General features: G+C 41.5%; 1 protein-coding gene and 1 non-coding gene across 3 annotated transcripts; one reads left to right on the top strand and one right to left on the bottom strand.

Annotated features, from left to right (window-relative positions):
• Positions 1 to 58149: 58149 nt before the first annotated feature.
• Positions 58150 to 58231, bottom strand: trnal-aag (transfer RNA leucine (anticodon AAG)). Its single transcript has one exon. It is a non-coding gene; the product is annotated as a tRNA-Leu (tRNA).
• A 23467-nt stretch (positions 58232 to 81698) lies between these two features.
• Positions 81699 to 138891, top strand: cnih3 (cornichon family AMPA receptor auxiliary protein 3). Of its 2 annotated transcripts, XM_028397447.1 has the most exons (6): positions 81699 to 81791; positions 94494 to 94562; positions 105636 to 105683; positions 125951 to 126063; positions 131175 to 131318; positions 138864 to 138891. In XM_028397447.1, exons 1-6 carry the CDS (start codon positions 81714 to 81716, stop codon positions 138889 to 138891), a joined length of 480 nt encoding a protein of 159 aa, XP_028253248.1. In that variant the 5' UTR covers positions 81699 to 81713. The 2 variants fall into 2 exon arrangements, with proteins under 2 accessions (XP_028253248.1, XP_028253249.1); XM_028397448.1 differs by lacking the exon at positions 105636 to 105683.
• The last annotated feature ends 5288 nt before the right edge of the window (positions 138892 to 144179 follow it).

The raw sequence follows: 144179 nt of genomic DNA, 5'->3' as shown, positions 1-144179 counted from the left end.
ATGCAGTGCATAACAACCCCCCGAAGGACTGGATTTAAAAGAGAGAGAGAGAGAGAGAGAGAGAGAGAGAGAGAATGATAGAAGTCGACCGCTGCTGTGTGTGTGGGGGGTTGGCATGTTTCTGGCCTCTGAGCTTCACTGGCGCTTTAACTTTACATCACCTTACCTGCAGGGAGAAGAGAAAGCACTGAGCACAGATACAGGATATGCAGAGAGGATTTTCAACTTGATAACACTCCCCGAGCGCAGATTGTCCTCTCTGTCTGTTGAGTGTAGGTTATGAACATCTGTGCTGGACTTGTCACCACCAACCCCACCTCTGCACCTTCAGTCTAATTGGCCTGTTGTCTGCGTGAGGGGGGTATATATTTGAAATATCTTCTCTCTTAATAATCAGGCCGTTCGCTTCCTGGTGTTTCCCTCTGATTCTCTGTGTGGAGACCAGTGCAGCCACCTGCGTTATTATCATCAGCTACTGGGCAACTCCTCTGGAGCAGTTAAGGGTTCAGTAGCTTTGTCAAAGCCTCATAAGTGGTATACAGGGAGTCATTCTCATATACCTCACTAACCCAACGCTTCCCACTCAGCGCAGGGTGTTAAACCACAGCCATAACTCACAAGCTTTATCCTCCAGGCAACTGCATCACAACTAGTTTAGCTTTTTCAACTCCTCTATAGGTGCACAATTGATAATGATTTCACTAAGAGCTGAGCGTGTTTTTACATTGTTAAACGTGAGACTTTTAAATAAATTGATGCCGTAAATATTTGGAAATAGTAGACATGAACTTCTCTTTTTCTTTTCAGCAATAAACTTTATGTCATTAGGGTACATAAAAGGATGCCCCCCCCACCACAAACATCCACCCATCCTCTTAAGAGGTCTGTGAGGAATTGCCAGCGAGTAGTATTTAAGGGGCTGCATCTCCCACTTGGCTAGGTTGTGGCAGAGACTCCCCAAGGAGGAGCTGTCAGAAGTGCACTTAGTTTGGAGATTATATGAACAGTAGATGTAGTAAAAAACCTGCATATATGGATGGAAAGAAAAAGGCACATCCTGAAGTCCACTGAACACACTGCTGATGCCATATTCCCCACCACTCTGTGCCTCCATCCTTCAACATGCTGCAGCCTCAGCCCGACTAACACCGCTCAGAATATGATACACCTCTGTGTTAAAGGCTATTTTCTTCTCTATTGTACATTTGAAGAGAATACAAACCTAGCCTGAAGGCATCGTGTCTTGTCTGCATCCTCCACTTTGATCTCCAACACTGATGGTCTAGCTGTACGAGGTAGTTGTGTTTGTGTTGCAGAGGCTCTCCGCCTCTGAAATGCACTGTAACAGGGTCTTCAAAAAATATAGCCCCTCGTTAAAGGATGTTGGAGCAGTCTTTCTCAACCTCATTAATCATCAACACTTGTCGCAGCTGATTCACCTCCATGCTGACACAGCATTTCAGGAAATATATAGCCCCTTCAGGCTGAAGGGGGGGTTTCTCTGTATAACCATCTTCTATCGTCCTTCTGTGCTTTCCATCAGTCATGTTCCCAGTCAACTCCACTCCACTCTTTGACTCTGAAACCTCCCTTGAGTTCCACCTTTGGAATTCCCCGTGGTATCGCTGCTTTCTTTAGAACAAAGCCACAATGTCTAGCCTTTGTTATCGACTACTGACGCTGACCATTAACCAATCTGGGAATGCCTCATTTACAATGAATCAACCTGCTGTATTGTGGTCCTACTGTTAAGACTTTGTGGACCAGTGTGTACATATATGCTTCCTACATGCAGTTGAATGGAGGTAGTGCACGTCGAATGTTTTGTTCAGGGTTGGGTTCATTGCCGTGGTAACCAAAAATGGTGTAAAAGCATGGAAACATTGTGCATATCTTACAATGTGTTGTAACAAATGGTCTGTTTTAGCCTGAACCAGACATTTCCCTAACCCAACCATGCCATGGTAACATTAAATAAGGTAAAAATAACACATCACTGTATGTTTGAGGATGTGTAACATTTCACACACTGCTGGAGACTTAACATCACAAAGGTGACAGAGGTACTCCTGCAAATTTTGACTTTGTTTGCACAAAGCTAAATTATCTTCAACATAGAAAATAGTTCCTTGTTTGGTACAAATCTTTTTTTTTATATTTACTTCCTTGCAATTACTTTTCTTCTGTTAACCACCTCTGTTTTTTTCTTCCTCTCTCTCCTGTGCTGTTATAGGCCTCCCCACACCTCCTATAGCATACCTCTCTCCTTCCTTACACCCCCACCTACTTCAAGTGGGAAGTTGCTAATTAATTGACTGGGGGGTTTTCCTGAGGAGGATTTTCCTCCCTCACTCATGGTGAATAATGTGACTGCATTAATGGAGTGGAATATTTCCCCTCCTTTCTTTCCTTTTCCTTCTTTTGCATATATATATATATATATATATATATATATATATACCCCTCATCCGCTCACGACTCTTGTCTTGTTTCCCCTCTCTTTTGCCGTCCCTTTCTCCCTGAGTCATTAAACAACCCTTCGCCCCTCGCATCACTGTGTTGGAGGTGACTCATAGCCAGTGTTGATCATGGAGCTGAAGCAATCTGTCTGGGTGAAGGTCATTTGATTGTTTCAGGAGTAGGAGGGGTAAGGAGGGGTCCAAGGAAGGGATGTGGAGAAGGTGGAAGAAAGCTGAATGAAGACTGGATAACCTTTGCCAGGCTCACAGCAACATAAATCCACGCCTAAGTCGGGAGCAAGACATTTAATAAAGATCAGTTTTCTCTCATGTCAAAGGGTTTTCTGGAAAACAATGAATGGAAAATACAAGAGTGCTCACTGACAATCCGTTTTATGTGTTTCTTCTTAGTTGGGCATGCATCCAGTTACTCATCAAGATTCATGATGGAGGCAAATTAAGATCGGTTCTATCTCAAAGACCATTTCTGATGTGTAGCTAGCTAGACGCCCTATGTATTCAAAACACTGACAGCAGGTCCACTAATTCACTTTAAAGTCCTAGAATGTACTTGTTCCTCCATCAGTTCTCTGTTTGTCTGTGTTTTGGATACATTGTCATACTAGTCTAGAGATCTACCTTCTCTCACTGCATGCCAGCAGCTTGTCCTCTCTCAGTTTGTATGTGAGATGGGAGCTAGCATCGCAGTTTAGTCAGACAGTTCAAGCAGCATGGCTCCTGTTCTACATTGGGCCTCGCAACAACTAAAACAATTTCACTGAGGTGAAATGGTGACATTTCTTTGGTGTTATAGTAGGGCTGGGCGATATTACTTCTATATCAATATCACGATTAATCGAAGCTTTTTACTTGATTAACGATTAATGAACCATTATTACTTTTTTTTCTTTTGTTCTGCATTTGTTCTTGCCACCTCTGGAACATGGACAGATTTCTCTGTGCTCTGGATATGTAACAAGCTCAACAAAGTACTTCTATTTGATTTTTACAGCAAATTTTTACAGTAAAATTACGTCGGTTAAAGGGTCTAAATGTCGGTTTCGATACATTTTCGGTTAATTGCCCAGCCCTATGTTATAGTGTGGTGTTCAGTGGCTGCTGCAGCCATGTTTTCTCAGTAAGGTTTAGGCATGCAGGTGTCTCCAAGGAAACGGCAATGGACTACCTCATGAAAGAGTTGTGTTTCAATGACAGCAGGGGAGGTTCTAATCACACATGTGGCAATTTAAGCATTTTCAGTGTTAGACATGACTGCTACCTGATTACAGACAGTATACATTTTATGCACCTACTCCCGACCACAATAACATAATTGTGTTTGTATGCCTGTGCATGCAATATGTGACTGAGTAAATGGATGTGTGTGTGTGTTTATGAATATGCGTGGGTGTCCGAATGTGCCTGTTCGTGTTCCCACATTGCCTCAATTTATCATAACGTCAAAGCCACTGTGTGCATATGCGTGTGTGTGTGCGCACGCGGAGCTGCTCTGGATTAAATCATTAAACTCATCAACAGTGCAGATCCCATCTCCTCCTCTTTTGCTGCAGGGAGAGCAGTAACAGACAGGTCGCCCAGGTTGGTGTGTACACGCTTGTGACTCGGCACACAAACATGACAGACAACCAATCTGATGAATAAAAAAAAATATATTTCTATATGCACAGTGCCCCAGTGAGACAGGGAAAGGGAGAGAGAAGGGAAATCCAGAGATAAGCGAGGATGGAGAAGAGGAGTTGGGACGTGATTTGCATTCATAAATTGAAATTGTTTGTCACACACTCTTTCACTCAGTTCCTCTCTGGCAGCTGCCAAAGTGAGTGGGTGAATTCTTGCAAAAAGAGAAGGCAGCTTGGTGGTTTTGAAAATGTCTAAAAAAAAAAAAAAAATAAAAAAAAAAGTAAGTCGTTAAAAAAAACCAGTCAAGTGTCAAAAATCACAAGCAAAATACCAAACCTGGAGTAACGAGGCTTTTGCATAACACCAGGAACAACCACTGATACATATGCATGGTGTTTGCAGATACCTGTGCGCCACTGTCAGTGTGTGTGTGGATTTGCTTTGCATTTAACTTTTTCTTGACACCAACATTTCTTCAATAACTCAATATTCTGAACATGCATGTATTCCACAAGCCCAGCTAACAGATGTGACGAGAAAACACGTCAAACTGTGACAGAAAGCTCACTGACATGCAGTCATCTGCTTTGGTATTCTCTCTCATGTACATTTGAAAAGCAGCCAGTGAAGATGGAGGAGAAGTGTGAGTATGCTTTTGGAAAATTGTGTGTCATGGCTGACAGTACACAGCAATCACAGATACGGGCCTCAGTCATTTTTAACTCTTAATCTTATCCATTTCATTTCATTCTCTTTTTATAATCTGAAAGTTATGGGTCCTTTGTTTAATGAATAATTCTAACATACACATTCAAAATGACCCTTTAATTTTCTGCAAATTATATATTATCCCATTAAATAGTACCAGCCAATATTTTAGGCACTGGTTCCTGATATGTTTTAAGGAAGGAACATCTCCTGGAGCTAAACAAGGAAGCCCATGCAAATGGTGCTCCAAAAGTGACTCCTGAGTGAAAGTCATGTTCGGCATCAATACCATGATTAAATGATGTCGTGCAATACGTTCACATATCATGTTAGCAGAAACCATGTGTCATATTTGGTGGATGTATTATCCACCACATTTGGTGTTTTTTCATAAGTAAGGGTTAAACTTTGAAAGGATGGTTATATGACTGGATCAGAGCATCTGGGGGGTTGTGGGGTTCCATCCTCTCACTCAACTATGGAGCAGTGGAAGAACATGTTGTGGTCTGATCAGGAAACATGTTGAGTGTAGGATCAGGATGCAGCATGATGCTCTAAACCATGTTTTGAAACTTTACTTGGTGCACTTACACTCTTTCATGGCATCAGATGGTTTAATTGACTAATTTTAGGAGGACTATGGCACAATGAACCTTTAAAGTGGAAGTTTTTAGTGACTTTTAGGCATAAAAATACTGTAAGGTTTAAAAAAATATATAGTTTGGGACCTGATAATTATTTCTTCACAGCACATTCAAGCTGTTATACCTTTTGAACCATGCACTACAAATAACATTTCTTTTACTATGACGTGGCTCTGCAGCAAAAGGTCTGAGCTTTCCATGATTCTCTCGTTGCATCATGAGAGACTTCTGTTTTCCTGATGTCTGACACCAGCTGTGAAATCAATAACCTTCCCAGATGAGCTCCATACTTGTATGTCAGCAATTATTTCGTCTTGGCTTGTCAAATGTTGAATACAGGAGTTAAGTCTCCCAGACTGTGTCTGCTTTCCCGCTCCGTCCTACTTTCTTCCATTTGGCTTTTTGTTTCTCTTTTCCGCCACCTCCTCCTCCTCCTCCATTTAACGTTCTGTCAGTGCAGCCTTGATTGCAAAGCCGCACAGAGTACAGATGTTGAAATTGTCAGAAACTTTCTTTTTTTTTTGTGAAGTGAGATGAAATTTGACCAAATTGAGGGAAGGCTGCTTTGATGAAAGCACTGGATGGGGAACTAATCATGTCTAATTTCACTAATGAGGCTCTTCACCAGAAATGTTAAGTAGGGCATATAGCGTCTGGGAATGCATGAGAATGAACACAGTGGTAGAAACTCCAGATAGAAAGAGGCTACTAAATTATACTTCTTCATCTATTTAGCACATCTTTCATTATGTTTGAAAAAGTTGCAGAAATCAAGGGATATTCATATGAAATTCTATTCTCTTCAAAGACAGAAGCTTGATGAGGCAGCCTTGGCAGCAGTGAGCGGCACCATGCCGGAAAAAGATGGATGCTGTGTATGACTGTGTGTGTGCTAAATGGCAGAGAAACACCGACCAGCAAGGAGAGAATGGTGAAATAAAGTCAAGCAACATAATTATAAACAGTCACTATAATTATGCACAACAGCACTTTAGCTCTGTAGCCTCTGACCAACACTGCTGCATTCTGCTGTGAGGGTAGAACATGACCCTTATCTTTTTAAAATACAAACTTGTAGTGGAGGGTGAGTTTTTGAGTGGATTATAAGACAAAACACAGTTTGTTTGTTCCAGCCCTGTGAATATGACCCATAACTATAAAAGAGTACAGTCTCCCATCCTGAGCTGGCTTTCAATGTTATCATCGGTTCTTATCACTTCCATGTGCATGGCGAACTATCAGTACTTTCAGTTGGTATGTTATCACTTATGAGTACTGAAAGCAATTGAAGCAGTAGAAAGCAGACGGAAGGATTATGGGAATTAATGCAAAGCTTACAAAGACAGACTTTTGTTCAGTCGTCCAAAATTCTAACAGGCCAGTCCTCATCAGTGATGAACAATAGACAGTATAGAACTAGTGTCCATGACATCACCCATAGATCCCTCAAGAGCTGTTTTGAGTCTGTGTGGGAGGCTCCACTTGTCGCCATATTGTCACAGTCCACTTAAACTCTAAATAAGGGCAAAGAACTCTGACTCTGCCTAACTCCTGGTCAATCCAAATATCAGCAAAGCAGTAGAATGTGGTTAGAGAAGACCCTGATCCTGCTTTGTCATGGCCCTAATTAGCTTAACTTTAAGTTGTAATATAACATAAAAGGGTAAGTTACGTTAAAATTTACATGCTGCTGGTGTTAAGGAAAAAATATCTACAGAGACCAAGGTGTATATTATATATTTATTTGCTCCCAATAATCTGAGGATCAAGGAAGAAACAAAAAAATCTTTGTTTTTGTCTCTGAAAATGATTTTTCCAACACAGGACATAAAAAAATGCATACATTTAGCAAATCTTAATTTAGATTAGTGTGTTTTAGAGTCATTATAATGATTGGATTAGAAAAATTAGGGTGTAAATTAATAATGTTCATTCATAAACTTGAGGGATTAGCCATTAATGTGCAACAGTGTCAAATGACTACTTTTATAAGTGTAAAATCTGAAACGCAATTATTTATTTACTAAGGCTAAGACAAGATAAAATATATAATGCAATAAAATGCAACAATATTGGTTTAAATAATAAGCAAACATGGCAGGAAGATTCAGCTGGATTAGGGAAGACAGAAGGTGTCACATGCAGATAAGCAGAGGCCGGTCAGATTATGCTACATTTAAATGACCGTTTACCTTCTAACCTCCTTGTGATCACAGACAGGGAGCCATTTCTTAAAATTAGTAATTGGGAGAACCGGGGATGTGATAAAATTGTTGTTGGTGCTGCTAGCTGAGCTGTCAATGTGTCAGCTGCTATTTGACTGTGCGTGACAAGCATTCTCATCTCCGGTAATTGATTATGACACTGTAGATGGGAAAATATCCAAAAATTGCTGCCTTCACAGCGGGTGGCTCTTCAGACATTCTCAAGCAGCTGCACAGCCGACGACATATGATGCTGATGTAAAGGCTGGCTCGGAGAAGGAGGCCTGACTCTCACACATGTTGTTGTTTGTACCAGTCAAGAGAGAGGTGTTCTATTTTTAACGTAAACGGTCTTTGGTGTATTTTCATCTGTAGTTGGAGGTGCTCGTCTCTCTGTTGATGGAGGATCAGGATGGATTTATCAGTGGTACAGCTGTCTAGTCTGCAGATAGCGGCAGAGTTTGCTCATGAATTCTCAGCACTGGTCATGCAATCAGGAGCCAAATGCTTTCCTCCACACTACAAATGTAATTAATCATCTTAATATGTTCCATGACAGACGAGGCTTCGTGTTGTCTGTAGCATCCCTTCTTTGCAGGGATTGCACCTCAGTCTATTTGTGATTTTGATTTGTCGCCTCTTTGCAATCCTTTGTATTAATGGATTTGTATTTGCTTTTCCTTATTTTTTAGCTCTTTGTAAAGTCTGCGGTTTATTTGCACCTCTTCCTTCCTCTTCATTTTACATCTCACAGTGGTTGTTTTGTTGCTTAGGCAACTTCTTGAATATCTGTCCATTTAAAAAGTATCTGACCCGTCTCTTCTATTTGTAGTATGTCTTTTTGCAGCTCTTTGTCGTCATGTTTTAGACGGTTCTGTCGGTATCTCAGTTTGATTTAACTCTCTTTGTAGTTGTTATTTGAGATTGATTTGTATCTTGTGTAGTCAGTTTTGTCTATTTCTGTCCTTTTGTATCTCTTTATAGTTGTCTGTATTTGTGTTTTGCATCTTTTCATCTCTTTGTTGTCTGTTCATATCTCATTTGTTGTCATGTGTTGTCTTTAGATAAATCTTTTTTTCCTCTGTAGTCAGTCCCAAAGGTCTGACCCCGGATTTATACCAGACAGTTACGCTGCAGTGCAGCGGCAAGCGCTGTGAAACGCTTCCATCATAGTCAATGAGAGTAGTTACAACCGCGTTGCAGCGTGTTTTAGAAGCGTCCCACAAGCGTTGCTGCGCGCTGCTCCGCGAGTGATACGCGGCAGTTCTGTTTTGGAGATGTGTTGCGCCCAAGACACGTATATTTGCACCAACTACATCGAGCAGACAGGAAGTCAAGCACCTGAATAAAGAGTAAATAAAGAGTTTTCGGTGGATTTTCTAAAAAATAAAACGCTGTCAGACTGAACTCTCGCTGATTTAACATCGCTACCTGCAGAGAAACAGCCACAGCCATGTACGAGGAGAGATTCCGCTTGAAAAGTAGAGAAACGGCATTTTTATATGATAGAACATGCTTTTATAAGGATGACATCAGAAAGGAAAAGGCAGGGAGAGAAGCAGCAGCTGTTCTCAGAGTGGAAGGTGACGAGCTGCCGTGTGTTGACGGAGTAAACTGAGTTTTCAGTAACTGCTCTGTAACCCTGCCTGACACATAGAGAGGACATTAACCAGCAGATAAACAGGCAGATTACTACGTGACTGTGAATCTCACGAGAGTGTGGAGGCAGTGCTACACAGCGCTATGCTTCTGAAACGCTGGTTTAAATTGATGTTGTGAGACAGACGGGCGTATTACGTCCGTAAAGCGCCACGCTGTGCTTTCGCGTGCGGTATAAATCCGGGGTGACACCTTGGAACTGGTGTCTGCCCTTGGTCATAGCCTGATTCACAGCAAATACTATGGAGTATAATTACCCTCTGCTATGGAATCCTCACAAACCCCATTTTAATTACTCTCAGCATACAGTCAGACCACAAACAAACACTTTTACGAGGCATCCATCATGTCCCCATGGTACAGTAAATAGTTACATTCCTTCCAAACCAAAGTGCCCCCTTTACAACCTGTCCAGGTGACACTATGAGTGCAGCCGCTGTAGCAGCTGGAGGTTAATTCTCCTGCTCCGGGGGCACCTTTAACTGTAAACAGAAGGAGGAACCTTCATTCACTTTCACTTATTTCAGCCAAGATTAAAACTGGCAACCTTCCAGCTCCGAGTCTGCTTTTCAGCAGCTGTAATTCCCTCACAACCCACCATGGACCTCATCATCCTGCGCTGGGTTTTTCTCTGGGAGCCGAGCCATCTCCGGCAGCGCTACTGACAGATGTTTTCAAGGACACTGGCTGTTTGGGAATAAATCAGCGGAAATCCTCAATCTTAATGGTACACTCTGCTCAATCACAGGTAGATCAAACTCCAATAGAAAAGCCATCAACTCCCACTCACCCAGTGATGGGGAGAGGCCACTTTTTGCTGGGAGATTCCCAACTGAGTGATGCTGCCTCATGAATGGAAGTGGCAAAGAGCAAATAGCATAAAACCAGTGACTGAAAACACCTTTTTATGCAGCCTGTAGTGTGAAGTGTGCATCTGCTGTGGAGCCCAAAACACCGTTGTTTCCCACTGATACAAAAATGTAGTAAACATAGGGTATGAGAATCCAAACAGTAGGGTTGTTTGCACTTTTCATCTCGTAGAACCGTATTTGTACCAACTGTGACTCACGAAGTATTGTCAATAGGACTCTAAAGCCTCTCTGTCCACATAAGATTCTTCCACCAGGCTAAGGAAGGGTTTTCTAGAAATAAGCACCATTCAGGGATTCCAACAGAGGCTTGACCACTCTTAGGGGGTTGTTTTGGTGACCACTGTCTTCCTTTATAGCATACCAAGTAGTTGCATGCTATACATGGCATTTCAAATGTCAAGCATTCCTACACCAAAGGAGGTATGTAATCCCTCCATTGACCTCTGGGTCCACCCTGGAATAATCAGAAAACCTCCAGTGGTAGGCTCACTGAAGGTTTTGTAATCCTATGGCCAAACCCAGACCTCAACTGGCTCCGGTCAATGTGAAGGAGCAGCTCCTCTACCATGAGGTCTGTGCAAATGTCCAGGTTTCTTACCTTGTGTGTAAGAGTGCAACCTAAGAGTAACCTTATTAAGGAAACTCAGTTTGGCTGCTTGCGTCTGCACTCTCTGTCTGCTTGATCACTACCCATTACTTCATCATCCGGTTAAGAGTAACCCAGTACAGTGTCTCCTTTACTGATGGCACTGCAGCTATTCACCTGCTACACTCCATCAGCACTGATGAAGTTTGAGGAATGCATTGATTTCCTGACATCCGCAGCCTTTCTTCTAAACACGCCTTCTTTTTTTTTTAGCTTTTCAAATGAAAAAATTAAAACTAAATTAAAAACTAAAAATATTAAATCCTCCTAACATGAACCTCACCACCCAGCGTGCTCCACTGAGTATGCATAATGCATGTCCTACCTTAGGTATCCATTAAGCTTTGTGGTGCACTATGTGCACCTCGGTCCAATCTTTATGTCTGTAGCAGAGCATTTATTTTGTGGCAGTGCAGTCACTTAGAGAGGAAATGGGAGAGAAAAACAGCGAAGAGAAGAAACCGAGGGCACATTTAATGGAAATGGAGTCATTTGAGTGTCATTTGACTGAGCTAATATTGACATTACCGGGTATTCAGATTAGCCTGTGCACAGTCTGTGTTAGTCTGACCCCGGTCTATTGGAGGTGTCTGGTAAGGATTTGACATTGCGACTATTATTTTTCCTCATCTCTGTGACGCACACAGACAAAGATACACGGCCGTGCTATCCAGCCTTGTTATTGTCGTTGTCAGCGGCGTGTCAGTTATCTGAGCTTATTGACTCCTACAGGGTTCCCCGCTGCCATCCGGCCCCTGAGCCCTGCATGCAAAAGTGGAGAGGACACAGTAATCGATTGCTTTGCGACTCGGACGTGATGCCTCAGGTTTTGTGCCATCCTCAGAGTATTGTGTGTGTGTGTGTGTGTGTGTGTGTGTGTGTGTGTGTGTGCGCGCATACTACATTTCCCAAATGTCCTCCACAAAACAAAAGCCAAAAGCAACCCATCCGCAAATGAACAAAGCCCAAAGTGACTCACATGCTGTGTTTTCAAGGCTGTGTGTGAGAGTGATGAATTTTAAAAAGGCAAATTGCAAATCACAAGTTTGGCATAATTGGCAGATGGATAGCTCAGTTTTATTGCAACAAACTTAAAAAGGCTTTTGGACATTATCTCTGAAAAGCATGTGGCAGACACAGCTTCACAGCTTCAAAGCAAAAAACCCAATTAACCTGAAAGTGAATGACCTGCAGAACCCATTTAGCATCAGCAGCCAAAACAAAGCCTGCAAGTGGACTAAACGACTCAACAAGTATCAACTCAACAACAATAACTAGCACAAAAAAACACATTGCTGATTGATAGCAGAGCAATTTATACACAAAGCAGCCTTTAAAACTGTCACCATGGCTTTTTGTATACGTGTATATATACACGTGCATATTCTTCGTACAAATATATGTCAAAAACCAGATAAGTGCTTCTTGCTAACTGTTGTGTTTCTGCTTCAGGAGTGTGTTGATCTAATTGGTTGCCTTTGATAGCCAGTAACTGAAAGATGGTAGCATGCTAGACGGTCCAATTTGTTGTTCCCTATGACTTATGATGGCTAAGCTCATGTTAATGCCTGTTTTTAATTGCACTGAGGTTAGAAGAAAACTACCCTACTGCATTCTGGGTGTGTTGTTGTTGTTGTTGTTGTTGTTATGTTGTTAGCCTACACAAATCCATCTTTACATCACAGTGTGCTAAACCAAACATAGAGTATGCCTAAGACTGAGAGTGGTCAGCAAAACAATGCTGATGAATGTGTGCCAGTGTCTACATTCCTAGATCAAGTAGCCCATTTTATATCTTCAGCTTTAGCAGGCTAGAGAGAATTGTCCAATACACCTTTTTTCCTAAAAAGCTCTTCTGTTTTTGTTGTTGTTTGTTGTTGTTTCTCACAGATGTGAGCTGTTTTGACATGTGTTGACTTCGACTCTACTGAAATACTCTTTATTCATATTTAATTTGTACAAAATTCATCTGACAGTTGGATGGCGATATGAGTAAATCATCAACCATTCATTAACCTCTTCAGCATGCATTTGCATTATATTAACCCTTAGATAAACTCAGCATATACAATACAATAGTCTCTCTCTACCTGTTCCAACTCCAGCTCTGTGATGTTTCGTCTATGTTCACATATGCAAGATGCCAGCTGCATCATTACATCAAATAGAATTAGTTTATAAGTTGTGTTGTCTTATTCACTATGACTGATGTGGCCTAAAATACTGAGCTTCACTAGAAACATGTACATCTATTAAAACTCTCATTCATATTGGTACTTCATTGAGATTTCCAAGTCTTCCTCCTCCTCATGTGCTTACCTCATCCATTCTCTTGTGCTCTGGTGCCAAAGGAGGCACTAACGGAATCAGTGTATACATCTGTACATCTGGCCAGCATGATGCCCACAACCTTGACACCGCCTGACACTCAGCTGTAAATTCCTGCATCAGCACAAAAGCACAGACGGCCCTGAAGCATGCATATTCATGAGGGATGAGTCAACACTGAGTTTTAGAGAACTAACGTCATCACTTACGCACAGCGTCAGCTGAGAGCATTAACAAAATGTGCTGTCGTTCATTTTGCTGGTTAACAAAGAATATTTAAAATGACTTTGTGTAGAATCAAAATTAAAAGTTACATTGTAAGCTTCCACTTCTGTGGTGTTAAAGTTACTGTAATGACCAGCTGGCTGCTCTTTGTCCCTGCTCTTTTTTCCATATAACATCATATAATATCATATAATAATATAATGTGGTCATCCCAGGTCTAGATAATGAATGGATAATATAACGAATTAGACACTAATTGACTTTTTAACTGACTTTATTGACTGTAAAACATGTAATAATCCTCACACCACTGTGTTTGTGGAAACTGTGGGCCAATTTTAATACCTGCCTAATGATTTTACAAATGAGGTTTTTACAAGTGGCTTTTTTTGCTGTTGAACTGCTAGGGTTCCTCATGTTCTGTGGATCCACTTGCACACAAACACATCCAGCTGTTTTAGTTCCTGAAGGACATAGTTAGACTGGGGACACACCACACGACTTTCCCAGTCTTAACAGATTTTGAAAAGACCGTGAGGACACACTAAGAGACTGGCTTCAGCAGATTTATGATATTTTTATGATCATGGGGGGGGGGGGGGTCACACACTTAACAGACTACAGCATCTGTCAAACCAACTAATGACAACTGAACGCAGCAAACTCAACAGTTTACAAACAAACACACCAGTCGGTGGCAGTAATGTGTCATTTTTTAGTTCGCCAACTGCCAATAAACTTGAAGAAGAAGAAGTAAACAAACACTGATGACAGTCCGCTCGCTGCTGCTGTCTGCTTGGAAAAACACAAAGTTTTCGATCTATTCGTAGAGGAGTCAATCATTGTTTTGATATTCCTGCTACTTCCTGTCGTCGTTTGACACCAGTTTCCCGTGTCTCATTTTCATTGGCTGTTGACAACACATGTTTGCAGTTGGGTTGGTGAACAGTTCACACTACAGGTCTGCATCCAGACTCGGCCCGAAAAATTCAACCATGTTTGATGGACTGAGACTGAGGTCTGTTCCCCTCACACACTTCGTCTACACATGACGACTGTCCCCAACTAATGCAGACTGGTGCAGACTTTGCCCAAACAGGGAATCATGGGTAATATCGGACGAAGCAGCACCTTCTTTCCTTGTCAACAGGCCCCCGGCTCACTGGTAGGCATCTAGAGTGACCAGCTGGATATTATTACCACTAATGAGCACTTACAACTCTGACGCTGGGTCTCCAAGTGTGTCTGAAATTATAATGGATCAGAGCCAAAGAATATCAGGCTCTGCAGTGATATGAGAAAGGCCAGTCACTGAGGGGCTTCCCCTGAGCCAAACACATCTGATGTTGTGTTGCTTTCGCTCAGTCCCAGCAGCCGCCTGCTCACAGTCAGAAGTGAATAAAACATAAGACCTGCACAGAAATGGAGAAAACTGCTCCACATACCGTGAGCTACACCTTGACACAGAACATTGTGATGCGCCCTATTTCCTCTGGCTACACACTGCACAAGATTAAATATTCTCTTATTTCTCTGAAGTAAAGAAATGGGTTGTTTTTTTATCCAGGCTGACAGATTACCACCGGAGTACCTTAAATTAAAGTGACATCCATCACTTTTCAACTCGTAGCTTATTTTTCAGCCTTCATTGAATACTCCATCTTGCCAACATTCAGTTTTTTTTGTTTGTTTTTTGGAAGAAACAAATGTTAAGAAAGCTGAAAGATTATAGACCCCATTTATGGAAGTACACTGACTTTATCTAAACATTTGAAAATAGACAAAACACCAACAATTTAAGGTTAGGTCCCAGGGTACCATGTCACATGTGGTATTATGCTTGTGTTTTGTAAAATTGCAGTTTGGGGTAAACTTTAGACTGTATATCACAATGGATGAAGCGTCTATATAGTTGGTAGTATAGATGCTATAAGGTTGGACATCTTTAACATAGATGTCTATGAGGAATTACTCAGTTTCCCCCAGAGGCTGCAAATGGAACTGCAGTTTTTGACACCTAAACTTTAGCTGTGTTCGAAATCCCTAATCTCTACATATGGCTCTATATAGAGCCTCCGCCATTTTGTAGTGCTCTCCGAATTCTTAGTGAGAAATTGTAGACCCTATATAGGGCCCTCAATGTATCCCACAATGCATCTTGAAAAGTAGTGTCCATTCGATGGTCACTACTTTTTAGCGATATGTGCGAAAAGAACAGTAACGGAAGTTACACATATAATGATCGTTCAAAGAATGTAGCATGACCGGTTGTGTTTGCTTTATTTATGTTTTGCCATAAAATGTTTATTGGGCTATAACGGCACAAATTATACCTGCTAACATTGTAGTTTGTGTAGCCGACAGAGATAGGCTAGTTTAATTTGCGACAGCAATAACGTAATTAACAGCGACAGAAAATGAAGTAGGAAGAGTCTGAAATGTCCAAAAATGCTTTCACATTGAGTTCAATATATGGTGCCCTACACCGACCTCCCCATATAAGGAGTAAGGTAGTGAGTGAGTGATTTCGAACACAGCCATGGACTTCATTTCTTAGCCCCAGATGTTCCTACCTGGGTTAAATAGACCCAGAATATGACACAAACTTACCACTCAGCCTACATGACCACACATAAAGATCATGTCTTTATCTGCATTTCCTTTTCTGAATGACTTTGATATTGAGTTCCTGCTGATAAATGTCCACTTAATATTTTGTTCTCTGGGTTGAAGTGCTCCAAGTGACAACCCCTTTTAAAAACTACCACTCTAAGCTGAAAACACAACGGCAGCATTTCTATTTAAATCAGGCAAGCACAGAGATGTCCAGCTGCAGCTCTCAGAGCAGGAAGCGAAGGGGAGGGGGAGCCTTGAGGAAATACCCTGTTCGAAGCACACACAATCACAGCTCCAAGACACCAGCACCTGCTCTATTATTGCACCTGATGGTGTGCCAGACAGCCTGGCTAAGCAGAACCTTACTGATGGCACAACTCTGTGTTGCATGAAGGAAAATCTCATTATATGAAGGTCAGATTCATTGGAAGGAGCCAGGCTGAAATGGCACTGCAGTGCAGGTTTATTTTAAGGAGAGGGAAAACTTCAATGGGCTCTTGTCCTATCAGTTTGTTTACAATCAGAAGATTATAACGGGAGTTGCAGTGTTTTTTTCAGCTAGTTCGTGTCTTTGGCTTTGATTTGACTTGCTCCAACGTCACAAACAATAACACTGCAACATCAAGGCAGCTCTGCTGTTCTACTCCACTCATTGGCATTTGGCATCGGCTGTCTTTTATTTGGTCTAACTGCTGATTGGTTATGATGCTCAACAACACCACATTTCATATCATTTACTTAACTTTACTTTTGTCATACCAGTCTCATATAAGCTGCTATAACTTAAACCATTCCTGGACTGTTTACATTATGCCAACTGCACTGTCTTGCACTATACATCCTTTGCACTCTCACTGCATTGTGCCTTCATTTTGTGCCTTGTATTTTGTGTGTGCCTCATTGTAGGTACACTTTTTTTACACTTCATTTTATCTTAATTAGTTTTTAGTTATATGTTATATGTTGCAGAGTGAAGAGTAACGCAATTTCGATTCTCTGTATGTCCAGCACATATAGCAGATTTGACAATAAAGCTGACTTTTTGACTTTGACATGTTACATCAGTAAGATGTAGAATTTATTTTCACAATTTTTGAAGTTCATTTTGTAACATCTGATATTATGAGTGAATAAACACATGAAATCCATTGATTTCAACAGTGTAACTGTATTCAGCTGTGAATCATCAGCTACAGGATAAATGCTTATACATAATAGTCATATCAAAAATCATCTTTGTCTGACTGTGTCCTTGCCCACAAGTGCAGGCTTCTTTTTTCCATGGCTTACAGTGTGAATGGGGGTGTAGATCATGGCATCCATCTCCATGCCCGATGATGCAGCTAGCCAGGTGTGATGATGCATGTCGATGACTGGCAGGTAATACGGTTGGATCAGGTAGCTAATGCGGCTTGTAAAACGCCAGATATATGGATAGCTTTTCCTGGGCTGCGCCAAGGTTGCCAAGGTTGTTCTTCCTGACCAATGAGCTGTGCAAATGGCCATTAAGCCTTTGAACCTCTACACCTCTCCCCCTCCTTCTCACTCCTTTGTACTTGTGCTTCAGTTTCTTCATCCTCCCCGTATTAATCTCCCTATCTCTGTAGAAACAGCTCTCCATCTTCACCTCCCCTCTTCTCCATCCCTCTGCATGTCTAAAAATAGATGCCATCTGGATAATAGTCCCCTTCCGCTCCGCTCCCCTCACCTGATTAATGCCAATAACCAAACAGACCCGCCAGCATAGAGGCCCAGCAGAGTACCACATCTCACAGTTTGGAACCCAATAATCATTTCATGCTTGGTCAGCTGGCGAATGAAGCATGACGGCATCCGAGGGTTACAGGGATGCAAGGTCAGTTGAAGTTGATTAGCGGCCAGGTGAGAGGTCACCTGAAGGCTGGCTTTGCTGACATACACAAATGTTGCCAGGCCTTTGAATTAGCACCACGTACTTGCACTGAAGTGTATTTTTATTTTTTCATTACTCCCATTAATTCAGTTCTAGCATCTGGTTTCTAGACTGAAGTAACATGTGAATAAAGGTTACAGTTTGTGTTGTAGAAACAGGACAATCTGGTCTATGAAAGATTTCCTGTTTGAGTCAAGGCTATCACAATGTGCTGCTCCTGTCGCTTAGCAACCGCCAGCCCTGTAAGTTCCATTTAACTTCCAAACGTTCCAAGGATGGACCAGATGCATTGTCGACATGACTGCTCCCTCAACAAAGAGCGTACCATGATGTACTGCATAAAAAAAATCAAGTTAGATAACGGCACATCAACACGTCTGAATATACAAGTTAAAACATTTGCATTGTATAACCTCACTGATGTCACAAGCTGCCTCATCTGCAAATCCTCTAAATCATTCCTCTTTACACTGCTGACACCCTTCGGGGAGCTGGACAGCCTGAGTGATGTAGTGTTCAGTTAAAATCCACTGGTGCAGTCAGTCGTGAATACAGGAACGGAGAATTGTCCAGTAATTCATTGACAGGAGAAGCGTACACACGGTTCAACCAGTCCAGTCAATTCTCTGGAGAATGGCTACGGGGCAGGATTCAGTTCAAAGGTCAAATGAGTGGTATTGACCTCCAGTTGACACCCATCTAGAGATTGGCACTCCCATTGATAATAAAAGCATTTATGAAGCTCTGCACATATTGAGTACTGCACTCTAATGCTGTTTTTGGCAACAGCGCTGAATGGAAGACGTGAAGGTTTCCAAATTGTCACTAAAGTTCTGGGTGAAATGTGTGTGAGAGGCAGACCTTAGACAATGTCAGGCCAACCAGAGCTTACTGTCCGTCCTGCATATCAGTGGATTTAAGAAAAGAGAAGAAAAATGAGAAACAAACATGTCATGAATTTGTGTATTCTTATATTCTAGCAACTGAACAAAACACAGAAGGAATTATTAATAGGAATGATTTAAAACTGCAAATAGGGGGATTCAACAAACGTATTCCAAAAATAAACCCATAGCACACCTTGATTAGTAAATACACACACCATCCTCACAAGAAAAACATGAGGTCAGTATTTCAGTCCTTGAAAACGGAACATGTACGTGTATTTGCACTGAAGAGCAGTGCAGCTGAAACGATTTAATAAACCACTTTGCCATGCGTCCTATTTAGAGAATGTTAAACTTCCAATAACTATTGCAATGTAGATAACTTTGCTTTCCTCTGTTTTGAGTGGTCCATGAACACCTCATGCCTCCAGGTCTTTTTAGCAGCCGGTCGGTTAAGGCTGTAGATTGTTAAGAGAAGAAGCCACGAGGCTCCACTCCACTTAAGTTCAGCAAAATATTTTAAGTTGCATATTTTTGATGTGTTAATGCGCAGAGGAAGATGGAGCCTTGTATTGTGCTGTTTTCAAGGAACACAGTAGGTGTGTGCAAGACTAGCTACTGCATGCCAGAGGACACCACATTACAGGATTATCCATCAAGTTGGACAGGATTGTAAAACTGCCTGAATACAAACCGTTGTGGAGATTTCCAAGTAACTGATATGAGCTTGTGGTAAAATGAGAGTTATAGGTGAATAAGTATTCTTCTCTGGGCGGGAAACTGGCAACCGCAGTGCAAAATGTGTGTTTAGTGGCCTCTACCCTACACTGTGTTAATACAATCAGAAAAAAATCACTGGTTAAATTTGACTGGATCCTCTGCCACCCCCTCCAACCTCCTCATGAAGACATTCAAAAGGCTGAACAGATTAAATGATTAAGAAGAAGTACAGATGTCATGTTGTACCGGCTGCTTCCACATTACAGTGGTTAATACTCACTTGAACAGCACACTCAGTCTAAGGTGAAGGTGAAATTACTGCTTTCAGCCTGTGCAAATCACTCAGGTGTCATTTAAAATGAACACTTAAGCTCTCAGTTTTAGTGCTTCAACAGTGACATAAGTACATATTACTGAGATTACAGGCAGTGATTACACTCTGTTTCCATGCAGACTGTGTACCTGCTAAGCAGCTGCTGTCCTTGAAGTGATGGTTGATGTTCTGCAGGAACTGTGCTCATTGAAATGGCCTTTAGCAAACAGACAAGTCCCTACCGGGCTTCAGCTGACCTTACCATCCGAACTCACTTTCTGTGTGAGAACTGCAGAAGATATATTATTAAGCCATCACTTCAAATCACCGTCTAATTTACACATTTGCTTGACTGATCTGGAGGCCATGAAGAACATGTCAGGCGCGATGACAGCTGTCAATCACAGGAATATATGTCCAAGCTGAAGGTGAAAGGTTTTCTGAAGGGCACTGACCAGAGGCAGCGCAGTGCTTGAGATATGCTTCGGTGCAGTACTTGAGACGCCGTCTAGACGGTCACCCCCGCCCCGCCGGATGTCTGCTGGTACAGATTTAGGTTGTTTTGCTCCATTTCCAGACATCTGGGTTGGCCATTAATAGACACTGTCCTTCTTTCTGAATTCTCAGCAGGGAGACGTGATTCCTGATCTCAACCTCTAAACTGATCTAAATGCCCTGTTAGTGTCTGGAAAATGGGCCAGAAAAGGTGACTCCTTATATATTAATCTGGTTCAGGCTCAGATATATTTTCCTGTGTCTTTCTTTTGTTTGGTGATTATATTTACAATGCACTTGTTGACACAGTAATGTTCTTTTAACATGGTAGTAGAGTGCAGCTAGCAATAAACATGTATTTGATCACTAGTAGCATTAGGAAGCATGCATTTCATGAGTGTGACTGTATATATACAGGTAATGCAGACAACTTCACATTACTGGTTTAAAAAAATATGTAATTCAGTCCTTGCTCAGCATTCAGACTGCCAACAGTGGATCAAACGGTCCATAAAGAAGCACAGGGTGAAGGTCTGAGTCTGCCTGAACTCCTGGTTAATTCAAATACAGGCAAAAGAAGTGTGATGAGAGTGGAGCTGAGGTGTATCAGCAAATATAGGAAGCTTGTAATGTGAGTCAGCTGCTGCCTGTAACTCAGCATGGCATTAATTTACTTAAAACAAATGAGTTTTTTAAAAAAAAACAACAGAGAAATGAAGTTATTTTAGTACTAGTCCACTCTCTAACTACTCTACAGCCAGCAAACAGCATTGTAATATTATTATATAGTCCACTATATAATGGGGGGCCCAATTTCTGATCACGTGATCAGAAATTGGGCCCGATTACGTAATTTCAGACTCGATTGGAGATGTTGCCTCCCGATCAGGACTCAGACATATATGTATTAGGGCTGTCAGCGTTAAGGTGGTTCCGCGGATTAATCCAGCATAATGCTGTGCTAGAGGGTTTTCTTGCTTGTAGTGTAGGAGTATGACTGTGGAATTGGGTGCGAGAGGTTCTGGGTTCGAGCCTCGAGGGCAAAAAAAACCTGATCAGGACACCCCTAATGAACAGTATTTTTATTAACACATATTTAATATTCTGTAGTATAGAATTAAGTGACTTCAACAGGATCTTGTGCATTATGAACCCATTTTTTTAAGCTGACAACTAAGTTGTTCTTTCTTAAAGTAGGGAACTGCAGTTTTTGACACTTTGTTCTGTTGTTAAATCTGCTTGGACTTCAGTCGATGGGTACGTTGGAAGGAGGCTTGTGTTCATCCTGCGATGATGAAATTTAGGTCACACAAACTTTGGTCGACCCTCATCGGGTCAGTTTTGAAGTACGCTGCTCTTGTCTGACTTTATAAACATGATGTTTGTTAAACTGTGCAGCAGCCAGATCTGTTGCTGACGCAAAACCAAGAGGATGTCATGGATGCATTTATTTATGCAGAACATGTTTTCTTCTGTCTTCTTTCCTGTTCTCAGTCTGCTTTTAATCTCATGCTCCCTCCCACTACTCATCCTCACTGGTTCCCTGGTGACATGCTGATAGAGGCGCTCCCTTCTCACCCCATTCTCTCTATCAGCAGTTTATGAGAAATAAAGGACGCTATAGCATTTAATTAGCTGAATCAAAATTTCAAATGAATCATGCTAATCCGGCCTGACATGATCTACTTTCTCAATGTCTCTGAGCACCAACACAATTAAAACAGAAAAAAAATAAAGGATTACTACATGGGCTAGAAGACACAGTAGCTGCTCGGGTGCACAGGAGAGTTCAACTTCCCTCCATTTTAGTGCCCTGTGTGTAATACGGGGATGCACATGAAGGGGCAGCAGGGAAGAGAGCTGCCTAAGGCCTTCTCTTGATAGCACCCAAATGACCTGCTACACTCATACAACCTTTGTTGTATTCATATAGATGGTAAGAACTACCAGCACAGAGATTCATGCTGTAAACCCAAAATTATAATCCTGCAAACTGCTGTTGTACAAAGAAGTTAAAGGTTTGTGCATTCTGATGCACTTTGTGTTAAATTAGTGTAACTTCTCTTTACAATCCGATAGCAACCAATTAGTTCGGCAGTTTCGCTTTGAAACGAAGAATATGAATCATCTGTGGAAGCTATAAAACGCTAAAAACATCAGCCAATCCTCCAGGTGGACCCTGCGCGGAGTATTGGCTGGTTGTCACTCTCTTCCTGCTCTGCGCGCTGAAGTCACAGAGCTCGTCTTCAGGTAATGCGCGTCCATGTGATTGAGAGGCGTGGCTTCGGGGTGAGCTCTGAGAGAAAGGGGCGTGTGTTTACTTTCCAAATCTGGCTGCCTCTCACTGAGTTTTCAAAATCTCCTACCCTACCTTTAAAATAATGTTTTAGCCGTCCACTTCAGAGGAATTCTGTTGCAGTTTTGTAATCCATCACCCTGAAAGTCCATCTGCCTCCTGCTTCCTGTGTCGAAATCCTGTTTAACATATTCCTGAAGTAGACTCAAAGTCCTGAAGGTGGGGTCTTTGCTGTTAACAGCGTTTCTAAGGAACATTAATGCTCCCCAAGAACCTGAACTAATTATTCTCTATCACAGCTCAGCCATTGATTTAATCAACAGGATTGGTGGTGATTGATTTAATTAGTGTGGCTTAATGCCATGGAAGCAAGCTTGCATGTAAATGGGTGGTTTGTTTTTCAAGCTGTTGTTATTTTGTTAATTTGATGAGTGACATTTCTAAATCTGTAGCTCCTCCATGGCCTGGATGCTGCTATCCCTCACTGCAGTAAACATATGGATCTTCATACTAATTACAGTCTTCACATTACAGGGTCTGCACTTTTTGTTGACATTCTTGGTCCCCAGAGAATGAACATTACTCATCCTCTGACTCCCCAAGGAAGTCAAAGCCCCCCCCCCCCCCCCCCCCATCAAAGCAAAACATGTGTTAAGTGGAAACAACACTGTGCATTCAAGATCCCCCCTGAGGATAAATTATACCAATTTTTATGATCCCCTGCCTTCTTTTTTGGTCTAACTGGTAGACGAAAGCTTTAAATACATACACATTTATGGTCCCCTGAGGATAAATTGATCTGACTTAGAATTCTTTGTTTTTATCTAGCATCACTGGGCAGTTTACAAATGTTGAAGTATTCTAGATTGCGTCATGGCATGCTAGAATTGTCATGGCGGTGCTAGATACAGCTTCTGGGCTTTGATTCCCAATCAAATACTAATACTAAATACTAAGAGGAGTGGATTTTTTTTTTACCTGCTCAACATCACCATGTCATTTTGAGCGTTTAGCTAAAGTACTGCTGTGCCAACAAAGCCATTAGCATGACTGTAGGCTATTATTCTGTTTAATGGATCTTATTGTTTGAGCCTCTATAATTTGAATGTGGCTTTATGCGTAAAGGAAGAAGGAGCACTTTAGAATGACAGATATGTATGTCTCCAAAAAGGATTATTTTACACTGATTTGTTCTGGGAGTGATAGATAAGATTACCATGCCTCTCTTTAAGATGTAACCAAGGCATGTTGCCAAAGCAGTAACTTGTGGAATATCCATCAGCTTATGTTTTTCTTACCTTTCATCACAAATTGTAGTCACACCAACAAATTAGCAGTGGGGAAAAAAGAGGTTCATTTCTGCTCTTACAGGCAATATTATATGTTTAGAGGGATGACCTTGGATGTAGAGCTCAGCAAAACTCATCTTAAAATGCATCTTCAGAGGGAGCAGAAAGGCTGTGTTGTTGTTGTTACGGCATTTGTTTTCTGTTTTATTTCATCATCATGAACTGATACATGAAGAAAAAGGCTTAACAGACTTCAAAAGGGGAGGAAGTAGCCACAAAATGAAACTACATCTTTTTGACAAAACTACACAAAGATGTTGAAAGATGGCTCAACAGGAAGTGAGACACAAGGACAAGGCAACAAATGGAACATACAGGCAATATGAATGCAAGTAAGATTGTTATAGATTTGACTGGAGATATTGCTGTAGATGGTCAGATGCAAATGAAGACCTGCAAAGGAAGGCTGACCTTCATAGAGGATTGTTGTTTGTTGTGTTGCTCTATAGTGGTTTTCCTTTCAAAATAAGCAGTAATGTTATGAACTTATGTGTTGTAAGATGGTTTACCTTACCTTTACCTTACCCTGTTTTTAATGTCTAACCTTAACCAGTAGTGTTTTATATGAAATCCAGCTGTGAGTCTGCGGGACTCTTAAGTGAAAGTCGGCCACATTGCATGTACCCCCAACCGTCCCCGATCTGTCTCCTTACCTTGACTGTGGTGGCTGTATCGGTCCCGTGATCGGACAACGTCGGGCAATATGATATGATTAGTTAATGTAAAAGTAACATAACGTTGTATGTGCGAGGGAGCTGTTTGTTTGTTTTTTAACCAGACAAAACTTTTATTATATTCTATTACAGCATCAACATAACTATGTGTTGTATCTTGACCCAGTGGGGCTCAGTTTTTAAAGTCACTTGTTTCCTCAAATCAAGCCATCTGCCATGAAGCAGATGCTTTTAGGAGGAAATTTCTAGCACAGTAGTCAAAAGGTTGTTAGTACAAATTGGATGCTCAACATGTAATGAGTCTCACTATCCAGGGGCATAAGAACTGTAGCAATGCAAGTTCAGAGAACCAAGTAAATAAAACAATCATTTTACAGGGTAAACCTGGCAGTACCACATGTCAGTAGATTCAAGTGATGTCAGTGGCCGATGTCTTTGAGAACTAACAGTTAGCAGGGTGATAGAATGTTTTTTTCTTTGTAAACAAACTATGCACATAAACAGCAATTTTACCAATAAGCTATTGAATAAGTTGTTTGTAACTGCTTGTTGTTCCTGACAGAAAATAATTCATACTACAATTTAGTTGAATTAGTAGAAACATTTATTAGCATAAAATAAAAAGCATAAATATGACCCCAAAATCAGCTCAGTGGAAAGAATTAATCAGTCACAAATGACCAAGCTAACCTCTTATAATAATCCATAATTTAGGATAATTTGGACACAGCAGACAGCACCATCACTGTAATCAACAATAAAGTAACAACTAATTGTGAAAGTGTGTAATTTGTTAATTGGTGTTGATTGAACAGTCTTTTTTCCTCCTTAAGGAGCTGTAATTTTTGATCACATCATTACACACTGTGAGTGTGTGTATGTGTATGTGTGTGTGCGCGCACCCTCTCACCTGCATCTCGACAGCTGCACAAAGAGGGCAAATTTGAATAATGCAGCCCCGGCACTCCAATCTCTCGCACTGAAGCAGAATCCCAAATTAAGCTCAAATTAGCCGTGACTTCACTAGCTAGGAAGCTAGCTGTTTATTGCTTCACTGAGGGAAGACGTGATAATAAGAAATGAGGGGAAAAACAAAAGAGGTATTTTCTCAGTGTACACTTAATTTACTCACATCTGCTTGTTTGCTTCGGTGACACAGGAAGCACATGAAAACAAGACCCCCTTTTTAGATTCAGCACGAGATCATTGCATCACATGACATCGCCTAACACGTCCTCTAATTATCACCGGTGTCTGCTTTACAACATCTCCATCCAATTACTACTTCTGAGAATGTACTCGTGTCATTTCTGATGCGCCAACACATAAATCCCCTGATAAAACCAGTGTGACAGCGACATAACAGGTTCGAAGTCGAACGAAGGATCGCACAGAGGTGGTTCACTGAGGTCTTGGTTGTTATTTATAAAGATCTTTGTTGGTCATAAAATTATAACGATGCAAAAGAATCCTGTTTGAAAACAACTATATCAAATAACTAGCATGTGTCATTATACTGTGTTTATGCCAACAAAACATATTATTTACTGCCCAATGTCATCTGATCATGTGACCGATGTAGCCACAAATGTCAGGTAGGGTGGGGAAAGTGGAGGTCTATGCAGTGTGGTGGACTGTCACTCAGGAGTCTGAGGTTCAAATCGCTGTTTTGTTAAGACTCATCACTTTAAACACATTTTACATGGAGCACTGCTCTGCTGCATGGTCGCCATTTTTGGCTGCCATCAGAACAACTTCCCGCTTTTTCTAAGCAGTGCATGTTGATTTCAGTGTTAGATTTTCTTGGTGATAACCAGCTGCTGACTTACTTACTTGTTAGGCTGATAGTCTTAAAGTGTTGTGTCACTTTTATAAAGTCTGGATTCTAGTGATCTTATAGGATTAATTCCCTGTTTCCTCCTCTGAAGTCCAAATCTCCCAACTGCTTTTCATACAGTGTCTAATGGAGCTTTGCTGTCTCCATCATTACTGCACCCGTTGCCATGTTCGGTCTTCTGTGACAGGAGATCCAGGATGGTCCACAAACCATCTTACACCCTGCTAAGCAAAACGTGGGAGACTGCCAACAGCAGATTGTGCAACTTCCACTCCCTGCTTGTCCTTCCTGCTAAACACAAGGTGAAGGGAAGCACAGCCAGCTCAACTGTAAAATCTAGGAATGCAAAAACGGCTTTTTCTGAATGGTTCAAACAATGGTACAGTGCTGAGGCATCATGTAGGGAAGAGCATACTTCATTACTGCCATACGAATGACATTTCTCCTTCACGTGGCCTTGTCATTCCTCCTCATCTCCCTCCCCCCACCCTTTCCCCTGGTGAGTTATCTTCTCTATCCTGTCAAAGAAAGGTTCATATTAATACTCCGGGCCTGCCAGTACATCAGGAGGCCATGAGCTTGATGTTGCGTCCTTCGCCTTGTCGCCTCCTCTCTGGGTCTGCCCCGCTTGTGCACCTTGACCTTTAGGTCTCCTACTCACAGTGACTGTCACTCTGTTCCAGTGGAAAGCATCAAACTCGGCTTTCAACCTCTGTGACCCTGTAGCATGAGTGACAGGAGTGAGATTGGACTTGTGATACAGAGGCATCACCTCGATGATTGATCAGACCTGTATGTGTGATCTTTGCCTCTTCTCTCATCTTTTTTGAATGCTTTCACATCATATAAGAAGGGCTTCTATGGAAAAACAGTGGTGATGGTATATAGGTGTTGAACATCATAGAATCTGTGTTTGCTTGTGTTGCTTATTGTGTTAGAAATGAGGGTAACCAAATGGGGTATTATGGTTTTTTTATGTGATTGGCAATCTGGTATTCCATTAATCAAAGTGTGCTGCACTTTTAAAAGTTAGAAGGGATCCGAGTTTTTGACTCAACGGCCATGGTTGTAGCCATTATGCTTCCATGTTGTCCTCTGGTACGTTCATCTGTCCTTTCTATTCATTTGTCTTCATTTAAATTTGGCAGAAGCATTCACACAGACTTACAGATGAAGGGATTAAATGGCACAGTCACTGCATATTAAGGAACAAAGTCTCGCCCATGTAGACTCAAAGATGAACAAATTAGACTTTGATGGACAAAGAGCAGGATGACCTCACTCAGAAAACTTGGTAAAATCATCCTAAGGACATTTCATATCTAAAAAATGAACCTTCCTCTGCAGAAACACTAACATTTCTTCAATATGTGCTATGATTCTAGTTGCATTTAACTTCCTGCAGCCTGTAACTACTGAGCAGTGGTTAAAGGATGAGCACAGTCATTCTCAGCGCAATACAAAAACTAAATCTTGTGTTATAGTCATTTAGAATTGAAGCTGAGTGAGTACAAAGTTAGAGAAAATGCTTGTTTTAGTGTTTTCCCACCAAGAAACTACATACTTATTTTGCCTGCTTCTGAAACTGTGCCATTAAAATTACCAATTTGGCTTGGCTGAGCGCACACAGTAATAGCTGCATTCTACATCGATGGCGCTGTGCTTTGATTGCGCTGTCAACTCGCAGTGATTCCTTTTCATAAGACAAATGGCAATTTAAGTTGCTGGCTGGCTGATATGAGATTGTCTTGATGTGCTTTCTTTTCTTGTCCCATCTTACTCTCTCATCCATTTGCTTTCTTCTTCTCTGTGTGACTTAATGAGGATTGTTTGTACAAGCAAACAAAAGCGGCTCTTTGCTCTTGTGCTGACATTGCTGTCACTTCAGCAGCATCTGTTTGTTCTCATGGCAGCTTTAGGTTCTAAATTTAGGCTGCAACGCTTCGAGGACGGTATGAAGGTGCAGATGTTTCAGAAAATCTCTGATGCAGTACATTACTTCAGTTTGTGTGTGTTTTAAAAAACAAAAAGCAGAATAGTTGTTGAACAAATTAACTATACATAGCCGTCTTGTTAGTGTCAGACACTCCGTCCACAGTGTCCTTTTCCTCGGCCAGGTGAACCCCTCTGCTTCTCTCTTCAGTGGCGCCTTTAAGCCCTTCTGCCCTGTGGTGAAGGCTTTAAAAACATGCTGCGTTCAGATACAAGCACCTGCTGTCTGCGAGGCTCAACGTGCCATGTTGAGGAGATGGATTTGGGTAATGGTCCAGCAACAGTCTGTTGCACATGGGGAACCCACAGAGATGAAGGAGGAAAGGGAAGAGGGCCCAGGACTCCCACAGACCTTTGAATGGGAGGCGGAGGTATTCCCCGCCACGTCATTTCACTGATGGCTGCTGAGAAACATGTAATGATGGAGATACTGGAAAAAAAATCAGTCTGATCACATTATAGTTTAATTAAATATAATTTAATATTTTCTATACCTACCAGTGGATTAAAAAAATCATGCAGTCATAGTGGAACACATCGTCTGTCAAAGAGACAGCAATCAGCAGGTGTGATACAACATTGGACCCTAGCAACTGTTGCTATGGTACCGTAGACAGTGAGAGTTGAACTGGGTTCAACCTCATATTGTATGTCTCCTTCATACTGTAATCCAGTCATTTATCTCTATATTTTAATAATATAATATAAAAAAAATGATATAATATAAAATAGTCTTTTTATGTAAGTGACTGTATTTTTTCTCATTTATAATAATACCAATTAAATGTTTCATTAATCTTATTTTTTTTTCAACACAATGTGGATTTTTGTAATGTGCATCAATAAGATTAAATAAAATCTTTTTGACTTAAGTGCACAAAATTAAATTTGATAAAATACACATGTCCACACATGTATAGTCAAATGTAACCAGAGTCAGAATAAAATCTCTTTATAGCTCCTCGTTTCTTCAGTATCGAAGCTTAACTAGAGGCTACACCCTTTAAAGGCCATGTTATGTATTAACCATTCACATCACTGTGGCACAACAAGTCTGTCCTTGTTTGCAAACGCCTTCAAATATGTCTCTCCTTTCCCAACATTTCCCAGCACTCATTGTCTATCAGCAACAGCTGGATTGTTCTTACAGCAGACTCCACGAAGAGTACAATTTCTAAGTACATATCAAATGCAGGTTGCTAGGCAACAGGAGCAGTGCATCACGGGAAGACTTTCAGAGACTATTTATGCTTTATCTGCCATATAGCACACATGGCTACGTTTATGCTAATAGAACATATAGATGTATTGCCCAGCACACAACATTATTTTACATTCACGTTAACAGAACATATTACCTATCAAGGGTTACACCTCTGTTCCTGTAGACCCCACGCTCCATAGGATGCACCCCCTCAGCTGGGACGCAGGTATTGTTAGGACGCATCCAGAATGAACTAGCTTCTACCTGCTCCCCTCAACGATGGTGGGGTGCAATTTATCAAGTGGTGCCACCTTGATTATTAAAACAGTGTGTAAGTTGTGTGTGCCTGTGGGTGTATGTTGTTCTATGTGCATTTATACAGCATGTGTGGGCTTGTCTTCCAGTGTATCCAGCATCGCTCTGGGTCACCAGCAGAGTTTCTGCTCCACACAAAAGGCTCGTTTCCCTCCACTGAACTGCGACGTGCAGCAATTTATTTTTTACTGGGGCCTGATGGCTCATGAATGGGTGTGAGGATAGCGGCTGTGCTATGATACATGGGCTTTCCTCCGCTCACCTTGGGGTCTCCTTTTCTGCTCAGTCTCATTACAAGCGCTCCTACATTATCACAGCCGAAAATGGGAAAATGCTTTGTCACATCGAGGCTGAGGAAAAATCAGATGTTGTTTTTCAGCTGCCAAAATGAAACTGTTTCCGGTGCGAGAGCTCCCTGCTGCACCGTACAATGTCCTTGTGCTGCGTGGAAGTGTTGCCTTTGGTTTGTTTATTATTGTGCATGTTTTCCTTTGGGGCTGTGGTGTCTTGGTTTCTATGGGTTTTTGTTCCGCTGCTTTGATTTTAGAGCAAAGGGGCTTGTGGGACCAAAGCTGCTGAAGCAAAAATCAATAGCTTTGCGAGCAACATAATTTTACTAGAGACCAGTGCATTTATCAAGTAAAAGCAGCCCTGCTCTGTCAGTGACTCTCTCTGTATATTACTCTTAAAGCTGCAAATGGTGTTTGGTACAAATGTAGCCTGTGAAAAGTCAGCAGAGAGGAGAGAGGACAGCTCTCTTTCTGTTGTTAACTTTATGGAGCCCTCAGGAATCACACTTACCTTTCAGTGGGTATAGATGTGCTTGTAACTGTTGTCATATGTGCCCCAGTTTTGTGAAGACAGGGTTTAATGAGTATTGAATGGACTATGGGGATTTGGGTTGCAGCCAATGTTGGAGGAGAAGGGACATATTTGACAGAAGAGCTTAGTATGCTGATGACAGGACATGTAGGATGTAGCTTTATTACAGTGTTCTGTGTTCTGACAGCAAACGTCTCCTCATCTGTGATCTCTGAGATTTCTGAGTCGTCTCATCTATGGTCTGAACCTCTGAAAGACCCAGAATGTAGAAGCTTAACATCCAATCATACGTCTTGTTTACCAGGTGGGGTTAAAGGTCTGTACAGATGGAGCTTTCAGCGGTTCTGATGCCGAACGCCTGGAGAGCAGCTGGACTGTTGTTCCCCCGATAAGAGGTGAGTGTGGTTATATAGTAGGTGGGGCTTAATAAAGTAAATCTTAATCTTTTTATCTGGTTTTCTATAAGTGTTGATGGCCATGCACCTGACCACAACCCTCAAATCTAGTATTGCATGATATTACATTTACCAAAACTACTATTGTAAAATAACTAGCAACTTCAATCCACAAAGAACGTTAACAATAGTGCTTTAACAAAAACCAAAACATCATCAAGGTCTGCAACAGTTCATTGCCTTTTCCCCTGTTGGATGAAGTTTGCTCACTTGTCTTATTCACGGTTACACTGTGCGACTTTGGGTTGTCGCAGATGAAGGACGACCATCGTAGGAGAATCGTGGAGATATCTTTGGTCGCGGCTCTAAATCGATGGTCTTACGTCGCACTGTAAGGCAGGTTCAACGACGGCCGTTGTCAGCGTCTTGTGACCAAAGACAAGCTGAGATAAAATTCTAGCGGTGTCCGAAATTTAGGATGACTGACTCACAGTGTGACAGTTGCTACGACCTGTCACTTCACGTCCTCCTCCTCCTCCTCGGATGTTGACGTACGTTGCCTGCGATTCAGTAGATGGTCATCGTACAATCTGCACACATCAAACTTGACGTTGTACCAAAGTTTATGACATTCACGCCGCACAGTGTGTCATGCAGTGGTCTTCTTAGATTGATAAAAATCGCACAGTGTAAACCGGGCATTAGAGATCAACATCTCAACATCTGAGCTCTGGATCTTATTTGATTTCTTCCATCAAAATACAATACAAACCTTGTGTGCACTGGTACTGAACATGTTTATTAGGCCTTCATTGTGTGACTCAAAGATCAAAACACAGTATCTCTACAGCAGAGATATCGGAGTGCAGGACATGCAGTGAGGCAAATTAAATGCCACAGCTGATGTTATCATAGACTCCATGTTACTGCAACCGAACATTAGGAAATACTCTCATTTTCCTTAGTGAGAGACAAAACACTGCTGCTGGAGCTCCATTTATAAGAGAGAGAAACCAGAGCTCCTGGCCGAGGCTTTGATTACTGCTGCTCAGATGAAGCTTGTTAGTTTTTTCTTCTTTCTTTTCAGCATTTTTTTAAGCAGAGCAATTGGGCTGATTGCTCATTACGCACTGTGTAACTGTAAGTGGATGGAGAGGTCATTAGAGGGTGGTAATTTGCTTTGTGTGTGTGTGTGTGTTCCCATGAGTTCGCTCACTCACACACCCATGCAGCAGCCTGGCGGTGGCCCCAGATTTCAGGCAGTAAAGGAGAGGTCGAAGGTTTGCGTCATTCTTTAAGTGCTTGTCTGCATTAAGAGTCACCCACATGCCTCAAATGTAAATGCATACATGACCCCCCCCCCCCCCCCTCCCCTGTGCTTCCAGCCCACGAAGTTGCAGATGTCTGTTGTTCACGGAGTGTCATTTTTATTATGCTCAATGACTTTATAGAGGCCGTGCAGAGCGTCAAGGGCAGCCTTAATAAATGTTGGGGTTTTAGCGTTGCTGCTCTCCCGGTGGCTCGGCAGTGAATAATGATAACGCTCTGTGTTGTGTGGACCTTGCGTTTAATCCAGCCGCTGTATGGCTGACCTTCAGAGGAGGTCTGGCCGCTGTGATTCATATAAGCAACCACTCCGGTCTAAAGACCAATATAGAGTTGTCCTAAAAAGGGCACTTTGAGAGTCCATTTGTAATATGTGTTGACACTTAGATACTAGAAGCGCTGGTTTTAGTCTGCATTTAAGGAGAGAGGCAACAGACAGCAGAATACATACAAACCAGTCATTTGCTGTAAATACAGACACCTTTTAAGATGCTCACAAACAATAACACAAGTTTATATTGATAGAATCCACAATACTATAAAAAGGTGTAATAAATGGAATTGTAAGTGAACAGTAGTGCCAGCAGAGTACATTTACAAAGTGAAATTGCGGGATTCAAACTTTTGACTTGCAAAAATGAATGGCTGACACTAGGGCTGAACGATCTATCCTTTTAGACCTAAAATTGCGATCTCAGACAACGCGATTTTGAGATCGTCAAAGCCACGTTTTTTTGCACTGCTCCTTACTGAATCAGGTTTTGTTTTGTCAAATGCTACGGCTGAAAACGAAAAGAAAACGGAGGAACTGGTCCCTAAAACGAACTCCACCTTTATGTTCGGTACTGTTTTTGCCGGCAGCAGCGACGAGTCTTCTAAGCCTGTGTATGTGCGCGACGTGTGTCGCAGTGGAAGGGCCGGGTGTATACGAATGTATTATAATGCTACAAGCATGTACACGCCCACCTCTCTGAACATTACCAGCTCGTTTTATTCAGGTTTGCTGCTGTTGTGCCGTCAGCAGCTCTTCTACTTGTGTGTGTGTGTGCGCAGTGGGAGGGCCACATGTGTACATCAGATGCAGACAGAGGCAACAGCTAATGACGTCACTGTTTTTGAGAAGTGACAGAGTAGGTCATTTACACAGAAACATGCAAATTAATGTCAATGTAAAAACAAATCGTGATAAAATCGTAATCGTGATTTTATCATTAAAGAATCGTGATATAAAATTTTTGCCATATCGTCCACCCCACGTATGATGTAAGTTTCTGTGATCTTTGCAAATGCTCATGTGCACTAAAACTTGATTTGAAAAAAAATCGTGGATGAAATCGAAATCGCAATATTTGCCAGAAAAATCGCAATTCAATTTATTCTTAAATCGTTCAGCCTTAGCTAACACACCACATACTTCAAAGTCTTGCCCCTTCCAGTTGGACCTTATCTATATGTAAATAATGTTGCATAATGGCAAACTGCTGCTTTTTCGACCTACAAAGTATATTTTAAAAATTAAATTAAATTATGTGTGATTTATGTATTTGATTCATACTTCAAACAGGTTTAGATTATATAACAACCTGTCACCTTCTGTTCTTGTGTTTTTGCATCTTTGTTCCTCTCTCTCCTTCATCCTCTCTGTCCTGTTTCCCTCCTCTTCTCCTCCTTTACCTGGTGCAACTGTCAGCAGGAAGGTTCTCCCAGGTCCTGCTTAAGGTTTCCTCCTGTTAAAAAGGAGTTTTTTCTTGCCACTGTTTGCTTGCTTGGGGATTCAGGCTCTGGATTTTTGTGGCTATATAAATACAATTACATTGAATAGAAAAATCTTCTCTCTCCAAAGTTCACGTTGTTCATATTTTAATTACAATAAAGTCATATGCCGTAAACTGGAAGGGCACAGGAACATAACAAGAAGATTGATCTTGTCAGGTTTATGGACATATGGTCAGAATAACAGACATTTTTCCATGCAAAAATAGTACATGAAGTCATTTACATGCTGTGCTTGTGTAGTAACGGCTTGATTAACACTCTGTGTGCTAGCGTCCAAAGCTATTCAGCCTGTAGCTCATTCTTTGTGTGTCATGTGGTTAGTTGGTTTAAAAGGATACATGGTTCCTCCTTCTACCTACCAAGTGGACAGTCATTCCTGCTTCTGCCTCCATTCTCTCTTCAAATCTGATACCATATAAATCCACACATACAACACATGTAACTCATCTGCTTCAGAAACCTCATGTCTGTCAGCTTGCTGCGCCTCTTTTCCCTCCTCCATCCCTCCTGGCCCAGTATTCCCTCTCTGCTGCAAAGTCACAAGAGCCAGCTACAGCTTCATTCGAGATAAAACCCCAAACGATGGCCCACCATCTGTCCTTCTCTCATTAAAGTAGAGCATATGTTAATGCAGCCACTCCGCAGCCTTCATGTGCTGCTGCTAAGTCAAGGACAAAATTGAATTGCTCCAGGAGATTGCATCTTCCCATATGCTTGGCATTTCAGCTATATAATGTCCCCTTGTGTCGCTGTCTTTTCTTCATCTTCCCCTTTGCTCTTAAATATTGCTGCCTAATTGAAAAAAAAATCCTACATTTTCTCCTAGCTTCTATGTCCTTATCTTACTTATAATAATTACTCTGTCGGTCATCTATCCTCAGGACACTTGTATCACTGATTTGCAGTGACACCAGTGGTTTCTCTGTGACTCTGTGGAGGGATCACAGTGGTATGATTTTTCCCTGAAGCATGGTGAAGCTTTTTGACAATGTTCCCTCTCGGACTAAGATGCAGCTCCATCCCACAAGCAAGTACCTGAGGAACAGAAGGACTTACAGTACATCAATCAGCACTAGTCTAAGCTGAGCCAAGTTCGTGGGTCAAACATGACTACCTAAACCTTAAGCAAAGAATACATGAAATAAGAAAATAGATGAGAATACTTGTAATCGTGCCAAAATCCTAAAAAGTTGGAGGTATCTGTTTCAACAAGATTAATTTGGTCTTCACCTTTTTAACAATAAACCACCGGTAACATCACGTGACTTCTGAAGAAGACTGCAGGAAGCAGTCGAAAAATGTAAAAGGTAAAAGGTAAAAACACAAAACACTGGTCTGATCGAAAGGAATACTCTTATAGTAGGAGGTATCTGGCATTTGTGGAACTCAGAAATTAACCCAACCGACCAAACTAAAATGGTTGGTAGTCTCCAACCTTCATTCCAAGTTAGGGGCAACAGTGGCACAGTGGTATAGCAGGGTTGTCCAATAACCGGAAGGTTGGTGGTTCGATCCCAACTCCTCCCTAGTCACTGTTGTGTGTTCTTGGGCAAGACACTTCACCCTAGCCTGTGGCGCGCCTTGCTAGTCATTGTATGACACTGCTTGTGCAGCAAGCCTCTGGGATTAATACAGTATCTAAAAAAAAAAAAAAAAAAAAAAAAAAAAAAAAAAAAAAAAAAAATGTAGTCAGTGATAACCACAGTTTTGTTGGTTACAACATAAAGTCACTAAGGTAATTAGGATCCTTTTTACATATGGCCCCTTTCACACTGGAGAAAATCCATCCAGCTAGAGTAGGATTGAATCCGGATAGCCTGGATACGTTCAGACCTATTTTCAAATCTGGCTATCACATGTATCACACATGTATCCGCGCTCAATCCAGCTTAACCTGGCTTGTTTGTTGTCCTCCAAACCACTAGGTGGCGCCTCGTAATATACAGAGTCCATTCAGGCTGTGCATTTTTTTTTTTGTCCTGTGTCGCTTGTGCTTTTGTTTTTTTTAATTTAAAAAGCAGTTTATTCCTTTGTAGCCCTGTGAACCGGTCGCTAGCCGGATTAGCTAGCCGCATTTGCGCTTAGATCTGTCTAGATCCAGCTCCAAGAGGTGGATTGAAATCAATCCAGATATATTCAGATTCGTGTTGTTTAGACTCAGAAAAGAGGTCAGATATATTCAGATACGGCCCGAATCCAGCTCTAGCCGGATTGATTTCCCCAGTGTGAACGGGGTCTAAGATAACACAAATAATATATTCACCTCTGTAACGTCACTAATGCTCCCTTATTAAACACAGATAGTGTGAAAGTGTGAGTTAGCCCATAGGTTCAGCTGACTCTGCAGGCCTCCATGGTTCTGCCCAGGAAGTTTATGGAGTAAATTGAGGAAGTTTAACACACTTTTAGCCACACTTTTTGGGTGCTGGTAGTAAATTCTGTTCATATATTTTCCTGTGACATATTTATGCACCTTTTTTGTACTTTGTATCCTGCTGTGGTAGAAGAAGAACACGCAGAAGTGTCAGAAAACTGACTCCTGGCAACAGAAAGCTAATTTAGTATATTTCCCAAATTGCTTTAAGACTATTTTTAGATCAAATTAGCACTTTAAAAAATTCTCAGCAAAAGTTGCTGACACAAGGTTTTTTTTTTCTTTAAAGTAGGTTTTTGTACATAGCAGCAGTACTTTGTAGACTAGAGTCCTCTTCAGATCAGTTCTTGTGAGCATCTTGAGAAGGTAAATGTAATGAAAACATTTCTACTGCTGTGATGTTTGAGAGCTTCACATTCTTCATGTTCCCGCTTCACTTTTTTTTCTCAAACATCACTCACACCAGGAATCCCTGCAGCTAGGCTTTAAAGCTCAACACACACCCCTCAACATCTCCATCCGTGTATCTGGACACACACACACACACACAGACAGACAGACAGATGGTCTAAGAATTCAAACCATCAATATTCTAGTCACAGTGCTACTTCTCTCACCTTCAGGCTGATCTTCAGCCACATCAATCCATTTAGAAAACCAAATTAATGTCTATAAATTTGTCTAACAACAGGATAATCTGTTGTTTATGAAAGTGATTATTTGTTTTTTAACCGACATGCTAATTTCCCCCTCAAAGGTTATTTAAAAATGGAAAATGCATCAGAGGGAGGTGACAAAGCAATTAACCCCTTAATAAGCCCATCTGTGCACACTGCCAATGTCATAAATCTCAGGTCCAAAATAATATATTCTGACTGATTATAGTTCATTATTGTACTGTACACTCTTACAGATCATATTTCAAGCGCATTTCCATATACAAGTGAATCCCAAATCTCATGCTATCTCTTCCCCTGAGCCACACGTACACCTGTGAGGAGGATTCTCATTGCAGGAGCATAAACGAACAGGTAAACTGTGAGACATATGCAGCACCCTCCACTGCCAGGCATAAACACCATGGATACTGATGACACCTTGTTAGCTCATCTGTTAATTTGCAGTGTGTGCAAATCACCTGCACTGCACACCACTACACTACTACTACACACTAAATGAATCACACTGTAGAAATAAGACTTTATGATGGAGTGTATTCACTGAAGAATAGACTGGATAGAATTTGGACCAACTAGACAGGGAATTGTGGGTAGGACACGGAACCAGAACATACACAGCATACATATATTAAAGGTTCCAGGAACAGTGCAGTAAAACAGGTTTTAAGTTCTAACCGGGACCTTCCACACTCCTATTTATTTTGACAGCAGCAGATCAACTGTGGAAAAAGAAACTGCTTTATAGCAGCTCTTCAATTTTCTAAACTCAAGTGCCCTCAGAGCTGAAGTATGCGCTCCAAACACTGAGATCCATGAATATCTGCAAAAATTGTTCAGCTCCGACACACACACACACACACGCCTGCAAGCTTTTTAAAACGCTGTTTATTTTAACCAAAGAAGTGTGCTGAGGTGACAGACAAGAGCTGTGTGAAGTCAGGGTCGCATCATGTTTTTGTGCAGCACTGAAACAGAGAAACACACAGATGATGCAGAGATATGCACACACACACACACACACAGAAGTTAGAGCTGATTGAAATGCATTGTGGCTGCCCTGCAATGTTCAGCTTTATAGTGAATTCCACTGTGGGTTAGTGTGCTGTCCTCCAGCAGCATACTCACAGCTGGTAAGACCCCAGCTTTCTAATGCATATACAAACAGCATGCCTGTCTGTCTGTCTGTCTGCATGTCTGTCTGCCTGTCTGTCTCTATGCCTTCATAAATTAAGACTAAAGCTTGATACTTACTCCACTTACTTTGGGCAGCAGTGGCTCAGTGGGGCCAGCAGTGGCTCAGTGGTAGAGCAGGGTTGTCCAATAACCGGAAGGTCAGCAGTTCTCCCTAGTCATCGTTGTGTGTCCTTGGGCAAGGCACTTTACCCACATTGCCTCCAGTGCACTCACTGTTGTATGAATGCGTATGAATGAATCGGCGGTGGTCGGAGAGGCCGTAGGCGCACCTTGGCAGCCACATCTCCCTCAGTCTCCCCCTGGGGAGCTGTGGCTACCACTGGTAGCTTACCACTGCCACTGTGTGAATGTGGTGTGAAAGAATAATTCATTATTACTCCATGACAACAGAAAAATCTGTGCATGTTCCCGAGGTGAAAAGAACAAGAACAAAGTTCGATTCGGACTTTTCTTACTTCACAAGAAACGTATGTGTAGAACTCCTCATAGTGCTCTCCCACTCCAGCACATGTCACACAGGTTTTGAAGATGTTTCGCTGCTGATCAACGGCAAAAGCAGCAGTTTAGGTGAACATGTTTGAAGCAGAGGAGGAGGAAGATGTTGCCACTATTATATATTGCCCAAATATCTGTTCACCTGAATGAGGGATGATAACGAGCCTTTAATGTTCAACCTAAAGAAGCTTTTCTGCTTCTCGCCCCGCCCACTCTGAAATTTCGCCCATTCACACAGTAGTTCTCGAACACGACCAAGAAAAAAGTTCTGCCCAGGCGATGTGTGGAGAACAAGCTGCCAGAGCTCCCAAAGCAGCGCTCCGACAACAAAGTGACGCCATTTTCTTCTCAGAGTGCCGAGAGCAAAAAACAAGTTTCTCTGTTCTGGTGGAGTATGTAACAAGCTTCATATCCCCTCAATCAGCACTTTCCCCCCCCTTCAGTCTCATCGGCTGAATGAAAACATGGCCTAGTTTCTGGTCTCACACAACCATCAATAATGCTTAGCAGGAGGAACGGAGGCAGAGATCTCATGCTACTGATTTATTAGAGCTGCACTGTGTATCATCTCCTACAATTAACTGTAAGGTGAGAGCAGCTGAGCTGCATCAACCACATTCATATAACAACCAGTCAATAACCTGATCTCCACATAAAGTCATCCAGAGGCCATAACAATTATGACTGTTGTCTGTGGGGAGCAAAAACCCAGGAGACGTAATGACAAAGGATTAATTATAGGGAGGAGAAAAGGGTACAGGCTAGGTCAGATTAACATCAAATGGTCACGCAGGATATTACGGTTTGTTTCCTGTTTGGGGCATTTTTTTAAAGCTACAGTGCAAAAGCTTTCTTAGAAGTGTTCAACTCATCAAGTAATGTTAGGGCTAAGAAACATTTAGCAAGTTATTTAAGTCAACTAGAAATAGAGCATCTATACAGAGTTAGGTCAGGGAGGAGAAAGAACCACTCAGGCACTTTTTGGCAGGTGGAAAACAACAATTTTTGAGGTGTATTGGCCCTTTAAAGGGCACGAACAGATGGACTGGTTGGAGGACAAGCTGTTAAATATCACAGACAAGAATGACTTCAAGTTAGTTTGAGGCAGAAATAACCACTCAGGCACTCTTTAGAGGCCACAATCACTTTTTGGCAGGTGGAAAATGCAGTTCTTGAAAGTACCGTTGCACAATTCACTGATTTTAACAATGTAACTGTAAACTAGTTACCATCTCTCTACATTGTAAATGTAACAGAACACAGTTACTCGTATTTTGTTTTCTAATTACGTAACGTCGGTTCATGTAATCCCATTACTCCCCAACACTGAACACTGTGGTAGTGGAAAACTAGCCGGTTGATCACCCTACATAACAAAATGGGATTATTTAATCAACTCTTCTGTGGATATAAGTTAGCTAACAGTCAGATTTGATCTCGTCTGAAGTGTAGCATTGTCTTCTGAGTTTTTTAAGCTGAATTTTTCATTTATTAAATACCTCAGGCTGCCAGCAATGCTGCATATTTTTAGTGAAAATGGCCTTATATTGTTAGACGATCCACAGGACTCCTAGATGTGTTTAAATGTATGTAACTGTGAGGGTGTTGGGGAATTGTCTGCAGGGGTGTGCTGAAAGGTCAGCTTTGTTTAACTTTGATCTCTGCTGTGCTGACATTTGTGGGCTCAGTCAGTCACTACTGCCCACTGCCTGAACTAATAGATGGTCAAAAAAAATCAATCTCTATTGTTTTAGACTTTAGAACTGTATGTTGACAAAGTGGTATCTACAATGAAAATATTCACCTCTCACTGAACTCATAATTTCTCAGATTTAGATCATGATGACAACCATTGTACTTGTCCGCACACTGTAAGAGAGGATGGTAAAAACTGTCTATCTATTTCACGGCTTCATTTTCTGAGAGAAAGTCGTAGTAAAAGGAGCCTTGCATGTCTTGAGGAAATTACATAATGAATTCCAAAGAAGGCAAATTACCTCTGCAAGTGTCCTCACTTGAAGTTATTTCCTCACACTTAACTCCCCCTCTGATAGGGGGGAGGAGGGGGTCAGGATCGGAGCCTGTATCTGTTTAAGGGCTAGAAGCTCAGGAGGACTTTATGAGAGGTACTTCTGTCTGAGTGGCGCACAGAGAACCGTACATATAACTAAGTGATGCTTTGGGGTGGAAGAAAAATCAGCATGACTTATTTAAAGTGTGGCAACATAGTATTTGATTGTGTTACTTGGTTGATAAGTATCTAAATGCTTTTTAAACTCTTATGTTACTCATTATTCATCTAAGTACCGTGCTCGCTTGATAGGCTCATTTATCCATCATCCATGGTTTGAAAGTCCCCAAGACCTCAGTATTTTCTGCATAAAGTAATGTAATAATTACTCTAAGATGTTGCATATGGTTCATTGTTCCAGTTTCTTACTGGAGGACTGAATGCTCTAATATCTGAGAAAATTTGCTCTAGGACACAAGGTTTTTACCCGTTATGGTACTGGTCAGGTCCGTCAAAAGTTCCCAAAAAGGTCTGAATTTTGGCATTTTTATGTATGTGTTGATGTCAAAAATCCTTTAGATGTTATGTAAGACTTTAAATGGATTATTTAGAATCAGAAATACTTTGGGAAATCAAAAAAAATTGGAGATCATCTTCAATATCAAGCCAGCCATTGTTTTGTTTTGTTTTGTTTTGTTTTGTTTTGTTTTGTTTTGTTTTGTTTTGTTTTGTTTTGTTTTGTTTTGTTTTGTTTTGTTTTGTTTTGTTTTGTTTTGTTTTGTTTTGTTTTGTTTTGTTTTGTTTTGTTTTGTTTTGTTTTGGATTCTGATGGATTCCACCATATTTACTCCTTTTATTTTCTCAGCCCAAGGTCTCGTCACTATGGCTACACATCAAAACACCCAGCACTGTGTGACAGCCCTGTTCAGACTTACTCATCCACTTCACAGCTCTTCTTCACCACAAAGAAACTCTAATTAATGGGAAAGTGGTACTTCCTCTCTGCTTCTCACTCTCTCTCTCTCTCTCTTCTCACTCTCTCTTATACTTCGCCCTAGTGATTCTTCACTCTCTTTTTTTTTTAACTATAGACTGTCTCTCCGTCCCTCTCTGGAGAAACTAGATCAGAGTGTTCTGGGTTTTCAGCTAATTAAGAATAATTTCACCCTCTAAAAGTGATTAATAGTTCAGTTCTTATGCAAAAGGACATTCTGTATAGTTGTTGGAAAACAAGGGCGCCTGTATACACACACAGTGCCCGGCCGAAGGACTGATTCTCTTCTTCATTTTGAGACTAATAATATTTAAGGCCTTGGGTAGTGTTTCTTTCTGTTCACAATGATGGTAGGAATGTGTGGGAAGAAAGTGAGAGGAGGAAAATGTCCTCACCGGTCTGTCTCCATGTTTGTTTGATGCATCTTCTCCAGTCCAGCTCGGTACATTTGTAAGAAATGATGATATAATGAGAACAAAATCCTGAGAACATCTGGTTGTTGGAACATTGTTGGAACATTGGAGATTATGTGCTTTACATATTTTGCTGTATGTAAAGGACCCATATCCACAGCCGGCCTCGTGCCCATTTTTCATGTGAAACAACACGCAGTCCCATAAATAGGTCTGTGCTGCAGCTCCCTGCCTAGATATAAATCCCATAATCACGGTGAACGTCGGGAATAAAAACATCAAAATAGACGCTCCATATGACAATATTTTATGAAATACAAAGCACGAGGAATATCAATAAGCAATTTATGTGCTGGGGCGAAATGGTTTCCAGCACGGTGGTTTGGATGATAAGTGGCTTTCTGGAGACAGAAATGCTATATTCACATCCCATAAACAATATGTAGTTTGCGTTGTTGCTGACACGCTCTGTGATGAAGTGAGTCAGTCATTTTCTTCTCAGCAGTGGCACGCAAAAACACTCAACCACTGTCCAAGATGAGAGCAATTTCCCCAGCTTTACCATCCATTTTCCTCTATTTATCTAGGGGTTGGGTCACAGAGGACAGTCTAAGCAGGGAAGGCCCAGACCTTACACCCCAGCTACTCAACGAGGATACCAAGAAAAAATAAATAATAAATAAAAGCAGAAGGCCCCTCCAACCAGTGTTAATTTTGTTGACGAATCATTTTCGTCATAGTTTTCGTTAACGACCTTTTTTTGCTGATAAAAATGAGACGATAACTAAATAAAAACTAACGCATGGTGCCAAAAACGAAGACTAAATGGATTGACACTTTCGTCAACGAATAAAAACGAGACGAAATTATTGATGGAGACGAGATCCAATCAGATCAAATTTTGTTTGTGGAAAGGGAGGGACGAATCAGGAGATGGCGGCAGAGAGCCAATCAGAAGTGATCTCTCTGCGTCAGGACGTTGCCCCGCGATGCTGGAAGAAGGCGTACTCATGCATGGTCACACAAAACGGGAGAACAGACACACGGACACGTTTAATTTCAAGACAAACAAGACGGTTTATAAACCGTGCGGAGCGACTGTCAGCGGTTAAAACACAATAAACGTGAAGCGACATTTGCAGACGAGTCGTCTTAACTTCCGTTCAAAGATACACGTGACAAAATCTATAAATGAAGACACCGCTGCTGATGGTTTTACAGCATGCGACCTGTTTCTAAGTTGTCACTGAAGTATTTTGCTGTAGTTATGGAGTATTCATGAAGAAGGTCATGACTGAACAGTGTATTCAGGGAGAGCAGCTCACTGTTCACTGTTCTTTTGTGAAAAGGTCATAGCAATTAAATAAAGAGGTGTTTGTTTCAAATAACGTTAAAGCTGTGCCTGTTTTATTGCACAATCAAACCTTAATTATTTCATGAAAAAATATATATCATAGAATTTTAGTCGACTAAATCCACGGCAGATTTAGTCGACTAAAATTATTTGATATTTAGTCGACTAAAACTAGACTAAAAGTTAAAAAATGTTGATGACTAAAACATGACTAAAATCAAATGACATTTTAGTCACAAGACTAAAATAAAAACTAAATCAGAAATTGCTGCCAAAATTAACACTGCCTCCAACAAGCGCCCTTCACCAGTATATGTTATAAGTAATCTGACACTTGCAGTGGCCACCTGTACTCTCATTGGAAAACTTTGCATGTTGCCACTGCTCTAGCTAAAAGATTGTTGAGGCTTGGGGCCCCCCTGACTGGCAGTTGCGTGGCAAGCTCTGCCCAGATGACAGAGCACCTGACCTTATCTCTAAAGGAGAGTCCGACCACTTATTCAGGCTACTGTATCTGCAACACCCTTTGCTTTTTGCAAACAGCTGTTGATCATAGGTGAGGGTAGGAATGTAAATCGACTCCTAAATCGAGAGCCTTGTCTTTTGGCCTCCTCCGTCAATACGCCATATACGGAAATACAATTTGTTTGGATACGAGAAAGAAATCTCAGAAAAGTCCAGCAGCTTTTCAACAAGATTCTGCTCAGCTGTCCTCAGTTTGAATCCTGACGTTTGGTTGCCAGAGTTTTCACTGTGAGAGGACTATAATGAACTGCAGTTCTGTTCATTTCAAAGCTTTAAGTTTAAACAAAGAGCATCCTGACCTTCTCTGAGGTTCATTGCCATGGATTACAGTAGGCTTTGAAGTCTAAGGTTTGGATGAATGAGGTTTCACTTGAAAATATAATTGAGAGTGATCTGCCTGTGTGCGCTCACAGTGTTAATGTACTGTAGTCCCAGTCCAGCTGTCTGTTAGAGGCAGATATACCTCTGCCTGTTGTCCTCGAGCTGCAGCAGAACCAATTGCTTTATTGGCTGCAGCAGTGGATGTGTGTCCGCCTGGATGCAGAGCAGTGAGAACCCAGATAAATGAATACCTCTCGGCTACCCGCTGATATTAGCACGCATGCTTTTTGGGAGACATTGAGTGTGTAATAATGGGTTTATGTTGAGAGAGGAAAACAGATGGCAACCTACTCCATTTGTATACATCATCCTTGATGTAAAACTCAAAAGTTTGGCTTTGAAACCAATATAGTCTAATTTACCAAATAGTTATAATATAGCAAAACAAATGTAACAGTGTCAATTGGGAAAGTCTCAGCTTTCATATGACACCTTGTTTGTTTGTGTGACTTGAAGTATCACAGAGCTAGCAGTAACCATGTGGCAAGTGGGTCGACTTTGATATGAGAGTTTTATTTTGATGACTGATAACTGATTTGCACGGTGTTGAAGTTATGTTTAACATGTGTAAATATGACTTATATGTGCTTGTAGTAGAGTTTCTCTTGTTTAATTTGATATGCAATATGATAATTTTTTTACATGGTTAGTACAGTGTTTTATGGCTTTTATTGTTGGGTGCATGCAAAAGCCCCACAGGGGCTGTGTGGTTGAAAGGGTTAAAGAGATCAGAGATTGTTTTTTGAGCCATGATGAAGTTGTGATAGCTGAAGAACATTTACAGGTTACTAACTAGCCCTGTGACATGTTGGCGAGCTAGACCTAGATGTTCACATACAGACTCACCCTCACCCTCTGTTGACACAATCCTGAGGAGGCAGGAGTCCCATGGCCCCCTGTTTCCTCAACAATGAAAGACACATTACACAAGCATAATCAAAATGTGGCAAAGCGACTGTATGTGTTTTATAAAAATAAATATTTTAAAGGTAGATCTGTTAAGTGCTGATTTCACCTGTGAGCTCCTGCTTGAAGTAAACAAGCACATCAAAATTCAGTCATTACACATCCCAGCATACACCCATCGTCCCTGTATGTACACTAAATGTGAACTATTTAAATGCATGGCTTTAACCCCCTCCGCTATCCACACACTGAACTGTATGTTGTTCCTGCTACTGCACGACACAGGCTCTTAGCATGAGGAAAATCAATGTCAGCTTTAATGAAAGTACGGCATTCTGTGCTCTCTCCCGCTCTCCATTCATACACTTAGACCCTACACATGGCAGGCATTAAATTGTTGTATTTTTCCCCCCTGCTGTAAACAGCACTGTGCATTCCTCCGTCGCTACACTCTTACAGTTTGATGGAATATTGACTGGACCACATCTTGAAAATGACACATAATTTAGTCTACGTGAAGAACCTTTAAGGACACCATTACTGGTTATATTGGTGCTGCTTGTGGCTTCTGGTGGTGATGGCTAATGCAGAGGAACATGACGCACGAGTTGTTGTGTGTTTATTAAGTGCAGTAACATGAGGGTGCTAGACCGGGCTACAAACACTCTGCCAGCAGTTTGTTGTATTGTTCCTATTGCCAAAAATCAGTTACAATCTGATTTGTATGTTGCTTTTTTTGGAGGTGTTTCCAGGTCATGGAGGAGTGTCGGCTTGTGTATATAAAACGTATTAATATTATCACTTACTGGACGTACCAGTTGTTGCACTGAAGGCGCGAACACTTGAACGCCACCTAGGTGTAGATTAGATGTAGTGGTTTCCACTTCTAAGTTCATACAAGGATAAACAAAGAAAAGTTTTGTTGTGATTTTATATGTTTATGATTTATTATTGTGGTTGATTGTTTTGAATTAATGTCACACTCAAAGAAAGTTGCTATGCTAAGGTTGCTGCTACAGCCTACCACTTAATTTGATGTACTTTATTACATATAATTTTCATTCCATTTTCACTTTTTTTTACATTTCATTTCATATTCATTTGCAGTGTTAATTATGTGTAATTTCATGTATTATGTTATGCTGATACTTTCAATTTGGTATCAAGACATGAAGATAGGTTCGGAATACATAGTCTGGCAATAAAACATGTGCTTTCAGGGGATGCTTTGGATCTTCCTTTAGCCCCTTTCACACTGATCAGTGAACCCACTTAAGCACTGTTTCATAGGAACGTGTGCAAAACTACACTAACTAATGGACGACAGATTCTTACAGTAAACTGTGTTAGACAGAGACATGAACACGTGCGTGGATTTCTCCAGCTGCATCTGTACATTTTCATACAGCAGCTAAAATTGGTGACTACACAACGGAATGGCTAAAATGTGTTATGAAGTAGTGTGTTTTAAAGTGATCTTTACATAACCTCTTATCCTGTTTATACTTAAAACCCTAACCAGCAGGTTTTTATGCCAAATTCTTCTGTGAAGGAGAAAACAAAGCTTAACAGGGGGTGAAAACGAACCGTTTGTGATGTGATGACTCCTTCACCGGATTCCTGAGTGAAAGTCTGTCCTACCTCCTCACACAAAGTTTTACAGCTGCTTTGGTCCCATGACCAGATGATGTTCGGCAATATGTCCCCATGGGATGTTGAGATGAACAGAGGATAACATACAAAAGCGAGTTGATATTTGAAAATGCCTCTGTAGAAAGACAGATCCTCTTGAGATTTCCCCAACCACGTGTGCTGGCCACAAGATGACATATTGATATTTTATTTGGATATATTATGTTTGCATGTATTTCCTCTAAAATAAGTAAGACATAAAACAGAAATTACTACCAGTAATAAAAACTAAATACCTCAGTATTTCATCGCCACCGGTGTCCGTGGCTTGGCACGGATATAAGGACTGATGTGAACAAATGAAAAGGCAGCAGGTTTATAGAAACTTGACAGAGTAACAGACAGTCCGCCGCAGGTGATCTGTACTGTATTACTCTGATCCCTGCAGACAGAAAGGAAGACAGATTTGTTTCTCTGTTGGATCAATGGCTGAGTCTCCCATGGCACTTTCTCCCTCATTTATCTTCTCGACTTTGATTTCATTGTTGGAACAGAGTGGAGGATGTCTCCTCATGAATGCTGAAGCTCAGCAGTTCCAGTACTCATCCATCTCTGCTGGATTTCCTATTAGTCTTCTCCGTATTTCCTTAGTGAAAATGTCATGATATTGCAGTTTGGCTGTCACAGCACAGCCGGTAAATCCAATAGTGCTCTTTGGATTTGTTTGGAATCTAGATTACTGAATTGATCATGTGGTTGTGTAGATACTGTACGACAGAGGGTCTTCTTCCATCATTAGTAACTCAAAATGCTGACGTGAAGACTATCTGTAGTTGACCTGTTGCCAGGTAAACTTTTCTTTTGATTTGTTAGGGGGAAAATTATAAATAAGATAAATGACAGAATTTCTCAGTGGAGCTACAGGGGACATAGGGTCAGATTTAGGGCCCAGGATTGCACCCCTGCATTTTGCAGATTATCTGGTCCTGCTGGGTTCATTGAGCCGACACTTAGGCCCCATCCACATGGAGACTACATTGTTTTCGTTTTCAAAACGTTCTCCGTAAAGATGGCGTCATTTCAGTAAACATGTGTGTCCACACAAATCCACACAAACCACTGAAAACGCCTAAGTACATATACCAGGCCTGTGAGTGGCGCTGTAACGCCCTCCATAGCACTCCATAAACGGAGAAGAAGACACAAGCACACAAAACTTGTGCGATTTAAACAGAATAACCTGGATCTATACACTTTTTAGTTATTGTCCACTTGCTGCTGGCTGTGTTAGCAGAGGAGCAGAAGATTTTGCTGGTAAAAGCAAAAACAAGCTCTGTAGTTTGTTGTTGTCCGAGTGAGCGCATGCGGGTTGAGGGGGAGATGGAGCTGTGTCATTGTTTCAGAAAAGTAGCGTTTTGGGCGTTTCCACATGGAGACATGGAAACAACGTTTTTAAAAGTTGGCGTTTTCACGACAACTTCTGAAACGCCGGCTCCGTGTGGATGAAATGACTAAACGATGCAAAACTTTAGCGGATACGGCCTGGAGCAGTTCACGGCTGTTAGACAAATACAGGGTATTTATAAAATTAACCTCTGAGCTTGAAAAAAAACACTCCAGTGTAGTGCAGGTCTGGGACATAAGTCAAATACTTGTGGTTCTTTCTTCAGTTTGAAAGTGATTTTGTCCGAATTCTCTCACACACGTTGGGTGTCACAGATGTCTTACCAAGAGAGGTGCAATCACTATTCTTTCTAATTAAAAGGCATGACCTCTCTTACGTGGACTCCTTACCTTTTTTTTTGCTAATGACCACAAGGAATAATTGTAATTACATGTGGGCTCATCCCTCCACATTGTGTGATTTTTACCTGCCAGTTGTCCCCCACACAATGAAAGTCATTACATGTGTAGGATTAATCTTCATCCTCCGGAGGGGCTGTAGCAATGTGCTCATCTTTAATAAACCACAAGATACCAAAAGTAATGCATAAAGGGGAATTGTAATGAATATGGTGGAGTGTTCATTTCTTTATTAGATGTTGGACCATGAGCTTTATACAACAAGAAGGCCATGTGCGTTGGTTTAATGCCTTCTGGGTGATCACGAGGGCTTTGTTCTTTGTTGTACATGCTAAAGTCGAGAGCGCTCGCTGTTCTAGCAAAGAAAACAGAAGCATCAGGCTGCACTATTAAAGGCGGTTTTATCTTATCGCACACTGAGAGGACACCTGTGGCCCATACGCACCATCCTGCCAATATGATTACTAGTATTATTTTCATCACAAGCAGCAAACCATGAAAGATTCATTCAGAGAAAGAGAAACCCTCTGAGGCACAGCGGAGGAGAAGTCTGTCACTGATCCACTGTGTTTTTTTTTTGGTTTCCCACAAAACACTATGAAACTATGCACTGCCAAATTCTGTTCATTTATCCCTGTGTTGGCAGCAGGGAATATAGATATAAATGTAATGATTACTTTTTAATTGGTCATCCATGTGGGTTTATATGAATCATAATTTCCTTTGACAAAAACAGAAAACAATACAATGTATCCTTTACAAAGAAATAATGAAGGAGCATAATGCATGCGGTGATCTATTCTAAGAGGGTAGAAGAAAATGTTATTGCATGATCAGAGCTTATAAGCTGACCTGCTTTTAGAAGCCTAAAAACACTTCCTGTCAGGTGAAAGTCAGCCCGTCCTCACCAGGAAAACATAACATGAGGTCTATAGTTCAGTCTGTGAAAACAGAACATGTCTGTGTAATTCTCCAGCCGCATCGCTACGTGTCCATGGGGGCGAGGACCAATACCTATGGTAGCCGAAAATGATGACTGTGCGGCGGAGCGAGTTTCCCTTGTAAAATGTGTGTTTAAAGATGATCTTTACCAAACCACTTACCTAGTTTTTAATGCCTAACCTTAACCAGTAGTTCTTTGTGCCAAGTTTAGCCATGATTAGAAACTAAATTTCTAAAAATTAGCCTTGCATAGACCTACCTTCTTACATGGACTTTTGCGACTGTATCTGGCCCATGATTGGGCAAAACGATAGATAGATAGATAGATAGATAGATAGATAGATAGATAGATAGATAGATAGATAGATAGATGGATAGATGCAGATGGTGACCGATGGTGCAGATATGCTGATAATATTGCATTTTTAATTGGGAATCATTGCAACACATCAGCTTTTCAGCTCCCTGTTTTATGGAAACAAGTGCAATCAGCTGCAACTGCAGTCTTTCAGATCAAAACAAGACTTAGTGTATGATGTCGTCCTGCATCACTGGCCAGTTCATGTCAGTCAGAAGAGTATATCAGCAGTACCGACACTTTATTTATGCCGGGGGGAAAAGCGCGATGCAACTGAAACAGGCTGAAGGCTGCATATGCACAGAGAAAGAAGAGAAGAGGATGTGACAGTGATGCAGCTTACATGTTGCAAAGTTCATATCCCGGCTCCTCATAACCTGCCTGGGCCTCTGTTGTCGTTGTGACGGATGATAAGCTGCCTGCAAGCGTTTCCTCATCTGCAGTTTTGCAGTGAACGCTGTTGACTTATACAGTAGAAGAAGAAGGCTGAGATAAATGACTGCATAAAAAGAGAAAGACCTGCATTAGGAGATGGGTAATGGATCTGAGCTGCCCACTCAGCTCTGGCTCATACATCAGAGGAGTCACACTGCCATTATATAAAGCACAGATAAATAAATGAACAAAGGCCATTAGGATGATTTGACTTGCAAATAAATATTATCAAAGATATTGCTTCTCTGTGGTAGCGCTGTCTCAGGCCTGCTGCGAACCTCAAGTGATTTGTCAAACTGCTCCCAAACAAGTGTCAAAAGTTGTTTAATCAACATGCTCTGTGAGCGATAACAGACAGCACTGAGACAAACTGCCCACGAGTCCCAGCTTTGTGTGTGTGTGTAGATGTTTCATATACAGTACATTTAATTTTTACATATTTATGTCAGAAACTGTCTAAAGCCATTCTCAAGTGCTCGTCACAAAACAGCCAACCTTCCTTTTTCGACATTGAATGTAATCGCCATAAACATCACCATGCTGTAGATCCAACTTGAAAGGGTTCAAACACCAAATTGGATGTTGACACTGAGACATGATAAATATTACATATTATATTTATCATGTTTTGCAGAATCAGTTTAAATTTGATATCAGCAAAGTGATCTCAAAGCAGAAAGACGACTCTGGATCTGGTTTGTATGAGTTTTAGTTTGTTGGTTTGTGGATGCAGTGATGAACTGAGAGTGTTTTTTTAGAGGAGTCCATGCAGAATCATGTCTGTTTTTAAAAGCAGTGTTGCCGGAGGGCCTGAACATCGCCTCCATTTACAACACATCCTCACTAAACGTTTTGGTCGTTAACACGTCTGCCAGATACAAAACATGTGGATATATTGCCCGAAATACAGCGTTATGTTATTATGTTACATTTAAGGAACGTGTGATTGCACTGTCTGACGTCTGATCGCGTCACCAATGCAGCTACCAGAGTCGGCATAAGGAGGTTTGTTGGGGGTGGTGGAGGTAGGTGGACTTTCACTCAGGAGTCTAGGGTTTCAGTGCCCCTGACACCGCAAGCTGTTTAGTTTTCACCCAGTGTTGTTTGGTTTTTCCATTTTTGAAAACCTGCACCAAAGAAACATCAAACTCATTGTTTCCCTGGGCGGACAGGCTGTTCTTCACCTTTACATCTGGATTGTTTAACCAAATTCTGTTCTTTAGTGGAACTTTTCACAGACATCTATACTGCCTCTGTCATATTCAATTAAGTAAAAAACTAAACATATGTTTTAATATTCTGATATTTATAAATGGCTCCAAACGTACCCATTTTGAACCTTAGATGTAATGTCTCTCTTTTCTGATGTCCCCCTCTTTGGAATACTCTTTGTTTTGATGTGTGTGGACACTTGTCTCTCGGTCTCTTGTGAATCTCTTGTCTCTCTTCACATTGCACCTCCTTGTGGGTGTGTTGCATCAGTCTGTCGTCATTTTTTTGTGCCTTTGTGTTTTTTTTCTCTAGTTCTTTGTGGATGATTATAACAAGGTCAGTCATTGGTCCCAAAAGGTAGCTACGATAGCACCCAGTATGTGTACAGAAGGAAGATAAATTTAATGGCAAACTGCTGGCACCACCTGCACTGCTTAATATTGCCTGAAGACCCACCATAACTCTTCTTTACTCCTTGAACGTGTATGTTTTTCTGATGCCATTGTACTTGTAGAGCATCTGTACAGGTACTCTTATCCCTGCATGAGTTTAACCTGCTGCTTACAAATGCATGGCTTTACACTGTGATCCTCAGTAACATGAGCTGTCAGTGTGCAGACTGGGTGTGTTAAGCTCGCACAAAGCCGCTTCTCTTTAATGCCATAAACAGCCTGCTTAGATTCACTCTCCAGCTGCCTGCTTTGATCTCCACTTTGACGAACACCGGGGTTCCGAAAATTACTTTCACACCCTGATCCCTCACCGATCAATAGATTACCTGCGAAAAATCAGCCTTATTAAGGTTACAATTTGGGTAGCAGCTTTTATGAAGCAAAGAAGGGGAATATAATGCCATTAGAGAACAACACAAACTGAACATTTTACTGCAGGGTATGTTTGTACCAGTATCATTTTAATTAGCAGTTGTTCAGTACAGCAGAAGTCATGTAGAAACCTTTGTTATCTTCCTGCTCTTCTCTGCTTCCCACACGTTTTTTTTTTCCTGCTCGTTCACGTCCTTCATTCCTTCACTCCCTTCATTTAAAAGTGTCAGACAGAGTCTCAACATCAGGACTTTGTTGGGGAGCAGCATGTCGCCATGGTAACCCGCGCATAATCCTGCAGATATTCACGGACAGCATGCACAAACAACACACACTCACGCACCATCTGCTCGTGTGTGTGTGGGTGCGTGTGGGCGTGCCTTTGTGCTGTGTCAATGCTTGGTTACTATACCGCCTGATTATGAATAGAAGCCAGAGAACCACAGTGTGTGAGCACACACTTCTCGTTTCAAAAGATGAACAGATCTTTTGAGCATACATCATTTAGGGAGTGCAGCCACACACAGCAATTAAAAGGAAAGCTATGATTTATCCTTGTGCACAGAATGAATGAATGAAGATCTCACATTTTTTAAGCAATTTAAGCAACACACCTGTATATTTTTTTGCAAGATTTTGCCAGAAATTATGCTTTCATTACTGTATAATTACCTGTAATTACATGTCAATTATGTTTTTGTTAGCTTGGAATGAGTCCTTCACATATCTGCATAGAGAGCCATATTACCATAACAAACAGCCTGAGCACCTGCAGGGTGAGGTGTTCCAGTCTGCATCCCCACAGTGAGGTGGCACTAAATTTAAAGGACACTGGTCCTTGTGGGAAACTTACAAACAATAGCTCTAAATTTCTGACTGACTGTGTCTGGTGTGTCTAACAAAACTGGCTAATGACTATGAGACAGCAGAGGGGGGACAGGTGCACAGCCCATTGTTCTTGCTGTGAGCATGTGACTCCTTGACTCCACCTGTCCTGTCTGTCTAAGATGTGGACATCAACAGAGTTGACGTTGAACAGCTGAGTCCTGTGGTGGTGGCTCTCCTGTGCTATTCGGCTTTATGTATTTCTGGGGTGATTGAAGCAGTTTTCAGGCAATTCTATCATAATAACGTAAATATAACATGTGTAACATCATCGTAGTTTGCTCGTTTGTTTCTTTAGCCTTGTGTACCTTTCTGTATTTTTTCCAAATGTTGAATCTTGTGGTCCTCCCTACACACCCCTTTATAACAAATATGTGACTGTTGAGAAATATGTTTGCAAAAATATTATTTATATAAAATAAAATATTATAAAAGCCTGCATGTCTGTGGTTGGCAGGTACACAAAGCTTACTCCAGAGACTATGGGTTCCATATATCCCTATTTTGGGGTTTAGTACAGGGATGTCCCGATCCGATCACGTGATTTCAGACTCGATCGGAATCGGATGTTGCCTTCCGATCAGGACTCGGATATATATTTATTAGGGCTCTCAAAGTTAACGCCTTCTGTGCAAGGTGGCTTTGTGTCCTGTAGTGTAGGGGTATGACAGTTGGTTTTGGTGCGAGAGGTCCTGGGTTCAAGGTCTCGATGCTGCGCGTCTGAAATCACCTAGCGTGGCGCTCTGGACACACACACACACGTTTTGCCGCAATGAGGGACTTGCTATTATAGAGAATCTTGAACGTATTCAAGACTCGGTATTGGCAGATACTCAAAATCAAATGACTCAGACTTGGACTCGGACTCGAGGGCAAAAAACCTGATCGGGACATCCCTAGTTTAGTAGTGAATAAAGTTATGTCTACAATATACTAATAATGCTATGAGTGCTTACCACATGGCGCAGTGGTATAGCAGGGTTGTCCAGTAACCGGAGGGTTGGTGGTTCATTCCCAACTCCTCCCTAGTCACTGTTGTGTGTCCTTGGGCAAGACACTTTGCCTGCATAGCCTCCAGTGTACTCACTGGTGTATGGTGCTCTTTGCTGGGCTGCCTTAAGCAATTTCCCCATTGTGGGACTAATAAAGGTTTCAAATTTAATTTAATTTAAAATACAAAATCATCAACATCGCCTGCCTTTGTCTGTGTCTGTACTTCTCCTCCGTCACTCCACTGAAAATGCAGCCTTGAAATGGAAGAATCTGGGTTACTTCAGTCAGGAAAAAGCTAAATAATGAAAAAGACATTTTCTACTGGAACCGCGGTAAATTATTGATTTATTTTAACCAAGCTTTACCAGGACCTGCGTGACTTATACTGTAGCAAAATGTCGGGTCTACAGCAGGTTCCAGCTTGCTTACAGAGGACCTCTGGACTTCTTATTTCGGCATTATCTTTCTTTTTCACATCCACATGCATAAACAGGGACATCACCCTGAGCAATGCAGTGCAGCAGTTTGCTAAAGGGCTACCTCTAAAAGCAACCCCGACTGAGAGTTTGCCTGAAAAAACAATCTGCACTTTTACTTATCTGTAGTGACAGATGGAATGGCGGCTTTAATTAGCACGTTCAGTTGTCACATAGTGGGTGATGGTACGTCTTTGCACAGAGTTTGAATGCTGCAGTTGAGAAACGCTGACTGGACTGTCATTCTTTTTTCAGGGTCATGTATTTTTTAAACTCTCACTCCCTGCTCTTCATGCCGTTCCAGACACAGCACAAGGAGCGAAAGAGGCAGGAAAAGAGAGAGAGAGAGAGAGCAAGGGAGAGAGAATGAGCTGGCAGCTGGAGGCAGCCATCTTGGACTGGGTTAAAAGCGTAATCCTGGTCACGCTGTATCAGCAGAAGAGAAAAGATAAGAGAGCGAGGGAATGCCTGTGCTGGGAAACCCCTCTGCAGAGGGAGAGAGAGAGAGAGAGAGAGCGAGTGAGTGTATGGATACTGCAGATACTGTTGCAGGCAAATGAAAAGCTTAGGTAGGAGGCGGAATAGACGAGTCTCTGGGGCCACTCCAGGCTGCTGTTATTAAATCTGCATTATCAAAGACATCAAAGACATGTATGAGTACATCAGTAGAAGGAAAAGGTATGACTTTAATGATGGATGCAAACGCTGCTTTCATAGAATTGGGTGGGATATCACAAGCGGCCGATCGTGGAAAAATGAAAATCAGAGTCAGTATTCAAGTGCTACTGCCAGGCTGTAATTAGAAAAGGACAAACCAGCAGTGCATGACCCGAGCTGTTACTCAAAGATGATCTTTATACATGTTGTAACAACTCACAAAAACAAAATGGCCACATTTCATCAATTATACATCTGCCAGATACGACATATGGTTACATTTATGCTAACAGAATATATGTACATGTTGCCCAACGTGTGACATGTTTACATTAGCAGAACATATAATCATATAGCAGACAGCCACAAAAGTCAGACTAAAGCGAGTTCTCTATTCTATAGAATGGATCCAGCTTTAGGAGGTCGGTTGGAAATGGTGGTGGTACATGCAACAAGAAGGATTCCACTCAGGAGTCTGAGGTTCGAGTACCCCTGACACGATTGTTTTGGTTTCCCCAAGTGTGTTCCCGAAGTGTGCACACAAATATCCCACACCACAGAAGCAGGCACTGGGATTCTTTTCAGGGCCCATTGATTTATATAGGGTTGTGCAGTTTTGCTATCAGACCAAGTCCAACCAAAATTACTGGATCAGATGTTGGATGAGAAAAGTATAAATCTTCAAATGCAGCCATACAAATGTTGCATTAACACCTTGTTCAAGAAAAACAAGGATCGGACATTAAATATTATATAATCCTGCCTCAGTTTCGGTGTCCTTAAGTAAATTATAAAGCTGTATATGAGTGCCACTTGTAGGCAACGGATGCTACAGATATAAGGATAACAGGTTATTTCATTGAGCACAATAAGCTCCATGTTTCTTGCTGCTTACTGTATTTCTATGGCAGAAGGTTAAGATGAATGATGTTCTTTATTGATCCTGTGGTATGTTCACAGATCCTGCAGCTTGCTGCCACTGTAATATTTACTCACTTTCAACACACCTAAACCACAGCTGCCACAGACAGGTCTGTAAGATTCCGGTATTGACGAGCAGGCTGAGGCCACGCGCTCTGGCTGATGAGGAACAAAGTGAGCACGGTCTGCAGTGACGGCTGTGGAAGCGACGCTGGTAATGGGAGGTTTTTGGCCTTCGTGTCTGGAGTGGCTAATTAGCTGGATGTTTACTATGCACTATGTTTGAAAGAGGCAGATTGTTTTATCAGTGCTGTGACACTATAACTTTAGCATGGCTGTTACAGTTTCATTATGATCATTATGCTGCAAAGAGTCTAACACAAAAAAAGAGCATGTAAGTGAAGCCGTGACGCCCCACAGTGCTCACATACTGGTTGGAGTGAGTGTCGATGTTTTTAGGAGACTGTGTGACAGGGGCAGACGGAGCCTGTGATCATTATTATTTCTGCTGTTTCTATTCTAGGATTTGAAGCACGTCTCTTCGTTCCATTTATACCCTCATTCTGCCCTCTTTCATCTTCCTGAAGCTATTTTTACTTCCTCTCCTTCAGACTGAGCAGAGTGCAGGATTGCAGGCTGATGCAAACATGAGGTTGAGAACAGATAATAGCATGTGGCGTTGTTTTTTTTATTCCGGCCTGGATCGTCTGCATTAGTATTGTTTGTCTCTGCCATTTCAAATTAGCCTTTGTGCACAGACAGCTCCAGCCAAGAGGTCTGATAAATATATTCTTAGCAGTGCAGCTGGGTGAAATCAAGAGCCGGGATCAGTCTCAGCAAAGAGCAAGGGGTGCTTCATCAAGAGAGAGTGATCCCTCTGTCTCCTGTTGTTAGGTGACACTGACCTAATAGCTCTCTTTGAGGCGCCTTTAAATGTCATCAACATCCTCACCAATCTTAAAGTTTTTAATAGGTTGGATCATCAGTGGGGTTTTAAATTTTTATTTTTTTTTTAAATCCTCAGCCACTGCTAAGCAGCATCTTGCAAAATGTAGACATTGAGTAACATGGAACCTGGGAGCTGCATTAAGGTGTAATGAGAGACCAGCAACATTGGACCTTAAAGCTTATATTGTGACCAGGAGCTATCTATTTATTTTAGATACTTTAGTAATTATAGTAATTATATTAGTAATATAAAGTAAAGGGAAATTCTTTAAGGCTGCTGCCAAGGAGTGTCATACTATGACTAGCAAGGCGCGCCGCAGTGTCTTGCCCAAGAACACACAACAGGAGTTGGGATCGAACCACCAACCTTCCGGTTATTGGACAACCCTGCTATACCTGCTATACTGTCCCCAAAACGTCTTGGCAGCGGTGGGATTCGAACCCACGCCCCCGCAGAGACTGGAGCCTTAATCCAGCACCTTAGACCGCTCGGCCACGCTACCATATCTACATTCTTTATTAGAAAATAATAGGCTCCACCTAGCTTTTAATAGGTAGGTACATTTAATAGTAAGTTCCTAAGACTTTTACTTAAAGGTAGGGTAGGAGATTTTGAAAACCCAGTGAGAGTCAGCCAGATTTCGAAATTAAACACACGCCCCTTTCTCTCGGAGCTCACGCCGAAGCCACGCCTCCCAACCAGTCTGTGACTTCGGCCATCATGCACGTACCTCTCCGGTGCGAGCAGCCAACCAGCCAACTCTATGTGCAGGTGCGCCTCTTAGGATTGGCTGATGTTTTTAGTGTTTTATAGCTTCCACAGATGATTCATATTCTTCGTTTTAAAGCAAAACTGCCGAACTAATCGGTTGCTATCGGATTGTAAAGAGAAGTCACACTAATTTAACAAAAAGTGCATCAGAATGAAACCTCCTACCCTACCTTTAAGTAGGATTGTTGGATGTAGCACTGCTACTCTACACTTTGCTGTGTAATAGTCCTTTTACTAAAGTACCAAGCTTCAGTACTTCCTCCACCAATGACTGAGTCATTTTCAGGTGCTGGAAATACAGATGTTACTCTATGTTTTCCTTTTTAATTCCAATAAAAAGCCAGGCTGAGATTGAAACAGACAATCTGTCTAAAAAAAAAAAAAAAAACAAGCCCATTTCCAGGCTGAACAAAAAAAATCTATTTTAGATTATGTAACAAGAATGACTGATTTTCTTTTCTCTCTCAAAGCATGAGTGGACAGAGTATTTGAATCAATACACCCACAGTGGACAGAAGCAGGCAGTATGTAACCTTGGCAGATGTCCTGTTGGGTCTCCGGCTGGAGCAGCGGGGGCCGTGGCCCTGGTGCTGTCTGCAGCCTATGCAGTAGCTGTGTGGATCTGAGCCTATAACAAGGCATGCAGTTGGCAGAGTGGGAGGTACAGCGTGTGAAAAGTGCATGTTGAATAATTGATTGTGTACATAAAGCATGGATGTGGAAGAAAAGGAAGAGGAGGAGGAGGAAAGATAGACATGGCTTGGGGGGGGGAGAAGGGAGGCTACTGGAAGAGACCGATAAATAAATCTGCACATTACCTACAGTGAAGCCTCTCTCCAGCAGCCAATTCATTTTCGGCTTTATCTTTTTCCCTCACTTTCCCTCCGGTTCTCTCTCCACCAACCCACTCATTTACTAAATTAACTGAATGACTTTTCTTATCAGATTTTTTTGCAACAATAATTGTGTCTGTTTTAAGCAGGAAAAAAAAACATTGGTGTCACATCCACCCATGAGTCCCTTCTGGGGTTATATAAATGCACACACACACACACACGCACATGCACAACACAATTTGCAGGGGCGCTTCAGTGACATAAATTATGAAAGATGTGCCCTGAAATTGGGTTTTGGATGCAGGGAAGTGCAGGTGGATCTGTTTGGAGAGCGTGAAGGCATTAATAGCGCAGCCAGAATGGGTTTGTCTCATTTGCTGGCCTCGGACGTCAGTGGATCAGATGAGGCCTCTGAGCACATTTGTGCTGATGAATATTTGAGCAGTATACCACTGAGGGACATTTGTGATTTGTTCTGTGTGCATTTTTTTTGTGTGTATAGAACCAGAAGGAAATGTCAACAGCAATCCATAATCTTCTATTGCATTTTTAGTGCTGCAATAACACGTGATCTGTTACAGCTACTTTTAAAGTGCAGGAAGATACAAAAGGGCACACGCTTGTGTTGAAAATCAATGTTTGACAACTAATTCATGAAAATATAAACTTTCCTAGTGTTTCTGGAGATAATATAAAAACACAAGTTGAAATTCTGACTCTCCTCTCTGGCAGTTGGAGTCCTTAGAAACACTTTTAACACATGACTGATTCACCTCTGACTCATTATTGTGTGCTGGTCGCATCACTTGGTGAGCTGGCTGAAAAAAACAACAGTGCTTCAGTACAAACTACATGTAAACTACACTTACACACAGCCATTGTCTATGAACAGCTGACAATGCAGACAATGACATTAACACAGGTTGCCATTAGGGCAGCATGCCGGTAGCTTGACACCAAAAAACATAAAGTGACCACATGAAGCAGGTTAAATAGACAGATGCATAGAGGAACTTTACCTCTTTATCAACCAGATCCACGCCTACCTGCAACATCTGCAGTGGAGATGATATCGGAGCAGCTGTTGCCCATACACAAAGCCGAGGCGTGTGCATTGTTACTGGGACCAAAGCCACTGGATCAGTGCATAGACTAGGCTTTGTATAGTAGCTTTTATATTCATGCTACCTAAATGTGTTCTGTGGAAAATTATCTTATTTTTGTAACTCTGTCTGGACAAGCATGTGTATCTTGTTATTACCAGGAAAACAATTGTAGTCTGAAATTATGTTTACGTAGCTTTGTACACCATCCTGTGGTCAGAGGATAGATAGATAGATAGATTTTTTGATTTTGAAATACTTTAATAATCCCATCAGGGAAATTGCTTAAGGCAACCCAGCAAAGAGCGCCACACACCAGTGAGTGCACTGGAGGAAATGTGGGGAGTTGGGATCGAACCACTGACCTTCCGTTTATTGGACAACCCTGCTCTACCACTGAGCCACTGCTGCCGTTTTTTGTTTTTTGTTAAGATTGATAGATAGATAGATATTTCAAAAAGATTCATTTTGTCTTCACCCAGTTATATAGTAAAAGTTTTGTTTTTTTAGTCAGACCAGTGTTGTGTGTTTGTACCTTGACATGTTTCAACCACTTCCTGTAGTCTTCTTCAGAAGTCACGTGATGTTACAGGTGACGTGTCTGGCAGCTGATTTATGCAGGAAGAGACTACAGGAAGTGGTTGAAACGTGTAAAACACACAACACTAATCTGACTAAAAAATATATTTGAAACATATTTACAAAAAAATGAGAAGTAGAGAAATATATGACACCCCAACAACTGCAGAATCCTCAGAAAACTTCTGAAAAGTGAGGTGAGGTGAACAAGAATGATGAAAGCTCCGTGCCCTGTGGGGCTCCCGTACCACTCACCACCACATCAGACAGGACACGACCCAGCCGGACGAACTGTGGCCTGTCTGCTGTCAGATTGTTAGTGATCCAGGACACGGTGGACACGCCGACACCCGTCAGCCACAGCTTCTCACCTATTAACAGAGGCTGGATTGGTGTTGAAGGCACCGGAGAAGTCAAAGAATGTGATTCTCGCCGCTCCACAGCTGCCATACAGCTGTGAGCGCGCTCGCCGCAGCAGATACATGACGGCACCATCCACCCCAACATGATTAAATGCATGTAAAATCTGCCATAGGCATCAGCAAGTCATCGCATAAAGCCCCATTGTAGCTTGCTTGTTTCATGGTTTTTGTAAAGTACGTTATAATCAATGCCAGAGCTCCATTGACAGCAATCTGACAAACAATCCCACTGTTTAATTTGCCTGAGAGGTCGGGCTCGTGTCTGATAGAAAAAGATGGCACATAAAACTACACTCATCGATTAAGTATAAACATAAAACAAATCTACACCGCGCGGTATATAACTGAGCTGACACTAAGCAGAGTGCTTCTGCAACTAATGGAGTTCAGTGAGAGGTTTATCCAAGATGTTTCCCCCGAGAGGGAGACGGCAGACAACAGTCCATCATTACTCACAGGCCTGGGAATTTAAAGGTAAAAGCCACAGTATCACTTAACAATACAGTGCATTAACAGTGAGTCAGGATGATGGCTGCGCTTTTTAATACACACATTCGCCAAAATGAAGAACGATTACCAGAAACAAGCTGGACACATTTTTTTTTACTTCAGTGACCATTCAGCAGTTAGAAACAGCAATAAAAAAGATCTTTGTCAGGGAAAATGTCAGTGCTGTCAAATACCCTCATGGCGTTTGTAGTTCTTTTGGAGGGAAAGAGAGCGACTGTCCTTCTGCAGGCAGCATCCACCATGCATCCTGTAACTATGACCAGTGTTGGGAAGAATACTTTTAAAAAGTATTTAGTTACTGAATACACTGACAGAATAATATATTTTTTAAACAATGCAACCAAAGCTCATTTTACACACACAGAAACAGTGTTTGAGTAAGTACATCAAACAGACGCATGTATAAAACTAGTTTACTGCAAGCGACACATTCGTTCACTCCTTTAAAGGTAGGGTAGGAGATTTCCTTCTGATGCACTTTTTGTTAAATTAGTGTAACTTCTCTTTACAATCCGATAGCAACCAATTAGTTCGGCAGTTTCGCTTTAAAACGAAGAATATTAATCATCTGTGGAAGCTATAAAACGCTAAAAACATCAGCCAATCCTACGAGGCGCCCCTGCACGGAGTATTGGCTGGTTGTCACTCTTCCTGCTCTGAGCGCATCAGAGAGGTACGTGCATGATGGCCGAAGTCACAGACTGGTTGGGAAGCGTGACTTCGGGGTGAGCTCCGAGAGAAAGGGGCGTGTGTTTACTTTCAAAATCTGGCTGACTCTCACTGAGTTTTCAAAATCTCCTACCTTAGCTTTAAGTGGTGCTAACAGTGTACTGGCATCACGACTGAGGAGCATTAAGCACGCAGTGCTTCATCCTCAGACTCAGACTCTGACCCCCATCGGTCCGGCTGCTCTGTCCTCTCTGTCGCCTGCAGCTTTCTGTCCAGTTTGCTCACATGAACCAAAAACTTTGCTCAAAGATATTGTATTGACGGTAAGAGCTCTCACTCCAATGACTATTTACCGTCATACACACGTATATGACCACACAATGAGACCAGTGATAAGGAGTCAGATATCTGCCGTAAATAAGATGTTTTGTTGTAAGAAGAAAATATTTTTTACGCGTGAAAAAACACTTAAAGTACCGTCGTGTAATCCACTGATTTTAACAATGTAACTGTAATCTGATTACCATCTCCTTAGAGTGTAACTGTAACGGAATACAGTTTTCTCATATTTTGTATTCTAAATACGTAACGTCGGTACATGTAATCCGTTACTCCCCAACACTGACAATGACATCACACACTACTGATCTTTTCTGTACTCATAGGACACATGAACAGAAACCCTCTCAAACAGGAAGATATTTTAATTTAACACATATTTACTCACAGCTACACCTCCAAACACACAATTACACCAGTGACGCGTCACATTTTTCACATGAATCGATCAGAGAGAGAGATCCGTGCTGAGGAATGACACGCGCCTCGGCCTGAGCGCTCACTGGGGCATGTGTGTACCTATTTTCTGCTCCACTGTGATTTGTAAATCATTAATAAAGCACCATGGGAGACTGGGCAATTTACTTTGACTGCTGCTGAAATTACAGGTTTGACAGTGACAAATCTGAATGCATTGTATGACCACACGGAGGGATGGATGTGTGCTGCAGGCTGCAGTATTTGTCCAACTGAAGGTGTGTGTGTGTGTGTGTGTGTGTGTGTGTGTGTGTGTGTGTGTGTGTGTGTAAAATGTAAGATTAAGGGCTAACAGATTCCTCCATTGTTTCTCCCTACCTGCCTGTCTGGGTCTGTGAACTGACCGATTTAACAGATAATTTAAAGTTGTTCAAGGGTGCATCAACATACATGAGTGCATCCATCTCATGGTAAATAAGTCTGAGTAAATAAGTAAAACCTCTCTCCATCTTTGTTTCTCTCTCTCTCTCTCACACACACACACACACACACACAGCCAATCCCTGCTTTCAAACGCAAAGTCATTAGTCATCCACCAGAGGAACCACCCCCACAGCACACACACACACACACACACACACACATCAATGCAAACATGCACGCATGCACTCTTGAACAGAAAGACTGTAACTACAGCATTTACTCTGGAATATTTCCCCAGGGGACAGTATAATGTTTCAGACTAACTTGGAAGCACACATTATGTTCCTGGGTTGTTCCCTTTATGGCTTGTTGCTCATAGATTTTGCATAAATAATAGCCCATGTTACCTTGATTACTTCAGCAAGAAATACAACCACAGTCTGATGTGCAGCTGTAAGTGGATATGACCAAAATGACACAGGAGGCTCTCATAATGCCTCCATGCTAATATAATCAAAGCATATGTCAATCATTTGTAAAAAAAAAAAACAAACACAAGAGAAGAGGTGGGATTCATCACCTCCCATCAATGCTGATGTCAAATTCATTCACCTTTCCCCACAGGTACATGAACGTATCACTGTTTAAACTGACTTTACTGTTTACCGAAGTAAGTGAACGCATCATTCTTCAATGCAATTTACTAGTGACATCATTAGATTGAAACATTACTGTCCAAATTTTATATTACTATATGAGTTACATGGGTCAGTGAACGCATCACAGTTCCTACACTGTGTAAATCCTCATTGCACGAGTGGCACTCTCTCCACTTTTAAGCGAGAATGGAATGTAAAAGGAGAGAACAGCAGACTGATCTTGTTAACAAGGTAATAGAACCCTGCTTTAGGGGGAATGTGCTGCGTAAAAGAATATGAATAAATGGAGTGAATGATAGCGAGAGAATTGGAATCATAATGAACCTTTCTGCTCTGACAGAATAAAAGGTATTTATAGACAACATAAGATATTAATCACCCTGGATACGAATTCATGTCCTAATGTCGTCCTCGGAGTTAAACCAGCCCACTGTACCACACATTATTATGAGCATGTGCTCCTGTTTTATATTGACAGTCAGACCACTCCCTGGCAGGCCTGCTGTATGCTACATGGCTGCGATGATAGATGCATGAGTTAAATGATCCTCGGCTGGCGCGCATCTCAGTGTATAAGGCAATTTAATGGTTATTGATTCTGGCCTGGATCATATTTACCTTCTCCATCTGGTCTGTGACCTCTCCTGCAGGTCAAGCTGGGGTCAGTCTGAGGGTTTGTGTGGCAAGAAACAAGCTTCCCTAGAGGCCTCCCCCCACACCCTCACCCCATATAACACAGTTTCTCAGATGGCACTGTTCATTAAAAATGAGGGAGCCAATTGAGGTGAATTTGGAAGGATTAAGAGAATATATTAACTCCAGCAATGCTTGTATAGGAATATGCTGTATCGCCAAGCTTCCTCCCACACTTGTTATTCAGAGAAGATCAAAGAGAAGCGAGGAGAGCTGAGATTCCCTTTGTGGATATGAGGAGAGTCAACAAGAAGAAGGAGAGATGCTCTCATTTTACAGGCTGCGGTGATGAGATAGACATCAGCTTCATTTGGCAGTTCATCACAACAAAACAACAATCTGCTGCCTCAGCACTTCCTGAGGTCATCCTACAGAGGACGCGAGCCTGAGACAGATTCGCCTTTTTTTTTTTTTTCATTTAGTGCACCCTGCATGGCAACAGGAAGTTTAAAAACAGCATAATGTTATCATGTTAACTGTGCGGCTTGTGTTAAATGTGTGGTTTGGTGTCTGTTCTTCCAGTAATCAGAGTATATTTGACTGACTCTGCTTTGTCTCTTATGTTTTGCTTGAGGACATCAGTAATGAAAAGATCATAAACTCGTATTTGCTCTGAGCTGCTCGTGACTCATCTCAGCGCTTCTTCTGACAAACATTTCACTCAGTTTTGTTCATTAAACTGTCTCAGTTCAAACCACAGCAACAGCAAGACTGATGTTTCCCTCTAAGATATTTTTCCTCCTGTCTTGACTTATTCCATCATAACTGTCTTTTGTCAAGGCTCCCCTGCTGTGCCCACTGTCTCTGGTGAAAAGCCGACTGTACACTTTGAACTTGAATGTTTTACAAAGGAAGAAAAGGGTGGAGGAAGAGGATGGAGGAAGAGGATGATGCAGTGTCTGAAAAAAAAAGGCTCATCACCATCCATTTCTGTCGTAAGTACACCATCTGTATTAAAGTATGGTTAGAATGTGTGGAGGAGAAGTTGCTGCATTTATTCAGTTACAGTTTAGAGGGTATGCTCGTGATATCACAGGATGCGGGAGTCTAAAAAGGGGAGGAGCAACAGACTGCTGAACTCTAAAGAGAGACCAAGCGAATGGAAACAACTGGGATCCAGCAGCCGAAACACCTTTAGTTAAATGTTTGGTTAAATGCTGTAATGGTGACTTGTTTAGTTGATATTTAGCATCTTCCATTTATTTTAAAGGAGCAATGACAATGAAGCGAGTTGCCTTGAACGATAGAGGGTGAATGTGACGTGGCCCCTGAGAGCTGGCCAACTTCACTATACAGTCATGTGACGACCACAGTGACTGCAGCCTTAGCTTGGAGTTCTCATGACTCTCATCAGACTTCAAGCTCTGTGCTGTGGTGAACCAGAGGCAGTTTAAGGGTTTCTGTGCAGGAGGGCTTGCAGTTACTTTGCACCTGTTTTCCTCATGCAGACAGCAGAAATCATCTACTGACAAAATGAATGCTACTTGGTAGAAAGGTTAGGTGGTATTAAGGTATTAAGGTATACCGGCGGGACACACAGGTAGCGACGGTATAATTTTTAATACCGTCAATAAAAAAAAAAAAATGCAATGTACTTATATAGAAGATAAGGATCAAATATAAATAAAATATATAAACATATTTTATTTGATGCCTTGTGTGGTTGAATCTTCAGTTTTACTTCAGTAGTATAATATATTTTACTTTTGGAGACGTTTGATAAAGTTTATGAACATGACGTGACAGCGCGGAGAAGAGCGAGCGAGAGAGAGAGCGAGCTATAGTCGCAGCTGTGACCCGGTGCCTTAGAAGAACACTGCTGCGGTTTAGAGGACGAGCCAGAGCTGAGATGGTGTTTAGTTTCTTAACGGTGTAGACACAAGCCAACAGTTTGGTGCCACTGTCTGAGCCTACATTTATCATTTTAATTGTTTCCAGCGGAAAACGTGACCTGCAGGTTTTCAGTTTACCGGACAAATGTTTTTATTACCATGCGTAACTTCTAACATAAACACTGCACAAGGCTGCTGTTAACAGGATGAAATTACAAAAACAAACAAAAACACACCGGGACTGGCCCTGGGGGGGCGCACGGCACGGTATTTACATATATAGGGGTAAAATGTGGAGGGTATTGTTTGACGGTATCAAAATTTGGATACAGCCCAACCCTACTTGGTAGATTTCAGAGATCCTTGTTTTGTGTCTTCTTCTTTGTTCTGATTGGTTGGCCTGAAACTGTGATGAAGGTGACATTAAGTAAAAGCAGTTTGCTCGCCGCTTGCAGCTGTAAACATTTTACACATTGTCCTTCTGTGAAAATGTTAATGTTGTAAAAACATTCTGACGTCTCCACAGTTTCCTAGAAAGCTTTCTTTCCTCTCGTGTCCCTGAACTGCTACTAACAGAACATTTAAAGATCATTTTGCTGCTATTACTTATTTAACTTGTACTGTGCCTTGTTATGACTTTATCAGTGTCAAACAGTTCATTTTATGGCTTATTCTCAAAGATCTGTGCATGGAGAGCCTATAATCACTGCCATTATGGTGACAGCTACTAAAGAGCCTAAAAGCAATAATAATTAAATGGGAACCCACCAGGTTGAAGGCGGTTTAAAAAGGCACAGCATGTTCAGGGGAAAGGTTGTGCATAATATTACACATTAGCAGAATTAGGCCAACAAGTGTCACAGGTGTTTTTGTGACATTAGTGTGTACGATGTTACGCTGGAGGCAGAGAAAGCACCTCTGCATCGTATTTGACCGTGTTGTAGCACACGTGCTGTCACATGGAGCTCACTGATGCATTGCTATGTGTCACGCAACACAGAAGCAGAGGCAGTCCCCTGAGACAGAATGTCACACAACCTGTGTTTACGCTGTCAGGGAGTATGCTCCGGTCCCCATGGTAACCTCTCCTCACTTTTATATTAGAAATTCATGTGCACCAAAAGTGGCTTCCTCACACACACACACACTGCTAACAGAACATAATATGTTAAACTTGTGGAACTTTAATGTAAAAAGTAAACTTAAAGGTAGGGTAGGAGATTTTGAAAACTCAGTGAGAGTCAGCCAGATTTACAAAGTAAACACACGCCCCTTTCTCTTGGAGCTCACCCCGAAGCCACGCCTCCCAATCACATGGACGTGCATTACCTGAAGACGAGCTTACCTGAAGTCTGTGACTTCGGCCATCATGCACGTACCTCTCTGGGGCGCGCAGAGTAGGAAGAGAGTGACAATGTTTTTAGCGTTTTATAGCTTCCACAGATGATTCATATTCTTCGTTTTAATGCGAAACTGCCGAACTAATTGGTTGCTATCGGATTGTAAAGAGAAGTTACACTAATTTAACCCCCATGAACGTGTAGAGATGTGCGCACACTGGTGTAAACTTACACACAGTAAAAAGCCTCACTTTAAGTCTTACTTTTCTAAAACATTCTCTACGTCTTTAAATCTGCAGCTGCTTGATCCCCTCGCTTGTCTGATCCACATGAAAGAAGATGTTTCCTCTGTGTTGTTGCCATTTTATGTCCTTGGGCAATCACCTGTTATTTGGCAAAAAAAAAAGGAAGTAGGCGACTCTTTTTGGATGATCACAGGTTAATACATTAAAGCTCTAAGTTTTTTTATTTTGCTTGAGGCAATCTTCCCTTAAGACTGGAATGCTTGATAATGAGGTCGAATGGATAAAAGGGGAAAGGAAGATAGAACCCAGTTAACACAATGCTAGAACTCTTCCTCTGAAGGGAAATGTTGTCTCCTTTTATTGTTAATGGGAAGAATAATATCAATGAACTCTAGAACTATGTCTTCCATCTTGTCACTTTTGTCACCATTCTGGAGGAGCTGGATTTTATCCAACAAAGTTCCCATTAGCCTATTAGCCAAGCATTTTGGAGCCCTGATTTTAGGAAGCATGCCCAACATCCAGGTACCAAGCAAGAGGAAAAAACTGTAGTCTTGAATTAGCACCATAAACTCATTAAAGAACCGATGTCAAACATGATTGTTCCAGTTATTAGTTTGCTTTATCAATAGGTCAAAGAGTAAAGGTCAAGCTAACCGAACCTGGAAACCACATTAAAACTAGCTAATTTCCTGTTCCTGTTTAGGTTTTGTCCGACAGGCCAAACAGGGAATTGACACCTTTGCTTGTGTGCGTGGACACGGTTCGCTTGACTAATCTGTCTTCATTAGCAGAATGGGTCCTGAGTGACTGCTGTCCTTTTGCCCTTTAGCTCCCATGTTGCAGCCTCAGAAGCCAAATAAACACCCCTGATAGCACTTCACAAAGGAAACCGAGTGGAATTAGAAAGGTGAGCCAAAGTCAAACAATCTGCAGAACAGATACCGTCCTGAGCAAATTAGTCGGAAAAATACGGCAGCTGGGGGACAGAAAGACGAAAGTCGGAAAGGGAGGAACAACAATACAAACTTTTTTCCATCACACTGAAAGTAGGACAAGCAGCAGGAAAAAGGAGCTCTTAAATAAATGAACCCGATTCCCTGGGGTGCCTTTAGAGGGGCAAATCGCCAAGCCTCTTGTTACTGCTTTAATGTTGTCTATTGATTAGGTGCACATTTACATCAAGGTGATCTCTCTGAGAGATTACATGCTGCGCTGGAGTGGACCTCGTATTGTCCACTTTCTTCTCATCTTTTCTGGCGATGAGAGAGAGGGTTCTGTTTTCCTGACAGGAGAAGCTGAAATGTGTAGCACAGGGACAGAAATGAGACGCGATCGAAGCAGAAAACAGGGAAAAACCAAAACAATAGAACTCTACGTCAGTCCGAGTGGCCTCCATGGGCCACATAACCTAAGAATAGTGTTTTCTCTTTAAACAAAATGCTGATCCAGCAGGCTGTGCCCTACACATACAGGCCTTGGTGCTAACTGGCACATTCATAAAGGCATAAAGCGCTTCTTTGCTGCTACAACCCCGAAGGCTCCGAAATTTGCGGCCAAGGCTTGATGAGAAACAAGGCCAGGCTAAAACTGATAGATATTCAACAAATTGTGCTGCCTGCCTGACTCGGCGTGTTTCTCTCTGATTCTCTCTGCTGGGGAGAGGGGGTGGGGGTGCTGTGACTTTGCAGCAAAGCTCGCTCGCTCAGGCAAAGCTTGGGCAGATCACCGCTTTCTCTGCCAGGGCCCTAATCGAGTTCTCTATAGTCTGTCACATTGTGTACAAGCAGCAGTGCTGCAGGTGATACAGGGGAGCTACAGAGGTGCCACTTGTACAAACAGCAGAATTACATGGTACAAGAAGCGGATGCTGTAGTGTTATGTGTCAGTATACATCTAGACTACTGGTACTGTTACTCACATGGGCTAATGTTAGCTTAAGCTACATTCTGCTAACATGTCAAGAAGCACCATCAGCCCATGCAACAGTTTGACTTGGTACCTTGGCTAAGGATCGTATGCACTAATGTTGCTAATCATTGCTGTATCCATTAGACCTTTTAGAAGCAAGTGTGGTTGTTGTTGTGTTGCTGTGTCCAAACTCACCCACTCATTCAGTACATCCTACTCACTATATGAGGGACGGTTTATTGACAACTCTGTCAAGAGCGTATCTGCAAAGTTAACACTTTGGGACGATACTCATTTAATATTCTCTGTGCCAATGTTTGTGCCGTTTCTGTCACACAGTCAAAACACGAGGGAACTGGCTAAGTAAATGTTGAGAGAATGTACACAGAGCTAATGAACTGACCATCCACTGTACACTGTATTTCATGGTAGGATACATACATATATAGGGTATAATGCCTCTCACTAAACAGACAGAGATACTGATTTTGGACTGTCCAAAGTTAAAGACATTTCCTGTGTCACTTTAAGATCTGGATCTGTTCATTTCTAATGCTGTAGCTGGGTATATTGAAATTGTCAGCAAATGAAAATGACAGGCTTCACAGTCTCTTCACCATTCAACTGAACCAAGTTTGCTAGATAAATATTAGCATGTGAGGCTTGCAGCTAACCGTTGTAGACTAGTCACAATCATCATGAGGCTAGCAAGGAGAGACAGAGAGGTTTTTGTTGTCATAATCTAAATCTGTGAAGTTCAGATATACTATCCATCCATCCATTATCTAGTAACCCGCTTCGTCCTGAAGTGCAGGGTCATGGGGGGCTGGAGCCCATCCTGGCCAACTATGGGTGAGAGGCGGGGTACACCCTGGACAGGTCGTCAGTCCATCGCAGGGCAACACACAGACAAACAACCATTCACACTCACACCTACAGGCAATTTAGTGTCAGCAATTATCCTAACAAACATGTCTTAGAATGTGGGAGGTATACCTGAAGAAAACCCACGCAGGCACAGGGAGAACGTGCAAACTCCACACAGAAAGGCACAGTCAGAATCGGGAACCTTCTTGCTGTGAGGCAACAGCGCTAACCACTGCACCACCGTGCGCCCTTCAGATATGCTATATTTTAATATTATATATATAATTCATCCATGTTTCGGAACAAAAAGGCAATTTTTCTTTTGACAAATGTATGGAAACACTGCCAGTTAAGTCAATGTAGATGCACTAATTGAACATCCATTCTGATAATTAGCACTAAGGTCAGCAACATCCCAAAGAAATTACTAAAAATCCCTCTATCTGTAAGTAATTAAAGAGTATTGTTATTTTATTAAGAAGCTACTGGACCTGTTCTTTCTTCTCCAGAATGCATTTTCTCTTGTAAAATAATGATTTTTTTTCCCAGGTTATTTTTCTAATGCTAAATATAAATAACCTAAAAGGGAAAAATAAAAATCGTGCTGTGGTGTCAGAGGTCAGTGCTACACACATCTCTGCCTGCAGCACTGTAAGGGAACCATTTGGCATCAATTTAATACAGGGAGTCAAGAGCCAAGAGGATGAAGAACTGCAGCTTCAGACAGCAGCGTATTGATCGGTGATTCATCTTCAACATACAGGAGAGTGGAATCCTGTGTGGGCTGTTCTGTAACATGTGCCGGTAGCAGAGTACAGTACACATCCAGCACTCTGCATCAGCATCGGTAGCAGCAAAACGGGAGTTTGTCTCTCTACAGCTGCCACGCTGGAGGTGTCACTGGAGACAGCTGATAGGTAGCCTGATGAAGTCAAAATCAAAGGAAAAGAAAGAAATGAAAGACTGCCATCTAGTGGTGAGGCTGAAAAGTACTTCTGGGAACGAGGCTTGATGTGCACTAACGATGGCTCTAACATCATCCATGTGAGTGGTGGCATCCGGAACCAAATGAATTTATACCCTGGTCATCATGAGGGAGATGTGGCGTCAAATGAGACGACAGCGTTAATGGAGTGGTGCCGGCGTCTCAGCCTGCATCAGTAATCAACTGAAGAGGAAGCTCCAGAGATACATTTGCAGTCACCATCAAGCTCTCGTTCACCCTCGCAGTGATTAGTACAATGACTGTATTGATCAAACTAAAGTGATTGATAATGTTTTAATGTGCAGCCATTGTTAGCTGGGGTCAATATTCAATGTCATTGACAGACGTGGACAAGAGAGACAATCCAGTAGCAATCACTGGAACATGCTTTACCTCACTGATGTGTATGTAGTACACACTTCTGTCAGTTCTTTTACGCATATTTTTTTTTCTGCCTGATGTTTCCTGCTTCAGGCTTATTGTAGCTATTGTAGCTGGACGCTCAGCTGATGCTGATACCAGCTCTCTCTCTCTCTCACACACACGCACACACACACACACACACTTGCTGCCATTGACAGAAGAATACTGAACAGCAGCTCCAAACCTTCAGCTACCCCCGAAGCCCCCTCAACCCCCCAAAAAAATGTGTTTTCCTGAAATGCCAGACAGATACAGTGCATGTAGCCACATGCATGATCTAATACTAACACTAATTTTTTTCAGGTAAAACAAATCTCATTTGTCTCTCTGATATGTATTGACATATTGTCCAGAATGGATGGTAAAACAAAGTGAATCTGAGGCCAGCGACATGTTGTAATGGATACGGTCAGGACTGGTGGTCAAATGGTTGAAACACACGCTGTAAAGCTGGGTCGGGAGTCTCTGCCCCAGCAACTACACTAAGGCGAAACGTCTTCAAAAAACAATCCTTGAGTCCAGTTGCCTCGATTTAAACTCTTGGAAATTACTATGACCTGGATGAATGAGAGCATCCACAGATATACTTGAGAGTAAACGGCCACTTAAAGGGAATCTTCATTTTACAGCGTTGCTATTAGCAACCAGCAAGACAAATGAACTTTCATTTTCATGTTCGTGTTCCACACACCAAAGACATGCAGTTACAGTTCATTTGTGACTTGGTCATAGGTGTTTGTCTCTCCATGTTAGCCCTGTGATAGCCTAGCATCCTGTCCACGGTGTACCCTGCCTCAGATTTAGGCTGTTCAGATTGAGAAAAAAATCTATCTGGCTAGAACGGGATTCGGGCCATATCCCACTCTAGCCGGATAGATTTTAAATCTAGATCGTAAATCTGGCTAAAGAGCTGGAATCTCTGCGTTTTGACCCCCCAAAAAAGAAGAAAAAAACGTATACCGCATAACGCATCTGGACCTACTCCGGTCTCAACAAAGTCTGGATTTTACGATGCAACACCTAGCGGTTTTGGATTCTATCCCACTCTAGCTGACTTTCCCCAGTCTGAACTGGATGGCTGGTCTCCACCAATATGTGAGAGATGTGTCGGTAGCAGCAGTCTTAATACAGAGGACAGTTATGTCTTTGTTTTGTGTTGTAACACAGCAGAGCAGGGATTCAATCACTTAAATGATTTTGTCACATAATTAAAACCGTACAATATCAAATTAAGATTTTCCATAATGACGTTTTGATATGCCAACATACTGCTGTCCCTTTCCAGCATAATGTTTTATCATTGATAGTCTCCATTGTTTCTGTTGCTGAGTTTTGTATTAGACACAACAGCCTATGACACAGATCTTCCTGAGGATCTGCCCTCTCCGAAAACAGCACCGTCAGCACTTTAGCTGGAACGGAGCTTCAAATGACTGCATTCGCAGTTTCATTGTTATTGGGCTCCTACAAAATCATTGGGCTACGTTGACTTGATTTGCTTCACCACACTGTATAATCTGCATATCAATTTCCACTTGTGAGCGCCATTTTTTTCTCCATTTCTCATTTGTGGAGGCAGCAGTGCTGTTGTTTGTGGTAATAGTTCCTGCTTTGGAACAACAGCCGTGGGCAAGCTGGCGAGATTGTTTCTACATACGCAGGTTGTTTGTGGTCTCTACCTGCTTCTCAGTCACTTACTCTCTCTGCAGTGCACTCACAGTGCATGCTGGGATTTCTCTGCTAAAATGCAGTTATAGCTGCAATGTTTTTAAACGTACTTTTTATAATCCAATTAAAGTTTAACATTCCGCCCTCTAGTGGACACAAGCAGAAGGCAACATGTCTCCTTACTGGACTCCTTGAAAAAGAAGCTAGTGCACAACATTGCTAATTATTTATAGGACAGATTTTTCTGGATTTGAAAAAAACTGAACCTATATGTACAATTTTAACCCTTTATAGTGAAAACATGACAAACATCGCCCGTATTTTAGACTGCATTCATTCAGGACTTCGCTCCATATGTTACTATCTTTGGTGTCCTGATTATTAAGACACACACACACACACAAACCTTCCCTCTCCAGCAGGAGTGTGCTGGCCCTGTTGGTGCTGTGCTGTCAGTGTGAAGGCAGGAAGGTGGTTGGTGTTAGCTTATCAGGAAGGCTCAGGCTGTGTACTTGATTGTCCCCTCACACCCCCTCTAATTACATGCAAAGCTTCTGAATGGATTGGTGGGATGTTTGTGTGTATGTATGTGTGTGTCATGTTCCTGTTGCCAGTCATTAAATGACATATATGGGCTTGCTTCATATATATATATATATACTGTACATATACATAGTAAAACCAGGCCTGAGGAGCAAACATCTTCTTTTACTTAAGGAGCAGTTGATGAGTGATATTAAAAGATTGAGTCTCTGACATTTCATTGTGTGCTGCTGCAGCACCAGTGTCTAATTCAGACTCATTAGACAGGTGTATTTTTAGGAAAAATATTTACATGCACATTTTTTTTCTGTCTGCTCTATAAAAAAGTCGGCATTCTCTGTCTGCCTGTTGACATTTTAAAGGGGAGATTGTCTGAACACTGAGACATTTAATGCTCTGACATTCATTAAGAGCAAAGAGATGCTCGGTCAAGAAACACAAAGGATTACCTGCAGGAAATCAGCAAACTTTCCTCAGCTTTGACTTCTAAAATGGGATAAGAGCACTGTGCTGGACTGTGCATTCTTCTCCAGACCGCCACTTGGTGGCAAAAAAAATAGGTTCCAGGTGAACTTCCAAACAGGAAGTAGGTAATGGGAAGTCTGGACCAGGAAATATTTTTTCTTTCTTTAGTGTTTCTGGCCTGAGCAGTGAACCACACCACAGCATAATCCAGTCAGTGAGACAACACAAAACAGCACCATCCGGAAGTTATGTTTAGTTTATGGTTATATTATTTTGTTTGTTTTATTATTTATTGGGAATAATTTAATTATAATTTCCTGGTAATTTGGTGACCTTTTCATTTCATGTAGCCTTTTGTCTGCATGTTTGGTTGCCTTGTTTTTGTAGGATTAAGAATATGTTATTATATTTTTGAGTATTTTGCAATTTAAGACACTCATGTTATCTAGCTGTCTAAGGACACTGCCTGCAACGTCACTTTCTGGTGAGGACAGCATACCCTTAGCACGTCCTGCTTAACAAGCTAACGTCACTAATGACCTAGCATAATGCTTAAAGTAACCACTAAAATCTCTTTACTGCTGTAAATACGCCACCACTGTGTAAGTGTTGCCTTCAGTGGAAAAAAATCCTCAGTGCTGGGATCATCTGTATACCCTTATGTGTGCTCAAATTGTCCAATAGGAGGTCCCGGAACACAGAGAGGGGCATATTCTGGCAGCTTATATGGGGAGGAGAGGGCCATGCGAGACTTTCAAAGTCTACATTGTGTGGGACCTATTTAAACTGAACTAAGAGTTTAGCTTCTCTTCTCTCTTTAGTCAGGTTTTTACAATGAGCAAAATTAGGGTTGAATTTTATGTTTTGAACCACAAAAAACAAGCAGTCTGTCCATCTACCCCCAGTCGTGCGTCAATACAATGGATAGTGGTGTGCAATACAGGACACTGTATTTGACTCCAGAGACATGTGGATCTTTGCAGCAGCAGCAGCTTGGTATCTGATATTGAAGCAGTAATTCTGTTTTATTTTGCGGGGCTGAGGGCCTTTGATCTTATTGATTAAATCATTATCACAACATGTGCAGATCACAGAAACAACCAGCACAGCACTTACGGTGGCTCGGTCGTGCTTATTGCTGCGACTACATATTATTCAAGAGGTGGGGGTGGGGGGGGGGGGGTATTGTATTGGACTGATTTAAATGAGCATTAAGCTAATCATTTAAAGCTAATGATACAGAGCAAATGTTACACGAGGGATCCAAGCTTCCCTTTGGGTCAAGCAGCATCGTAACGTTTGGAGTCATTATCGGCCATTCAGCAGCAGCAGAAGGGAAGGACGATGTTTAAAGGGACTGTTGTGTGTGTTAAAAAAGGTAATTTAGATGAATCATATGGATATATTTTATGCCACACATCTCTCTTTTTTATGTGTATTGGTATTGGTCCTGCTGAAATGATGGGTACAGCATCGTTTCCATCTGCATCATCTGTTTGTCTCCCTATAAATAGGTCACACTGGTGCAGACAAAAAAAAGTGTTTTTAAATTATACATTGCTTCAGCACCATTTCTACAGGCTGAAATACTGTATAAATATTGAATTAGTTCTCAATGCAGTGAGGTCTGAGAGGTACAGTATGATATTATTGGCCGTGATGTGTGAAAATTCCCCTGAGAAGAGTTTATACAGGTAAAGACATGTTGATCTAATATCAAAGAGCTACAAAGCTCAGACAAATTGCACATCCTGTGCTGTTTCTGCTGTTTATCTTCTTTACAGATAGAAAGGGAAATGGCCCCATCTGCTGGTCAAAGACCTGCAGTTCAGTTAAAAAAAGCAAAATAAAATAAATATTGCATATTATGTAAACTTTAATAAATCGAAAGGCTGTGATGTAGACCTGTTGTTGAAGTCAGCGTTGTACAACAGTGGGGTCTTAACTACTTTTTAAAGACATATTTTGGGCATTTGGGTAGACAGCCATTTTGGGGCCCCCAAAGGTCGGCAGGTTTTAAACTACAGCAGTGGCAATGTACAAATTTCACAATGACAGTAGGGGGTCTGCCTGACTCAAGGGACGTGATGTTCAGATTATTTATAACATGTTGATGGATCCTAGTAGGAGGGGCCTAAGTGTTTGCAAGGAAAAAGGGGAAGAGGACGGACATCCAAAAATCTTCAAATGATCAAAAATGTCCTGGACTCGTGCTTCCCATGACATGTTATTATCCCTGACATCAAACAGAAGAATTATTCAGAAAAGCCTTCTCATGCATGTTAATCATTATGAAACTGTGAAGAAATCCCTTCTTGATTGGACAAAAAGGATTATTAGTTGCTATGCAACGCCGTGTGGAATACCTACAGGGGGACACACACATTGTGGCCTTGGCTTTTCTCCAAACAAAGAAACAGAAGCCGTTTACCAGTTTCTGGCAGTGCTGCTTCCACATACACAGAAAAAGAAGCCAAACGCTGACGTACTGTACATAATGTGATAAAAATGAATTCCCAAGATAGCTGATACTCATACTGGTCCCACAGACACTTGGATGCAACCTAAAAAAAAGCTAATTTAAGGTAAACATTACTTGTTTTATTGTAGTAATAAGCAAACTTTGATTCCATGTGCAATGTGGTGAGGGCCTGTGGCTCAGAGCTAAACTCTGACATCTAGTTTTGCTCCCTTGTTTGTCACTGTCTAGTTTTACGTCCTGTCATTGGCTGTGTCCAAAATCACTCACTCACTACTCCCCCTATGGGGAGTTCAGTGTAGGGCACCATATAGTGAACTCGTTAGGGAAACATGTCGGACACTACCTCCGTCATTTCTGTTGCTCATAATTACGTCTTTGCGTTTGCGTCGCATTGCAAATAAAACATGGCGACCTCTGCTGGCTAAAGAAACTACGGACACAGCAGGTCATGTTACATTTGTTAAACTGATCATTAAGACGGGTAACGTAACCTCTGCTCCTGTTCTTCTCGCCGGTCCAAGCAATGCATGATGGTACATATCGCTAATGAGTGATGGACACTACTTTTCATGATGCATTGTGGGATACATTGAGGGCCATATGTAGTGATTAGGGAGTGATTTGGGACCCTGCCCGGGTGATTCCCCGACTGGTTTCACCTCTTCCCACTAACCTCGTGTAACTGCTCCATGTGCTGTCACATGTTTCTCCTCATCCTGCCCGTCATCTTGCTCTGTGTTCCATGTTTGTCAGGTCTGTATTTTTTTGCTGTACTTTGAGTTAAGTTGAACTGCAGTTTACCGCGTTGCTATCAGGACTCCTGACAACAACATTATGATGTTTAGCAGCTGTAAAGTTTAGAATATGAGTTTTTGAAATGTCACACCAGGAAAACATGTGTCATTACTCATACTAGCTTTGCGGCTTTGGGAGTTTGTACATAGTGCTAGCTTATATGAATCTACAATGATGAAAGAGAGCATCACTGTTGCCATGACAACTAAGTGATGATTACGTTCCTTGCCTACAGTCATGCTGGTTTTGCAGCTTAAGTGCTGCACATGATTTACATGCTGCAAAGGAAGACCATGCCTAGTTTGTCATGCAATGGTAGACCATGATTTTGGCCTAACTTCAGAGGCAGCATGACAAAAATGTTGCATCAGAAAGTGCTGAGCAATGCCGCATGAATCCGCTGCATCACTAGTTGCGGACCGCCTGTACCTGTCTGTCTCCTCCCCCTCTCAGGCCTCCTGTCTGTCTCTGCCCCGACACTGTCTGGGATCCCCGTGCCTCACAAAGTGGCCGACGGTGCTGTCATATCTCTGCACGCGCTGGGGGAATAATAACATTGTGACAGCGGAGTTGTTAAGTGTCACAGCAACAAAGACGAGTCCTGGAGTGACTTAGCAGAAGTGAGTGTGTGCGATGAGGTTGAGGAGGATCTTAGTCAATTTGTGTAACTTCACAGGAGGACTGAGTGACAGGTTTAAGCATTAGATTACAAAGAGCTCATATGACGATACACTGAAAAGAAGAAGATGGTAATCTAGACCTCTGCCTTTTTTTTAATAAACTCTTAAGGAGCCGCTGAGGAATCAAAAGTGTATTTATTTTCTGGAATAAAGGAGCTCACAGGATGTGGGGGGAGAAACAGAGTGACTGACTGCTAACAAGCCCAGCACCTGTTTCAACAGGTTTAGCTCTCAGACAGCCCCGGTCTCTTCTATCCTTCCCCTGCCCACTCCACACCTTCCCCCTCATCCTCCGACGCCCTCGCAGCTCTCCCCTCCTCCCCCTATAGTGAGCCCATGGACCACAACAGCTTACTACCCCTCCTCCCTTTTCCCCTATGTGACAACCTGCCAGGTGAGGAGACAGTTGGAAAAGCTAAACCAAGCTAAACAAGCCCTGACGGCATCAGCCCCAGGATGCTGAGGACCTGTGTCCACCACCTGTCCGCAGTTCTTCAGCATTTCTACAACCGGAGGGTGCCACTCCTCTGGAAGACCTCCTGCCTGGTTTCCTGTTTCCAAGAACTCGTCTCCATCTGGCCTCAGTGCCCAGTTGCCCTCACATCCCATGTTATGAAGGAGGAGCTGGAGAGGTTGGTGTCAACCGACGTTTGAAGCAGTGATGAAGAGGAGAACACTGAACAATGGATCAATCATGGATAACCCCGACCACCCTCTCCTCCCTGTACTGGACAGATAACGGAGCGCCTTTTCCAAAAGGCTCAGACAGCTTCGTTGTCACACAGAACGCTACAGGAAATCTTTCCTGCCTCATGCCATAAGACTGTACAACTCTGTGCCATAGATGACTGACTGTTGTAACTGACAAAGGTTTCACATGGTTTAGCCCTTTAATTGCACACCATCGTACTTGTACATATACTTTATATTTTCTTGTAAATAATATTTGTATTTTTTCCAAATATATGTTATACATAATTGTAGATGCACATTTTTAAATATCATTTTTTCATCATCATCATCATCATCATTATGATTAATATTATTTAGCAGTAGAATATTGATTTGTGTTTTACTATGTTTTTACTTAGGCGTATGTTTTAGCCTTTACTGGTAGAACTTGGTACATGTCTCACTGATTTTTGTGTTTTAACGTTCAGTTCAGTTTTCTTTAGTTTGGCCTGTTTTCTAGTTGACATCATTGATGACAGCGTTTTCTTGGTGCTTGTTTTTCACCTCATTTTACACATGTTTTAAATAAATTGTGTGTTTGTGAACGGTGGTTGTGTTGGGGTGCTCTGGAGTCTCTGGAAAGCACTTCTTCTTTTTTATTTTATGACATGGAAAGTTCTATATACATGCTAAATGAGTGAGTGATCTTGCAAACTGCAGACCGAATTTTCAGCTTTTGATTGTTGTTGTATTGGCTCTTGCAATCTATAAAAACTCCAGTAGGTGGCGTCAGTCTCACAGCTACTGCATACTGTGTGTGTGTGTGTGTCTTCTTTGAAGACATCAATAAAACAGAATATTGGATGTCGTGGAGTCGCTGGATGATGATGATGATGATATATTTGAATGTTGTTTTTTTTAATATTCAGGCATCTCACTAACTGTGTAGTTCTCCGTTCACAGTCATCCGCTTTTAATAGGATCAGAAAGTCTGTGTGGATTATGGGACCGGGTGCTGCTCGTTTAAATCCACCTGTTCACACCTCTTCCTGCGCGCTCTGCCCTCTGCCGCTGCTGATAGGTTTGTCACGGGCAGAAAACGGCATTTATTAACGGCGTGTGCATGAAGGGGGCGAGGAGCTCCTGTCTCATATCAGCACAGCTCGGCGCACGGGCTGCAGCAGGGCTTCTTCTTCTGCCGCTGCTGAATGGATTTACTTATCATTTCACCTCTCCTGGATGCTTTTGCGCATAACCTCTCCGTATCAGCCCCCCCACCACCACCACAACCACTCATGTCTGAGAAACCCGCCGCCGTTTCTGTGATTACATGATCACCTCTCCAAGACTGCGGACACTGATCGCCGATCATGCCAATTGCACTGATTTGAAAGCAGCTCTGACTTCAGTGTCACATCAGCGCCGCTGCTGCTGCTGCCGCTGCTGCTGCTGGGTGGACGCACGGCTGAGCATCTGGACACGTTTTCTGCAACAAATTGTTGCAAACATTGTGCGTGAAGTCATGGTGCCGGTACCGCCTCGGCTGTCCATGGCACCCTAAGAACTTTCTTTCCATTTTTCCCCTCCTTTTTTTTGTTTTAGATGTTTGTTAGCGGGATCTTGTTTCCTTGGGAAATTATCCACCGTTTTCCATTATGTTCACTTTTGCTGCCTTCTGCTACATGCTGTCTCTGGTTCTCTGTGTGTCCCTGATCTTCTTTGCAATATGGCACGTAAGTACCCTGTTGGTATATTTTCATATATTTGTCGTCTTTTTGTGTGTGTGTGTGTGCATATTGGACACGCAGGTGTGCGTAATGGGGCTAGATGCCCCCCCACCCCCCCAAGCGTTCAGCCACCTCAATGTAAATGTTGTAGCTTTTCCCTGGTAATCATTGCAGAGTGGTTTTTGGCACATGAACGCGACAGATGCGCACATGTATCTTTGACTTTGTCACATTTTCCATAACATTTGGCTACTTCACAAATTCCATCTGACCTAATTCGATACGCAGAAATGCCTGCAAGCATGTGCAGCATCCTCCAGATCAATTAAGCAGCCTTCCTTCCAGATCAATTAGGAAACCTTGTAGAGCGTTATCTCCCCCGTCTCATCTTCTCCGCTCTGCTCCCTCTGCCTTTAATCAAGCCTCAGCTCAGCTACACACACCAGTGCCAATATGACTGACTGCATTATGATATTTGAATAATCTAATTATTTGCTCCCTGAGCCAACATCTCCATCATGCAGGGCCTTATGTAAAGACAGATTTGGGTCAGGTCTTCCAGCCTTTTGCCATGGGTTTGTCTTTTGCATGGAAACAGCACCCAGACCTGATGCACTTGAGATGACTGATCCTCTGGCAATTACAGCTAATAGTTGGTCTGCCTGCCTGTCTGTCTGTCAGACAGTGGCCCATGTGTCTGCTCACAGAGCAGAAACAAAAGACTCCAGGACAGCGAGAGTGCAGACACCCATGATAGTACAGTTATTATGCAGAAAACAGACTAAATATAGGCCGCAGCACCTCTGTGTCGCTTAAACACAACACAAATCCTTCAGTCTGTGCTGCTTCATGATAGAATAGAGGGACAGGAGACCACAACGCATCCTTCCTCCGTTCTGTCTTCTGCACATTCAGCCGTGGTGGAACGATCACACAATAGAACACGTTATTCTGTAGCTTCAGCAGTAAACCAAACCGCACCGGGCTTTATTTTTGCATTCTGCTTAAGACGGCAGAAACTGTAGAGATGCCTCCTCCAGTGATTCCCATTCACGATGACATACAGACGTGCAGTATAATAAGCTGGGGCTCCATACTGCAAGGAAACACAATTAGGAGGAGGAGGCTGTGCGGTGTGGGGAGCTGCGGAGCCAATAAGGCTGAACGTTAACACCAACCACCTGCCAAGATGCTGGGAACATTTTGGCTGTAACTTCTGTCACTTCTATCACTCACTTCCATGAGGGAAGCCAGTCTTTATTTCAAGAACTCCTCAAGAACAGGAGGATGTTTCTAAAAAAGAGCAATCAGGCAGAGTCACACTACCCCATGGTAAAATTAAGCTCTAAATGAGACGATGTGTGTGTGAATGAACATAAAACAAGGATGTAACACACGCACCGGAGTCACCGAATGACAAATGGCCTCGACTTCTATCATTAATTGGTCATAATCAATCAAGCCATACGAGTTAATGAGCAGGTCTACACTCAGAGTCCTCTGTCCCCCTTTTTCACACTCAGGTGAAGCTTCTTGGTGATAATAGGAAAAATGAGGAGGATGTCAGCTATCTTTGGAATATGTGTTATTATTAATCATCTTTCTCTCTGGCCATCCCCGGACTCAGGGCGGGCAGAGGTGTTTAAAGAAAGAGCAGGTCACATAATGAGGAAGGAGCAGAGCCTGCGTCTGAGAAAGCCCATTAAATCCAACAGCAGGTTTTTTTTTTTAACATCGCTTCATGTTTACAGATTATTGCAGCATTAGTGAAATATAAGAATTCACATTTCTGTGGTGACAGATTTTTGCTTTACATATGTGGCCATTGTAATTTTTTCCTCCATGACAAAAATCTGATGGCTTTAGATACCATTTTACATGCAGGATATGTCATCATTTCTAAAATATTAGTTATAAACACTGACGGTTTATGAGCCTTTGACTTTTAAAAGCCCCCTAATTGAGATGACACTTTAGTCAGTTTGAGTCTTGTTTTATTGTCTCTTTGTAGTCATTTCTGGGCTCTTTGTTTTTCTTCAGGGTCTCTTTGTAGCTGTTGTGAGTATCTTTGTAGTGATTTCTGACTCATTTGTCTTTTCATTGTTGGACTGATATGAGATGTTCTGGCATAACACTGGCCCACTGACACCTTTTGGCCTGTGTGTCCTTTGTTTTGTCCATGCCTTGTATATTCACCTTGTTTTATTTAAGGGTTGGGTAGGAGTACGCAAGGATCTTAATGCTGCACACATTCTTAAAGGTAGAGTAGGAGATTTCATTCTGATGCACTTCTTGTTAAATTAGTGTAACTTCTCTTTACAGTCCGATAGCAACCAATTAGTTTGGCAGTTTCGCATTAAAACAAAGAATATGAATCATCTGTGGAAGCTATAAAACACTAAAAACATCAGCCAATCCTCCGGGTGGACCCTGCGTGGAGTATTGGCTGGTTGTCACTCTCTTCCTGCATACCGCTCACCAGAGAGGTACATGCATGATGGCCGAAGTCACAGACCGCAGCTCGTCTTCAGGTAATGCGCGTCCATGTGATTGGGAGGCGTGGCTTCGGGGTGAGCTCCAAGAGAAAGGGGCGTGTGTTTACTTTCCAAATCTGGCTGACTCTCACTGAGTTTTCAAAATCTCCTACCCTACCTTTAAGCCCAGAGAAGCTCTGCATGCATTGCTGCTCTCATGTGACATGTGTGCACTGCTTCTTGTTTAGAGAGTACAATCAATTTTCAGTTACAGTTACACAGACCCTGCTGCTCCTTTGGCAGGTCAGCACCACCATTAAGGAATAATGACCATAATATTGATAATGACTATACCCTAATATTCTCACTGTGGGACATAATGATGCTTCAAACCAGATGCAGGATCAGTCTGTTCCTCACATAGAATACAACAGCACTCTCACCCATGGGAGCACTCACATAAGTGATTATGAAGCCATTTTAATTAACATACAAGGTGAACTGCGACCTCCCTCGAGCTCTATGGCTGAGCACTTCAACGATCCCACTCTGCTTGAATGATTCTCCTCCCATGTAACCACAGCCTGTAATGTACTCTAAGTGTCATTAAAGCTGGGAGCGAGCCAGGCGCTTCCCCTAGAGCACCTCAGATAGATGGGAAAGCCCCATGGTGCTGATATGATGTAGAGAATGTCCCGGTAACACTGCAGAGGGCAGGATGTCAGGTTGACATCATTTACTCTCACAATTAGGTGTGTAGTGCCTGGGCAACGTGAAAGGTTTGGTCCCCCAGACCACCAGGAGCCCACTAAAGGCCCTTCCTTTGGTTTGCTGTTTGTAGTATTTGATGCTGGCTGATGGTCCACTTGTAGGCTAAAACCAGCCTGTCGGCGATTCATTTATTCACTTAACCGGGTGCTGGTTTAAATAACACAGAGGCAACACTGCATATCAGGATTTGATACAGACTTCAGGTTAGATTTGGAGGGGCGCAGATCACTTCCTGTTGTTTTCCTCACCAAGCGTAACTTTGCATCACGCTGAGATTTTGACAAGTACAGGGCATTCGCAGGTTTAACAGAGGTGTCGTGTGAATAATCGCTCGCACTGAAGAACCACAACGCACCCTCAACTGTTACTGTCTCCGATGACAGAGCAAAACAAGTGGTGCAGAGAGTGACTAAAGCTGTGGAGAAAGGGGGAGAGAGGAGTCCTTCCCTTTGAAATGCAGAGGATTAGATTTTGATGTGGCAGAAGGATGATTTAGCTTTAGACACAGATGTGAAAATGAAGAGAGATTGAAAGTGGAAGTGATATTATTTACCCTAGTGTAGTTTTGCCTGAGGCCTAAGCTTGTTCTTGTGATCTGTAACGCCTCAGATGTATACTGTATGCATGCAGCGTCTGCAGGGGATAGACCATTCAATCCCCAAAGAAAAGGACAGACAAAGTCACAGGAAGGTGGATGAAAGTCTGTGAAAAGAGAGAGGAAAAATGATGAGTGATGGAGGAGGAGCTGCCAAAGAAGCTGTGAAGTCCTTACAGAGGAAGGGTTGGGCTGCTGCACAGGTGACTGGTGCAGAATACAAGAGAGTGAGAGAACAGTGACTCTCTTTCATGTTGCTAAGGATGCAAAGTCAAAAAATAGATTAAGGATCGAGATCAAGGAGAAAAATAATGAGAAAGAGGAGCAGGCCACTCCAGTCACAGCATGGAGAGCACTGCTTTGTGGGAAGGGCACTGAAAGCTGGCATTGTCTTCATCTGCATTAAATTATGTGTTAAGAACATTAATGAAACGATGATGAAGTACAGCCAGCGTTCCTATCTATCTATCTATCTATCTATCTATCTATCTATCTATCTATCTATCTATCTATCTATCTATCTATCCATCCATCCATCGTCCTGTACTACAGGATCTTGGCTGGGCTGGACCCTATCTTAGCTGCCTGTGTGCAACTGCTTTCAAACTGCTTTCTGTTCTGTTTCTATTTCTTTAGTTTAATTTAGAGGACATTCCAGGTTATCAATGTTCATTGAAAAAAAAAAAAACAAAGAAAGCAAAGCATGGTGTCCCGTTTTAGGACTGTATGTGAAACCACTGGTTCAAATAACATGGAAAATAAAACAAAAGAATTTCCTAAACATTAAAGTGAAGAAATAATACAAACAGAAAACTTAGTGTATGAGTTAGAGATCATTAGAATATTCTAAAACACCACAGGGTGTAGGTCCAAGAACTGTTGTCTGAACACCAGCTGGTTCACACAGCTACAGAAACTTCCCAGCATGCACTTCACTGAATTGCACAATGAGGGAGCCACTTGTCTTCAAGGTGCCCTAGTGAGACGTCAGGTGGAAGAAATGCATAGGATGATACAATTGATTGTAATCTCAATGAAGCAAACAGTCAACATGGCTTTCTGGCACCAGGCACAGAAGGCTAATGGAGGTGGTGTTCAGTATATAGCTTGGTTGGCTCAGCATCGATCCACGTGTTCATTAACCCCTGCTGGCTCCTTCATCCATCATTCTGACTTCTATTGTTCCGCTGCACAGTACACACACTGGAGGATTACACGGGTGATCCCCGTCCTCCCTCCTTTCTCTCTCCAGCCCTTTCTTTCTTTCTTTCTTCGCTCCCTGTTTCAGCTGCCACTTCCTCAGCTTTTCATACTTAAACCTCTTCAGATAATTGGTGTGCAGTTTCAAGCTTTACTTTCTTTTTCCGTTCTTACTCGTTAGCTGTGTCAGTGATGATGTTAGAAGAGGCTGGTTGGCGGAGCGGGTCTCATCACGTCTGAAGACGAGCCTTAAATAACGACGAGCAGGTTTCCTGATGTCCTGACTGTTGCTAATAACCCATCACAGACACATTACTTCTTACATCAGACAATGTTTCTTTGTATGGACGTTCAGTTTCTGAAACACTTTCTGGGTCTGCTGATCACAATTGACAAGGTAAAGCCCCGGAGGATTTGTGGATTTGCATTGATTTTCCTGTAAGAGAAAATGCACTGTGTCTGCAGGTACAGTGGATAACACTGTGCACTGGTATTATATGGAGATAAATACCAGTGTTGACAATGAGTAGGCTGGTGTTTTAAATAAGCAGTGCACCTGTAGATGACTTTATTATTGACCAGCATTTATGCAAACCTCATACCTTAAACCACATTAGCCACACCAGCATGCAGACCACTCACATGCTTTAGTTCACTTCCTGTTTTGGGCAGCAGTGGCACAGTGGTATAGCAGGGTTGTCCCATAACCGGAAGGTTGGTGGTTCAATCCCAACTCCTCCCTAGTCACTGTTGTGTGTCCTTGGGCAAGACACTTTACCTGCATAACCTCCAGTGTACTCACTGGCATATGGCACTCTTTGCTGGGCTGCCTTAAGCAATTTCCCCATTGTGGGACTAATAAAGGTTTCAATTATTATTATTATTATTATTTTGAAATCAATTAGTCTCCTCCATTTGCTGGGTTTTCACCTCTGTCTAATCAGTGATTTAAATAAAATATATGCTGTTCCTTCACTGCTCTCAGCCATATTATTGTAGTGGGTCTTCTCCTGCCTGTTTTTTTTGGACTTGCACCCTTTGGATTTCTGGACTTGGTCTTTTTGGATTTACTCTTTGACTGCTGCTTGTCTGTTGTGGTTTGCCTTGCTGACTGATAGACTGACTGTCTGGCTGTGTATGGACTCTTGCTTGAAATAAACCTCTGGATTGTGAACTTTATGTGGTGAATCCATGCAACTGAGACATTCTCTGGTCTCTGGCCACCACTCAGTTAGCAGAATAGCACATACTGATAAATGCTTAGCAGATCATGCACTGTGTTCTGATGGACCACAGTGGCTTTAATGCTGTTTTATTATCTTATATGTTTAATATGTTTATTTATATCATACAGTGGTCCCTCGCTATAACGTGGTTCACCTTTCGTGGCCTCGCTGTTTCGCTGACTTTTTTGTGCAATTTTCTGCCATTTTCAATGTTCTGCATCTTGAGTGATTGACAGTGGTCTACAGCCAGTCTCCTCCATGTGTGTCTCCTGTACAGTACAGGATGCGTACTGAAAACAGGTTTTGATCTTTGGTTTCATTCTGTAATACTGGACTTATTTTTCTATGGTTTGAACTTTGAGAGCATTTGAGAGTGTTTCAGGTTAATGCCTGTCTGAGAAAGGTATATAAAGTGTGTAGTGATGGGTTTTACAGCCATAATAATTGTGAAAAATGTCACATATTGTGGGTTATTTTTGGAATGTAACCCCCGCGATAAACGACGGACCACTGTATCTGTATATAATTTTCATTATATATATATATATATATATATACAGATAGTCTGGTATGGCCTGTTTTTACAGCCCTCGAAGCAGCATTATCCTTCTCTTTTTGTCCACACTGGTGCTCATATAGTACATTTTTTTTAATTAGCAAGCAACAAATCAAAAGAAACTCAAATTCAGGACATCTTTCTGTCATTGCGTGCCATTTATTCCATCACTTGTTTGTTTGCTTGACACTTAACATCAGTGTCTTATAATTCTCTTTCACATTATTACAGAGATATCAATCAATGCAGCATAAAATCACTCTGTTAATAGTCTGTTAGCCAATTAATTAATTGTATGTATGAACGAGATCATACAATTCCATGGTTTTAACTTTGTTTGCCTCCTTTACTCTTTTTCTTTCACTTGGTTTAAAACAAAACTCCGATACTGTCTCAATAATAGTCTGTAAGGTCAAGAGAGCAAAGGCTGCTTGAATCAATGTTTCCATGGTTATGCAACGTTTCCCATTGATTTTAGAAGGAGTAACATTGTCCTGCAGTTATGTTACTGTAGCATCATTGTGCTGACCAAACAGAAGGTGTGATCACACAGCCTGTTTTCTGTAAAACAAATATTGAAAATGCTGTGTTGATGATGAGTCACAGTCGTTCCATCGTTTTCCATCAGTGTCTTGCAGAAGGCTCCACTTTGCACAACACTGTGCAGAGAATGCTGATTTGAAAAAAAAAAAGTCTGAAGGGAAGGGATTTCTTCCATTTGATCTCATCACAGTGAAGAAAAGGGTTAACTGAGCCAGCTGGGCTTTAGAGAAACCTCCAACTCTCAGCCCCCCTTTGCAAGGTGTTCAGCACACATACAGGCTGACTGGAACATGTTAGTGGTTAAAACACAAGTCAGACAGATGGTGACCTCTGGGAAGTCTGCAGGAGCAGCAAGAGTTTGATTCTCCACACAGCAGGAGGGCGAACCTGACTTCCGGCTGCAGATCCAGGATCATTCAGTGATTATTTATTTTACCATTAGGTATGGAACGGTTCAGGACAAATTTCGAACCCTTCGGTACATGTGTCACGGTTCAGGGTGTGTGTGTGTTGTTCGGCTCAGGCATTTTTTTTCCCACTGGCACGGAGACGAGTGTTCACAGCTTGCTCAATCTGGCGACTTTCCAAATCTGTTTTTGTCAAAAGCTAACCGCTTTTGACAAATCTAGTGACTTTCTCTGGTGACTTTTGGAGACTGACGTGAAAGCATGTGTCGTTCTGCAGTTACTCCTCCTCAACAAGCAGTGGGTGCGACCGTGAGCTCCTTCCCCACCCCAAAGCACTCACAGACCCCCACACCACTCGGCATCCAATCGTGCACAAAGCTGCGGCTTACATAGCAGGATGTAAATAGCATATTCCAATATTATATTTGGCAAAATTGGGAAAAAAATAAAACGGTGGTAGGTTGAACACTTTAAATTATGCAAATTAGGCGATGACATCATTTAGTGGGACAGCCAATAGCTTCTAATATTACTGAGGAGTTGGCAACACTGGAGCATCTCTCTGAAGCACTAACACAGTGACAGAATGGAAACCTCAGAGGGGAAACAACAGCAACACAGTGTAATAACTGATTCTTAAACATGGTAAATGTTGGATCATTATATTTTATGCTAACCTCAGGTATTACCAGGGCGTTAAAACCGAACTGTACCGAAAACCGTGACCTCAGAACCATGATACAAACCGAAGCGTGGGCTTTGCGAACCGTTCCACACCTGTTTTCCATCGTCAGAGTAAAGATGTCGCTCTTTGCCATGATGTGATGTTCCTCATAAGGAAGGCTTGCAGCCCGTGGTGTAAACTTTGCATCGTGCTTGTTAGCTAATGCTGAGAAACAGATTGCACAAATTAGGTCCAGCACTGTGGACAGCATGCATATTAAATTAAAGATGTTTGGCACTGGCTTCAGTCAGCTCAGAGGTTGGTGAGAGATGGTTGTGCAGAAAATTAACCCATACTGAGTTTAAAATTCCAGGAGATGGGGCTTGAATAATTTAAGTGGACCTTGTACAACAGTATTTCACATTAGAGTGGCGATTTCTATGATTGCTGTAGTGGGTTTTTAATCTTGTTATTTCCATATGAATGACTTGAAGACAGCAGAGAGAGGGAACCGTGTGTTCGGTCGCTCATAGCTTCAACCATAAATTTACATCGGTATACTAAGACGCAGCAAATTAGGCTACATCCATCCATCTTTGTTTCCCCCCTCATTGCCCACACACACAGCAAGAAGTCAGCACACTAGCAGACAGACTGCATTGAAACACACTGTTTATGCAAACTCTGGTATGCCAAGAGAGGAGAGCAGGGAGCCAGTTTGCTGGCTGTTTCTGCCAGCCAACCTTGACTTCAAAGCAGTCTGCTAAAACAAACAGCCACAACAAAACAGAACTGAATTCACAAAAATACAACCCGCAGTCTCTGCCAGCATATCTTCTGCAGGAATCACCCTCTGAGCATGTCACAGATTCGATTTTTTGGTCATCTGGTCTGCAGCTCAGAGGGAAGTACTTGTGATCAGGACTGATTGAGCAGCCTCAGATCAAAATAGATGGAATTCAGGTTTAGGGTGCGTTTTCCCCTAAAGGATCACAACAGTTATTAAATGGGTCTTTAGGCCTCTTTCTAACTGGTAATGGAAATATTGTCAAAATGTAAGCCTGAGTACCATTAAAAACCATTGGACCAGGTCTTGCCCCTCACGGTCTGCTCACCTCCCGGCCGCCTTGGCTTTTCTTTGTATGATGTTACATACAAATTGTAAAAACACATCCTTTCTTCAGAGAACTGTTGACTTGTCCTTTGAGACAAATGGCTGTCTTTGTCCATCTTAACACAAACAACTGGTTGTTACATGGACATCTACGAAGAGGCTTGTCTTCAGTTGCTAAAATTGACATCATATGGACTGTTTAATAATCAGGGGAAAGGTATATATTCAGCATTAGTCCATTTTGCCTTGGCGTAAGGTTCCAATGTTAAGATTTACAGTGAATCAATACAATACCTATGGGTGAGAACGGAAAGAATGAGATCATAAAAGAAAATAGGCTATTGGTGTCCCTTTAGGTTGACGCTGCTTGGAGCGCTTCTTTTGGAGGCTTCAGACCACAGGACACAGACAAGGACAAGGATTCACCTTGCTCTGAGTTGTGCCACTTCAGCCCCTGCTGAGTGTCTTTTAGGGCTGACATCCTCTCCGAGCATCCAGTCCATCGTGTCCATCTAATATGGTGCTGGGAGGATGTATAGGCAGGATATTTCTGCTGCGCTTTAATGTGTGTGTCTCTGTGGAGGAGTGTGTTCTGCTGCAAGAATACGTTTGGTGCTTTAGTGTATACTTGGATTTAGATGTACCATGAAGAGTGTATGTTTGTATATGTGTGTGTGTGAGTCTTCCTGTCGTCTATGAGGAGCAGCCTGGGGGAGGCTAACACACTGTAACAGAGCAAGGCAATGAGCCAGGATCACTGTTAGGATCCACTGGGAAATAACATGTAAAGAGCTGCCTGTCAGTGTGGGGGCGAGCCCAGGGAAATAACCCAGGACTGGTGTGAACCTCTGCCATCTCTCTGATGTCTGTAATTACCCATACATACACATTCACATGTACAAACGCACACGCCACAGCTTCCTCTGTTTTCTTGCTCATATAGCACTCAGTGCACTGAGTGACTCTATCTTTTCCAGCAGTGTCTCTCTGGCTCTCTATTGCACACACACAACACACAGCAACCCCCTCCTGAGGCTTACCTAGTCAAGCAGTGACATCTGTCTTTGTAGTGCGGTTGCCACCAAAGCAGCGCAGGCAGCGCCAATGAAACTGTTGCGTTGTGTCTGTGCGGTTTATCATAACCTGACATTGTTATTACCAAGAGCTGAATAAATGGTGGCAGCATCCAACAACATCTAAGACATTAATATTCAAAGGTTGAGCCCTGTGGGAAGATCTGAGTCAACACTTTAACTGGAGCAGATGTGTTAATGATGACAAGGGTGAGGGCATTAAAATGGTGGATGTGTGTACATTATGTCAACAAGTGAGGACTCAGTATAATGTCCATATCAAGCTGGATATTATGCTGCAGTAAACTCGCAACATGATCAACCTGAAATCTCAAAGCTGCTTTAACAGGAGACGCATATGTGGCATTGAGTGAAGTGGTTCCACACTGCTTCATTAAGTGCAGTGACGCTGTACAAACATTTAGGTGGACAGATATGCCTGACCTTGACATTTGATCTGACAGGTCGAAGTTTCTCTTAGGCCCTGTTCACACTGGAGAAAGTCAATCCAGCCAGAGTAGGACTGTATAGTATCTGGATAGCCTTTAAGCTGGATACGTTCAGGCCTATTTTCAAATCACACACGCGTGTCCGCACTCAATCTGGTTTAACCTGGCTTGCTTTTTTGCCTTTTTCCCGTGTTGTTTATTCCTTTGTAGCCCTGTTGAAAATAAACTCGGGGCATAGCTGCCGTAGTTCGACAGTTGTTTACATACGGCTTTTGTACGCAACCCGGACAGTGTCCCCGTGAACCCAGAAGTATCACATAGCTAGCCGGATTTGCGTTCAGACCTGAGACAAATGTGAGCCAATCCGGCTAGATGTGAGGTGGATCGAGATCTATCCGGATATATCCGGATTCGCGTTGTTCAGACTCAGAAAAAAAATATCTGGATATATCCAGAAACGCCAAAAACGCCCAAATCCCACTCTAGCCAGATTGATTTCCCCAGTGTGAACGGGGTCTTACTCATTGAAATATGGCAGAAGCTAATTGATGGGCTGACTATCATTCACATGCAGAGCGAAACTAGCCTCTTGAGTCTTTATTTGCATGGGTTGCCTCTAAAACAAACTAAAATTATTAATTAAAGTAGACTTTCTAGGATGTATTATCAACACTACACAGTAGTTCTTCGCTTATATATTTTGAGTTCTGGCTTAGAAAAATACGGTCTCTGCAAGTTTGAGGTAGAACACCCCTCCAGTCCTTACCTTTTTGTCTCGTTTGGTTATTCTCATGCTCCATTCTGCTGCTAAGGTATGTGATAATAAATAAACAAAATTCCTTAATAACCACTGGTGCGTTTTAATTTCAGCCCTTTAGTATCAAAGAAAATGCTTCTCTGCACGCAAGTAGACACCCAGGTGCTGCACAGTCATGCTACTGTGATACTATGCTAATATAACCAGACCTCATCATTGCTTTGTTCTGCATCCATTCATAGCTACAGTAAAAAAGCATGTGGCTTGCATTCTGTTGTAAAAAAAAAACGCTACAAAAAACAACAACCCTTCAATATCCGTTAAGTTTCTGATGACAACATATCTTTTAAAAATAACAACAACACCCTTCAATTATCTCACTGAAGTGTATTTATTCACTATTTGTGTTTTAATTAACCCAACAGGTCCTATTGAGCTACAACAGCTCATCTGAAAGCTCAGCACTGTAGCTTGTGTAGCGACGCCGGAGTAAACAGTGCACTTGATTGGGACTATTTTCAGCGGCACACATTGTCATTTGCTGGGTATTCATGGCAGCGTGAGCCGTATTCAAGGCCACTTCATTAAATGTCAACAGTGCAGTTTGTTGTAGTGTTGTTCTAGATGTTAATACAATAGAGGCATCATTTCAGTGTTTTATTGGGTTTGGACAGTCATTGGATGTAGCATATTACCATCTATGCTAATGATTAATTCATGTTATTTTACATAAAACAGAGAGTACTCTAGTCATAGTGCTCTGCAGCAATGCCTGCTCTGTTGCTTGGTGGCAATAATGCTGCTTTTTCATAGTCTAGTATAGCCTTTTCTCTTACTGATTAAACAGTCATCACTTCTTCTCTTCTCTCTCTCTCTCAGATAACAGCTTTTGATGAGCTCCAGGCCGACTTCAAGGTGCCGATCGATCAGGGCAATCCACTCCATGCGGTAGGTGTCCTTTCATACAGTAAAATACTGTCTCCTAATTTTTCTCCAGATGATTAATAAAGTTTTATCTTATCTTATATGTGTTTTTTTCAAACATACAGAAAATGGCCAAACACAAAACACACAGTACAGAACTTAACCAAGAGATTCTCCGTCTTTTCCGCTCTACATTCCTGTTCTTCTCTCTCGCGCTCGACATTAATTTTACATCGAGCAGCTGGCAGCGTACAAGTTTTGCTTGCCCTCTCCTCTTCTCACTTCCTGGCTGACAAGAAGACACCTATTACAGGACCTAGGGCCAAAGCATTAAGTATAGATGACCCGTCTTTTACAAGAAAAACCCTTGAATCCAAGTCTAAATAAAATCGAAGTGACAGCCACAAACTTAGATAAATGTGGAAGTTAAAGTTGATCTGACCCTTCGCATGCAGCCGGAGCTAACTGCTAGCATCTATCAGAGGGATGCTCATAGTGATAAAACTCACAAAGGGCAGTCTAATGTGAAGAAGCAGCCTCATTGGTTAAGTTATGGGTCATTAAATCATCTGTTGGATTAAGTGTATAATCAGTGCAATCCGGTTGCACAGATTTGGGTTTGAGTCATGTCAGATTGTGGTAAAAATGCCACAGTCAGGAAGGGCAACCTTATTTGTTGTGGTGTTCCAAAACTATCCCTTTTAATCCAACTCCTGAGTTTTTTGAGTTAAAGCTTATTTAGGCACAAAATCTACAAGTTGAGGATCATACCTAGAAATCCTTGCTCACTTCGTGCAGTCTTTTTCATCAATCTGTCTGAATCAGCACTCTGGTCCTACTAGATCACAATTAGTAACATGTAAAACACCTTTTTACCCAAAATTCACCACATTTGGTCAATAATACACCCACCACACACAACGCATACATTCATGCTAACGCAACATAAGGACATATTGCCCAACATTATCCAATAATGGGACTGCAAATGTCGAGGTAGAAGGAGGGAGGTTGGGGATGTTGGGGGTTCATGCTGCATAATGACTTTTACTCAGAAGTCTGAGGTTCAAGGCCCCCTGACTCCATGAGCAGTTTTGTTTTCACCTGCTGTTAAGTTTTGTTTTTTACTCGTTATAAGAGCTAGGCATATAATAACTTACTGGTTAAGGTTAGGTATTAAAAATCAGGATAAGGGGTTAGACCCTGTAACCTGTATGTGTGGTCGCCGATTTTTTAGCTACTCTCTGGACACCTCACTACACCCATGAACACTTAGCAATGCGGCCAGAGAAATGCACATTTTCACACGTTCCCTTTTCAGGGACTGAAATATCAACCTCATGTTACGATTACAGCCAAGAAAACTGTCCAGGCATCAGAAAACCGGTGCAAGCTTTTGGCTGACATTAAGAGAAACCTCCAGAGTGAATATCACAGGGTTCAAGGCAATAGAGACGAAGATGAGATCCCAACAGCTGTGGAAGTGATGATGAAAAAGAAGCAAACTAACCCCAAAAACACATTAGACTGATTTAATAAATGACACAAACCCCCTCAATTTACTGACTTAAAAGCAGAAAATGTTGCATGTCTTATGTATAAAATGTCACATCTGCCTAAATCTGAAGTACAGAGGAACACTAGTGCTCACCAAGGTTAAAGAAAATGTTGAATTCTTATGATAAATAGACACTTCACAGTTCACTGCACTGCAACACCCTGCTGCTTCTTACTGTTTGTGTCAGCTGATATGATGGGAGTCGAACGGCCTGACGCTACAGGATGTGGTCAGTGTGTGTGACACAGGACCAACACTCTGGTTTCATGTTCATGGTGTAAATCTTCAGCTTTTTATCTGCGAGTGCTGTTTAAACAGGGACACATATTTGTTTCATCTTTCAGAATATCATGTTTAAACAACAGACAGTTCAGAGCTTAGTACACATTATACACATCCTCAACTCCCGCTGGCAGCCTAGATGCTGAGAGCTGAGTCTTATGTTACTGCAGTTATATGTGTAAATGTATATTGTATATCACAAGTAGTTCTACTAACCAAGTCTGTTTGAGCCTTGCCTGTCAGAGGATGCTGCCAAGCGTCTCATCTCTTTCCGCTACCTTCTCTCTCAAAGTGAGGAAACACATTCTGCTTCATCACTCAGTGAAACTTGCCACAGCAGCAATCAGGAGAAGTGGTGGAGAAAAAAAATGTACATTAGGGCTGAAGTTGTTTTAGGATGAATTCCAGCCCTCTAAATCCTGCTCCCTGGAGTCTGTGGGGCTTTTACTAGCACAGTTGGCTCTTAATAATGCATGGTGCTACAGTACGGCACCAGCAGTTAAGACTGAAGGTGACTTTGACTTAACAGCTCCGGACTCTATAGCCTCTCTGGGGTATTGACTTCTATACATCCTTGGGGATGAGCAGTAGAAGGAAAAAAGGGAGAGAAAAGTTGGAGAAGATTGACAGAAAGAGAAAAAAAAACTGCAAACTGGGTGAAAGAGAGGAGTTAGAGATGGAGGCTGGCAGACAGAAAGAGGCAGCGGAGGCTGAATGAGGATTTCTTAAGAGGCAAATGAAAAGAAGTCTTCAGCTTGAAAGGCATTTTCAAAACTCTGAAAACAGTGCATTAGACTAGATTTCCCCACTCAGTGCCACTTTCATATTTTGTCATATTTGCATCTCATTATGCCATGTAGAGTGTATCAAAGAATCCGGCGGGGGAATGGGTACAAAAGGTTCCATCTAATTTTCTCTTCCCTTTCCTTTCTTCTCTCACTCGCCCATGTTTTTCCTAAACCCATCCTTCCCTCCTTTTTTTTCTCGCCTCCCCCTCTTTATATGGTGCTTCACTGCAGCCTGCTTTTACATGAAAATGTGGCCCTGAATCACATGGCTTCTCATTAAAATACACTTTCATTAAACACATTGTTAAAGTTAAAGCCGCTCTCAAAAGTTTTCATGACAGATTTTTTTTTTTTTTGCTCCAGCAGCTTCCAGTGTTTCCACCTCACCAAGATTCAGATAACATCTCAAATCCATCATTCTCTTTGTCTGTTTAATACAGCCGTAACTCTTCATGCCTCTTCCACACACACACACACACACACAAAGCAACGCACTTATGATCCATATGATCTCTCTCTTTCTTATTATTACATTATGTCTCCCGGCCTGCTACCCTTCCTTCCTCCTTCTTTTTCTGTCTCTTTCTTGAAGCCAGGCAGTCTAATTAGCAGCTTCTGTCAGCCTGCTCCCTCGGGGAGGATCCTCACACTGGGCAGACTCTCTACACACACTCACACATGCACACACACACACACACACACACACAGGTGGCGTCTCTCAACCTCTCTGCCAATCCTCAAGTCTCTCTTGCTCTTAAATTTACAGTAAACTTCATGCACACATAAATTCAAACCATAGCAGCCGGCCATATTTAGGGGTGTAGAGGATGTCGTTTAGGGAATGATGGGAGTCGAATGGCCTGACACTAGAGGATTTGGTCAGTGTGGCACTTAAGGATCGATTCAGGACCAACACTCTGGTTTCGGCACATTTCAGTGAGTTCAGGGTTGTTTTTGCTGTTATTGTTGATGCTCTGGGTGGTTTCCAAAGCACTACAGTGCATCTGTACAACCTTTTCCCAGTTTATATCCCATCACTGTGGGAGGACTATAGAATTCTTCTTTTTGTAAATTCTTTATTCTTGTGAATAAAGAATCAAATCCTGAATATCTTTAAGACAGGCCTGAAAGGAGCCAATTACCTGCCGCCTGCTAGCTTCATCTTCACATCATATGGTGCTCCCTCATAGCGCTGGACTGTTTCCAGCTGCTGCTTCCAGTTCATTGATTTTAGGACAAATACAATAACTCAAAGCAAAAACTTGCCAACTGGACCCTTCTCACCGCTGCCTGGATGCTTGTCACGCTTGTGCTGATGCTATACCCCAGCTGTTCTGTCCTCCTTACTGTCTCACACACGCGTGTCCAAATAAATCAATGACCAGTGGTGGCTGAGATGAAACATTCCAGAGAGTTTCAGGTCAAACGCCACATCTCTCAGCTCTGGTACTGGATCTCATTTGAAGCATTTAAAATGAACTGATTTTGTTTTTTTTTAACCACTGTTTGCCTTTGATTTCTGTAATCTGGAACAAACAGAACTGGAAAATTAATTTTGCAGTAATGTCAGTTTTAGATGAAGGACTCTTTGCTGCTGTCATTATACAGCAGAGGTACTTTCTGTTTTTGCTTCAGATTTTGGCAGGAATTGTTTTGTATCGTGACAACAAAGTGATAGCTAAAAAAAAAAAAAATTTGCACACGTCCTTCCGCGACAAAAAGCATTCTAAAGTTAGGCTGAATATAATGTGAGGCTACAGCAGTGGCAGTTAAAGTGGGTATCTTTGTTCTGGTAATTGCATGTTAGTTTATTACTGGCCAGGCAACAAACTACTTGTGACTGCCTTGACGCATCCTTCCACATCAAGCTCAACTTAACAACACACAGTGGAAACATAAGAGGGGACTCACAGTCAATACGAAGGAACTTCGGAAGGTCTGTGGGTTTTACATCACTACAAGTGAACTGCTTAATGGCCAAACGGCGTAGAGTGGTTTTTACTTCCCTCTGTCTACACTGACTGATAAAATATTTCTTCCATCCTGGAGGAAAAAACACACAGTCATGGTTCTGTAAATAAATATATATTCATATAGAATATATTTAGAATAATCCAAGGTTTCAACAGTCCATAATTGCAAACTTCAGCTACTCATTAGTGAATCTGAATGATCTAATTCAGGCCTCGGCTCTTGTATGACTCATACAGTGAGTGAACAAAGACAAATGGTAAGAGATTAAAAAACCGATTGAAGTGAAAAAATAATATTAATGCAGTTCAGTTTTTTTGGATCATGCTCCACTTTTGTATTACTGGAACTAACCTACTGAAGGAAACCGCACTTAAACAGCATATGCATTGATGGTCGTTTGTGCCAGGTAGTCCACTATGAAGCCTGACAAACTCCACAAAACAGCTGCTGGGGATGATAACCCTGATTTTAAGCTCTGAGACTGTTTACTGCTTTAGTTAATGATCATGTCTGAGCCCTTTTATGGACATCTTTAGAGGCAGACTTCTCTCATCAGCAACAAGCTGCTCCACCCTTTTCTTGTCTAAATCCTTTTATAATGTACATGCACATAGTCACATGACTGCTGTAGAGATGTGTAGATATGCACTGTATGTTTCCCCTTACGTCCCCTTATACTCTTACCATTACAGTTGTTTTCCTGGTAAGGACGAGTAGACGGGGCAGAGATTTGGACTAATCATAGACTGTAAATAAACATGGACGACATGACATCTCTCCAAAAAGTGAGGCCTAAACATCTTGATTGCCCCCTGGTGGCTGGCTGCAGTATGGATCAGAATCAGAATCAGAATCAGAATCGTGTTTATTGCCATGTAAGTGAAGGGGGTTCACATTACTAGGAATTTGCCTTAGTGATTGGTGCATACAAAGAACATATAATAATAATTAACATGAAATAAGATAAAACTAAGATAAAATTAAGTAAATAAACTAAAGTAAGGCTAAATTGACATGACATAACAGACATGACATAACAGACATACAATGAACAGAACACAAAATGAATGGCGGATGTAATGGTAAACATAGACCCTTATATGAACGAATGGAACAGTGTAATAATGTAGTAATGTAACAGGTACCACATGGGTCGGTGAGGTGGTACTAGTGTGCAAGTAGTGCAAGATGGTGTAAACAGTGCAAATAGTGATCATTGTGCAGTGACTATACTAAAGTGTCCTTGTGACGTGACAGTGCTGAGCAGTGCATTAATTACAGAATCATAAATTACAGGATCATAAACCCTATTCTGTTTTAGTGGATGGGACATAACCCATCATTTGTTTCCTATATGTTCATATTGTTGAAAAAGGAGGAAGTAGTGACACCACAACTGTTATTGCCCAGTGAGAAAGAGCCATTAGACAGACGATGTCACAGATTAACATGTTCTGTGCTGTATCCTGCATCTATGTCATGATTTTACACGTGTGTTCTGTGATAAAAAAGAGTTGCCTTTAGCTACGAGGCTTCTGTCTCTGGTGTCTGTGGCTTGTGCGGCTGTTACACAGACTGCGAGCGAGGATGCACACTCTTACATATTCACATGCACTTTATTATGAAGCCATAGCCACAGGCAATGATAATATCATCTGAGTCTGAAATCAGAGTGATAACTGTGAAAAGAGATGAAGGAAAGAGAAACTGGGCTGTTTTTATTTTTCCAGTCCAAATCTTTTATGAACGTGAATTTCAAGTGCGCATTATTAGTGTAGTGATGTTCATCAGCATCCCACCAAGGACACAAGCAGGAGTGACGACAGCTTCTGTAGCCTCTTCACGTCCTTTTAAATGCCCCCACCAACCCTTATCACTCCATCTCCCTCGCTGCTCCACGCCTGTCTCCACCAATTAAGTCTTCCTGAATCGAATGGGAATTTATTTCACAGCTTTTAAACATCATGAACTCCACTTCATCTCCAGGGGTTCATTGTCCAAGCTTACACAATGTAGTTGGTGTGCGTTTGCTCTTAAATTGTCCTGCCAGCTTAGATAAAGGTAAAACTGAGCATCCCACTCACGACACCCCCACTTGTCACTCTCCGGTCGACCCTCCCCTTCCTGTTTTCAAAGTCTTGTTTATGTTCCTCTCGCTTGCCAAGCAAATTCTCGCTGAGTAACATTTCAAAGAGGCATCAGCCTAATTGCTTGCTAATGAGTAGACAGTTGCGGAAAGCGCACGCACACAAGCACGCGGCGGAATATAATTTACGTGTCCTCGTTCAAACCCGACTGGGGATAAAGGAGACGGAAGATGATGCTGTGCAGGAAGGAGTGAACTGGTCCGGCTCCTTGATGAGGTGTGCAATCTCAACCAGAAATAGACTTTAGTGGCGGAAATAATTGGCTATCAGACCGAGTCCTTCATGGCTGTTGTGCTTTGTTTTTGTCAGAGGGACAGGCGTGCATGTGTGTGCAGTGGTTGAGGTCACAGTGGGGACAGAGGACGGGTTAATATTCTGCATTTTGAAGAACATGAAAGACCACAGCAGGAGTCTTTAATCCACAACTATGAATATAAATTCTTAACCCACACACACTTTTCAGCTTTTCTTCTTTCAAATCTCGAATTCCCTCTTATTTCCCATCATGCCGCTGGTGTACATTGCACTTCAAAGTGGAGCTTCTTCTCTTCTCGTACTCTTAAATGTATAAAATATTTTTTTTTTTAAAGTTTCCTTCTGATCTGCTTATGAAATGTGGTCCCATGAGGTTCTTTTGTGGCTGTGAGGGTCATGGCAGAGTGTCACACACATGCAAATGAAATAAATGAACGCTGCAAAATGATCCCCTCCTTTTACCTTTCACATAGTTTATCTTGTTATTGTTGCAGTAGTGTTGCCTCAGACTTATTTGCAGGAACCTCTGGCTTCATTATTTAGCACATGTTCATGAATTAATCATGTTCTAGGAGAGACCTTTGTAGAAGTGTACTTCTTAAAAACAGCAATCAAATATTTATGTTTACATCCTCATCAATACATATTGTAGGAAATGATACAGAGGCCTTGAACAGTATATCGGTATTTGCACCTGCAGATACCAGTGAGATCAAAAATAATATGGACACTCACAAATGAAGAGTTGTCTTGTATGAACTCTGACAAGGGTTGTGTATTTTTACTGGCAGCCAACGGGGTCGCACTAGTACAAAAAAAATGTGGTGGCACAAGCACGAAAGGGGGAGTTGGAAGGGATCCTTTGGGTGGCCACTGGAGGCTGGAATGTGTTCATCCCAGTCCTATTGGCACATCTTTTTGCTATTCATAATGCTAAGCTAGGCTAAACACGCTTTGCATTATGCAACACAGCCTCACAAGAAATGCATCATTTGGTCTATAATGCATCCTCCTCCAGCTAAGACAATGGTTTCATGCAAGCTAATGGAACATATGGCCATTATACCCCAGATACAGCGTATGGTTATGTTTATACTAACAGAACATATGGTTCTATTGTCAGATATCATCCGATCATGGGACTGACACAACTGCAAAAGTCTGTGTTAGGAGGTAGGCTTGGAGACGGTGGGGATACAGGCAGCATGGTGGTCCAGGGTTCACAGTCCCCTGACACCACAAGCTGTTTTGTTTTCACTCACTTCTAGTTTGTGTTTTCACTCATATTTGAGGTTACACATTGAAAACCACTGGTTAAGATTTGGCATTAAAAAAAAAACATGAACAAAGCAGTTCCCTTTTTGGCCACCACTTAAACACAGAGCGATGCAGCCAGAGAAATACACGCACATTCTGTTTTCAAGGACTGAAATGTCACCCTCAACTATAGTTGGACTACTTCCAAATGAAAAGTTGAAACTTTTGATCACTGATCACTGATTTGATCACTGTTTTGGCTGCATATTTAAAGCACAGAAGTGTTGTTGCTTTCTTTTAAAGAAGCAAATAAGCCTATCATCTGAGGTGATTCAGTGTTTTTACCCACTTGAAATCAAAGACACACACGTACACTAATCAGGAAAGAGTGTTTGCCTAAATAAAAAAGGCTAAAAAAAGAGAAACATACAGCAGCAAACCCAAACACACAATCAAGCCTGTATGACCCTGCAGGTTTTGATTTGCACTTCTAAATGCAGCGCTGCTATGATTTCAGCCTGTCTGCGCCGGAGACTCAGATACTTCAGTGTGATTGGTTGATATTTATTTGTGTTTTTCACTTTTCCTGTTTATAAACTGACTTCAAATAATCAACAACTGATGAAGTTATTGCACTAAAATAGATCCTCAAACATCAAAGTGACAGTGAAACCAGTAAGTTTTTCGCAGGATAGAAGTCATGTTTCATGGTGTTTAAACGTGTGAATGGACAGAAGCCGTCTCCCACTGATTCACACATGATCATACACACATTTATCTGGTCCACGGTAAGAGTCCACATCACTCTGTGCAAGACGAAGACATTATTAGCTAACCTCAGCCTGGACTCCAAAGTGCAGGATGTCTGGAGAACAATTTATTAGTTACACACCATACACACACCATATAGTTAAGTATGGTGAGAAGCAATCTGGGTATGTTTGTATTCTTACCATTAAACAGACGTTCCTGGGATCTAGTTAAGGTTTTTGGATGTCAGAAGAGGTGTCAGTGCTGGCAATCATGCCAATTTTTGCTCCAAGACTGAGCAGTTCCTAAAATGGCCACTAGAGGCTTATTTCAGATTAACCCTTTCACTACTATAATTATAACAGTTCACCTTGTGTTCTGTGTTTCAGAAAATGTTCTTTGTTTTAATTATTTTACCTGTTTTTCTTGACAGATGAAATATAACTTTCAAAAGCTGGCACATATATGCTATTATGTTATAAATGCTCAGAACAGTGTGTAATAACAAGAAATTTGAATTTTTATCAAATTTCTCTTTATAAACAACGGTGGACGGTTAATTCCCATTGACCTTAATGTTATGACCATTTTGCAGTTGGAATAATCCACAGCAGCTGTTGTGAAAATTCACCCATTTAAATGGTTTTAAGGTTTAGAATACTGGATAATTAAGGGCATGGCCACTTTAACACTTCATATCTGTGTTCACATGTACAGTAGAACCTGATTTTTAGATTCTTTTAGAGCACTCAGATGACCCATGCAGGCACAGGAAGAACATGCAAACTCAGATCTTTCTTGCTCAAGGCTGTGCTAACTTTAGGCAGCATGAGAGATGCATATATATACTGTCCACAGCTTTCTGTGTATGAAAAAGTCAATGGAATACTGTGGCTCAACACTCAACCACATGCTGTATTCGGTGTGTTTTCTCCCCAATTATTACAGCACATTTTCTGCAGTTTTTAATCCTGTTTTCCTTGTCTTGTTACAAAATATCAGTTCAGCTTTAGACACGCTGGCTTTGATGTTCTGCCTCAGCCTAAATATTTTTGTACACTTCATCTTTTCCATGCATGGAGGAGCCTTTGTTCTTGAGGTTTTCAGGCAATTTATAAAAAAGCACAGACAAAGCCAAACTGACTGTCCACAGGCACAAACAGAGTCACTCTTCAGATCGATATATGATTTATAAGCAGGGGGAGTTGTGCATCGTCCTCTGTGGAACACGCAGCACTGCCAGTCAGGTCCGGGTCGCGTCCTCTATAGGAATAAGTTAATATTTGATGGTGGTGTTAAAAGCGCTGGTGAAATAGTGGCTGTTAGAGTCAGCATAGTGGTGAGTGCTGATTTAAGCATTTAATACACAGAGGGAGATCACTCAAATATATTAAAATACACGAAGTTATGTTAACAGTGGCAGCTACTGCTTAATGCCACTGTACATGTGAAGATATTGTGTGTTACAAAACCTCTGTTCTGTCAGACTCATCACCAGAGTATTCAAGGAAATGGCAGAGAAGCTTGTTGATAGCTTGTGGTACTCATGACCTTGTTTGCTTACAAAAGGTTCAAATGATGCAGTGGTAACATTGACTTGGTGCTCATGTCCTCTTGTCCTTCCATAAGTATTTGCAGATGATGCTACACTAAGCTTTAAAATGTTCACTCCAGCCATTCTCACCAGACAACTGACAGTAGATGTCTAATTTTATGTCAACCAGTCAGTGAAGGTCTCATCTAACGAGGCAAGGCAAATAGTGGCTAGTGTGTCAGAGGATGTTTTTTTTCTGTCTTTATCAGTTAAACTTTAGGTTTAAATGGCATCACTTTGTGCTGTTGTTACTACAGGTTGTTGCATTGGTCAATCATCATCTCATCATTAGTAGACCTGTTCAGTCTGGACCAGAGTTATTACTGCCATCTAACCTACCTCCCAATATGTAATAAACGACTTTGTTTTACCTCATCTAAACATTTATGTACAATTTCTTTGAGTCATTGGTGATCAACAACTATTGAATAACATGTTCTCTAAATCGTAGAAAGTGCTTAAATGTTCCATTTCTGTGTGTTCTTCTTACAGAGGGAGAGACTGCGAAACATTGAGCGGATCTGTAACCTGCTGAGAAAGGTAAGCAGTGAAGAACAATCTTGAGTTTGATCACTAAGCCCCCACTGAGAAGGTGTAAAGTAGGACGGTGTATGATGCAATGAAAATTCAGTTTGCAGATGATACTGCTGGGTAATTCAGAAAAATAATCTTATTATGATAATTTTCTTTATATCAGTCAATGTTGATGTATCACAATATCAAATATATCAGATCACTTTATGGTTGACTTTTATTAATTAATGTATTTTTGTGTGGCTAAAATGATGACAAACATTAACTAAGCACAGACCCCAGCTGTTAGCACTGTAGCATCAGACAACGTCGGGGTGCTTGGAACGCTTCCACAGTGAGACAGAGAGCTGTGCACTATAGCACATGTGGCACAACAGCCATAACTTCATGAATTGGACACAGGATCAGTCAGTCTGGTGGAAAATCACTCTGTGTGTGTTTGTATGACCTCTCTTTGAGGTCATATCAACGTTGCTTTTGACACAGTTTGCAGTGCACGCCACTCTGCTTCCTGTCAGACTTTACACAGTTACAAAACTACAAAGAACATTAGCGTGCTACTGCTGGCTACGTCCCAGTCTAACCTAACCAGACTGTGACTGTTTCCAGTCTCATGATTGGTTCAGCGGAACGCTATTCTTATTATCGTTGGCTGTTCATGTGGTCAAAACATGGATTGATGAGTTCTTTCAAAGCTATAATGAACATTTCATATTCCATCGAGGAAGAGTTCATATCACTGTTCTGCAGGTTTAGTTTCTACACTTCCATTTTTATAATGGATTTTTGATCCTCACTGTGATTCTTCTTTTGTCATCTTGCCTCATGTTGGACTGACATCAAAAGGGAGAAGGAGATTGAGAGGTTCTGTGCTGTGCTCTGCAAACCCATGCTGTCTGTTTCTGTGTGTGTGTGTGCCTTGAGGACTCAGTGTGAGAATGAGAAAAGACCTCCTCCCAGCTTCAGTGAGACATCTGTTTCTCCCTTTACCTCGCTGGAACTCAAACACAAGGTTGTGAATTTGTTTGTCTGTATTTATGCTGGAGGTTCCTTGGCGGAACAGCTGATCTGGGTTATCAGTGTTGTCAACTTGAACCCCCCTAGCCCTGCACTGGCCTCTGGGGAGGACATTTTCCCTACAGTATTTATGCAGACACACACACACACACTCATACACACAGACGAATGTCTTTGCAGCTGTGACCTACTGTGCAGGGATCATTGGAGGTAGCTGTTACCACAGTGCTGCTTGAAAGAAAATGCAATCCAGTTTCAATTTCATTTATGAATGAGAAATGACTTCCAATCAAGTTGTATTTCCATGAAAATGATAAAATCAATATATCATCAAAACCAGCATCAGCTCCAAAGGCAACATAGATAGATTTTCACGTCGTCAGATATAATGGAGGCTCTTCCTGAGTAATTTGAATCCTCTGCTATTGATAGATGTCTTTCATGTCTCCGTGGTGATCAGAAGAATAAAAGTTCAAGTATATTTCTGCTGTAAAAGCGGGACATTTTAACATGAAAGTCTATGAGGATTGACTCAGCCTCAAGTGGCCATTTAGGGTACTGCAGTTTGCTGAAGTTGTCCCTTGGTGGTCTGACTGTGTTTATCTACAGGGATGCAAAAAGTACATTGTTACTGTAGAGGCAGACAAATGTAAGCATGATATGTATCAATTAAATTCATAGATATCAACCACAATATGCTAACAAAATATCTATTATCTGACACTCTGGACCCTGCTGGATCTGATTGACAAGCTACATTATCTACTGACTGAAGCAGCGCTACAAAAGAAAGGACATGCCCAGCCAAACGCCTCAGTTTACAGCTTCCTATTGTATACATCTGGTTAAAATCACAGTAAGGTGATATACACACTGTCAGGAGCTGCAGTATGTTTTTACTCTTGCATCAGTGTGGATGCCTGTGGTTTGATAGTTTTCACCGCAGACACACAGTCAAATGCAGGCACATGGACACGTGCCATTTTCGTTCTCAATGGAGTGTGTTGTGATGGGTTTGGGACGGCTGCATACAGATGACAATAGCTTGAGGGGATATACTGTCTTCTTTACTCTCCACTGTGTGTGTGTGTGTGTGTGTTTTCATTAGATGTGCAGTCTTGTGGCTTGAAGCAATGAGTTAATGCGTTGTCACAGCAACTGAGCAAACCTGAGTGTACTCATTAGCGCTTATCCTTCCTTTATTTTTAGGTCCATTTTCTTTCCTCCATCATTCTCTCTATTTGATTTTATTCATAATTCCTTCCTAGTGTACAATTTCCTCAGTAATAGCGCCAAAGAAATGTCTATATTTTTTCATTTACTGCCACACTTTCTTCAAAACCTAACTTTTTGCTGCTTTAGGTCAATCACTGTGAATCCATAGCCTATTACTGTAGACATGCCAGGACACATATATTAACAAATATTTCCAGATGGTTTATGCATTATAGAAAAATATGTTACACATATTTATATAAGTGTTTGCATTGGGTGCTTTTTATTGTAACTCATTCTGCTTTACCCATCTTTCTCCACTCCATAAATCCAGGTTCATTTGTGTTAGACAGCTCCAGGCTTCATGTCTGACGAGCTTCGTTGCTGGTGGTGAACTTCTGGTCCGTGTTTTGACAGAATACCTGCTTCTCAGCTCTCAGATTGTTGATGAGCTGCAGGTCCTATGATATCCTGTCTGCCTAAAGCCTGGGCTTCGTCTTCATGCATGAGCTACAGGTGCATTCTGGATATTGACGTTTTCAGGTTAACCTCCACCTTGTCATCTGCTGGCTTTTTTTTTAAATAACACGAGTGAATGATATACTGAACCCTAGCTAACACTGTGTGTGTGTGTGTGTATACGTGCACATAAGTAAACAGGATTGTTAATTTTCTTGTCATATTTTCTGGAATAATTTGAATTGACGGTTTCCATGGCAGCACCAGCCATTGAGGTGTAGTGAATGCCCTTTGCATTGTGTATACACAGCTAACTCATTAGCATTACCACCCTGTGTTTACAGTTGTGCACGTAATGGAATTGCCTTTAGGTGACTGGACATAAGCGGAAAGAACATGTATAAAAATAGACGATGTAAAGCATACAGTATGTAGGCTACACCATAAAGTAACCAAAAACAAACGAACAAACAGTGCAGAGGTGGTTCCAGGGATGCAGAAGTTTGAATGAACAAAGACGAAATGAAAATATCAGCAGATCTTACTTAGATTTTTCTACTTTGCTACTGACTTTCTGAGCAGTTTCTGACAAGTGGTCTGCCTGCCAGTTCCTTTAACGTGTTTGTGAGATGACCCTGTTTTATGATGCCACAAGCTGAATGTTCTTATTAACATTGTCTCAAATTTAATGCCAGAAGCCACTGACCATCAGAGTCAATCAGCCAGTAGAATAACAGAGGAGGCACTTGGGGAGCTTGTCTGTCTCCACATGGCTCCTCGGGCTGCTGCAGATAAATAATAGAACTTAGAATAACCCCATTTATTAAACTCAGCTGAGGAGAGTGAATAGTTTCCACCAATGTGAATGTAAAAGTGTGATTTGCCAGATAGCTGAGCCATTGAATGCAGTTATTTATACATTTACTGTACATTGCAGAATAATGAAGACTTAGGTCAAACCAGACCAGCTCCTGTCCCTCAGGAATCATCTTATTATACCAAAAACTCTGCACTTAGCAACACTGTCAGGCAAATGCTTGAGCTTCAATGGACTGTTATTATTGTTAAGTTTGTTCCAAATCAATATACTGTATAATCAGCTTTCAGGAGCTTAAGCTTATTGTTGAGTACAAATGAATGTGATTGAACCTAATAGGGCATGAAATGTTTTTCAGATTAACTTGCTAAATTCAATTAGCAGAGAGTTTTCTCACCAAATAATCAAAGCATGGCAAAAAAAAAAAATAATAATACAATTTCAGATATTCCATTCAAAGTTTAGCTTAGCCTGTATACAAGAGCTTCAGATTAGAAACGAAAAATGATGCAACTGTCACACAATAAGTAAGCCAAAACAACAACAACAACAACAATGGCATCCAGTCTGCTGCTGATAAGGGGCTACAGTATGTGTGACTGTATATATACGATTTCTCGTGTGTGATCCTTCATGCACGAACACTGTAAGTTCCCCCATCAGTCACAATAATGAGCTTATATGCAAACAGCAGTGCTTCCCTAACGTTACCAGGATGGAAGACCTGAGAGGTGGAGAGAAAAGTGGAGGCAGAGATGGGGAGAAGGTGGAGGGGGGAGATAAAAGCGAGAGAGAAGAATGTAGAGGGAGAATCAGGAGAAGAAGAGGAGGGTGGTGAAAGTGGAGGGAGAGAGGGGGAAGGGGGAAACTCCTCTTTGACTAGAAAATAGAAGCTGCTGTTCCTGCTCAGCAGGAAATGAATATTAATAGTGTGCTGCATGACTTGGACTGGAAACAGCAGAGATTCCCTTCTTCTTTGACACTGTTGTAGATGGATAACAACACTCATTTACCCAGATCCGCTGTATGCCCGTGTTATATAATGACAATAAAGACTTCCTGTCATGAGCTTTGTAAATGCATATTTTTATAGCAGAGCAACAAATGTGTGAAAATCACTAATACCTTTACATATCGAGGGCCATTTCATAGAGCAGTTTGTTTGTAAAATAGACTTAACTTTGTGTCACCAGGTGGTAAAAATAGAAGCTTATTATAGATAATCCCTGTAAATCCTGGTATTTTCTGCTGCAGGTGTTTACTTTGGACAGCAGGGGGCAAAATATCTGACATTTTGCTGTGATCACACTGTTAGGTCAAGGCTGAAAGGTTTGGAAATCTGTGCTGTTTCAGCCCAGTCAACAAAAAACACAGATATGTACACTCTCAACAGTTTCTGAGCCTAAAAACATGTATCATATTAATATTTTCCCCCAGACAGAAAAAAAACACGCCATATCAATGTGTTTTATCCAACTTTCATCCAAAGGGACTGTCAGACTCGGTGCCATGATGATGCAGCTCGGGGATGATGGCAGCTTTTGTTTTTGTTTTGGCAAAATATAGGTCTATTTCAGAAAGTATATGCATATATGTTATGTTACATGCTGCTGAGAGCCAGAATGTGAGGTTTGTGACTAGTGTGAATTGTATTTTTTTTTCAGTAATTAAGGGGTTACAGAAGTGGTCTTGCTTACTCCCAGTGGACCCACACTAGTCTACCAATGTGTGTGAGCAGTGAAAAAGCTCATGTAAGACACAGATACAGTCAATTAATCAATTCATGCTGACATGCATTAATGCAGAGTGTTCAGGGCCTTTGCTGTATTCCATGTTTTTTTGTGCTGAACTGGTTCAGTTTTTGTATCGTGTTTATGTAAGAATAATACTGGATTTCTGTCAAATTCATATTGATATTTATTTATGTATATATTTTTTTCATTATACATGTGATGATGTATATGATAATGAAAGACAGATTAGCAGATATGTGAGGACAGAGGTATAGTATAGAGATATGACTGTAACGTGGCAGTGATAAGTGACAGGGAGCCAGCAGCCCATGGGGCAGAGGCACTTCTAGTGTTTGACTGTGACAGTGTAGGGCAGACCGTCTGTGACTGGAGTGAGAGGTGAGAGGTGTCATGTTTAATGGTGATTTAAAAGCTACAGCCATAAATCAGGAAGCCTGGAGCGTTGCAGATATACTGGCATCAATGCTAATGTGTAAATGATGAGACACTACATAATGTTAGGTTATTGGGGAACACTTTTTTTTACAAGAGTGTTAAGGGGTAGAGTAAGAGGTGATGGGGTGAATGTGATCATCTGTGTGGCTGTTGGTTTAACTTCCATTTTTTTTATATGTGCAACCTTAAGCTACAAGCTATAATTGTGAAATTGTGCATTTGTAGTGTTCACAGAACATGAAAAAACACGGATACGTTGATTTCTAAAAATTTCAAAATTTCTCCTAATGACACTTTGCAGACTGGTCATCGCAGCGTGACTCTACAGAGCAGTCCAGTGGAAAATTCCCTCACATCCTGTTAGCCACCACGGTCCTAATAATGCTTAAACTCAAATTCACTTAGATTAACCTTACTATCCCCATCATGGCCAAAGACCTTTGTGGAAGCAGCACTGTACTTTTTATTATCTGTCACACCAGCAGCAGCTCCACTGTTTACTGGCATTCATCTGCTGAACTGTACAAGTGATGCAGTGACATGCTATAGCTGGGTTTCCTGCAGACATGGGACAGACTCACTGGTCCTGACGTTTTGAGCTGCAAAAAAAATAAGTGTTCACTCTCTCCAAGAAAATAAACTCTGCCAGCCAGTGTTGTAGGAGTGTAGTGTAGATTCATGCCAAGGGCGAAACGGCACTCAGTGCATGTGGAATGCTTCATAAATAATCATCAGGACTGCTTGGTTAAACCGGCATATGGTGAGATACAGCACTGACAGCCCACGTCTAGATCAATGCTAATTGTACTCTTGTAATTGAATATTAAAATAAAAAAATGTGCGTTTTATTGTCATCACCATGACAACAAAGGTCCTCCATTTTTTTCTGGAAGCTAAACCAAGTTGTTTTCATGCCTAAATAAGCATTCAGCTCAGTCCTCCTCCATGTTACAGTTTCACCCAACCTGAGGTGATGATGAAGATGATACGGAAGAGTGAGGTGGGGAGAGATGAAGATGAAGAGAACCCCCTGTGGTTCCAATGTAATGTTTGAAGTTTCAGTACAAAGGTTCCCTTCGCCTCCTTCTCCTCCCCAACCCGCCTCCACTCTCCCTCTGACTCACTCTTGGGCTCTTTGTCCGTCATGCAGGTCACACACTCATCCTTCTCTTTGTCTTTTATCCTCTCCTTTGTTGTACACGCACCTGCTGTACATGTACATATATAAATATACTTGGTGGAGCTGGCATGCAGGTGATGCCGTCTGTGAAGTGATGTGGAGCTCTGTGAAGTTTGCAAAGATAGGAAACAGTGAGGCTGGCTGCACAGCACAGATGGTGTTTCTGTTCTGAGGGATTAGAGCTGTTGAGTGTGTATGACAGACATGTACAGAGACGCAGAAGGATGTGTTTAAACTGTAAATGACTTAAGGTTTAATTTGTGGATAAATATTTAATTCCAAAATAAGCCATTTTCAGCCTATTTAGTGTAGATATTTTTAGAGCAGGACTGGATCTCTTTCGAGTCATGCAGTGAGTGGGTTCTATGAATGTTATATAAATATTCATCTCAGTGGTGTGGCTCAGATCAGTGACTCTCTCAGCCCCCGTTCAGACTGGGATAAATCAATCCAGATAGAGTGGGATAGAATCCAGATAGCTCTTAAGCCAGATACATTTAGACCTGTTGTGGGCCATGTGGCTATTGCACACACACATCCGCGCTCTATCCGGCTCTATCTAGCATCTTTGCTGTCCTCCAAACCATCACATCATAAAATCCAGACCCTGTTCAGACCAGGGGAGGACCACATGCGACGTGCGGTTTCTTTCGTTTCGTTTGTTCAAATATAAACTGTGGGCAAGTCTTTAGTTGTTCGATGGATTGGACCCAGATATTGTCCCTGTGAACCCACCTCTCTGATGTGAATCGGTTCAGTTTGAAAAAAAAAAAATCAATCCAGCTAGAGCGGGATACGGCCCGAATCCTGCTCCGCACTCCTGTTGGTTGGCAGCGGAAGGCCCAGGACCTTTTAAAGAAGACACCGGCATTCCCTTGGGGTGCATATAAAACGCAAAATGCGTAAGAAAACAAACTGCTGCTACGCTGAACTGGAAACTGAGACATTAAAAACAAACAAAAAGCCCTGAGGTTTCTACTACTTCATGTGGAAACAATGAAGATCGTAACCGTCTGATGTAGTAATTGTGTAGAAGCACATAGTGTCGTTTATATACTCAGTCAATTTGTCTTCTTTGTTACACATTCAAAGAGCCGACATCTGCTATACAGGATGACAAGCGCGTGTGTTCATGTGAGTGTTTCATTAAGCAGGAGGCGCTGAATCCCTTTCATCCCTTGCTCTGTAGTGGCCATTGACTTTTAGATGAACAAAGAGAATGTCCTTAAGAGAGTCCGACATTATCGCTTTATGGCTGTCAGGTGATTTACAGTTAATTTGCTCTCATAATGATAATTATTCAATACATTATCACAGCTGAAATACTGTAATCATACAGGCAAACGCAGAGTTTTAGCTCAGGGAGGAGATGTTCAGTGATGGAGGCTTTCTGCTGCACCATTGCTCCATTCCTAAAGCAATTGCTTGGAAAATTAAAACAGCATTCTCTTCATAGTCATTTAAGTCACAAGTAAGAGCGCTGTTAGGATATCTGGGTCGCTTGAGACAATGTTTCTGTGGGCCTCATCTGATTACTGTAATTTGTACATCCCAGTACAATCTCTATAGGCCGTCTTTAGCAGTGGATCTCTGTAATCATTGTCAGTTTTTACACAAATAGCAACAGTGCTGGACTCAAGGGGAGTCACTTAAGACCCAATAAGAACATTACTATGATGCATTGTAATTAAAATCAGACTTCTATCTCTAATTCCATGGCAACACATGTCATTTTATCGTAGGTCCAAGAGACACAAATACTGACCGTCTTTGGCGTTACAAAGATTAATGCTTCATCCTTTGAAGGCTGCACCTTAAGGCCGATTGTGTCAAATCATCCAACATAAAACCTGCTGCAGCTGGGAAACGTGTCCTTTCCTTTCTGTCCTTCTGTCTCCAAGAATCATTGTGCACCGTTTTCAAAAATCACACTTCAATTGCAGCAAATAGGAAATTCGCCTAAGGGCTATCTAACATGTTATGACCTTCACGATCTACAAAGGCCACATCCTTCAAAGGATGCAGCACCTTGAATTGAGACACAGCCGCCTTTGTTGTGGAACGTCATGCTGGATAGACCCACAAATACTCAACCATTGTGTTTCCTGAGGAGTTACTGGCTGCCAGAATGAATGATATCGCTGCATCACTCACATGATAGGGGTACTTACAGTATGCAATTACTACACTGAGCTATCTAAAAAAAAAACATCCTCACTCCTGCATTATGCAACATTTTCAATGGAGAACACAAGTACTTTATTTGCCCAAAAAGAGGACAGGGTATAATCAGATTGAATGGCTAAGGCCTGCCGGCATGCAGGGACAAAGTGGGAGAGACGGACTCATTAGCTTGTCACAGAGTCTTTGAATCTGAGACCAGGCAGAGAAAGAAAGAGGGTGACACGAGCCAAATAGAAGACTCTGTAAACGTCTGTATTGTTTGCACATGGACTCCAAAGTAGTTCGCTCACTACAAAGTACTCTGCCTGCTAGTGCTTAGAACTGTGTTCTATGGGTTATAGCACACCTAATGATTTATCCCCACTGTTGATGCAGAAAGTAGTACTAGCTTTATGTAGTGAGACTAAATCTTAGCCAAATATAGTATAGTATAGTATAGTTCAAATATAACCCAGGATCCTGCGTTGTTTGTACCACAACATAAGTGCAAGTTTTGCCCAGGAAATGCAGCTCTTTCACCGAGTTGTGTGATTTGTCCTCACCTTAGCTATGATGTTTGTTTGTAATGTTTTCTAAGTTCCTGTTAGAGGTTGCCATATTGTCAGCGTCACAGTCTGCCTAAACTGCCAATACAGACAAAGAGGTGGAACATGAGTGGAGCTGAGGTGAGCCAGGCTGTAAACATGCTTGTTTGTGCTATGAAATTGAAATTGACTCACAGCCCCTAGAGGTCACAGCATGAACTGCAGTTCTTGTGATTTCTGCATAGGTCTTCCTGTCTCAGCCCCAGATGGTTAGAACTTGCTCCTTGTGAGTTTTGCATCAACTTTTTGCCCTCAGTACGCATATAGAGCTTGTTTCTTGGAGCAGGCCTATTCATAGAACAAATCACATTTTAAACTAGAACTTATTAAACTTTCCACAACATTGATTAAAATAGTGTCAGACTTGCCCTAGTTTTTAGTTAATAAATTGGACTTTCAGAAGGAAAAACAGAGCAATCCAGGTCTAAATGAAAGCTTAAATTAAGCCTAACCAGAGACGAGTTTAACCATATAGTTCATGGTAAATGGATTACCGGTACCTGGACTATTTTAAGACCTCCACCACCAAGACCATGCTGCTTAGAGACAGGAGTAGAACACTGAAAGACTTTCATAGTGTACTTTTTGACCAGTTCTGTATGCACCAAAAAATTGCTGCCTAAATCATTTCTTTTTTTAACCAGTGCTAAACCATTGGCTAATCCCAAAACTTTGCTGTCTTTGGTCTAAATGGTTCCTAACCAGTCTTGAATGCTCCCTACGAACAACGAGAGAAGTATTTTTTCAGCTTAATTTGATGTTTTTGTTAATCAGAAGTTAAGTAATGTCTCAGAAACCCATTTGTTTAGTGTGAATTAATTGAGTTGGGATTTGCTAAAGCCTGGAATAATTTAAGCCCTAAGCGAGAAAACAGGTCTTAGACCTTAATTGTTGAGAAGTAAAAGAGAATTTAATTGCACAAGGCTCCCTCTGCAGTCTTTTTTCTACATGGACCCTCACAGAGAGCACTGCCCAATCAACTCAACTGTGGTGGGTGCTCGAGGTTTGTTTCCTTCTAAAAACTGACATCTCTCAGCACGACTACAACCCCATCAACAACAACACGTGTTAGCATGTGTGTTTGTAAAAGCCAGAAAGATCCTTCCCTTATTTTAGTAGTGAAGAAAATTCATTTTTTCCCAGTTTAATCTTCAAATGAGATGCAATGATTAGAATAAATTTGCATTGAAGCACATTTTTGTCCTCCATATGCAGTTTGTCCTAGTGACCATCTTTTATATTCCAGCTGAAGGCAATATTGCATATGTCGCCTGTCTCAAACTCCACCCAAGTGTATGGGGGCTTTTAAAATATATATGGAGGCCGAGAGCAGCTGTCCTCACCAACTCAGGCGGAAGAAGAATTTCATCAACTCAATTGCAGAAAGAAGACTTCCAATTTCATGCCTATCATTCCTGCCCTCAGGGTGAAAGGGCATGAGCAGAGTACTGCTGAATACTGTAGTGAGCCAAGTTTATTTAAGCTGAATAAGAGAACCCTTTGATGTTTGAGCTCAGGGGAAAGTGGTCTCTCAGCAGCTCTGTGATCAATGAAAGCAGTTCCTGGGTAGGCCTGCTGTTATGCTACATCATTATATCTTGAAAACGTCAATATTTTAGTAACTTAGCGATTCAACAGAGAGCGTATTAAAGGAAAATTATGGTCAACGGGATCAGATTTTACTACTCATCAAAGTATATGCTGATATATTGAACAGGAGGCTTAACAAGGCTGTAAAGATGACAGCAGCAGATTATAAAAACAGCTACAGCTTCAACCCATCCTGACCACCATACAGTTAGAGACAACATTATTACATTATTAGCCCCCTAAAAAAATGTCATTCTTCAAACTAACACATTTCCAACCAACATTTTTTTATCTAGAAAGCTTACATTATACCTTGTACACAAAATTATTATTATTCCCAAAATGGAAAAATAAATAAATAAATAATGAGGCAGTCAGCTGAGTCAGTTGGCTTGGTGTGTTTCTTGGTCTATAACCTGGCAGTCCATTCCTGTGCAGGACTCTAGTGACTGTCTTTTACCTGTGTCTTGGCAGTTGTTGTTGTTCTCACGTCTTCAGACACATTTCTAGTTTTCTGTCCAGAGTCTTCCACATGTTTCACTTCCTACTTCTGCCAGTCTTGTTCTGCCCTGTTTGACTCTCTTTGGACTTCTTCTTCTTGATAAACCCTCTCACACCAGTTCTTGGAGGCACTTTGATAAACATGTTTCCTCTTCAGCTTTGTAGGCATTAAGAATCATTTTTCTCAAGTCTAAACGTATTTCTTTTACACTTGTCATGATGCTTTCACAAGTGTTAAGACAAAACATTACTTGTTATACTGTGTGTGCTGCAAGAGGCCAATCCTCATTTTTAAATGCTTACAGGGGTCACTTAGTTAAAGCACAGAAAGAGGATGGTTCTTAAAGGGTGCAAAAATACTGACTGTATTTTTTTAGCTTATGAGATATGCGTAGTTAAATCATATTGATGTAGTGTTTTTTTCTAAATGGAGATGCTAAAGTAAGAAAGGTGAATTGTATAAATGTAAAGTTTAATTCACCTTCTGACTTTTAACTGAGCTGCTGATTGGTTGAGATGGTGAGACGTCCTCCACCTAGCCGACGCCTTCTCATTATGGCTTTGTTTCATCTGTATTCTGTTCGAACAGGTAAAAGCAGCATCTCAGAGGAATATAAATCATTTAAAGGTCGTAAAATATGTACAATTATTTCTCACCAAGATTAATTACAGCTGCCCGTTCTGAAGCGATGTGAGACAGTAATTGGCGTTCCATTTTTTATCTTAAGCAGGGAAGGAAAAGCGACTGCAGCTAAAATGATCATCCAAAGCCTCATCCAGAGAGTGAGTGAACCTAAACGAGTTAGGTGGAGCAGACTGTGGTGCATGTGATGAGGATGGATGTGGCAGATTGAAGAAGGAGGGGACCATATGTTTCCCATTTGGCAAGGTAGCTCCTGTGCATCTGTGGTTTTCATCTGCAGTCGACTCGCTTCCTGTGTCCTCTCAACATACACGCCCACAGTGTTTGCCGGGGCTTGATGCTGTTTCATGCAACACATGTTGTCCTTCCTATGTGGGAGATCATTTTCAGTAAAACTGTGTGTTGCATTGTGGGATATTCAGGATTTAGTTGAGCTTTTGTAGCTCGTGTGATGGACAAAAACAACAAAGCTTTTTCAGACTGACACATCAGTGTTTGAATCAGGATCATAGACTGCAGGTAAAGCAGTTCAAACCCCTCCCGATGTCCTTGAAGAGCAGTTCTGAAGCTCATGTAGTGGCCCAACTTTGCTCCTTTGGTTGCCAGTATGCACACAAGGGACTAGAGCTCTGCAAATTTCAATAGATATCTCTGCAACACAATACCTGAGGCATCTCTGTTATTTCTTCACATCTTGTTGATAAGTTCTTCTTTATTTAGATTTGCTCTTTTGATTGGTGCTTTACTGTCTCCATTGATTGGCTGTGACTGCATAATATATTAAATTAGATTTTATATTAGACAAGGGAATAAAACTGATTCCAACTGAGAAATCAGAGCTGATGGTTCAAGGTAACTTTATGGAACACAAAATTAACCTTGAGGAACAATTTGGTCATTTCTCCCTCTAACTCAGGGGTCAGCCTTGAAGTCACTCCATTTTTTTTTCATTACCTTGTAGTAGAATTGTAAAATTCCAGTAAACAGCCTTCACTTGCAGTCTCTGACAATATAACCATGTTATATATATATATCTCAAAACTCCATGGGTTTAATTTTGCCCATCTGATTCTGTCAGAATACAGCAGCAGGATCATGTTTGTATTTTTAATTAGTCATTTTGCAGTAATGTTGCACTTGTCAAAAATGGTACTTAACATTGTCACTGTATGCGATGTGTTGACAGAAACATGAGAGACTGGGTGTTTTTTTTTAATCTGCGCATGTCGGCTAAAGTCAGATTTTCCTCTCAGGTCTGCCAGTCTGCCAAATCAAAGTCTGAGAGTGCAGCCACGGAGTGAATCCCTGTATTGATGTGCACTGATCTCCGTGCTTTCATACCTGCTGCACAGCCGGCGGTGTGCCTGTTCAGCGGCGTCTTTTCTCCGCCTTGCCCTCATCTCTTTTGTCCTCTCTTTATTTATTTCCTTCATTAGTAGTGTGTGTTGCTCAGTGACCTGGCGTTCCCCTCTCTCAGAGCAGGAGAGCAGCACTGCCTGAAAAGTCACATTTGAAAAGCTGTCCAGCCTCTTTTCAGCTGCGAGTGAACACACTCCATGGTGGGTGGCCTCGCTAATTGGACTTGGAGAGGTTGATGGGGATTCGAGGCAGCACTGTCAGGTTCCACTTGGGCTGTGAAAGGAGTAGGGCAGGAGCTCTCATTTACCATGTTGGTTGGTGATGTGCAGTAAGAGGTCTAGAAGCCATTTGCATCAGCATAAGGCTAATGATCTGAAAGAGCAAACAAGTAGGCACACTTTTTCTCTGGAGAGACTGATGATGATGATAAAGGTGTTCTTGCCCCTTTTGGAGAACCTGAGTTAGATGAAAACATTGTTAGCGATCTGACATTAGCAAAGGCTTATATGTGTAGCAGCTAGTTTGCTTATGTTGGTGTGCATTGGTTCTGCAAAGCATAAACCCAGAATTTAGCCAAATATATGTTATGTTGACAGTACAGTAGCTCTTAGCCGTCTGAGCCTTGGCATTTGTTTGGTGTAAAACATTCATTTTGGATCATTTTAGACCAGAAAATAAACTAAATCAGAAAGTCACCCTCTAGTGGCCACTCCAGGCACTGCAGTAAGGTCATCTGGAAGTTGTCACTTGATACCACCATGATACAAATTACTCCTGGAGCCTAGTTATTTTTATGGGGGTGTTATGCCAGCTGGTTGCTGATCCCCATAAAAAATGTTATTAAGGATACTTTCTAAAATCCCTGAATAGTTTCCTGAATCTGTGTAGGTTCCAAAGATGGCACACGATTAAGTTGTTGCTTGTGTTTGGTGTGGACTCTTCAGCTTTTAGATGATGCATGAACTGATATCTCTTAACCAGTCAGAATGATCAAATCCCCCATGCAGCAGTTTAGAGGTCAGAGTATAGAACTGATGCTAACTCCTCTGTGTCTCATTATTGGTTTCTCAATTTCCCTTTATCTTATTCTGTCATTCTGCTTTTACCTTTCTACATCCTTCCCTCGTTGATTACTTCATACATAATGCATGAGGAATTCAGGGACTGCTGGCTTAACTACAAATTTAAATGTTCTTTTTTTCACTCTTAGGTCTATTGTTCTTATAACAGTCCCAGTTGCTCAGTGAATTTATGGAATATTACATTTTTGGTAATAGAACACCACTGAAAGTATGCTGAATGTAAGATTAATCTAGAGATAGTTATCATGGAAAGTTTAAAATCTGGTCTTTCTCTTTCCTCTCTAATCAGATTTGGGGATGTGTGTGTATGATTATGTGATGGACATGAGGGATAATAATATCCTTAGAAAGTGTAAATCACACTATGTCCAAAAATATAGATTCTGGAGGAGGTTTGGCTGAGATGTGACTCTGAGAAGGAGAATAGCTTTTCAAACATCCCAAAAAAACGAACACGAACACTTGACAACCTGAAGCATTAAAAAAAACAACTTGTGAATGCGCTTTTTTTGAGTGTCACAGAGGTGTCATATTGTTTCCATAGTAATATGCTGCAGTTTATCTAGTGCTTGTCAAAATTTAGCAAAAGAAATAAACACAACTTCATACTTTTACGCTGAGCATTCATGCATCCACAGTGCTGCGAGTGCTCTCAGAAGTACAGAATGTTCTAAAGTCTACAGTGCATCATGGGAAACTTGAAGCTAGTGGGGTAAAAATATAGATTCCTCCAAGAATGAAGCGTCATCAGTGCTGCTGCTGGGTGGATCAGATGGGTGTAAGGGTGGCCCCTGGGCGCCACAGCGAGGGGATCAGATCTCCAGTCCTAGCCAGGCTTAGTCCCAGATGGGTCCCTCAGTAAACACACACACACACTTCTGAGGACGTGCTAGACAGTCTGTGATTGAAGTCAGACGAATATTTTATAAATCCATTAGCATGGAAATTGCTAATGCATGTTTGCTCCAATAGACACACACACACAGGAGTCACAGCAGGGTCACCAGTCAAGTCAGGTCAAGTCCAATTTATTTCTGTGTTGACCAAGCAAAAAATAATATCATTTGAATACATAGTCTAATTATTTATTACATTTGTACCGACAACAACAAACATGTCACAGAAACTGAGCCATGAACTAATAAACTACTAAAAATTAAGTTCTGGAGGATTTCTGGGTCAGGTTGAGAGCTAATTTTGATGACGGCCGGACTAGATACAATCTGTGTGACCGTAAATAACAAACATGGTGACTGTTTCTGTTTGAGTGATGTGAGATGTTTATGAAAAACAACACATCCCAGCACAGCTGTTCACACAAATATGCCTGACTGTTCAGCAGACCTTGACTGAATAAGTCTGCAGTGAGACAACTGGATCCAGAGTGCAAATAGGCCTCTCTCCTCTCTGCTCAGAGTGTCAATATTCTGGTGTAAATAAACACTTTATTTGTATGTTTCCTCAACCACTGTAGGGACCTGCTACCTCTACGTCTGACTGCTGACAGTTGAGTCAGTCATATGATTCCTCTAAGAGGTTATTTTAGTGTAACTATGTATTGGTTATTTTGGTATTTGGTTTGCACGTTCTCCCTGTGCCTGCGTGGGTTTTCTCCAGGTACTCCGGCTTCCTCCCACACTCTAACGATGTGCTTGTTAGGTTAACTGGTGATTCTAAAATTGCCTGTAGGTGTGAGTGTGTCTGTCTGCATGTTGCACTGTGATGGAATGGTGACCTGTCCAGGACCCCGCCTCTCACCCATAGACAGCTGGGATAGGCTCCAGCCTAGATAGAGCGGGTTCAGATCAAGCGGCAACCTTCGGGACTCAAACTTGAAGCCCATGCGGAAGTGTCAAAACTTGTAATTCACGCCGCAACCACTGGGGGCTGGCTCCAAAAGCGAGTCATTTCCCATAGACTCCCATGTTAAAATGACCAACTTCACAGCAGAAATGAACATGTTTACAGCCTGGTACAAAAAACATTCTGGTCTCAAATGATAGGTTCCCTTCTAGTGTCAATTGTACAGGGGGGGAATTTTTTTACAACTCACTTGTTTTAATTATATTCGGACTTAAAATTAGGCATAATTAAGGGCGTTGCCGCTTGAGCGACAGACGGTTGCCGTATCACAGCGCGAGTTTCCTGCCTCGACGATCGCTCGCCCCTCTAAACTCTGCTCGAGCTCCCCCTCTTTGTCCATATTTGTAGTTTTGGTGGACGTAACGCTGGCAACATGCCTCCGGTCAGAGCCTCCCGGAGCCTCCCACCGAGCTTCAAAACGGCTCTTCGGAAACAAACGGGTCGACGTCACGGAAGCTCTGTCCATATTTTTTACTGTCATGGTTCAGATAATGGATGGGATGGATGGTATTTGGTATCATTTGTGGCTTGTTTTGGTTATTTCCTGTTTTATTTTGAAAGGCCCTGTTTCCTTGTGTGTCTGTGTGTTTTAGTTCCTCCTGTGTTTCCTGCCCTAATGTGTTTCACATGTGTCTCATTGTCCTCCCAGCTCTTGTGTATTTAAGCTGTTTGGGTTCCCTTATTCCTTGTCAGATATTTTAGTGCCCCTTGAGTGTTTGGCTTTTTTTTTTTTTTTTTTTTTTTTTGGAACTCTTTTTTTTTGCATCTTTAAAGCTCACCTTTCTGTTGAACTTAGTTCCCTGAGTTTGTCTGCGTTTGGGTCCAACTTTAACTGAACTATTCCTGACACCATCCGTGAAATATATGTATGTATTCATAGAGCAGTAGGTCCACTGCTGCACGAATGAGAGTGCAGGATTGTGTACGTGCCAGGTGATTTTGCAAAGGACATAGTGTCACAGTCACCCCCCAACTCGGAGGAAATACAGCCTCTGATCGTTAGCTGGGTGTCAGGCCTTTAGAGTGATGACTGAGATGTCATATGTGTGTGCAGGCAAAGCATCAATCTTTTTATGGCATCTCATTTTGGCTTCTAGCTGCCAACTTGTGGCTCAAAGTTGGTTTACACTGCGCTTCAAACCCTAACCCAGATGACTGTAAGACAATTAAACATGAGTCTTTCTCCACACTGCGGACGTAGTATTGAAGTTTGCAAACTGCAATATCAATTGCCCTGACAATACAGAAGAAGGAAGAACAAGGCAGAAAAGGGGTGCTGGATTTGGAAATTATGACATTTTTTTCAGTATTCTCAGTGTGTCCTAATCACTGGCTTCCCACCAACGTTTTTTTTTTTTTGGCCAATAAAAATATTTTCGTTTTGTTTATTTCCTACAATATTTTTCTAAATCTCTAAAGAACTATAGATTGTAACAAGAGGTCAAGTCATAAGCTCAGTGATTGAATCAGGGAGGTGTGTGTGTGTTTGTGTGTGTGTGTGTATGTGTGTGTGTGTATTCCTGTACACAACATGCGTGCAGCAGTGTTGCGTGTAATGTGTGCGGAGCTTCCCCGCTGCATGTGTGAAAGCAAATGGATATATTTAGGTTTTGTCTTAGCAGCAGTTTTGTGGTCTCCTGCTGTTGAAGAGCTATTCAGTGAAAATGTGTTTTTGTGTTATTAAGAGGCATGTAGCCATCTGAATAATGCATCCAGAACACTGCCTCTTTTTGGCAGCGCATACAGTAATGTTCAAGGCCAGGCGGTCCAGAATGGCACCATAATGCGCCGCCCTGTACAATGTTAAATATACATGAGTAGTGAAGTGGCTTTCTTTGTGAATTACATTAAGCACAGCGGTGAAAAGCTGCTGAAGATTAAGCGGACTAAGACATCTGGGTTATTCAGGTGTTCACAAGGATTTGCAAGAGAGGCAGTTGCAGAAGCACCTATGTGGGGTGGTGGGGCAATCCAGGCTTTACTGCTTGAATGACATCTCCCACATGTTAGAAAAAGTGTGTTGTGTAATCTAAATGTGATGCATGGTTAATACATCAGGAGGCAAAGATGCACAAATTACTTACGATTTATTGCTCGCCAAGTTCTCACCAAGTTCACAATTTTGGGCGAATAAGTGTAACTTTCATTGACATCAATAGACTTAACATAATGGATACATCATGAGTTGTCATTAAAGAGAAAGACTTTACAGTTTTAAGTCACACATTTATTTTTAAAGAGAAAAAAATCCAGACAATTTTAGGTTTTTTTTCAAGTCCAGTGTTTACCCCTCAACTCTAGTACCGTATTTTTCGGACTATAAGTCGAACCTTTTTTCATCCTTTGGCTGGGCATGCGACTTATACTCAGGTGCGACTTATATATGTAAATATATAATTTCACATGTTTGTTGTTTTCACACTGACAGCTGCTAGAGGGCACTCTAGGTTTGTCTACCTTCGTAGTTGGCAGAGTTGTTCAGAACGACGCAGAGAAAGAAGAATTCAATGGATTTACTGATTTGGAGTGAGATGGAGAGTTTAATAAACTTGTTTTGTTCCTTATGCTATAGTTATCCGACAACTATTGAGTTCATTTTAGGATTCATGTAGCTGAATAGCCATCAATGTGTTACGTTAACATAATGCTAATGCCTAACGTACGGTATGCTATTAGCATACCACACACCCTATGCGCGGCTTATACTCCTATAGTCAGAAAAATACGGTGGTTACTCACTGACAAGCTGTTTACTGTTGTGATGGCTGTTAATGTTCAGGAAGCTGCAAATGGACGTGTGTACAAGCATGAGATGAACAAATGCAAACATGATGCCCAGTTGATGTGATAAACTCATGTTAGGAACCTTTTTTTTTTTTAAATGTGTTTGTGTACAACAGAGCACTGGCCTAAACACTGGTCTCTGTAGACACTCCACATAAAGCCGTTCTCCCTTTAACATTTGTATTTTATTTGTTTTAGGTCGAGCATTAGGCTGCATGTAAAAGTTTCAACAAACTCTCTTATTCAGTATGTTACTGTAACTTTTGTAAAAGTGAAAAAAAAAATATTCATAAAACTGTATAAGCTACTTTTAGCTTCCCCCTATTGTATTTTTATTTTGGAGAACAAAAGTGAGGTTTGTCTCTTAGGTAGGTGTGTGGAGTGCTGGTGGTGAGAACTCATATTCTCACCCCTACTGTTCACCGGGACGTTGTGATGCTTCCTGCATTCGGAGGGCCGAGCCCTTCAGTTATTATGTTAACGATGGAGGCCTGCCATCAGTGTGTGCTGCCCATTGTGAAGCTAAGCTCTTCATAATCTGAAAAGGGGCATTTAGCCATTTGGAATGCATGCAGATAGACAGATTTTCTGTTGGTAAATATAGGCTAGGCTACGGATTTGAATGCTAATGATGATGCTTGAGGTGTTTTACTACACCAGTGGGCATTAAAATGATAATGAGACATGTGCTAACCAACTGCCCTTTAGTTTTCGTTATATATAGTTCTGGGTCATGCAGTGAGGAGGAACTGGAAGGAGAAAGAGTTCTTTTTCATAACACTGTGCTTCCTCTCTGTGTTCTGTAGCTGGTGCTGCCAGAGTACTCCATCCATGGGCTGTTCTGCATCATGTTCCTGTGTGCACAGGAGTGGCTGACTGTGGGCCTCAACATTCCTCTGCTCTTCTACAACACATGGAGGTAACTATCCTGACCATCATATTATATATATATATATATATGTATATATATATATATATGTATATATATATATATATATATATGTAGGAGTATATAGAATGGTAATAACAGTCACCATCTGGTATGTGTGAACGGCCGTCTGGAGTTATTGGTGACAAATCACCCTGACTTGCCTTTCTTTCTTTTATTGCTCATCATGCAAAACCGGTATGGTCTTATCTAAATCTGTTGAATCAGCGCTGTTTATACACCTATATAAATGGAGAGGCTCTTGCGCTTCTCCACTTTCATCACGCCCACAATAAATTCCGACCAATCACAGCATGGTTGCCGCACAGCCTTGAAAGACAAAGTTCGGCCCGGACCCTGTGCACAGGAGTGCGGATCAGCGGGCGGTCAGAGACAAAAAATGACGTCATTTTGTGGGCGTAACGTCTGCAGGGGGGAAAAATGTCTTTGTCTCGCGGAGTATGGATCCAGCTTTTGTGTTCCCTTTCTTGAACAAATAAAGATATGGCAGCCACTTTCATCATGGTGTGCTGTGCTATAATTACACACATACATATTTACTGACTGAAAGTATCATTAAATGAATGAAGGATGCAGAATAAAGCACACTAATTTTTTTTGTATGATCATTCAAAGCAAAATTGTGAACCACCATCAGTGGAGTAACTAGAAACTAGCTCCAAGTTGATGAAAACACACCAGCCACCACTGTGAGCATTTCTGTTGGTCTGTAAGCTAACGGTGCCACCAGAGCTCAGTGCACCAACACGGGGTTAATATCAGATGTGTGCCCTGATATTGACTCAATAGATGAGTTCACACTGGTGAAATCTTTGATTCTATGATTTCAACACATGCAGCATCAAGTAGCGAGGCCAAGAGTCAGCTTCATTGAAGCTCATATTTTACAGAAGTGCTGTCTGGCTTTTTGTGTGTGTCTTTTGACACCAGGCCTGTTCTAAGGCATCCACCTGCAACTTCTGAAATCAGACTACATGTAGGAATCAAACCCTGGTACCTACCCAGCAGATCAGCATACAAGCTGGTTGGTGGATGATTTCTATACTAGACATGAACACTAGCAGATCCTACTACTACGCTTTTCTCTCTTGTTGCACTGAGGGCAGAGTATGTTGACTCACTTGTCCCATCTGGTGGTTAAAAGTAGTATCACGCAAAGGGCTAGCTAGTCCATGGCTAGCAGGTTAGCATGCTGAATTCAATAGTTTGTAGTTGTTGTTTCTTCACATTGTGTTGATGACCACGCCCTACTTAAATACTGGGAACACCTTATAGCAAACCAACCCACTCTCTTTTCAGCTATGGATTAATACACATTCTGTGCACCAATTGCAGCAGGATAATTAAATTAAATTTAAATTTGAAATTTGAAACCTTTATTAGTCCCACAATGGGGAAATTGCTTAAGGCAGCCCAGCAAAGAGCGCCATACACCAGTGAGTACACTGGAGACTATGCAGGTAAAGTGTCTTGCCCAAGGACACACAACAGTGACTAGGGAGGAGTTGGGATTGAACTACCAACCTTCCAGTTACTGGACAACCCTGCTATACCACTGACCCACTGCTGCCCACAATATAATGTTGTTTTATTGATTTTGAACAGCAGAGGTACAATATAATGGGTTTTGGAGACAACAATTAAAAAAAGAAAAAAGAAAGAATCCTTTTTTGTTGGGTTGTTTTTTTCATGGGATTTGTTTCTAACACAAAACATTTTTGGTAGTTTGATGTATGAACACATCTGATGCTCTGCAGAAAATGCACAGTTAAAGCAAGTATATATAACACTTATCTCTCCACAAGGAAGTGTCTGGAAAATGGGTCACAAGTCAGTGATCTTCAGATTTTCTTTGTTCCTCCTTCTTTGTCTGTTGCTGTCTTTGTTGCTGTTGGTCGCTGGGTTAGATTTGAACTGCTGGCAGCCTGATTAGTTTAAGCTCCTGTGCTCAGCTGGTTGAAGTTAGAGACGGAGAGAAAAACATCTTGCTGTCTCATTAAATGGAGACCGTGCCAGATGCCCACCGGCTACAGATGCTGCAGCTGAGAGATGAGAGGACAGAAGGAAAAGGAAGAGAGTGCAAGACAAGAGACAGAGGAGGATCAAGGAGGGAATAGCAGGAAGAGGAGTCAGGAGAGAGGAGAGGAAGCCAGTGAGTGATGGCTGAGAGATCTAATATTGACAAGGTGATTCAGAGGAGAGTGAGGGAGGTAGGGAAGCTGGCTGTGTCTGTGAAGGCATGCATGCTGTCCTGACGTCCATGTGATGCTCTGCAGAGTTTACAGATGTTGCTGGAAAGGCTTTTCAAGAGCCTAGACTGACAACAATGGTGGAAAAAATGCAATAATAATAATAATAGTCTAAATGTAAATACAAAAGAAGGACTGGTAGTGACCAGTCAGTGGTATGTAACTCCCATTGACAGTAAAAACTATGAACAAAGCTTCCTTGACGTAACCCGCTTGTTTCTGAAGAGCCGTTTTGAGGCTCGGTGGGAGGCTTGGTGGGAGGCTCCGGGGCGGTCCGACCGTCGCCATGTTGGCAGTGTCGCAGGCCGCTAAAACTCTAAATATGGACAAAGAGGAGGCGCACAAGCAGAGTTGAGGAGGTTGGGTGATTGCATTAGCAGGAAACCCGCGCTGTGATACATCAACCACCTGTCACTCAAAGCTGCAACGCCTATAATTATGTGTAATTTTAAGTCCGAATATCATTAAAACAAGTGAGTTATAAATAAATTCACCCCCCTTTACAGTTGACACTAGAAAAGAGCTTATCATCTGAGAGCAGAATGGTTTTTTGTACCAGGCTGTAAACATTTCTGCTGTGAAGTTGGACATTTTAACATGGGAGTCTATGGGAAATGACTCGCTTCTGGAGCCAGCCCCCAGCGGTTGCAGCGTGAACTATATGTTATGACACTTCGGCCGATCCCCGAAGGTTGCCGCTTGGTAACTCCAAAAATCCTGCAAGAACCAAACCAAGCATGAAGTCATTTCCATACAAAGATTGCACTATAATGCTGCTGAGAAGACCACCTGGGGTCTGGAGTCTGGGGTTTGCATCACCCTGACATGTTGCTATAAACGGCGCTAACCGCTTAGCTTTCACTCACTGTTAGGTTTTGTTTTTGCTTGTAGTTACGTTTAGTTAAATTTTCTTTTTTTGCTGTGTGTGTTTGTCCTCTTTGAGTGTCTCTGCAGTATGAATGTGTGTCAAATGGACTGTTATCTTTTGTCTTGTCTGCAACATTTGCTCAGGGGAATTGTGCAATGAATGTGTCAATGGATGTTGTTTTATTATTAATGCGTTTTTATGATGAAAATGTCAGCTACAATAACCCTGTTTTCCTCACCCTCAGCCATTTGTGCATGTATCTTGAATTGAAATACATGGGACTTACAATCAGTGACTCATTACAAAACCTTCGTGCGACATCGAGATGCATGCATGAGACGACATAGAGATGTAAACAGTGAATGTACATTGTAATTCATTTATGAAGAGTGATCCATTTCCCAGCTGTGAGCTATCAATGTACATATGTTAACATACAGTATGGGCATGCATAAGCCATCTGTTAGCCCGGGTTATGATCAGTCAGACCACATGCAGAAAGACAGCAGCTTCTTGGTTGGAGTCTGGTACTCACAAAACCATGCAACACACAATTAGAGACCTATAGAAGCCAGAAGCCGACGACTGTCTTTATGCAACTGGTCTATTACATTTATTTATGGTAATCCATGTTGGAGAGTCCTGTTCATTTGTATCAGTTCTGGAGTTCGTTACGGGGCATTCTCCAATGCAGTTAGTGTGTATCAGTACATAAACCGCTCTCTCTTAAAGCAACAGGCTGCAGCAATTCCCTCTTCATGTCTCATTTCCCATATGGCATATTTTCTATGTCATAATTCCAACAGCTCTGCTGAGTCTCCCTGGAATGTAAAAGCTCCAGGAAACATCCCACAAATCCCCAACCATGCTCCGCTGTTAATCTTTAGCAGTGTTTTTTTTTTTGGGAAACACTGCATATCTTTATTATATTATATCGCTTTAAGAGAGCTGTGTTCACAAATATTGATTATACTAAATGCATAGCAATACAGCGGAGTGGATTTTCTCCTTGGCTTGTGAATCTGACAGCGAGTGATAAATGGTTGTAATTTAAACCATATTGAAAATTCACTAAAAGCTTTTATTAAACGTTGCTATTATGTAGTGCAGTTTGATTTGTAATTCACATACTGAGCAGACCAGATCTGCAAACTCAGAACGAACTCCAGCCCTGATACATGTTAAAACTGCATAACTGACCTGGGTGAAAATATATTTGAAATATTTATTCAAATGTTAAAAATCTATCTTGTTTATCTTGGGAAGTTGAACATTGTGCAATAAAATGAATTATATAAATGTATAAATTGAAGATTAAGATTAAGATTAAGATTAAGATTTACTTTATTAATCCCTGTGGGGAAATTGAGTAATAAGTAAGAATATATATTTTTCACAAAGATTGCATGCTCAATCCCAGATGGGGATAACAAATGTAGCATTGTTCCAGGGTAGCTAATTAGCCACTGTAGTAGCATGTTGTTCTACTACTTGAATGCTAACTGTACTGAGGCATTCCTGGACAGGCAAAGTTTTGGTTTTTAAATCTAGGCTGTGGACATGCTTCTAGCATTGAACAGTATTTTAAGGTAACTGTTAGCATTCTGTAGACGTGCCAGTTCTGGACAGGTAGCCCCACACAATGACTTGGTTAGCTGATGATGTAAACATTAAAAAGCACCTTGCCTTAAACTGTTTCCAGATTTGAAGCTTAACAGGCCATTGATCACTGCTCTGGTCACATGGTCTGTTTCCACCAACGCATTCAAATACTATTTCACCCACGTCTCCTGCATGATGGTGTCACCATGAATTCATCGTGCCATCTTTTTCCATACTGTCTTCTTCCCCCCATTTCCTCCCTCCCATCGTTGTGGCCTCTCTCTCTCCTCCCCCCTACCCTACCTTCGGGGGGTCTGGAACGGGTCAACTACCCGTGGTGTGGTCTTTGCCCTCTGTGGCAGGTACTTCCATTCCCCAACGGACACTAAGGAGCTGCTCTACGACCCAGCATCCGTGATGAATGGCGACACGCTCAAGTTCTGCCTGAAGGAGGCCTGGTGCAAGCTGTCCTTCTTCGTCCTCTCCTTCTTCTACTATCTCTACTGGTGAGCACGGGGTGGGCATCATGGGGAGATAATTGGATTACATCTAAAGAGATTACATTAATCTGATTGAAACTGTTACAAAACTTTGAATGGAAGCTAAATAATTACTTAACCCACATGTTGATTGGTGGTATGATTAATTCATGGGTCATTTCATTGGGTTTGATTTCTCAGCTCTGGTGAAATAATGTGAGTGCAAATCACTGAATAAAGTAACCATTTCTCTGGCAATCACATGCATGTCCTTCCACATACTGCAGGTCTGTCAGGTTAATAATGCTTAGATGTAGGCCCACTTGCTGCTAATGCATGTGATGTTAAGAGAATTTGATTCTTTACTTCATTGACTAGCACCACTGCTAACGCTTTGGTGGACAGCAGAGGGATAAAACGGCTGCACGTTGGATATGTGTTCTATTTTTCTTATGCATACAAAGGTAGCTGCTATACTGATAATACTTGACATACATGTTCTGTCGATTGCTATGTGATGTGTCTGACATTCCCTGATCTTGCTGTTATATAATAATAATAATAATAATAATAATGCACAGATTTTTGCTGTTCGTTTCTAACTATGCTGTTATTAATCACTCCGGATTCTTGTTCCATGTGTCATGTGGGTGCTGCAGTGTGTGGAACCTGGATATATCCCTCTAATAGGTCTTATCAATGGAAACACTTAAAGGTACAATCCTTATATTTTTTTGACTTTCGTTTTTTGTGGTAGTACAGTCAGACCTTTTGAGAAGAAACCCTTGGTCATATGACCACCACAGTGTTTTGATCTGTCAGGTAAAAATATAAAAGCAATGGGCTGTGGTGGTTATATGGATTTTTAATTTTTTTTCTTTATCAGTAGCTCAGAAGAGGATTTTTTTTTTAAACCCAAAAAGGATTGCAACTTTAACATGGAGTTGTTCTTGTATGTGGGTGATAATGTTGTGATTGCTAAAAAGGTCCCATCTGTGTAGGGAGAATAATGTTTTTTTAAGCTCTAGGTGCTGTTGATGATCACAGCATTATCACACAGGTAGAAAAGCAACACCATGAGCAAGTGTTGGGCTGTTACACAACATTTTATAATTCGTGTTATTATTATAATCCTCTTGTCAGAAAGATGAGGTTCTTATCTTTACAACAAAGTGGATTTAAAGGTATTTTTGGTGAATGTGATGCTGATATCTTTATATGAAATCAACACATGCATTAACATACAGCGGAGGTTGATTGATCCCTGAGATATTGGTGACAGGAAAATTGTAAAATGCTCCCTCCTGGCATGGTAGGAATTTGAAGGGGAAAAAACAAAAACCCAGAAGCTTCTGTGTTACACTCATATGTATGCTCATCCATCTTCATATCAGTGCTTACAGTGTACATCTGTCAGCAGATGAGGGCGTCTTTTTGACAGGTTGAAGATATAAACAGATCACGTCTGTGTCTGTGGATGCCCTCATTCATCCAGCTCATAGTCATGTCCAAGAGTTTAAATCAAGGCAACTGGACTCAAGGATTGTTTTTTTTTTAAAGACATTTTGTGGCTTTTTCAGTTCTGCTGCTGTTCTGGTGGGGAATCTGTGGTTTTATGTGCTCAGGACGTTTTCGTGTGGATCTTTGAGGAACTCACATGACTAGGATCCCTCTTGTTGGTAGGTAACAGGTAACAACCTGAAACTGTGTCAGGGCCCTGTGCAGGACTAGTTAACGGGCCATTGCGAAGGTTTGAATAAGGTTGTGGATAAAACCTGCTAGGAAGGGATGAAAGGACAGAGTTGCCAAGGACAAAACTCCCAGGGACAGACAGAGCGATGTAGCCAATGCAGTTCAGTGCAGTGAGGAACGCTCTGAACTTTATATCGTAGAAACCAAACAACCACTACACAGAAGGATGTCACAGCACAGGAGAGCCAGTTCACCTACACCTTAAAGACAGCGGCCACTCCTTTGAGGACAAGAATGTCCACATTCTAGACAGAGAAGACAGATGGTTTGAAAGAGGAGTCAAAGAAGCCATCTATGTGAAACTGAAAAAAACCCTCTCTGAACAGAGGAGGAGGGCCGAGGCACCAGCTCTCACCTGTTTACAACTCTCAAACAACAGCAGCAGGACAGAAGAAGCCACTCCGGGGAAGTGGTGAAACATCTTCCAAAAACAATCCTTGAGTCCAGTTGTCTCGATTTAAACTCTTGGACATCATGTCTGTGATGACTGTAGGGGCTTTAACTAGTCTTTCTAGTACCAAAACATGAAATAACTGGTGTGACTTGACCTTCTGATCGTAAGGCGTTTCAACTTAATCTGGGTATAGTGTTTGTGTCATGAACACCTGCTTGCTATTAGCATTCATCTTGCCCTTTAATCATATTGCTTCTCCATCTCACTCCATCCCATCCTCCTCTAGAGACCACTGGCGGCGGCAGCAGCAGCAGCAGCAGTGAGGTATTCTACTGTACAAGGTGATGGTGCATTCACTTCCAGTTCCACCAAGTTCAAGATAATCGGTTCTTGCGGTTCCAAAGACATTTTAGACATGGTGTAATATATTTATTTATTTAATTATTTAGCTAGCTACTACTTATGATCATTTATTAGTAGTTAGTAATCTTTAAATCATGCATGACAGCTGGAAGTTGTCATAGATTGTGTATTTAGCCACCTGCCTACTTCAAACTACCTTAAATCTGTTAGACTGAGATCAGCTATACAAGTATCATTTAAATACCAGCCTAAGCCAAGAAGGGAATACATGTGATTTAATTTGAATTGAACCATTAATTGCAGATCCTGCTATTATTGTGCAGATTTTCAAATAACCAATTTAAAAAGTGAACTCTGACATACTACATACAACTACAGTGATGCTCATTATAACATGATGAATGTGGTTGAATTGGAAGTGAAGCAGCCTGAATCCTCCACTGTGGGGCCTGTGTCTGTTTTCTCGACCTTCGTTTATCCACCGCTCCCCCAAAAACCACTCGCCTGCATCCATGACCTAAAGATCCTTCACGATAAATCTTGCTGGCACACATCACATACACACACACACACCCACACACCCACTGTATGCACATAATGAGATTGTGCATGCCCTCACGGGCACAGATGAACACACAGCTCCACCGGAGCGTTCACCTCCTCACCCGGGTGGCGGGTGATTCAGAATCGTTTTTTTTTTGGTGGAGGTTATGTGGCGCCGATGATTCACTGCAATTACTCCTGATTTTGACTCCTGATCTGGGCACAGCTGGACAAGAGACGCACAGGCTCAAAGGTTGGTGGGGAGGTTTAGATGTTTTTGAAATGGCTTCATATAATTTACAATAGATAAAGAAAGAATAAGGAGCCAATGACCGAAGAATTACTTTTCAAATTAAGAGCCAATCCGCCTTCTATTTTTCCATTTTTCTCACACCCAGCATTCGCAGAGCTCTGTGTTGTCCCACCCTCCTCGGCTGTGCCTACTCCTAACACTGGATGATAATGACCCCCTGCCTGAGTAATGGAGTCTTCCCTTGGAGTGTGACCTTTGACCTCTCCCTTCCAATCTCTTACCGTCTTCCTTTCCTTTCACCTGTCGTTTCAGTCACAGGGATGCTGTGTGTGGAATGTGGTGCACTTCAGTAACAAATACCTTTTCTTCTTTCTTGCAAGACAATTTCAGGTTTTCTGTCCTTCCTCAGCTTGGGTTTTTTTAACACTGCTCCTTAGCATGTTGGTGGATGCTGCTACCTGTGTGCGGTACATGACTTAACCTTTGTGTTTTTATGATGTTTTTCAGTTTTTTTTTTTCCCAGAGCATGAACTCTTGGAATTCCCCCATTTGCTCTCTCTCTCTGTCTCTCTATCACACACACACACACAGTTAGCATTGGCTCATTAACCAGACAGATGTTAAAAGCTAATGGATCATGAAATAGGCGACATCTGTCACTAAAGGACGCTTGATGTAAAAAATTTTCTCAGAGAAATTATTACATGACTCATGTATTTAGCATATTTCTGTAATTTAAGTGCTGAACTCCATTTGTGTGCATTCTTTTAATGGTTTATCTACTGAACATATATCTGTACATATATCCACATTTTTCAATGAAGCAGCAGCATCCACTTTGTTCTCTAACATTACGATGTTCAGCGGAGTGCATGTTTCAGTCGACCCGAAGTGATTTGAAATATTTGCTGCTGTGATGCTTTGGTATTTGGTTGCAAACATACATTAGAATTGCTGACCTCCAGTTGCACCATGGAGCTGTTGTGATTGTATATCACGGTTTCAGCGTTTGTCGTGGGTCAACAAGTCCTCCCATCTAAATTGCAGGCCGTCAGAAGCAGATTATCCTCAGATTAAGTGTTAAAAAGGCACTTTAAAGATAAGGCAGTGCTGTGATATAGATGGTGATACAGACTATGCACTCTATAGCAAAAGTATGTGGACACCCAGCCATTGTATGTGTTGCTGGCCTCCATTTTGCCTCTGATGAGGGAATATGGTATTTTTATTTCTTTATTTTTGTGGTCGACAAACACACAAAGTTAATCTAAGGACACGCTATATGCTCTAATTTGCAACATTTAGTGAATAATTGGAACTGTGAGCCTTGAGACTTTTACATTTCCCACAGTTTTTTGCGTCACAATGTCAAAATACTTTTTTAAAGTTTTAATTATGCTCATCAGCTGCAAATCTAGTACAATTTCCCACAGGTTGATCATGTCACTTTATTGTGGTGTATAGTGGTCAATGCAGTATTTTGTAAACTTCTAAAAAATACAGGAAACAAAAAACTTAGAATCAAATTTTGCTTAAAAAAGGCTGACAGAAATGATAAGGTTCCACCTCATACATTACATGCACACCTGCACAGTCCTACAATTACAGTTACCGTAATTGGACGTTGCCTCATTAACACACATCGTTACTGAATAATAAGGTGTCGTATGAAGAACACATGTAGACCTTGCATTTGCTTTGCTGATCATGGCACTTTGGATGTTTCATGTGCTGACACATGACAAACCCAGCCTGACCTGTTGGATTTATCTTAACTCAGTTCTTCTGAAGCTTACGGAGCCCCTCTGATGATATGGTCAAAAAATAAATAAATTGTGGCCACAAATTAGTATTGTTATTGACGAGGCGCATGGGAGCGCCCTCCCCGGGCAGCAGGTACAATGAGTTATACATATTTTGTGACCATGATTTTTTTTTTTTTTTTTGACCATGTCATCAGAGGGGCTCTGTAGAAGCTCTTGTAGTCTGGGAGTATCCCTGTTTGCTGCAACATCTCATGTAACAACTCATATTTTAGCATACATTATGTTTAGTTAATGTCTAATTAGCCTGTGAAAGTGAAGAAGCTGTAATTTAAAGAGCTACAAGTCAATCTCCCAATTAATGAAGCCAGTCTCAGAGGCTTAAATGGGAGGATGCTGAGTTCCTTAGGAAAAACCAGGACATTCACTTTAGAGCTCTCTCTCTCTCTCTCTCTGTTGCTGCACCACCTTTTCGTCTCTCTTTCTGTCCATGGATATTCATTAGTCAACAGCGTGAACTTGCATCCTTCTCACCAGCAGAGATTAACAGGGGTGTCAGGAGCTGAAGGACGCCTCTGGGATGAACACAAACATTTGTTAGTTACTGTCAGCGAGGTGCTGATCTGTTCTTGTCAAGTCACAGTGAGCTCAGTGAGACAAGAAGTGTCGAATCCGCCAATCTGTGATTTGTGCTGCTGTTGTTGTTTCACGCAGTCCATCGTTATTCTCTGTATATTTTTTTTTTCCAGGTAAACATCACAGAGCAAATGACTCTATAGCACTGTATGTCCATCACACTGAAACACATCAGTGTCAGTGGTTGGAGAGAAAAAAAAACTCTGGTGGAAACACTTTGCTCCAAATGTGTGTTTGACAGCTTGTTTTGCACATAATCATTGCATTACATGATGCTCATCAGCTTTTCCTTTTTATTTTGCATTCAGTGGCAACTTTTGTGCAGCATAAAAAAAACAAAAAAAACAACACAAACATGCCAGGAAGGATTGTTGTTGTTTACATTTTTAGGTCATGGTAAAAACCTAAAAATGTAAAATGGTGATATTTAATTCAAGAAAATGTAACAAAGAGTGTTATTTACAAGTCTGCAGTGATATTTGCATGTGTCTATTTTTCTTTTTATAAAAATACTATTTCCTATACTTTACCAACATCATGCCTAAATAGGATCTACAGAAATAAATAAATAATAGAAGGAGGTGTTGTTAGACTTGCTGCTCCGTCAGTTTTACCAGCTTTGCACCTTTCTTTACCTGTCTTGCAGAGATTTGTGAGAGTCGCATAGAGCTCCCTGCAGCTTTAGGAAAAATACGACTTCTAAATTCAGGGTGATTTAACGTCTGACCGTTTTTCTAAACAGAGCAGTTTATTTGTGTGAGGCTGCCAGGCTCTGTGTCCTGTTATGTGTGTGTTTTAGTCATGGCCGTAGTCAGGGTTCTACAAAAGCAGATGTCAAAAAAGTGATAAAATATGAAATGTGCAAAAATGGCATTCCACTATACTAACTATATCTTGACCTATATTTTGTCAATTTGTATAGTCAATGCCACACGGAACAGTAAACTATTTAAAGTTTCATGTCACCTTTTAAAAGATGGTAATATAAAAGAGCCGGACTTCATACAAATAAAGGTTTTTCACGATTTCTCGAAGCTAATAAATAATTACTGAAGTCTGCTAACATGATCACCAATACCATAACACCTTGCAAAGATGTGCATCTAAAATCCTTGTGTCAGCTGGCTTGATTGAGCAGCATCCAAGTACTACATGGCTTTTCTTAAAGCCAACTTGGAAACAAATTCCAAGGTTTGGGCGTCGGTGGTAGCTACAGCCATTGGTTTAGGTGTGATGACAGCCCTACGATGTGGACAGTGAAAGGCACCTCTTCATCTTTCATATGCATGGTTCCTTGACATGCTGATGGGAGATCCTCAGTGGATTGTTGTGATTATTTTGTTAGTGAAACATTGATCTAATTGGTGGACGTTATCTCTACAGTAAATGAGAGTTATTTCATCCACTGTATGTGTTTCCAAAAACTGTAGAATATGGAATATAATTAAGTGTGTGACGGTAAAGTTGCCAACATTGGGACACACTTTCAGGAACCTAATTGTTCGATTCATCCATGGTTATATACAGTCTATAAGTTTATACTAACATGGTTGGACCCATAATAAAATATTTTTCTAGATAATATCAGGGTTTACAAAAAAAAAATCAGACTCAGTGAGGAAACGAGATTTGTGTAATAATGATGTTTTTTGAAAAGCTGCAGGGGGCTCATGGTAGTCTGAATAATTACCTTGTTACACAATGAGGACACACGGCTACGATGCTGACCAGATGACAATGACCAGACTCTGTTCCAATATCATTAAAAAAAACACGAATACCAACACATTCTGAGTATTATAATAACAATATATAGATTTGAATGTACTCACTGTCTGTGTTTCCTGTTTCTTCTTCTTGTGTTTCAGTATGATCTACTCCTTGGTTACCTCATAACAACTGATTAATCAGCAACTGAGGAGAAATAGAAACGACCTCTGGATATATTTGATACCACAGACTGCCGAAATAGCACTGAAAGACAAGAAATTTAAAAGAGAAAAAAAAAAATGTTTGTTTGTTTTGTGAAGCCAAACAGTGAACTGATGTGGGGTTCTTTTCTGCACCAACCCCCAAAGAAGAAAGGACATGTTTTATTGTTGCCTGTACATAAAAACTGAATCTACTGTTTACAGTTTGCTCACAGCGAGACCCGAGTTATCACTGCCTGGCCAACGTTTGTATCACACACACACACACACATCCACAGCCTCCTCTGAAGTGGCTACTGTACCTGCTGATAGGGTAGCAGTGGTGGTGGTAGCCCCAGAGGATGAAGAGCACAGTAGCGTTTGCACAGTTTGTCTCAGGCACAGCACGGTGAGGCACTGCTCACCGACCTCTCAGCCGCTCCTCCTCCTCCTCCACGCCTCACCTCACTGTAGCTTCGCCAGGTGAGTCCGGAGACAGAGGGACAGATGGACCAGCGGACGGACGGATCACACTGTACAGAAAGGAGAATCGAGTGTTCTCCACATTTTTCCCCCTGAAGAGAGAGAGAGACACACACACACAGCCCCTCGACCTGTGGGATTTTCTTTCTAACATAACGTGAATGGCTTTTGTGATGTGTGCATTTTGGTGTATTATTTAAGGCATTTCCAATTGATCTACAGCAAAAAGGTATTCTATACAGCAAATGCCTTCTTAGTGTTGTCCTTAGTGTCGTTCTATTGTGGGAAACTTTTCTAAAAACTGAAACCTGTCGGAGCTTTTATAGTAGAGGAGCACACATTCTTTGCACAAATAGTGTCTTTGATCTTGCACAATATTCGCAATATTTGGCTATATATTAGAGATGAATTATGATAGTCTAGCCACACAGGTGAAGGTCTTCCAACATGTAAAGAACTACTCTAGCCCTGTTTGCAGACGGGGAAACAATGTGAATCTTTTCTAGCTCTCTTTACACCATGGACCAAAATGTTGTCTTTTCACTACATAGATTTATTTCTGTCTTGTTGTGAGACACTGATGGCTCACTACCATGCTTTCATTGTTTCTAATGTAACCACACCAGGAGTGAGAAGTGAGGAGAGCAGAAGATGGGAAGGGTGCCAAGTGTTCAATTGTTTTCCCTCCCTGGTTTGAATTAAAAAGAAACTGTAGCAGATAATATTTGAAACATGACTCACAGATTATATCATCCAAGACACTTGATCAGGGGAGAAGGTTGTAATAGCCGGGCCAGTCGTTCAACCTTCACCACCATCTTCACTAGATGAGCTCAACAAGCCAATAGGAATGCCCCTTTTCTTGTTGTTTTGTCTCTTATTCTAACTCAAGCATTTTCTATCCTTGCTGTGTATGTATGTGACCAAACAAGTTGAATTTAGATATTGTTTATGAAATAAAAGTATTTTAAAATCTAAAGACTTTCTTGTTATCTATAAATTCATACTCATTAAAAATATATTTAAATCCAAGTAATAGAACATTTAATCCATATAAATTAATGCATAAACATTCTAAATAATTTCTACAAATCTTTGATTAGATTGATTCTTCATTATCTTCTGTGAACTCTCGATGCGTTCACTGATACTCGTAATTTGTAGTTTTCTCACCTTCTATTAGGATAAAAGTGCAGTAAAATATATTTCATTCATGTGAACCTGGAGAAAAATAATACATACCCACACTACAGAGAAGTAGTTGTTTGATGTCACACAAATGTGGCTGATGAACACATAATGTGGTTGATGTAATATGTACAATTCAAAATTACGATTTCCGACGGGGTCTAGAACGCAGCTACTTCCATTGGTATCGCAAGGGGAGACCGTTGGTCAAGTGGGAGCGCTTGTTCTCCAATTAAGGCTGTGCAGGTGTGACGAGTTAATATCAAGTTGCGTGTACACCGCCATTTTGTTGTTAGCAAGCTCGAAAAACAAACGTACCCCGAATACGTCGACTAGAAAGCTCCGGAAATAGCGTCCGCTTAAAAGTTTCGTTCATTATATAAAACCGATATGTTAGACTCACATCAAAGTTTTTGCAACTTGGAATACTTTTCCTGTTCGGGTTTGTTTTGAACTGTGGACTCATGGACCAAAGGAATTTACATAATCAAGGACTGGATATATAACTGGACATGTTGGACCACTTCAAGGTAAGGACTTCCAGCTTTGTTTTATCAATTCTAGTGAAGAAGAATTATGGATGTTTTGGTGCTAATTTTGCCACTAAAATGAACTTTGAGACTATAAGTCTTTAAAACATAGCACATTCATATAAACAGAGTCAAACGGGTGTCATTCAGTGTCACTCCCTGGTGGGAACTAGCTTGTGTAGTTATGCTAGATAAGTGATGTAAAAAATAAAAAGATAAAAAGTACCATTACACCTGTATATAAGCACATGGCTGAAAGGTTTCAGTTCATATTTATGTTAGTCTGTCTAATTAGGGGTGGTAGCAGACACAGAAGATGGTAGGCAAATTGAGCTAGCATGCTAAAGGACACAAATGCTGTCAAACTATTGCTAATTAGGTTTTCTAACAGGCTAGATGTGATTTGCAAACTTGCACATGATTTGTAGCATAATAGTGTCTAATGCATACATCTTTATAACAATATATGATTATTGCCACTAATTGACTCATCTTTAGTGGATGAGTTCATGATATTTAGAACTTTTAATTGCTGTAATATACTGTTCACTTTGTGACTGTGACACATTTTAGCATCTTTAATTTCACTGTTTCAGCCGCTATGTGCCAAAACTAAAATGGCCTAAACGTTTGTCCTTGTACTTTACTAACAGCTGATGGTGAGAGTGTAAATAGTTTGAACATGGCTGTCTGTGTGATTTTGACAGAAATTGAGTGTGAGCATGTGTTTGTGTGTGTGTGTGTGTGTGTGTGTGTGCAGGTGAGCAAGTGTGTGTCCGAACCGTGACAGGCCCTGACAGATTGGTGACAGCCTGTCTTCCCAGGATGCACCTGGGTGCTGTTCACATCACTGCTGTAGGATTTCATCATAATTAAACCAGGCACACACTGCTGACCTTTTGGCCTCTCATCATGTGTGTACGTGTAGTTGTGTATATGTGTGTGTGTGTGTGTGTGTGTTTAGACTGGCAGGGATGTATTTGGATTAGTGCCCCTCCTCCTCCCACCTCCCTCTGTTCTCTTCCCCAAAATCCTTTGCCAGCATCCAGCCCTCCTCTTAAAGCTGTGAAATGACACTGAGCTCTTGTCCTGCGGCTCTGGCACACTGTGCTCAGTCATCCGGAACCTGATGTTTGTCTGTAAAACTCTTTTTTTTTTTTGCTCAACTTTTCACAGCATGACAGCCAATTTTAATCTCACTCTACATGGGACTGAAGTTCGCTGATGCATATTGTTACTTTCTATACAAGAACGCCTAGCGGAAATAGCCTGTGTGACTCACATTGAGTCCAAAAAACATCGTTTTCCAAACTGTAAATATGGGACAGTGAGTCAGCTCCATTTCATTGGATTGACATGGGACAAAAGAGAGCGGCAGTTATCCTAGGTTTTGGTTTCTGCCATATTCAGCCATCTTGCTTGTCAAGTGTACAAATCAATGAGTAAACTGTGATTGGCTGTAATGTAAAAATACACAATTCGCTATAACAGCTTGGTTGCTGGCTGGACTTAACCTGCTTATTGCATGGGTACTTACATTTACATTTAGAGATGTATGTAATATTTTTGGTTTTATTAGTGGGGATGCAGTGTGGAGAGAAAAGGTACAGTGATTGTTTGTAGTAGATGGACATGATTCTGGTTTTTGTTTGTAGTTGGAATGGTGTTGTAGACTCATATTTGAGCAGGCGATGTATTTACCTCAACAGGCTCTTTCAAGATTTTGCGGTGAAACACCATGTTATACTCTCTTAGCAAGCAGGGTAAAAGGCTAGGTTTGTCAAGGCAAACTCTTTAAACAAAGCTGTTGAACCAGTGCAAACTGATTTTAGTTTTAGCTATAATATTATGGTCTAAGTAGTGCATTAAAAATGTGTCTTGTCTGGGTAAAACCTTTTTTTGTTTCTCACAGTTCTGTTCCATGCAGACATTACAGACCAGTGTCGAGGTTTGTGAATATGAGTCAGCTTTTCTTGTTCACTGACTCAGCCACTCTGCCCCCCTCTCAACTGTAACGCCATCTGAACACATCTCAGGGCGATGGATTCTTGTTTTCCACCTCGTCACAAAACTTTTATTCTTAGACTCAGGGAAGGAGGTGTGGGTAACTAATGTAGCTAAGGATTATGGGTGATGGGTGTCCTACAGAGCTGTACAGGCTGCCCGTCAGCCTCCTGCAGGATCTGACATCCTGTCAAACTGCATCAACTACAGCATGACTAGTGAAAAGAGGATGATTCCACCCGTCAGTGGCTGTGACCACACTGCTGACCAACATTTCTACCAACAGTTCACAAGTCCACTAACTAATTTTACATTTTAAAATCTATATGAGGTTTCTGAATGCATCCCAGGAAAGCTATATCAGTGTTGCACATACACAGCTGCCCTGCTTTTGCACATCCCACTCGCTTTCTCTTCCCCAGTTTCTCCCTGATCCTTTTTTGTTCTCACTGTATGTCTATATTTACCTTTTTCTGCTTTAACTGTTTGCATCCAGTGGCTGCATCTTTCATGGAACTTTTGTTGAAGAAGTGTGGCATTCCTTTTTTCTTGTCCAGCCATATTGGTTATAACTTACTGCTTTGTTGTACTGCTGCCCTCTTCCTAGGGGTGGGCGATATGGCAAAAATTTTATATCACGATTCTCTAATGATAAAATCACGATCTCGATTTTATCACGATTTGTTTTTACATTCACACTAATTTGCATGTTTCCGTGTAAATGACTTAAGGTAGCCTTAAGGTAGTCACTTCTCAAAAACTATCAGTAGATTTTAAAGGCAAACAACAACTCTGATAACCTGCACTCAGTATTAGTTTTCAATAAACATGAACATTTAAATAACAATTACAGAACAAAATTTTTATTTCAAATAGGTTAAAAAGAAGACTAATGTAATTCTGTAAAGTATTATTCAACAGTCATTTAAACAGACTGAAGTGTGCCTCCTAAGGTTAAACAATACAGTATTAAGACTTAAGTAACTCTTAAAGTTCAATGTGATTTAGAACAAATGATCAAACTTTGATGGGAATCATATCTAAGGACAAACGGAGCTGCTGCTGTCAG

The sequence above is a fragment of the Parambassis ranga genome, chromosome 24, assembly GCF_900634625.1.
Source record: "Parambassis ranga chromosome 24, fParRan2.1, whole genome shotgun sequence".
NCBI classification, from domain to species: domain Eukaryota; kingdom Metazoa; phylum Chordata; class Actinopteri; family Ambassidae; genus Parambassis; species Parambassis ranga.
The sequence above is the reverse complement of the archived record's forward strand: the minus strand, read 5'-3'. Positions and strand labels throughout refer to the sequence as shown.

Bases quoted from the DNA above. Each gene is read 5' to 3' on its own strand.
- cnih3 (XM_028397447.1), top strand. From the start codon at position 81,714: ATGTTCACTTTTGCTGCCTTCTGCTACATGCTGTCTCTGGTTCTCTGT. The intron at 105,684-125,950 runs GTAAGCAGTGAA...TGTGTTCTGTAG, and splicing joins TCTGTAACCTGCTGAGAAAG to CTGGTGCTGCCAGAGTACTC. The intron at 126,064-131,174 runs GTAACTATCCTG...CCTCTGTGGCAG, and splicing joins CTCTTCTACAACACATGGAG to GTACTTCCATTCCCCAACGG.